Source organism: Macrotis lagotis, chromosome 8 (genome assembly GCF_037893015.1).
Source record: "Macrotis lagotis isolate mMagLag1 chromosome 8, bilby.v1.9.chrom.fasta, whole genome shotgun sequence".
Taxonomy (NCBI): domain Eukaryota; kingdom Metazoa; phylum Chordata; class Mammalia; order Peramelemorphia; family Peramelidae; genus Macrotis; species Macrotis lagotis.
In genome coordinates, this window is record NC_133665.1 from 53716790 (window position 1) to 53860968 (window position 144179).

General features: G+C 39.3%; 1 protein-coding gene across 3 annotated transcripts; it reads right to left on the bottom strand.

The window, feature by feature from the left end:
• Positions 1-4707: 4707 nt before the first annotated feature.
• Positions 4708-110822, bottom strand: LOC141495590 (uncharacterized). Of its 3 annotated transcripts, none has more exons than XM_074197097.1 (74): positions 110737-110822; positions 107642-107721; positions 107505-107533; positions 106895-106913; positions 106585-106612; positions 106286-106361; positions 105622-105774; positions 105255-105463; positions 104715-104806; positions 104525-104631; positions 104042-104394; positions 103381-103484; positions 102822-102940; positions 102270-102455; positions 99767-99975; positions 99267-99358; positions 97756-97856; positions 96278-96445; positions 95395-95594; positions 93764-93867; positions 91055-91170; positions 90456-90623; positions 89724-89941; positions 88510-88604; positions 88224-88330; positions 87825-88004; positions 86830-87035; positions 85681-85784; positions 83891-84006; positions 80949-81116; positions 79927-80129; positions 79328-79431; positions 78874-78989; positions 78008-78166; positions 77472-77671; positions 75054-75154; positions 74232-74350; positions 73331-73498; positions 72665-72873; positions 70653-70756; positions 70362-70489; positions 68970-69137; positions 67398-67606; positions 66575-66678; positions 66113-66231; positions 64971-65129; positions 64476-64684; positions 63544-63647; positions 62824-62942; positions 61230-61403; positions 59220-59422; positions 56657-56760; positions 55758-55876; positions 48691-48855; positions 45036-45244; positions 43033-43139; positions 38927-39048; positions 38064-38270; positions 35074-35244; positions 34008-34142; positions 31251-31300; positions 29884-30004; positions 28863-28948; positions 27798-27927; positions 27476-27657; positions 26954-27044; positions 23253-23370; positions 21565-21755; positions 20291-20443; positions 17686-17819; positions 17182-17318; positions 12990-13084; positions 11724-11916; positions 4708-6020 (listed from the first exon to the last, which is right to left on the bottom strand). In XM_074197097.1, the coding sequence occupies exons 2-74, from the start codon at positions 107700-107702 to the stop codon at positions 5908-5910; spliced, it is 10200 nt and encodes a 3399-aa protein (XP_074053198.1). In that variant the 5' UTR covers positions 107703-107721; positions 110737-110822; the 3' UTR covers positions 4708-5907. The 3 variants fall into 3 exon arrangements, with proteins under 3 accessions (XP_074053198.1, XP_074053197.1, XP_074053199.1); XM_074197096.1 differs by having other exon boundaries at positions 21565-21758; XM_074197098.1 differs by lacking the exons at positions 4708-6020; positions 11724-11916; positions 12990-13084; positions 17182-17318; positions 17686-17819 and adding an exon at positions 18696-19023 and having other exon boundaries at positions 21565-21758.
• Between the last annotated feature and the right edge of the window lie 33357 nt (positions 110823-144179).

Below are 144179 nucleotides of genomic sequence, written 5' to 3' on the forward strand. Positions count from 1 at the left end.
TAAATAACATAGTAATCTTACAGAAGAAGAAATTTATGCTCACAGAGATTAATACCTTGGTCATGGTCACACAGTACGTAAGTGATGAACTCTGATCATCACTGTATAGTTAATGCCCTCCAGGCATCATCCCTGGACTCAACACTATAAGGACTGTGACCCACATCCTCTCCAACAAATGTTTTCAACAGATCCTGGAAGTGAGTTTTAATGGGTGAGATGTTGTCTACGTCTATGATGTCAGATGGTATCTTTTCAGGCAATCAAGGTTTAATGAGCTATGGAGCAAAATTTAATTGACTTTAAAATGAGGCGCTTGTTCCTTATGAAAGTCAAATTAGTTAGAATCATTAGCTCTCCCAGGACTCACCTGTAGGAGAATTGAAGGAAAGTTCTCAAATGACTGGTGACAAATTGATTGTTCATAAGTCGAGTGTAAGTCATCTTGTGGGCATCAATTAAACTGTGACTGCCGCAATACATCCTGTGCATATTGCCTAGTTTGAACTTCTATTTCCCTTTTTATAATGTATGTAAAGATGTGTTCCCATAGCATCCAGGGCCATCTCCTGTCATCCTGATCTATATCTGGTCCTTGGACCCAGTTGACTCTGGAGGAGAAAGAGAGGCTGGTGACTTTCACAGCATCCTTCACTTAAAAACAATTCATTTGCATGTCATGGCATCACCTCCCTGATGCCATGTCTTTGAGAACCAAGGACAAACAGCAACATTGTGAAGATGCAACATCTTATGCAGCTATTATACTAGTGAATGAATTGACATTATTTACCAAAAAAGTATTAAGAGAGTTCTAACTCCTTAAGACAAATGCTTCACAAAAACAACAACAACAACAAAAAAAAATACCTTAAAATCATCTCTTAGCCATGGCCAAGTTAGAGAGAAAATAACTCTGTTAGGAGTTCAATTCTTATTGAAAGTATTTTCTCTTTAATTATGTAATTTGCTGGTTCATCATTGCTTTATCTTATTCCTAAACTTCTGGGAAAATGTCTTGCTGTTTCCAGAATTATATTAACATGCACCTCAGCTTCTAATAAAGTTTTTGTAGTTCAAGTAGGAATTTTTTTCTTTTGTTGCACCTCAGTTCCTTGGACTATAGATAACAGATTTCTCTATGCTTTTCTTGCCATCCCATCTTGCCCATCACTGCCCTGGAATCCCTAGGAACTAGAAAAATAGAAGTTTTACTGGCTTTTTTTATGACATGGATTTTTTTTCTGAATAAAAAGGAAAAGTCAATGAGTCATCTTTAGTGCTGGACTGCTCTGCCCCCAGCTAACCTTCTAAGTGCTGACTCCTCACCTGGAGCACTGCCATCTCCTGTTTTCTTTTTAGTGCATTTGAAATACCACCATTACAACTTTGGTGCTTCAATACATCCCAAGACTTTTTTTTTTTTAGGTTTTTTGCAAGGCAAATGGGGTTAAGTGGCTTGCCCGAGGCCACACAGCTAGGTAATTATTAAGTGTCTGAGACTGGATTTGAACCCAGATACTCCTGACTCCAGGGCTGGTGCTTTATCCACTGCGCCACCTAGCCGCCCTGTGTCCCCAGGCTTCTGAGAGTTGCCTTCCCTCTAGCTGATCTGGGATCTTTATGCTTCCAAAATAGCGAATCATCACTGATGCTTCATCCAGTTTGTAGTTGTGGCAATAAAATTTACTAGCCAACATTGCTTATTTTGAGAGTAGATTCCTTTACATGTTGGTGGTAATATAATTAATTTATCTTTTTAAAAATATTTTCCTGCAGATGCCAAAAGTAACAACTCATTTGACAAAAAGAGTGGGATAATAATTTAACCTGTACTTCCTATATCACAGAGTTATTGTGGGGTATCATGATGCCCTCTTAGCTCTTAACTTCAAGGAGATGGGAAAGGAGAGGTCATTAATTCTTATATTCTAGTATTTAGTGTAAAAGGGCAGAGAAGGGAGTCATTAATTCCTACTTTCCAGGATTTAGTCTTCAAGAGGGAGAGAGAATAAAATAAATCTTGTATTCTAAGATTTAATCTACTAATCTTCATCCCCCCCCCAATTTTAAAATGCTGAGGAAATTTAAGTCTCAGAGAACCTTAAAAAGGTCACAATCAAGTAAATGTGAGAAATGGTGGGCTCACCAGTTTATAAACTGTTTCTGATTTATTCTAAATCTCAGGCTGCCCAGTCATGGTGACCATTAACTATACAGTGATGATCAGAGTTCATTTCCTAGCCCTGCCACTTACCTACTGTGTGACTATGACCAAGGTATTAATCTCTGTGAGCATAAATTTCTTCTTCTGTAAGATTACTTGTGTTATTTATTAGGGAAACTTGGACAAACTTAAGTGTTTTCAACATGAGAAATACCCATGGAATCAGGGATCTGTCCAAAACTAACTCTTAAAATTCAATTAGAGGAGCATTTATGAATTGTATATTATGTACCAGGCAAAAGGGATAAAAAACATTCAATGGACACAGTTATGAAAATATAAGATGGGTACACAGTAAATACAAAGGAATTGGAGGGAGTGCCTCAAAAAAGGCCTAGTTGGTGTTGGTTTTATGAGGTGAGTCTTGAAGGGAACTAGGGATTCCAAGAGGCCAAAGAGAGGAGAGGAAAGACATAGAGACTAGAGATAAAATCTTGGTGGGGTTCAAAATGGTGGCAGTATGAATTTGGTGCCAAGAAAGCCAACTTGGGAAATGAACTGATAGGGGGACATCCATCCTTCTGGAGATCCAGTACCTCAGATTCTTGTCTGCCCTTAAGACTATGCTTGCCTGTTGCTTTTTGGATCCTTATGTTCTTGACGCATATTTCTAGAACTCAACTATATCTCCTGTTTTTATTCACTCTTCTTTTCAGGCCCTAGCTGTTTGTTGTCTGATAATTAATGTTCTATTTCTCTCTCCACAATCTAATAGTATTCAAATTTAAACTTAAGTGATAGTCATTTAAAATGGCAAAAAGGAATGTAGACTTTTGTATACGAAATCCCAGAATACCTGTGTAACAGGTGCTCTGAGTGCCAGATGGGTATATGATGGTGGTGATATGGAAACTATAGCCATCCACTCCTGACAAAGTTTCCAGATTTCTGTGATCTACAGGGTACAGGCTGTCAAAAAATTGATTGTCTAACTGGCTAGGGAATGTAGTTCTACACCAGCTACCAGGTGGCATTGCCTTTAGACTTAGCTGAGTGGTCAAGCCAGGTGTGCATTGCATGTACATGGGCTGCACAGTCTTTACTGTTCACCAGAGGGCACTTGACAGCAAGGACTAATTCTCCCACTTTTTTTTGAGCTCTCTTGGATTTCTGGAGCATAGTGGCTGGTGTGGGGTTCTATGTAGGTCTAGGAGTGTGACCTGTAATATGCTAAAAAAAAAATGAGTAAAATGGGAAACTCATCTCTCATCTGAGCTTTAGGGAAACCTTCTGCTTACAGACTATTCAGAAATATAAAATCTTAGCTTTTTAAGGGCTAAGTAATAAATTATTACAAAGTTAAGATATAAAGAAGTAAATAAGCTATAGAATTCCCTCTGATCCTTTTATTAGTCATAGTTACTGCTCAATGCTTAGGGAGTAGGATCAAGGAGGGTACTGTGGGTTCAGCTGACTTGGCAAGAACATGGCAAAAACAGGAGGGAAGGACTAGAGTGCTTACCCATTGCACTGGAGTTGGGGGGTTCTAGCGCTGTGGCCAGTCCCATCAATCCTATCCTGCTAGTTACACACTGGCCTCAGATTTTCACTTTCCAATTCCGGCTTTGACTATTACAGATCTCCAGGAATAGGTCCAGCTTTTCCTTTGCTCTGCCCAACTTAGGCTGTAGCATCATTGTCAGGAAAAGGGTTAGGGTCTAGGGAAAGGGGAGCCTCCCCTCCACTTTCCTCTCCCCTGCAGTCTAAAAACTGCCTTGTTATATCAGGAACTCTCAGTCTCTTAGAAGCTTCTCTACTTCCAGATGCATGGAATGGTGGAATGGGATGAAATCCTTTGTTCAAAGCTCATAGAAATAGTTTAGAGTGGGGATAGAGCAGGGTTAACCTTGCTAGCTCTCACACAAAATATCACACTGATTCTTGACCTCGCAGCAGCTTCATCCTCTCTTGAACTTAGACCTAGGTGGTCCTTGCAAACCTTATCATACTAGAAATTGGATGCCCCCCCCCAGTGCCTTAAAATGCCAAGTTCCTGGCATTCCAGAATACTTTTATGAGGAAGGATCCTTTTAATCCCAACATTCTTGGGTTCATTAACTAATTAGTTAAATGTTATTATATATCACACATATACCACAATTTGTTCAGTCATTCCCTAACTGATGGGCATGTGGTATGTGAATGTGATGGAGTACTCTTGTTTGTAAGAAATCATGCATGGGGTTGACTTCAGAAAATCCTGAAAAGACTTGTATGAGCTGATGCTGAGTGAAGTGAGCAGAACCAGGAGAACATTATACACATTAATAGCAACATTATTTGATAATCAACTATGACTGATGCAGCTTATCTCAGCAGTTTAGTGATCAAGGACAATACTGAGAGACCTGTTAAGGAAAATGTCATCCATACCCAGAGAAAAAACTATGGAGTCTGAATGAATTCACTTTATTGAACTTTTATGTTTTTCTTTCTCATGTTTTTCTCCCTTAGTTCTTTGGGACAAATATGGAAATATGTTAAACCAATTGTACATGTGCAATTTATATCAGATTGCTCATTGATGTGAAGATGGGGAAGGGAAGGGAGGGTGGTAGAAAAATGTGGAATTCAAAAACTTGCAAAAGGATGAATGTTGACAACTATCTATATATGCAATTGGAAAAAAATTTAGAAATTAAAAAAAAGAAATCATGAGCAGATGGATTTCAGAAAAACCTGGGAAGACTTACATGTACTGATACTGAATGAACTGTGCAGAACCAAGAGAACATTGTACACATTAATAGCAAATATTGTATGTTGATCATATATGAAAGACTTAGCTCTTCACAGCAGTACAATGATCAATGACAATTCTAAAAGACTTGTGAGGGAAAATACCATCTACATGTATTCACTGTACCACTTGGCTGCCCCTATGCCATCTACAGCTAAAGAAAGAATTTTTACTTTTTAAAATTGGTTTTATGTTTTTTTCCTTCTCATGATTTTTTTCCCCTTTTGTTCTGATTTTTCTTTCACAACATGACTTCTATGGATATATGTTTAATATAGTTGTATATGCATAATTAAGATCAGATTACTTGCTGATAAGGGGAGGGGGGAAGAAAAGAAGAGAGGGAGGAAAATGTGGGACTCAAATTCTTATAAAAAAATGAAAGCTGAAAACTATCATTACATGTAACTGGAAAAAATTTAAAAAAAGAATTGTTGGACTACCAGAAAGTTATGAACAACAATAAAAAGAGCCAAGACATTATATTTCAAGAAATCATAAAAGAAAACCACTCAAATATTTTAGAAGCAGAGAGTAAAATAGAGATCGAAAGACCCCACCAGTCAATTCCTCAAAGACTACACAGTGACAGAGTTGGCACTGGAACTTGAGTCTCAAACTCCCAATCCAGCACACTTTCCCACATACTACAATGTTACCATATGAAATAACTAAAGGACAAACACAGCACTGAAAAATATCAAATACGTGACTCCTTTCTGTTATTATGTTCTATATTTGTCGATATGAAGCAAATCTTACAATACTCATGTGAGGCAGAGAAAGCTGCTGCAATGAAAAGTTAAGTTCTCACACAATGCATCCTTCTATTTTACATTCAAGAGACAGGTGGCAAATCATTTGTGCATTGGGTATGTGGCAATTTCTCTTTTATGTTGTTGTTACAAATGAGCTGGTGCTGTCATATATTCTAAGACAGTTATGAAGCCCCTAAGGAAATCATCACTCCACAGAGGGCAGAGAGGATAGTGTAAGAAATCTGGAGCATGTGTTCTTTCATAAGGGCTCCTTCCGCTCTGGAAATGGGTGGTGCTGAAATAGGAAAAAAAAAGAGTTAGATCACTAGGGCACAGCTGTAGGGGACTAGGCACTTCAGAGAAAAAAGAGGAGCTTTGCCATCTGGTCCTTTCTTTATAACAACACTAATTTTCTTCTCAGGAGGAAAGGCAAATCAATAAAACAACATCCTTATTGAATGCTTTGGTCTAGCTCTGGCTAGTTCTGCTTGTTTAAATGGAGCATGTTAGCCATGGAATCAATCAACAATCTTTTATCAAGTGCCTAGGATGTGTTAGGTACTGCTAGATTCTGGAGACAAAAATAAAGACAAGACAGTTTATGTCATCAAGGAGCTCATATTCTATCAGGAGAGAAAACATGCCTACAAGTATGTGTGTATGTATGGTATGTATATATATATATTTATATTTACAAATATATATATATATATATATATATATATATATATATATATATAATATACAAAATAAATCCAAGGTAGCTTTGGTAAAGAGTAATGGCATTGGAGCTAGGGGGAAGGCTAGGAAGTACTGGAGTAGATCTACTATAAAATGGAACCCTCTGCTACAGGAAATAAAATAAGCACAGAAGAGTAACCTCATGACTTTCTTTTTAGTTCTAGTATATGGGAATTCCTGGTACATAGTAGGGACATGATATTTATTGACTGATTAATTCATCAGTCAGATTAATCCTCAACCCATTGGCTTAAATGTATTTTTGAAGGATTCCTTTCATTTCACAGAGAGTGAAATTAAATGACTACCTAACTTACTACTTGTAATATTTGCAAACAACAAAAAACACCACCAAATTTGCAATAGCTTATCAGGGCTCAACACTCCTGATATCCTTTTCCTCTAGAGTTCTCTGATGTCCCATCTCTGAACTTTGTACCTTGTAAAAAAATTTTTATTAGGTTTTTGCAAGGCAATGGGGTTAAGTGACTTGCCCAAGGTCACACAGCTAGGTAATTATTAAGTGTCTGAGGTCAGATTTGAACTCAGGCCCTCCTGATTCCAGGGCTGGTGCTCTATCCACTGCACCACCTAGCTGTCCCTTGTACCCTGTTAAAGGACTAGTCATTATATTGCAACTATTGGTGTGTGTATATATCTCATCATATTACGGCTATTGATGTATATATATTTATATGTATGTATATAGTTATAGAGATGTTGGAGCAAATTTATATATATGAGTAAATATATATAGGAATAAACATATACATAACTATGTTAGAGTAAAATATGTATATATGAGTATATATGGGAATATATGTGAGTGTATATAAACACATATATAGTTATATATATTCACTCCAACCTAACTATATTTTTATATGAGTAAATATATATATTTATAGGAATATATATATACAAATATAAAGTATCCATCTATGCATACATCCATATATATATATATATATATATATATATTATATATATATAGTTAAGTTGGAATAAAAATATATATGGGAGAAAAATTATGCTATAGTGAATAGAGTACTAGACCTGGAATTAGGAAGACCTGGCTTCACTTGAACTTTCTGGGTATTAGTTTTCTCATCTATAAAACGTCTTTTGAGGTTGTTTTGTTGATGAAATAGAATAAATTATGTAAACTATTGCAAACCTGAAAGCCCCATATAGATGTTAACTATTATTGTACACACTATTCCTTTCTGAAATTCACCCCCTCTAAATGACTTTGCAGTTACTTGTAATATTTGCAAACAACAAAAAACACCACCAAATTTGCAATAGCTTATCTATTAAACAGTTAAATTCTTCCAGTAGATGAAAATTTCTTTGAAGGGAGAATTGCTTTGTTTTTGTCTTTGCTTCTTCAGCATGTAGCACAGTGCTGCATATAGCATAAATTTCTAGATGGAAAGAACCTTTGAGAGCATACAGATTTTAAATTTATTTTTTTATCTTTAGGTTTTTGCAAGGCAAATGGGGCTAAGTGACTTGCCCAAGGCCACACAGCTAGGTAATTATTAAGTGTCTGAGGCCACATTTGAACTCAGGTACTCCTAACTCCAGAGGGTGCTCTATCCACTGAGCCACCTAGCCACCCCTACAGCTTGTTTTATTTACAGATGAGGAAACTGATTCACTGAGCAGTTAAGTGACTAACTCAAGGTCCTACAGGTAGTAAGTGATATAACCTGAATGTAGGCTTTCTGTTCTAAATCTCATACTTTCCATTACAGGTCATTGATGCTGAATAAATACTTGTTGAATAGAATTCTACATCCTGTTCCAACTTTCCCCCTTCTTCCCATTAAATTTAGAGATACTTGAGGGAATGTCTTGCTTATCTTTGAAATAATAATTACTGATGTATATTAACATTTTTTACATTAAAACATGTCTTAAATGAGGAGATAGTGGATAGTTAACTTTAGAGGCAGAAAACCTGGATTAAGTCCCTTCTGTGGCACATACTGGTTGTGTGCTTCTAAGTACTGTCAACTTCTTAGTGTTCTTTAAGACTCCCACTTTGGTAGAGGGAGATTTCTCATCTAGGAGTCCCTTATATCAGTGAAATCACAGCTCTAATACCTATTCCTTTTAGACAGATTATCTCACTTGAGTCTTTATAACAACTCTATGAGTTAACGACTATATAGATGATTATTTCCATTTTTATAGAGTGAAAAACTTTAGCTAAAATGGAGTTTTGCTCAATATCACCAGCTAATAAATGCTCATATTGAGATCTGAACCCAGATTTTCCTGACTCTAGCTTTAATAGTTTACCCACTACCCCAGGATGCCTCAATTTTCACCACACAACCTTGCACAGAGGCAGCATGGCATGGGCTTTCAAGTCTGAGGACTTAGATAGAAATTCTGCCTATGATATTTACTACTTAGGTGACCTTAGGCAAGTCACTAGATCTCAATCGGCTGCACTGTTCCTTTCTATAAAATCGGGGAGAAGACTCAGTGGCCTTTGAGGTCCCTTCCAATTAGTCAATAAACATTTATTAAGAGCTAATTATGTGCTAGGCTCTGGGGATATGAAAAACATGAACAAATGACTGTTCTTGTTCTCAAGGCATTTACATACAAATAACAATGCACAATCAGGTGATAAATAAATAGGATAAACTCAATGTATCTTCTAGCTCTAGATTTATGGTTCTAAGAGGAGGCAGATTCTCAGTAAATGGTTGTTCACTTGAACTGAACAGCATTGGCCCCCAAATCGACAAAATTTCAATGTGCCCTGGTCTTTGTAAGGCCCAGGAGTCTATCAGCTTACGGTTCTGGGCCCAGCTCCACCCCTTCTTAGCTTTGGTATTGTTCAATTGTCTTTAAATATGTCTAACTCTTTGTGACTCATTTAGGTTTTCTTGGCAAAGATAGTGGGGTGATTTGCCATTCCTTTCTCCAGATCATTTTACAGATAAAGAAACTGAAGCAAACAGGATTAAGTGACTTGCCCAGGGTCATATAACTAGTAAGTAATTGAGACTGGATTTGAATTTAGGTCTTCTGGATTCTATGCCCAGAGCTCTATTTGATGTGCCATTTTAGCTTTGTGATCCTGGGCAAATCATTTTGTTTACTTGTGCCTCAGTTTCTTGATATTAAGATCCATGATAACTAACTCCCAAGGCTAGTTTGGGTATATAAGATAAGATGCATGAGTATTATTTGATGAGGTTGAACATTGCAGCACTATTTTTTTTCATCTCTTTCCTCACTCCACAGAAGTAGTCTAGCATGGTGGAGAGAGCCTGGATGCTCAAATGCCTACCTCTGGCTAGCATGCCTTCAGATAACACTCTTATGACTATAAATTTTAACTAGCTTGAAATCTGCATTAATAAATTTCCCTTCTAGGTGATGTTTTTTGGTCCATCATCCTCGAAGAAGACCGTGACACCAGGGAGGTGATATCCTAGCACATGAATTGGATTTGAGTGAAGAAATGCTGTGCTAAGTCACCAGCCTCACTTTCTCCTCCAGAGCCATCTGGATCCAATGACCAGATATGGATCAGGACAACTAGAAATGGCCCTAGATGTGAGATAGTCAGGGTTAAGTGACTTGCCCAAGGTCACACGGCTAGTAAGTGTCAAGTGTCTGAGGCTGGATTCGAACTCCCATCCTTGTGACTCCAAGGCCAGTCCTCTATCTACTGCACTACCTAGATGTCCTCCTCATCTAGGTACTTGATATAGCAATATATTGCTCACAATAGCTCTGTGAAGTTGGGAAGGTAAATGTTGCTATGTCCATTTTCCAAATAAGGAAACTGAGACTAAGTAAGATAGTGATTTCCCCAAGATCACATAGTCAGCAAACATTGAACTCAAACCTGGGCGTTCTTTTCCCAAGTTCAGTGATATTTTTTCTACTATTGCAACACAGATGATCATAGAACCTTATTCAGACAGGAGCTGACTGATGTTTAACTGATGTTTAATTTCATATTAACCATGAAGAAAGGATTTTATAAATGATGATGTAAATGCTTGCATGACCATTTTTTGGTCATGTTTTACTCATTTAGGAGAGAATAAATGTTCAAGAATTTTAATAGTATCCATCTTCATATGAGCAGCTGATAGAGGCACTAATTACAGACAATTTTTATGGTTTCATTCAAAGAGTTCTAGTTGCCCTTCACTTTGTATTATGTGTATATATATAAATATATACACAAATTAAGATGCTTGCATTTCTTGTTTAACCTGCCCTATGCAGGCACGCTCTTTGGGGGCAGCTAGGTGGCACAGTGTATAGTGTTGGACCTAGAGACAAGAAGTTATCTTCCTGAGTTTAAATCTTGCTTTAGACACTTACTAGCTGTGTGACCCTAGGCAAGTCACTTAACCCTATTTGCCATAGTTTCCTCATCTATAAAATGAGTTGAAGAAGGAAATGGCAAATCCCACCACTATCTTTGCAAAAAAACCTCTGAATGGGGTCATGAAGTCAGACACAGCTGAACAACAGCAATGCAAGGCAAGTACCACACAAAATCACCCTGATTAAAATCATTTCACAACAATAGTGTTATACCTTATGCCAAACTTCATTATAATGTTGAGAAACCTTAATGTGGCAAATCACTGAAGACCAACTGAGCTTCATTTAATAGTTCCCATCATGACTGGTTCTATTCTGCTCAATTCAGCTTTAATATTTCAATTCCCTACTATAATCTGAGCAAAGATTTATTTTTAGTCTTTATTGTTTGAAGTTTTAATGCTCAGGAAAATATCTTGTGTCTGTAGTATTGTTCCTATGGAATTAGCTGCTCTCTTGTAATATCATTTCTCCTAACATCACTCATTCAAAGAATCCGTTAATGATGTTAAATTTGGTCTGACTATATTTCAGACTTGTTAATCAATCAGCTTACAAACATTTACTAAATAGCTAGTAGCTGTTGTATATTGGGCACTATTTGGAGCACTAGGGTCCCTGACTTCAAGGACTTTACATTAGATTATCAGAGACAAAAAAACCCACAGTAAATAAATATATAAACATACAAAATACCTACAGAAGAAATTCAAGGTCATTTGAAGGGGAGAAGTATTAGCCTCTGGGGTTTGGGGAAGGTCTCATATACTCATTCATACAGACCTATTCATCTGATTTGGTGTGGTGGTATTACTTTTGTAAGTCTAAATACCATCTGTTCACTGTTTTGGTCCTTAGGGCAATGTCCCAGGAATTCACTTACCTGATGTTAAAACAAAGAAGCCATCAGGTGGTGGTGGGTCTGGATGTCCAGCCATAACCTTGAGCCCAATATCATTCACTTCTGCCTGGGTATGAACCTTCACCCAAGCCTGTACTGTAGGATGATCAACAATGCTGTTTAGCTCAGAGAGATTCATATCAAGTAAATCTTTCAAATTTTGAGGACTTAATTTCTGTGGGTTCAAAATGAAAAGAAAGAATACATAAGATTTTCCTTGGGTCCTTCAGTGCACATCTCAGGAGTAGAACAGACTGACAAGACAGTATCAAGGGATGAAGACTAGTTAACTTATAGTGATAACAAAATGAAGATCATATGTATGGTCATCATCACTTTATTATTAGTGTCCTGCTATGAAACGTGGTGGGAAATAGTATGGTTTAGTGAGAAAAATCATTGAATTTTGAGGCAAAAACCTAGTTTTTTGCCTTTGTAATTGTCACCTCAATGCACCTTAGATAAATCAATTCATCCTGGGGACTCAGGGAATGAACTTTAAGAGGTAATTACTTAAAAAGATTCACATTTACAAAAATATTCATAGTAGTTCTTTTTATGGTGGAAAAGAATTGGAAATTGAGGGAATGTCATTAATTGGGGAATGATGAACAAATTGTGGTATATAAATGTGATGGAACATCATTGTTCTATAAGAAATCTTGAGCAGGCAGACTACAGAAAAGTCTGAAAAGTCTTGCATGAACTGATGCTGAGTGAAGTGATCAGAATCAGAACATTTTACACATTAATAGCAACATTGTGTGATGATCAGCTATGATGGATGAAACTTCTCTCAGCAGTTCAGTGATCAAGGACAATTCTAAAAGACTTGTGATGGAAAATGCCAATCACATCCAGAGAAAAATGGAGTCTGGATGCAGACAAAAGCATACTTTTTTTGCTTTTCAAAACTTGTTTTAGGTTTTTTCTTTCTCACATTGTTTCCCCTTTAGGTCTGATTCTTCTTTAACAACATGACTAATTTGGAAATAAGTTTAGCATAGTTGTACATAAATAACCTAAATCAGATTACTTACTGTCATGGGGAGGGAGTTACAAAAATGTGGAATGAAAAGTCAAATAAAAACATGAATGCTGAAAACTATCTTTGCATGTAATTGAAAAAATAAAATAACATTAAAAAGGAGGCAATTGCTTATTTTATCTGTGAGCCCAGGAATGGTTAGTATGGGACAACATAACACTGACAGATTGTGTGAAAGTTTTGCTCCCAGTATTTCTCACCTTAACCTCCTCAGGATTGAGGGCTGTAAAGATGTCCATGTCCATCACTGGGAAGCCAGATGCAAACTGAATAAGATCTTCAGCTGGGGCTCCTCCTGCCAGGAGGAAGCAAAGGGGAATTCCCAATTTACACCATTAGCCAACTGGCTAGTACTGAGTTTAAGTCTAACCATTTTTGCCTGATTCTCTAAATCCTTTGCACTCACCCCCCCCCCCCATCTTCGCCCCCCCCACCATACATACACTGACCAATAAGAGTTTCCTTACTATGCATTGTATACCCTATACTTGCACTCTCCCTGATTCCTGCTATCTGGAATGCTTTCTCCCCATTAAAAGGGTCCACAAGCTATCTATACCTTAGCAAGAATATCCTTTCTTCTATTTCCATTGGGTTTCACCTAAAATTCATTTTCTGACCTTTTTAGTTCAAAGATTAATCTCTTTGACAGAGAAAGCAATATAAAAGTTGAGTAGTTCTATCTTCTTTAAGGAGCCCATTGATAATGATGGTGTCTTTTATTCTCGAGGAAGACCATGACATCAAAGAAGTGATGCCACGACAAACAGTAATTGGATTTGAGTGAGGGGGTGCTGTGCTAAATCACCAGCCTCACTTTCTCCTCTGCAACCATCTGGGTCTAGTGACCAGATATGAATCAAGACAAGTGGAGATATCCCTGGTTGTAAGGCAATCAGAATTAAGTGACTTACTCAAGATCACATATCTAGTAGATGTCACATGCCTGAGACCAGATTTGAACTCAGATCCTCCTAACTCCAGGTCCTTTCATTCTGAATCATGTCATTCTAGTATCTTAATAGGTATTGTGCTAAATAGTCATTCTAGTATCTTAATAGGTATTGTGCTAAATGTGTCACATATATAATCTCAGTAGGTGATGTTATTATCTCTGTTTTACAGATGGGGAAACTGAGGCAGACAGCAGTTAAGTGATTTGACCAGGGCCACCTAGCTACCCAGTGTCTAAAGCCAGATTTGAGCTCAGGTTTTCCTAACTTCAGGTCTATCCACCATAATTTTCACAGTTCAAAATGATCATCTTTATACATTATTCTTAACCAAAATATTGTTAGGAAATACATAATTTTGAACATTTATAGTTTGAAGTAGTGTTAAAGTAATTTGGATGCACTGTAGCAGGGAGGGGTTCAAAAGTTTTCAGAGAGGCACAGTATAGTAAAATAAGCTTTGGACTTCAATTCAAAAATCCAAAAGTGGCATCGTTTTTGACTTCTCTGGGCCCAAGTTGCCTCTTAAGTAAAATGAGGGGGCTGGACTAGATAATCTATTTTAAGGAAAGTCTATCTACCCTTCTTTTCCTGCATTAAAATAGATTAAAGAGAAGCAATATGGTATAATGGATAGAAAGCTGGCCTTAGTCAAGAATAGCTGGGTTCAAGTCTTACCTCTAACCCACACTTACTATGTCACCTTGGAACACCTAACCTTAGGGGCAGCTAGTTGACTGGTAGATACAGTGCAGGGCCTGAAGTCCAGGTTGTTTGATCTTGGGCAAGTCACTTAAGCTCTGTTTAATCAAAATTTTTGTTGTTTAGTCATGTCTGACTTTCTTTGATACCATTTGGGATTTTTCTTGGTAAAGATACTGGGAGTGGTTTGTCATTTATTCCTCTAACCTTATTTTTACAGATGAAGAGATGGAGGCAAACAGAGTTGTGACAGGGTCTCACAGCTAGTAAGTATCGAGGGCCAGATTTGAACTCAGTTTAAGAGGAGTCTTCCTGACTTCTGACCCAGCACTCTGTCCACTATGCTACCTTGTTGCCAGCCTCAATTTCCTCATCTGTAAATGGGAATAATAATAGTACCTGCCTCCCAGAGTTGTGAGGATCAGATGAGTTAATAATATCAAATGATTTTGTAAAGTGCTTTACAAACATTAAAGTGCTACATAAATGCTGGTTATTTATTATTATCATTATTCCTTAACTTCTCAATGGTGTCCACAAGTCTCTTAGATGATAAATTGCCTGGTAGGTACTGACCTGCATAGGTAGGGGACTTTTCTTCACAAGAAATTTCCCTACACCAATTAAACCTCACACAAAAGAACAATGTTGTTCTTGTAAAGCAGATCAACAAATGAAGTCTAAACATTTCCCAGTAAAATTTCTAGCCTTGATAGTTTATAATTCAGTCCCTGATAAATTGAAATGTCCTATTGAACAGAGTGTTGGTGCCCTCTGCAGCAACTACAATTCTCTTAAATGAGCCTTGGGATTTCCCAGATCTTGGGGACACATGGGGAGAGGGAGAATATTTATAGGGAAGAACCATCCTTTGCCAAGCGCTGCTTATAAACATCTCTGCAAAGGACATTAGTGATAATTTAATTTAGGAACCTCATTTTATAGATGGAGATGTTGAAGTTTGGACCAGGAGCAGCCCATAATTCTGCAGGGACTGGATTTTCAATTGACTCTCTAGCCATAATGTCACTAGATATGGCCCTAGAGATTTCTTATTATTATCTTAAACAGTTCACTGCCTCCTCATAGAACTGACTGAGAGTTCTTTCTGGAACCCTCAATGCTTCTCCCTTGTGCAAAGAACTCTCTCTTCTCCTCCCTCCCCTTCCTTTTTTCTCTCTTCTTGCTTCTCTTTTTCCCCACTTCTCTGTCTCTTGTCTCTTCTTACCATTTCTCCATCTCTTTTCTTAGTTCTCTTCCATTCTTTCTCTCTGTCTGACTCTCTGTCTCTATCTGTCTCTGTCTCTCTCTTTGTCTCTTTCTGTCTGTCTGTCTTATTTTTCATTATCTTTCTTCCAAGGTGTGTGATACTTTTGTTTCTTTTTGCCCCCTCCCCCCAAAAAAAGGAGCAAAGCTCTTTTAGGATTTCTACCCTTATCAACACTGCTTACATTTCATATGATGTCCAATAAAAACCTACGAGCTAGTTTTAGAAAATCAGGGAAAATGGTCTCACATAGGCAAAGTGACTTGCTCAAGGCAATAGATCTAAAATGTTATATTACTTGTAAATCTTAAAAATATAGGGTCAAATTAAAATGACAGAAAATATGGGTGAGACATGAAGTTTTATGCTCTGAGATTTACTGTAAACCTATAGATGGAGATCATATGTCCAAGATAGCTCATAGAACTGAGAGAGAAGGGAGTATTTAACAAAAACGAAGGATGGGGGAAAATCACTAATCTCCTTGGAGTCCTATCTATGAGAGTTACACAATATCAAGTTGCCCAGTTGTTCCTCAAAGACTATCATCCTTATGCAATACTCTCTGAACAATTGCTCTTTCTTCCTGGATTTTAAGCATCATGATGGCAAGACAAGTTTTCCTGCTTTCTAATCTGTCTTCCTGAGTTTGTAATTAACCTAGGGGAAGATACCCCCAGGTCATGACATCTTACTTAGTGGCAAGGTGACAGGAGACATGAAAGCTCTCTAAGAAAATCAACCTTTTTACCAGAAATATAGTTTGAGAAACTTATTATTCTTTGATAGACTCAAAGCCTGATCTTCCAGTTCTTTCCTCTTCCACTAACTCAGGTTCCTATGGGTAAATCCCTAGCCCATTTGTGCCTCAGCTTTCTCTTTTTGATACAAGGGTATAATAATGAGTCCAGTGTCTCAATACCTCATGCAACTCTTTAAGATTATGGTTTCAGAGCAGGTGAAGATCTGTATTTCTGGAGGGGATTTCCTGACCAATAGTCACAATGAAACCATAGGTCTGGTCCAAAAAAAATCCTCATAGACTAAATGATCTATCTGCTTAATCTAATGTTTTATGACACTAGATGAAAGCACTGATATAACTGAATAGAGTTGGGCAGCCTGGGAAAACTCTAGTGTAGCTTGAGATTTTTTAAAAATAAATGATGCTTCTTTCTTTTGCATCACAGTATTTTTGGAAATCTTCCATGCCTATCTCCTACTGCACTCTACTCCCTTGCCTTCCCCATTCTGGAATTTAATTCCTCTTTGTAACAAAGAAAAATCATTTAGCAAAAATTCTCCAAGCTGGAACTGTATCTGTATTGACTCTTCTTCCCTTGTAGTTTCCCACCTCTTTGCCAAGGAGAGATAGGCACATTTCATGACTTGTCTTATTTGTTTTCACAAAGTTGAGATCTATGAGATGAAAGACCAAGATCTACTTTGTGTGTCAACATCTAAACTCACCCAGCAAGGACTTGAGCATCTGATAATAGGCATTTGGTGTATTCTGGTTCTCCTGGACTGTGGCTTTCACCTGGTGGTAGATGAGATTCTTCTGTTTTTGAGAACATTGTGAGATGTCCAACCGTGTTCTCAGCTCCCTGTGCCATTGAAAGATTTGGAACCATTTAAATTTAAAACATGAAAACCTAGACCACTATCAGAATTCTAGACCTGCACCTCTCCTCATAGCATGAAGATAATCCTGGGTTCTTGAAGGCTATGAGAAATGGAGTACAGTCTCTGACAGGTACTACTGATTTATGTAAAATGAGAATAATAAGCCCTCTACCTCCCAGGGTTGATGTGAAGTTCAAAGAACAATTGTAAAATGTGTAATATAATGCCTGATACATTGTAAACATAGATGCAAGTTATTATTTTTATATACAAAGTGCACTTTTAAAGTGTCATATCAATATGAGTCTAGGTTATTGTTTACAAGAGAGAGAAATGACTTTTTGATACCGGATGCCTTCAGGACTAAGATGCTGCAGCAGATGGTCTTCCAAAGCACAGATGTGAGGGTCCAGGGCAGTGAGGATGGTCCCCCCTAGTTGAGTGTGGTTCCCTTTCAAGTACTGGTTGATCATTGCATTGACCTATGAACATACACACTATGTAACTTTCCTAGATGATAGATCTCCCTTCCTTATTCAATGTCCAATGTCTTCTCCCCTCTCCTTTCCCTGCAGGGTCTCAGTACTATTGTTGGCAGGTATAGTGATGGTATATGTAGGAAGAAGGAAAGGCCATGTCTCCTCTCTAAATATAGATTATGAGAAAGACTCTGACTTTTTTGGTATCCTAACATAGCATGGGCTTAAACACATAGTAAGTGCTTCATAAACACCAAAAGGAGGAAAGGAGAGAGGAATGGGGAGAAAGGAATTCTTCCCATATCTTCAGTCTTTTCTCTGGTAAATGTAATAGCGTGGCAAGGGTCTTGAATTGGTGGCTAGGGGCTCTGAATTCTGGTCTTAACACATTGCCTTTATCTGTGTGCCCAAGGGCAAATTATTTCCCCTCCATGGATCTCAGTTTATTCCTTTGAAAATTTGGGGCAGTAACTCAAAAGGCAGTTGTGACACTCAGATAAGCAAAAAAGGTGAATACAATTTGTAAATGGTAATGGTTTGGTAAATCATAAAGCATTTTTTTAAATAATAGAGGACTTTGTAAACTAATTAGAAATCTCTGAAAATAAATTATAACTTTATTCTTTATGATAATAGTAGTACTTTATAATGAATAGTACTGGTATTTTGTTTTTTAAATTTTTTATTAATCTAGTTAATGTTCAAATGCATTAATCAACAAGAACATCTCTGATACTTCTGAGTCCCAAAATGTTTTCCCTGCTTCCCTTCCCTCCCTCTCCCCAAGACAAGCAAATAATCTGATAACGATTATACATGATATTACTACTTTGTAAAATGAGCTTTGTGAATTGTAAAGTGCACAGGAAACATAAAGCTCTTAGTGAATAATAAGGCACCTTAAAACCAGTAAAATATTTTTGTACATTGTAAAGTGTTAGGAAAAGGTTAAGTACTATTATTCTAACTGATTCTAGAGATAAACATTGTTTGGATGCTTGTGGGGGGCTGGCTACTAGGCAGCTCTGTAGCAGTTGAACTAACTGTCAGAGATAGATTGGCAAGATGTTCTCTAGATGCCTCTTCTGTCTTGTTCTTTAGTTGCCTGTTCCATGAGATCATTTCTCCTACTGTAATACAATCCCATCTAATGAATCCATTGCTTTGATCTGACCCAGGGTTTCTGCTTCATGGTTTACCAGCAACACTAAAATGTAAAACAATGAGTAGGAAGGTTGAATATATTGAAGTTTGTGGCCTTAGGAAAAACTCAATGAGTCTAAATCATGGTGGGGGGGGGTTGGGTAGGACCACAATACTAGACAATAAATAATCAACCATGTGCCCTAGGCCTCACCTAAAGATGGACCTCAGTTTAGGGAAACCTGATTAGCAAAATGGGAATTACTATTCCATTAAATTTTTTTCCCTTCATCCTGTTGGGTTCTATGAAGTAAATAGCCTTTTCAATGTGATTTGATTTAGAAAATCCCTTTCAGAGGCAATTTATCAGGAACACATTGGGTAGAGGGAGGCAAACCTGGACCCCTGCCAACAGTCTAGCACAGACCTTTATTATCTCCCATCCAGGTTATTGTAGAAACTTTCTAGCTTACTTTCTTGATTCCACCTATCCCTAATCCAATTATCCTCCATGTCTCCTTAAGGAAGCCACCCTGGACTTCTTAGTTGACAATACTTTTTTACTTTTGAAATGTCACACAGTATATATGTTTTTAGAGGCAGCTAGATTGCTCAGTGGATAGAGTATTAGACCTGAAGTCAGGAAGACCTGAGTTCATTCACTAGCTGTGTGACACTGGGCAAATCACTTAACCTCCGCCTCAATTTCTTCATCTGTAAAATTGAGATAACAATTTTATAATAACATCTATTTCCCAGGGCTGCTGTGAGGATCAAATGAAATAAGATCTGCAAAATGTTTTACAACATTTAAAGCATCATATAAATGCAAGTTATTGTTATTCTAAGTAACTAGGTGTTGCCATGCTGGGCCTGGGATCTGGATGGTTCATCTCCCTGGGTTTCAAATCTAGTCTCAGACACCTACTAGCTGTGTGACTTTGGACAAGTCACTTACCCCTGTTTAACTCAGTTTCCTTATCTGTAAACTGGTCTAAAAGAAGGAAATGGCAAACCACTCTAAGAAAACCCCAAATGGGATCACAGAGAGTTGGACATGACTGAACAATAACAAAAACTTTATAAGCTGATTTGTAGATCTACTAGGAGAGGAATTTTTCTGTTTTCCTCCTACTTAAACATTTTGTTTTTGTACTACACATGATTTCAATGGTACAGAGAACTTTCCCTTCCAATGCAAGTTAGGACTTGCTATGTAACTTAAAGTTTTAGAGAATTTTCTGGGTGCTCTGACAGACTAAATGATTTTTCTCTAGGGTCAGCGCAGAATTAAGACTAGTTCTCTTTACTATACCTTTTCATACTCTTACCTTTTCATCATGATTTAACCAAGAAGTTCCTCTCAGGAGGGCAACTAAAGTATCACTAGTAGTGATGTTCCACTGGGCCATCTCTGCAGGTTGGTATGCTTTGGCTATGTGACCTAGGAGTGGGAGGAAGTCTTCGGAAAGCACTCCAAGTATCTGTAGATGTCAAGGTTTCATATGTCATAGTGAGTCAGGGCTAAATATGACCTCAGGGACCTTCTAGTTTAACCTCTTCATTTAAAAAAATGTCTAAATCAGGGCAGTTAAATCAGGAAGTATATAGAGTCTTGGAGGATCTGAGTATAAATCCAGCCTGAGATATTTCTTAGCTGTGTGATACTGGGCAAGTCACTGAACTCAGTTTGCCTCAAAAAAAAAAGGGTATTCAAAATCTTCTTGTCTTAACTTAGTAACCATCAACAAAATGAAATTTTAAAATGATTGTATATAGATCCACAAACTCTAAATTATTTACAATTTGCTTTTATAATGCATATTCCTATGTTCTACAGCATTTATTTTACCCATTTTTAATAGATTTCTTTTTTTTTTCCTTTTATTTATTTAAGGGAATGGGGTTGAGTGACTTGCCTAAAGTCACATAGCTAAGCATTTATTTATTTATCTATTTATCTATTTATTTAGGTTTTTGCAAGGCAAATGGGATTAAGTGGCTTGCCCAAGGCCACACAGCTAGGTAATTATTAAGTGTCTGAGACTGGATTTGAAGCCAGGTACTTCTGACTCCAGGGCCGGTGCTTTATCCACCTAGCTGCCCCGTATAGCTAGGAAATTATTAAGGTAATAATTATTAAATATGAGACCAGATTTGAATCCAGGTCCTCCCAACTCCAGAGCCAGGGCTCTGTCCATTATGCCATCTAGCTGCTCCTATTTTGCCCATATTTTTGATATTCTTAATATTTGTCATTTCTTTTGGCATAATAGTATTCTATAGATGCATAATCTCAATATGCTTTTAAAGAGGAGGAATTTCAGATACAGAGAAAGTCATGCAGTAAATTATTAGAAAAATTGGGCTTAGAATCCAGGTCTCCATCCACTGAAGCAATCCAACCTCCTGTGCATATGGGCAAATGAATGGACTTGACATGGATATGAAGCTTTTTGGATTTGTGAATTATCTTTCCATTCCATGTCCCAGCTGGATGCTTTTATTTAGCACTTAGGCTTGCTGACCTAAGGCCTTAGTGAGGGATTAGTTATGTCTCTCACATGATTTCCCTCTTCCTCTTCCATCACCAGTTCAGCTCTACCTTATCCAGTTTCATTTTCAGAACTCGGAGCAGAGGGTCCTCAAACTCCATAATCCCAAAGAGCTCCAAGTGGTTTTTTAGGACGCTGTCCGGCAAGCAGGCTTCCAGATCACTAGTGGAGGTGTATCTGGCAGCTATCATGTCTCTCTCCTTCCTTACTCTGTCTGCCGTTAGTGGGACTCCAGGACAAGCTGCTGATGCACAAAGCAAAATTAGTCAGGGATGAGTAACTTTCTGGAAATGTAAAGCCTTTCTTTCCTTTCTATCCAATAATTCCTTTTAAGTCTCAATACCTTGTTCTGGGCTGCCTATAGAGACTCTGGTTTACACTTCACATGAACTATCTGGAAGACATATGAATTTAGTGGTGCTGTCATTTAACACCTTCTACAATCTGGCTCCAATTTACCTTTTAGCTTTATTTTATACTTTCATATATTCTGCTCTCTTTCAATTTTTCTCCAACACCCTATATTTTTCCTCATATCTTTTTCTACACTGGAGATTCTCTTTTATCCATTGAGATTTCCTTTATTAATTTTTGGTAAGTCCAGTTCAGGTACCATGCTCCACTGTGAAACATAGCTTGATCACCATCCTGTCTCCTTCCTTCCATCCCTCTAGGGTAGTATCAGGAAGAAGAGAAACATCATATAAGAGTATAAGGTAAGGACAGAGTTCTAGAAGTTTGGAAGGAGATCACTCCTGAACATATATTATGGAAAGTTGCCTGAAAGGGATAGCAACTGAACTTGTCATGAAGGGTAATAATGATAATGATAATGATAATGATAATGATAATAATAATAATAACTGACATTTGCAAAACACTTTATATCCTTTATCTCATTTGAACTTCATCATGAAGCTGAGTGGGAAGCTCCCTATTTAACAGATGGGGAAACTGAGGTTCAGAGAGATTAAGTGACCTACCTATCTTGGTCATATATTTAGTTCACATCAGAGCCTTTTGTGACTCCCACTCCTAATTATTCTTTCATGATCTACTTCACAGCATAAGCTGCAGAGTAATACATAAATGTAAGTCTTCTTATTTCTATAACTTTTAGCCTTGGTCAGAATTGGTCAATACTATAAAAAGATAATTTGGAAGAAAAGACAGATAAAGATAAAAAGTGCAAAAATGTTGGAAGAGTGATCTCCTATGTTTTAGGCATTAAGGGGAAATCCCAGAAGACCTTCCTAAAAAACTGGAAAGGAAGTTCCTTGTATCTTAGTGAGGGAGGGTCATGGTCATAATGAAAGATTTAGAACCAGAAGGAACCCTAGAGATCATAGGGTTTAATTCCTTTGAAATTGCAGTATAGTGATTTGGCCAAGATCACATGTAGTAGAACTGGGATTGGAAACCATGCCCTAATATCACATCTCAGGTACTTTGCACTATACCATTTTTTGATACAGTGGAGAAAGCTAGAATTAGGAAATCTAGTTTCTCTTTGGAATTGCGCTATTAACCTGGGCAAGCCCCTTCTCTCTGGGGTGCAGTTTTCCTTATTTTACAAATGTGGATGGTTGGGCTAGCCTACCTCTAAAGCTTTTTTTCAGTTTTGATGGTCTATATTTGGTTATGTGACATTTCAAGAAGTAATAACATTTAAATAGAATAAATAGGAAGAGATTAAGAGAGACAAGGAGCTCAGAATTTCAGCATGTAGACTACTTACTTGTGTCCCGTTTGTTCCTCTGGAGTCCTCTGAGTTTCTTCAAATTCTCCATGAACTGTTCCTTGTGGTGTATCTTTAGCCAACTCAAGAAATTTGGAAAAAATTGTGTCTTTGAGGTCTGTGGAACAATGAGATGGTTTTAGGGAAAGATGGTCACTTGAAGAAAGAATTTTTTTTTTCAGTTGTTTTTTAGCTGTGTCTAACTCTTCATGATCCCATTTTTGTTTCTTTGTGTTTGTTGGGTTTTTTTTTTTTGGCAAAGATACTGGAGTGGGTGACTATTTCCTTCTCTAATTCATTTTATAGATGAGTAAATTGAGGCAAACAGTTTAACCCTGATTTGTTCAGCTTCATAGAGCTAGTCAATGTCTAAGGATAGATATAAACCCAGAAAAACTAGACTTCCTTCAGGTTCTGCACTCAATCCACTGTGCCACCCAGCTGCCCCAGAGCAAGAACCTTGGCTTTAACCAGTAGGAATTTTGCAACAGTCCCATGAAACAGATAGTGCAGGAATCATTATCACCATTTTTACAAATGGGAAAGCTAAGGATCAGAGGGAAGTAGCTTGCCCCAAGTAAGAGAAAAGGCCTGTTTCAGAAACATAAATCACTTGACATTGAGCCCTGATTAGGGAAATTAGCAAATTAGCCCTAGAAGAGATACAGAAAAAGCAGGTCTCATATATAGAATTGGGAGAATTTATCTACTTTATCTACTTATCTAATTTTCCCTTTTCAACTTTTTTGACATTTCCCTGACCCTTCAAGTCAAACCTGCTAAGAACTAAATAATAAATGTTAAATTTCATGATTGACATTAATAAAGTATCGTGTTTTACATGTTATCTTATCTGATTGTCACAACAATACTATCAGGTGAAACAAATGTTATTATTTCCATTTTCATGATGAAGAAACTGGGGTTCAGAGAAGTGAATTACTTGCCCAGGATAACATGAAAAGCATGTGCTAGATGTGAGATTTGACCCTTGGTCTCTCCTGCCACCAGTTTTATCATTCTTTTCACTGTACTGTAAGATATTATGATTGATAAGGACTAAACCTGTGATTCTAGCTCTCTCCACTCTCAGAGAGCTACCTGCTTATTAACAAGGAATTCTGATCTCTAAGAATATGCCCTCTCAGCAATTTGGAATTATGTCCAAAGGACAATGAAATTGCATCCCCTTTGATCTAGCAATACTAGGTCTACATCCTAAAAAGATCACAAAAAAGTATAAAAACCCCCCACATGTTCAAAAAATTCATAGCTGCTCTTTTTATGGGGGCAAAGAATTGGAAATTGAGGGGATGCCCATTAATTGGGGAATGGTTGAACAAATTGTGGTATATGAACTGATGGCACACTGTTTTTCTATAAGATATCATGAGGGACAGGACTTCAGAAAAGCCTGGAAGGACTTAATATGAACTGATGCTGAGTGAAATGAGCAGAGCCAGGAGGACATTATACACACTAACAATAACATTGGGCGATGATCAGCTATGATGGACTTGTTCATTTCATCAGTACAATAATCAAAGACAATTCTAAAAGACTCATGATGGAAAATAATACCATCTATATCTAGGGAGGGAACTGTGAAGTTGGAATGCAGATCAAAGTTTGCTATCTTCAGTTTTTAAAAGTTGTCTTATGTAGTATGTCATTTTTCTATGCTTTTCCCCCTTTCATTTGAATTTGATTCTTCTTCTTTCACAGAAAGATTAATATGAATCCATGTAGCACATATAGAGTCTATATTTGATATCTTTCCATGTCAGAGGTAGGAGAGGGAAGAGAGGGAGGGAGGGAGAAAAATGCAAAAACAAGAACCTAGCAAAAAAATGATTGGTGAACACTATTGTTGCATGTTGTTGGAAAAACAAATGAATAAAAATATTTTTTAAAAAAGAATAGGCATGCTAATGGTGGGATTTCAGGAATAAGTAGCTGGCCATTGGTGGAATTTGGCAGTAGGGATTTCCAGTGCTTTCCTTATTCCTCCACTGTAATCTTCCTAGGTGCAGGGAGATGGAGGCTGTCCATAAGTAAAAAGGAGATTCTATGTTTCTGTGAAGATGAAGTTTTTCTTGAAATGTCATTCATGATAAAGTCACATGTGCTGGTACCAACTTGTTTTCTGGGTTTATTTTTTGTTAGTCCCCTTACATTCTCAATGTTCCTGCAATTGGGCTCCTGGTCTAAAATTCCTTTGCTTTAACCTTTCTCCTCTGAGATCCACCTTTCCAAATCTGATCCATCCTCCTAGTTCAAATGCTACCTGCTTTATGAAGCCTTTCCTGTCTTCTGCCCCAGCTAGAAGTGAATTTGTCCTCCTTTGAACTGCCCTAGCACTTTATCTACATTTCTCCTAAAACTCTCATTCCTTTCTGCTATGTATTGTAACTATCTCTATGTTTTACTCTCATCTACTAGATTGTGGGCTCCCTGAGGGCAAGCACTAAGCTTCCTTCCTCTCTGGCTCTTCTACAGGGCAGGTTCTAACACCACAGGGCAGGTGTTTAATAAGTGTTTATTGATCAATATAATTGGATACCACTAGATTAACCACTGACTTTTAAGGTAAGATCCTTGGCAGCAGAGATTTTTTTCATCTGACTGAATCTTCAACACCTGGCATAACACCTGGCCCACTGTAGGTACTTAATACATGCTTTTTGATTATCTTTACCTCACAGATTTTATTGTAGGGGAGATGGGGGCAGGATGGGGGAGGTGACCTATAGGGACTCAGAAACAAAAAAGGGGACAGGGGCAGCTAGGTGGTGCAGTGGATAGAGCACCTACCCTGGAGTCAGGAGGATCTGAGTTCAAATCCTACTTCAGACACTTGATAATTATCTAGCTGTGTGGTCTTAGGCAAATCACTTAACCCCATTATCTCGCAAAAACTTTAAAAAAGGTGGTGGTGGGGGAATAAAGGGACTGACTATGACCCATTTTTTTTAGGTTTTTGTGAGGCAAATGGGGTTAAGTGACTTGCCCAAGGCCACATAGCTAGGTAATTATTAAGTGTCTGAGCTGAATTTGAACTCAGGTGCTCCCGATTCCAGGGCTGGTTCTCTATCCACTGCACCACCTAACCACCCCTATGACCTAGATGAGTCACACAGATGAGTCAATAGGTACCAAAGATAATTTTCATTGTCAGATCATATCATCATAGATATTCAGAGCTGGAAAGAGACCCTGGGATCAATTAGTGAAACTCCTTTTTTTCCCATATGATAAAACTGAGATCCAATAAGGTTGAAATCCCCAAAGTCACACAACCACTTAATGGCAGAGCAAGGAATGGAATCCAGGAGTTCTGATTCTAACTTAGTATACTTTCCATAGTATCACATTTTCTCTCCTTTTAAGATCTCTTCCAATTTTCTTATGTGTGCTGTTCTTGCTCCAATCCAATCCCTTTTGCTGGGGATGGAGGAGGAGATAGGGAGGGATCTCATTTTGTCTAAGAGTGGGGAGAGAAAACCAGGTGGAAACCAAAAGGCAATATATGGGAAGTTTATGAAAAAGATTAAAAGGTTGTTTGAGCAGCATATTTGGGAGCAAGAAATGTCTTGGAGACTTCCATTGGCCAGAAGTGCCATACCGTGATGTCACTCCTCCAGCCCTCATTGATACAAAGCCCATAATAGAACCATTCTCTGAAGACCACTGCAAGGTACCTCAGGGATTCTCTGAAGGATATTATTGTCTAAGATGCTGGCAAGATAACCCATCCCCTGCAGGGTCCTAGCTGTCCATGTTGATGGAGACCTATGGGGGAAAGAGACATAGGAACATAAAACCACAGAATCTAGTCTAAAGAATTCTTGTGTGATCTTGGACATTCTAATAGCCCCTTTTATAACCCCAAGCTATTCATTTCCCTTTGTCAGATTCTTAATTTTCTTGTCTGCATAATGGTGGAGATGGTTTTTAGCCAATGACTTCTAAGATCCTTTAACATGCCATGTTTTGTGTTCTGAGATGCTTTGCACCTCTTAAATGCACATCTCTATGGATGAATTCAAATGGTGTGAAGACCCCTGAAGAAGGACTAAGTCTGGTGTTTCCTGAGGGTCAAATTTGATTCTTTGGATTACTCAAGGGTTTCTTGGTCCACCAATGCTGTTGGTCATCCAATGTGCATGACCATTGCTGCTATTGATATTAACAGAATCAGATTCTTCCAAGCTCATACATACCCAAAGATGTCTTCTAGCTTATTCTGAATGGCTGCAACTTGAGATACAGTGAATGATGAACAATGCTCCATCATTTGGAGAATGTAAGGGTCAGATTTTATAATTTGTGAGTCATTTAGGGCACAGGATAAGTTACCCAAAATTTGTAGGTTTTCCTTGGAAAGAGAGTCACTTGAAATTCCCTGGAAGAGAATGAGGAAAGGAGACAAACAGAAACAAAGAATGGGTAAAAATGCAATTAGGGGGTTGTAGGTCATTTTTCTCAAAGACTTTTTTCAGAACTTCTGCTTCTATAAATTTCTAGAGTCAAAAAGTCACTCACCAGGCAGTGCTCAGCCTGGTCCACGAGAGTTTTCCATTTAGAAGTTTCCTTTTTCAAGATGACAAAATGAACCTGTCCAATTTTCCTAAAATATTTCTCACAGTTGTCTGGACCAAGGTCTTTTTCCATCCTAGATAGTAAATAGTGAAGGTTTCAATCAAGAGTTGAAATCTAGGTCTCAAGATGGATGGTATATGGGACCAAATGTTGACATGTCTCCAGGGTCTCATAGCTTCTAATTGCCAGAATCGAAATACAGGAAGACCCAGGAGAGTAGGGAAGAGCTCAAAAGGTGTGGTGGAGATCACAGCTATAATTAAACTGGTGACATAATCTTTATTGCCCAGACCTTTTGGTGATTCCTGCCCATAATTTCTGCCTGCTAATCTGGCATACAAGAGTTCTCTAAGGAGAATACAGATCACAGTAGGGAACAGGAGATACCCAGGGAAAGCCAGTTAAGAAAAGCCCCCAGAGCCATACTTTTTTTACCAGAAAGAAATCTCTTCTTCCTTTGCTATTTCCTTTCATGACAAATAACTTTGAAAGTACAGTATTATGGGAAAGCCTAAAAAGCCAAATGTCCTGTTTCTGATTTCATCAATTGTTCTGCAAGTAATTATAGCCAATGTATTCCTCATGGTTACTGCCCACAGATATTATTTGTCAGTCCCCAGAGCCACAAACTAGAAATTCTTATATTGGTAGCAAATTCCTTTGGAGTGGGTCAGAGTGAGAACAGTGCACATCTGGCAAGTGGATGGATGGGAGGGAGTGGTAAGTGATAGTAAAGAGGAAGAAGATAGTCTGAGTAATGGATTAAGAGACTCAGGAAGGGTGGTCTTTTTCCTGAGAAAAGGGAACCTGGAGGTGGGATTATGAAGGTAGTTATACTTCATATTGGCCCAGACTGGTAGAGGATAAAAGATGTTGGCACCTTGGGGTAGAGCCTCATTTGTCCCATTTCAGTTACTTTCCAGGCTGTCTAAGGGTTTAGCTATCCTTGTTTCCCCAGTGGGGTAATAGCATAGGCAGATGAGCAAGGTTTGTGGGAGAGACTCTCACCCTAAATAAAGCAGGATATCAGCAGGATATTCCTCAAAATTTGATGGTGTGATGAACCCTTTCAGTCTTTTGGCTGTACAGTTAATCTATAAAGAAAATTGAAGAATCCAGTGTTGCCATGAAAATAATCTTAGTGAAATGGAAGATTTTTATTTTTAAAATTATATTGGTATCATTTTTTGGGTGTGTGGATCTCCTTCATTTTCCATTGTATTCCTCTCTTCCATACCCAGAGGGCCATCCCTTATAATAAAAAATAAAAAAAGAGAAAAAAAAAGCTTCAAAAAAGCCATCAAACAGCAGTTAAGGCTAAGGATATAGTCAGTATTCCATATGCATAATCCTCCACCTCTGCAAAGGAGAGAGACATTCTCTTATCTCTTCCTAAGCTTAATCATTATAGTTACACGGTATTTTTTTTTTTATTTTTGTCTTTTTATGGAAGGTTTTTCCCCCATAGCTGAGAACAAAGTTTGAGTCATTTTCCAAATTAAACCTCTTTGTAATGATTTTCTTATTTAGCCTCTTGAGAAATGGCAAGAGGCCAAATTACTTTATAAAATCTATACTGATTAATATGAGAACCACAGAATCCTAGAACTGTGTGATATTAGAACTGGAAGGGACCTTAAAGGGCTCTTTTTCCCCCTCCTCCCTTACCTAATGTATGGAAAACAAAGCCTACTCTTTCCAGCCTGTCAGTCTGAGTCTTGATTTTTAAGCTGGACTGGTCTTAAATGACTAGTAAATTTTCAGAATATTTGCAAAAAATATTATGTTGTTATGTTGTTATGACAGGGACTGGAGACCAGCATTCATAAATGATTAAAGAGAGAATATGTCCATTTAGATCCATCTATGGTTTCATCATACTGGCTGTCAACTGAACTGCCCAGGGAATTAGATGCTGAAGTTATGTAGGAAGGGTGTGTGTGTGTGTGTGTGTGTGTGTGTGTGTGTGTGTGTGTGTGTGTATGTGTGTTGTACTGGGGATGAAGGGAGATACAGGAGATACACTCACCTGGCTTTTATCTATTCTGATATGTTTATTGTCCAAGACCCTGATAAGTTCAGCAAATTGACTCTGCTTCAGGAAGTTGGCTGCTCCACAGCTGAAGCCCTGGAGCAGACTTGAAGACAACCTAGACCCAAAACAAAAATTGTAGCATTTGCACAGGACCTGGAATTCTCTGCCTTTCTGCTTGGGAGTCATGGATCAGTAAATTGTGGAGTATATTTTGATTGAGAGATGAATGTTTGGGAACCCCTTCCCCCAGAAGGCAGTGTGGCAATGGAGGAAAGAGCCCTGACTTGGAGTCAGGAGACCTGGATTTCATTTCTAGCTTTGACACTTACTAGTCAGTCAGTGTGACTCTGGTCAATCATTTAATCTCTCTGAGCCCTAGTTACCTCATTTGTAACATGAGAGGAGGTTAATAATTCTTGCCCTGTTTCTTTCAAAGAACATTTGTATGGAAAGTGCTTTGTAAGCCTTGAAATGTGAGTTATTATTATAGTTTTTTCTTCTCTTTGGTCTCAGTTTCAAAGACTTTTCAAGGTGACTGGGGAAGAACCCTCTGGTTCTCTTAGTTATCCTTTACTCCACAAACCTTAATTCAAAGTGTTCATGGAATTCCTCAGCTTCTGACCTTCAGGACCAAGGATAGCCACAGGAGAGAGGAATGTTTAAGCAAAGACAGATTTGGGATAGGCTGCTTTGCAATTGTGTCATTCACCTACTAATCATGTATTTGTTAAGCATCTGCTTTGTTCAGATCATTGAGTCAGGCACTGGGAGATATAAAATTAAACAAGAATTTGTCTATCTTCAAAAAAAAGGAAAGAAAGAAACTAGTATTTTATTAAGCCTTTATTATATGCCAAGCACTTTATAATTATTATCTTGTTTGATCTTCATTGAAATTCTGGGAGAAAAGGGCTGTTATTATCTTCAATTTATATCTCAGGGAACTGAGGCAAACAGATTAAGTGACTTACCCAAGGATCATATTACTAGTTAGTTACTGAGACTGGATTTGAACTTAGAGGCCTGCAGTTTTAGTAGGGAAGATAAGACATATAAATGTAATGCAAATTAGTTTTTAAGTGCAGAAGAGGAGTACAATGCTATGAAATACATAAGAAAGAGAATATTTCTGGCTGGTAATGATTGATGAAGACAAGATGGAGGAGATAATCTTTGAATTGAATCTTAAAGGGTCCAGTGAATATGGGCCCTACAAGCTTCCTCTTACCAGAGCCAGTATATTTACCAGTATAGATGGAGCACAGTGCCAGACTCTGTAGGTAACTAGTTTAGAAGAGCACATATAAGTAAGGGTGCAGAGATAGACCCAGGATGTGGGACCTGGAAACTAGTTATCTTACTGTGAATACTTTAGAGGAGACTTGAGGACAGTCTGGAAAAGCATTTGGGCCTATGGAAAAGAAAGAGGACAAATTGTGTTAGTATAAACTGGCCCAATGAGAAGTATCATGATCTTGGAATCAGAAGATCTAAATTTGAGTTCAAGTGATCAAATCACTTATCCTTTCTTTGTATCAGTTATAACATCTGTAAAATGGGGATAATAATCTTCACACTAAAATATTTCAGGGTTACTGTAAGAAAAGTATTTTGTTACAGCAAAATGCTGCTAGGGAAATGCATGATGTTATTATCTAGCATGAAGATAACCTTGGGCACTTGAATGCTTTCATACAACAATGACTATGGCAAATTCTACCAAACTGAAAAGGTTTTTACTATCGACTCAGGAAAAGATTGTGTGCTTGCCACCCAAGAGTAGACCTAAGTATTAAGATCGCTAAAGATTAGCCACCAGGTGAAAAGTTTTAGGGGCACTCCAGCTTTTGATGATCACCCACTAAAATGGGGAGATATTGGAGTGATCTACTTTGTTGTTGGTTGTTGTGGTACAATAGTTTTTCAATTGTGTCAGACTCTTGTGACCCCCATTTAGGATTTTCTTAGTAAAGATAATGGAGTGATTTGTCATTTCCTTCTCCAGCTCATTTTACAGATAAGGAAACTGAGTAAATGGGGATAAATGACTTGCCCAGGGTCGCACAGCTAGAAAGTGTCAAAGGCTGAATTTGAACTTAGGAAGATGATTCTTTCTAACTCCAGGTTCAGCACTCTTTACACTGCTGTATGGAACTACAACACTTATGCAAACATCCTTAAAGTATAGCTTTCCAAAAATCTTAGTGTAGATTGCTTAAAACTAGTAATAGCTACTTTTATTAGTTAATAAAGCTTAACATTATTTTTTCAATTAATAGCATTTTATTTTTTTCCAATTACATGTTAAGATAGTTTTATAAGATTTTTGAGATCCAAATTTTTCTCCCTCTTTCACTTCCCTCCCCAAGACAGCAAGTCATCTGATATAGGTTATACAGGTACAATTGTGTTAAACTTATTTCCTTATAGTCATGTTGTAAAAAAAAAGAAATAACACAAAAGGGGAAAAAACCATATGAAGGAAAAAAAGACAATTTTTTAAAAAAAAGTGAAAAATAGAGTTACTAAAGCTTAAAACTACACTATAACTTTTTGGGACCCCTATATTAAAGTGAATGAAAGTAAGAGATAATTGATCTGAAAGTCCCTTTTCAGATGACCTTTCCAAGGTCATTTGACCCACCCTCCTCATTTTACAGATGAGGATTTTGAGGTTCAGCCTGATTAAGTTCTGTATCCAAGGTCACATGGGAAGTAAGAAGCAGAGCCTGTGATTTAAATCTATGTACTCTTTTTTTTAATTTTTAAAAATATTTTTAGGGTTTGTTTTTTTTTGCAAGGCAAATGGGGTTAAGTGGCTTGCCCAAGGCCACACAGCTAGGTAATTATTAAGTGTCTGGATTAAGTGTCTGGATTAAGTGACTGGATTGAACCCAGGTACTCCTAACTCCAGGGCCGGTGCTTATCCACTACACCACCTAGCCGCCCCTAAATCCATGTACTCTTGCAACAAATCTATCTTTCTTTTCCATTTTTACCAATTTAACCAATAAGTTTTATTAAGCACTAGAATATGCAAAGTAACTATATCCTCAAAGACAAAATGGAAAAGTTTTTGACCGCAGGGAGTTTACATTCTAGTGGGAATACAATAAAGACAGGGCTCAATCAGTCTGAATGGTGAATTCCCCTGGAGTGGTCACATATAGTCAAATTTGATCTTATAAGAAGTTATAATTATGTGAAATATGTTTTTAGTTTCAGTCTAATGGAAATATGCAATGAGAATTAAAATAATGTGACCATTACCTGGAACAAACATATGTGTATATACATACACACACACACACACACACACACACACACACATATATATATACACACATACACACACACATATATATAAAACAAAAATGTAAACGCAAACAATGGGTATATATACATATATGTATATGTACACACACATACACACATACATATATATATATAATATATATACAGTTATTTGAGAAGAGATAATATTAGATACTAATAAACAGGGGGATGAGGAAGGGCTCCAATAAGAAGTAACATATGAAATGACCTTTGAAAGAAATTCTGAATTGTTAGTTACAATATACTAGATCACTGGGAAAATTTTAGCATTTGAGTCTTTCAAATTCCCTTCCAGGGCTGCATTGAGAATCCAGTGAGAAAATATATGTAAAATCATTTGTAAACTTTAAAGTGTTTTTTATAAAATCATTTATTATATGCCTTGTTTTTCCAGAAATCTCCCTGGTCACCTCCCTCATGACAACCAATCTCTATAGATGAATATTGACTCTATAATTGATGTTTCTACAACATGTTTACAGTCACTATACCCTTTATATATGTAATCTCACACTAATAATAAGGATCTACACTTATAATGCTTTAAGATTAACAACTATATGCTTTTCTCACAATATTTCCCTAATAAGGCAGTGTCTTATTTTATGCTCATTTTACAAATGAAATAATTGAGGCAGGGTGACTTGCCCAGGGTCATTTGACTAGTTAATGGCAAAATTGGAATTCTAACTTAGATTTTTGTACCCAATATCAATGCTTGCTTTTCTTCTACCTCCATACTATGTTATCTCTTATAGGATAGTTACATTAATGGAAACTACCTGGTCGGGGGTCCATGGCATTTTATTGATCTCATCAATGTCCATCTGGGAAGAAAGCAGCTGAGACAGGGGGATCTGGGAAGCCAGACCAGCTGGAACTCTGGGAAAACCCTTTGCTTGATTGCTTTGTAATATCTGAAATATAGAGCCCCACAAACTCTCAGCAAAATCTATTTCCATGGAAGAACAGTTGACTTCTTCAGCCTATGCACATTTCCCTATCTGGAATTTACTGGAGCTACATAATCAATCAATCGATCAAAAAGTATCTATTAAATGAGAGGTATACTTGGTAATGGGGATGCAAAGTCCAAAGAAAAACTATCCCTAACTTTTTTAGTAGTTTAGTTATTTTATACTGTAACATGGTAACAGCATACTTATCCTATTAAGAAGCTAAGATTCTTACCTAGGGTGAATTTCCAGAACTGAGGCTGACCCACTGGCTCCATATCTTGCCTCTCTCTAGCTTCTTACTCTCTGCCCTCTTTAAAACTAAGTGGAAAATGTTGAGCTTCTAATCAGTCAGTATCCTCTACTACGAGCACTATGCTAGATTTTTAGGATAGATAAACCAAAATTTGCCTTCTGATGTCTGCACATTAATCCTGGTGCTGTGCAGAGACATACAGAAGTCTGGCCTCTCTTTATTATAACATTGCTTGAGAAAAAAAATGACAGAGATTCCTCTCTCTAAGTCTTCTATTTTCTAGCCTAAATTTTCTTGGTTCCTTTAACAGAACTTTGTGTGGCATAGTTCCAAGTCAATGTCCCCTCTAAAATACAAGACCCAGAGCTGGGCATAGTGCTCTGGAGATCATCTGGCCAAGTCAGAGGACAGCAGAAGCATCACCTCCCTCACTATGGATGCTAGCATTTATTAATAAAGCCAAAGATCACATCTACTATTTGGGCTGCCAGGAAATCCCCTATATTCAAGTCTCCATGTTTGGGGTTAGGGCTGGTGGTATCAGGGAAAGAGCAGGTGTAAACATCAATTGTGCTCAGGGAAAGCCGGGTATGCATATGTCTACAGCCAATTATGATTAAGGGAGCCCATACTCACCCTATGAACAAAAGCATTTTGTAGGAACTCTGGGGCTCTCTGGAGAATGTTGATAAAATTCTCGTCTGCTGCAAGTTGAAGGATGGCATCATCACTTAGCCGATTCACTTCACTCGAGGGAAGTCCAGATACCAGGGTTCCCAGGTCTAGTACATCTCTAGCTTGTGAGAGCTATTTACAGAAAGTTAGGAGTATAGTGATGCCATATTATAGATTAATGCCATTAATACTTAAAGGACAGGGGTTCTTAGCCTGAAGTTCATGAAGTAAAAAAAAAATTAATGATGATTTTTGGTATAAGTAGTTTCCCTGTATATCCTATATATTTTATTTTGTACCTTAAAATTATTATTCTTTGACTTTGTTTTATTGTTTCTTGATGCCTCATAGAATTATTAGCTTCTACCTGACCAATTTTAATTTTTAAGGAATAATCTTCTTCAGTGAGATTTTTGTACCTCTTTTTCTATTTGACCATTTCAGCATTTTATAAGTTCTTTTTTTCAGTGAATTTTTGTACCTTTTATTTAAAATGATATTCTGAATTTATAACATAAACTGCCACTGTGGTAATTTTTTTTAGGTTTTTTTTTGCAAGGCAAATGGGGTTAAGTGGCTTGCCAAAGGCCACACAGCTAGGTAATTATTAAGTGTCTGAGACTGGATTTGAACCCAGGTACTGCTGACTCCAAGGCCGGTGCTTTATCCACTACACCACCTAGCCGCCCCCTACGCCACCTAGCCATCCCCAGTTATTTTTTTTTTTTATGGTATCTTTTAAGGTTTGCTCATTTTTTCTAGCCTATTCCTTTTTTTCTTTTGTTTTTTGTTTTTTTTTGCAAGGCAATGGGGTTAAATGACTTGCCCAAGATCCCACAGCTAGGATTTTATTAAATGTCTGATGCTGGATTTGAACTCAGGTCTCCCTGACTCCAGGGCTGATGCTGTATCCACTTTGCCACCTAGCTGCCCCCTCTAGCCTATTTCTTGACTGAACACGAGGAACCCTGTCCTATTTTAGGCTTTTATTGTGCTATTGTTTTTAGAACTAGTTCTGGGGATCTATGCTCTCCTGGTCTGTGCTCTGGTCTTTATCCAGAAGTTAGGTGGTGCAATGAATAGAACATCAACCCCAAAGTCAGGAGGGCCTGACTTCAAATCTGGTCTCAGACACTTGGCCTTGGGCAAGTCACTTAACCTTAATCGCCTCTCATCCAGGGTCCTCTCCAGTCAATCTGATTCATATCTGGCCCCTGAACCCAGAAGGCTCCAGAGGAGAAAGTGAGACTGATGACTTAGCATGCCCTCACTCATTCCAGTTCAAGTACATGTCATGGCATCAGCTCTCTGATGTCACGATCCAATAGAATGTAAGCTCTTTGAGGCAGGGACTACTTTTCTTTTGTCTTTTTTTCTCCAGTTACTAGCACGGTAACTGGAACATATTAAGTGCTTAATATATGCTTTTTGAATTGCGAACATTACAGAGTCTTATAAGAGAGAGGAAGAATCAAATAGGTCACTGAGTTTAATGCTGGAAGTTGAGGAGTATAAGAAATAGAAATATTACTGAGGATTACTGAGGCAGCTAGATGTTGCACAGGATAGAGTGCTGGGCCTGGCGTTAGGAAAACATGAGTTCAAATCCAGTCTCAGATACTTTCTAGTTGTGTAACCTTAAGCATGTCTCTTCTCCTTTGTTTACCTCAGTTTCCTCATCTATAAAATGGGAATAATAATAGCCCTACCTCCCAGAGGTTGTTGTAAGGATCAAATGAAATAATAATAATTCTTAAGCATCTAGCAGAATGCCTAGGACATAAGCTAGATATTATAAGCAAAAATGAGCTATTATTTGGGGGCATTCTATTTTATTGCTTCTGCTGATGTTCCCTAATAAACATGATAACAAGTTTAGAGCTGAACGGGAACTTAGAGATCCAAGCCCACATTTTATAGATGAGGAAGATGATACCCATTTTAACATTAAGTGACTTATCCTGGATCGCACCAGTGGCAGTGCTGGGTTTGAACTCATGTCCTTTGACTCCAATTCGAGAAGGCCATTTATAAAAAATGGAATTTCTGAGGCCCCATAACAATATTTGTGACCTATGGTACATATGCCATTGGAAATTCCAAGAGAGTTCATTTATGGAACAAACCACACTGAATTAAATGAAATTCTGATTGCTATTGTCATATTATATACAATTTCTGTGGTTTATTCTTCAGCCCAATCCCCCTTAAACACTTCTATTCCCCCATACTTCTATGAAACTCTCCATCATTTACCTAGATAGACAGGGTCACAAATTCAATTATCTTTGATTCTTCCCCTTGGAATTACCTGGGTGATACCTGACATATGCAAGCACAGGAAAGGAATAGGGTACAAATTGAGGGGGCACTCTTTTAATTTGACTCCTCCCCTTGGCATCTCCAACCCTTATTGTGAAAAGGAGTGATTTTCCCTAAAAGACTGGGAACTGTGGTATGAAGTCATGGCCCTTTGGAGGCAGCAAGTTTGAGTGACCAAGGATCATTAATGAACTAATAGAATAATAGGAAAAGCTCATGGTTGGGGATCAGAAGGCCTGAGCTAATCACTAACTCAGTATGGTCTTTAAAAAAGTCACAGTTTCCCACTCTATAAAATGTGAAGAGGAACTTAAACTATATAATCTCCAAGGTTCCTTCCATTTCTGTTATTCTGTGGATTAAGTAATATGAGCATGTTTTCAAAGAATTCTTAAAATGGTGTTATTTTTTAAAAAATTGAAATGTTATTTTACTTTTCCAATTATATGCTATCATAGTTTTTCAACATTCACCCATTTGCAAATTTATGAGTTACATATTTTTCTATCACCTTCCCTTCCCTTATCCCTCCCCAGGATGTTAAACAGTCTGGTAAATTTGCACATGTACATTTGTGTTTAACATATTTACATCAGTCAGGAAAAGGTCATTTTTAAAATTTGATTTACCTGAAGTCCATTTTGAAGGAGTTTTTTAATAATGATAGAAGCCTGGGCAGGACTCCAGCTTCTGATAGTGGATAGAAGTGGGAGTGTTCTGTTTAGCATCTGTCCATCTGCCTTGCTCAGGATCACAGATGGGGTTAACCCAACAGCCAAGGCCCCTAGTGTCTGAAAGGTTTCCTCTGAAACAAGGTCTGTGAAGGCTTCAATCTCCTAAGGAGAACAGAGGCAGAGGGAAGTGAATATTCTTGAAAGGTCCCATCTCTCCATGTTTTATGACGATCTCTCCTTAGCATTATTTTAGACCCAGATCTGAGCAATAGAGGTTTTACTTGAAAGACTAGGATTTCTGGAATCCTCATTTCCTTCATGTACTGAGATTATTAATACATAATATAGTATTTCCAGCATCTTGCCCTTCCCTCCCAAACTCACCCAAGCCTGAAATGTATGTCTTGAGAACTGATGCTAACATCCCCCTCTTCCCTTTTCCCCCCATCAAGATAGAAGTGACTGGACTTGACTAGTCTAAGTCCTTTGAGGATAGAAACTGTTTCATTTGTGTCTTTGAATCTGCAATGCCTCACATACTGACTGGAATATAGTAAGCACTTATTACTTAATTTATTGATTGTCTAAATTTCAGTCCTATCCTGTTTCCAATAGCTGTAGGGAGCTGTCTGTAAGCTAAAAACTTTGGGAGAAGATCAAGGGGAACTGGGGCTAGATCCAAACATTGGGAAAGATATTGGTATATTCATTGGGCAGGGGAATGTGCCCCTCCAGACACCCTCCCCCAAGATTGATGCAGGCCCTGTCATTGGTATAGATATTTGGGACACTGAATAGACTGAATTCTAGACACTTACTGAAGTAATATTGGGGTAGAATGTGTCCAGATCACTGAGGGTAGCATCAGAGGAAAACTTGCCCAAATTCTTGGCCAGCCAGTCAGCTGACTTAGTTGCGTTCCCTGGACAGGCTGATCCTCCTGTATAGAATTTCAGAATCAAAGGCTATTATCCTTGCAGGTGGCTCAGGAGAATATATTAAAAATCCATTTAAAAATAGAGTACTTTTTAAACCTTTCCTGAAAACTGTCTAAAGATTCTTTCCAGTTCCTGACATTCTGCAACATTGCTTCAAGGTCTAGAACTTGAGAGTTTCAATCAAAGGCCCTATTTGCTTCATCCACCAGCCCTGTTTCTTCCCAGACCACAAAGTCCATCCTTGCCCATCACTCCCCAATATGTGTTATTTCTTATTAAACTTCCTGAGGGCAAGGGCTGCCTTGCAGTCCTATATCACTTTTGCTTAATATTGAAATTAGACTTTTAGAGGTCAATGAATTATTTTTCATTCATTTTTATCTCAGATTTTCTTTAACTGTGTGTGTGTTTGTGTGTGTTTGCGTGTTTGTGTGTGTGTGTGTGTGTGTGTGTGTGTGTGTGTGTGCTGTCTCCTCCTAAATGTGAGCTATCCATGAGCAGAGCAAAGACATGCTTAACTGGGGCAGCTAGGTGGTGTAGTGGATAGAGCACCAGTCCTAGAGTCAGGAAGAACTGAGTTCCGATGTGACTTTAGACACTTAATAATTGCTTAGCTTCATGACTTGGGCAAGCCACTTAACCCCATTGTCTTAAATTTTAAAAAAAGATATTCTTAACTAAATTGAAGAGAAGTACATTTTAGAGTATTCAGAAAAGTCTCATTATAACTCAGTGTTTAACTGGCTTCCTTTGTTATCATAACAGATACATCTCTGTACCATTGTTCAATGGGTAGGATTATTCTAGAAGTCATGCAAAATTCTAGAAAAGGAGTTCCAGTTCCCATTTGGATGACTTGATTTCATATCTCCCTCTTCTGAGATGGCACAGGCCTCTATGGACTATCTCCTTCCAGTTTGCTACTCACCCACCACCCTGCCTCACAAAGATGCCCGAGGGAGATTGGCTAGTACTTGGGGAAGGGGGATGAGGTTGAAATGGGCAGTTTGTGATGGTATAGCCAAATGACCACAAGCAAGCAAAAACAGATTCAAGATCTGAAAATTTCTCAGAAAACTAGAATCTCTCATCTCAAACTTTAGCAATGAATGTTCTGTATACCTGGAAAGCACATTCCCCCACCTCCACAGAGAAGAATCTTTTATTTCTGTTAACAATCTAGTCTCAAGCTCCTCTACAGGAAGGCTTTATCTCCTCAAATACAAGTGTAATGCCTTCTGGAACAATTTTAAAATGAATTTTGTATTTATTTTGTCTGTACACACACACACACACACACACACACACACACACACACACATACACACACTATCTTCCCTGAAAGCATATAAGTTATTTTTTTGGAGGGGGGGGAATGGGGTTAAGTTACTTGCCCTAGGGTAGTCACAGCTACTGAACATCAAGTTTGTGAGGCTTGAATTGTACTCAGGTCCTCCTATCTCCAGGGCCTTTGCTCTATTCACTGAGCCTCTTAGCTTCCCTAAGCATATAAGTTTTTTTGAGTGCAGGAACTATTTCAACCTTTATCTTTTTATTTTCAGTGGTTGGCATAAACTATATTAGCATTTAATAATAATATATTAACATATAATATATAAGCATTTAATAAATGCTTATTGATTGACTATCTGATTGACTGAAAGAATCATGGATTGAATCTATTAAGATCCTACACTTGTTTTTAAATCAAGTAAAAATATGGAAGTTCAGGATAGACCAAACATGAATAGTTTATGTGATACAGATCTGAAGATTTTAGGGAATTCCTTGTATAATGTATGTCAAAAATGAGTCAGGTTAGGAAAAAAACAAGCTAAATGTGATCTTAGCCTGCTCAGTGTCCAGAAATATGGGGCCCAGAGTCAGGGAGGCAATAATTGCCCAGTATTCAACCCTGATTAGATCATATGTGGAATATTATATTCATTCTGACTATCATATTTCAGGAAAAACATCAGTGATGTAGATCAAATACAGAGGACAGCAACCAAGGTATTTGCAGGGATTCCAAGTCTTTATCATCTCATCCCTGTATCATTGCAATAACTATTGGTTTTTCCTTCTACTTCATATTTCTTCCCACACCAGTCCAATCTCTATTCAGCTGTCAAAGTGATCTTCCTAAGTCTAACCATGTTATCTGTATAGTCAGAAATACCAGTGACTCCCTCTCACCTCCAGATCAAATATAATATCTTATTTAACTTAAAACCCCTTCATAATCTGACCCCCTTTACCTTTTCATTCTTTTTACATCTTACTCTCCTTCATATCTTCCATGTTCCATTGTTTCTTCCTGGTATTTTCACCAGCTGTCCCCCCATTCCTTGAATGTTCTCCATCCTCATTGTCATCTCTTGTTTTGCTTCAAGTCCCCACAAAAATCTCACCTTCAACAGGAAGCCTTTCCTGATCCCTTTAATTCTAATATCTTCACTCTAATAATTATCTCCAATTATTTCATGCTGTTCATATCTTGTTTGTGCATATTTGTTTGCATACTATCTTCCCCATTTCACTGTGAGTTTGAGAACTTCCAGGTTCCTCCTTGTGAGTGGGGACTGTCTTTTACCTTTCTTTGTATTTCTAGTGCCAACCAGAGTGCCTGGTCCCCAGAAGCAGTTATTAAAGTTTTGTTGACTAGTTGATTGACCAGAATTGTAGTCCTAGCTCTGCCACCAATTGTATGAATTAAGACAGATCATTGTCTAAGTTCATCTATAAAATGGGAATAATAATAATCCAATAGCACCTAATGGTGCTGTTCTTTCCAAATTCATTGATTGTCCCTATTACATGTCAATTACTGTACTATGTGTTTCAAATGAGATACTTTCCAAATCCTTCCCAATTGTAAAGTGCTGTAGAAGTATCAGTTGTTGTTGCTAGTGTTAATATTCCTCCATTAAATTTCATATTGTATTATCAAAGAAACCCAGGGTTCTTGAAGGTTCTGCTAGTGAAATGTAACTAGACACATCTATAACACTGAGAAGGGCTTAACCATAGACTCTATCCTTGGAGGACCAGTCTAGTTAAGCAGACTCAATGATACCTGTCTCCAGGAGCATGTTTGCTGGGGGATTGCCTAATTTTAATTGTTTTGTATATTGCAATTCAAGACTGGTCAGGATATCATCTGCTTTGGTGATTTGAGGAAGGAGTATATCCACAGATGAAATAATGAATCTTTTAAAGTATTGCAGCATAATTACTTTTAGCAGTATGCTTCTCTAAACTACATGGAATAAAAATGTTTCAAAATTTAGAGACCTAGTAGAAGAAATTTAAAATATGTGAAAAAAGGAAGAAGTATCTATAGGATAGCCTAAAAGTGTTAGTGAAGTTTTATTTTTTAATAGCTTTAAACTTTAAGAGAATAAAGCTGTGCCAAGACTTTTGCAATACTCTATATAATCCCTTTCATCCCATCTGCTTTTCAAGTTGTCCCAGAGTTGCTTTTTAGTAAACCTAGAGAAGATGATCTGACATTCTCATATTTTTATTCATTTAAAAAAAGTTTTCACTTTGCTCCTCTCCCCTTTATCCTTTACTATGTGTAAACAGAACAATAAACCTAAAAGAATAATAGTGTGTGTGTGTGTGGGGGGGGTAGCGGCAATTAGGTGATGCAGTGAATAGAGTACTGGCTTTGGAGGCAGTAGGACCTGAGTTCAAATTTGACCTCAGACACTTACTGGCAGTGTCACCCTAGGCAAATCACTTAACCCCAATTACCTTGCCAAAAAAAAGAAAAAAAGAAAAAAGGTTAGTAGTAAGATAGTAACTTGCCTTAAGACAAGTAAACTCCAAGGATGAGAGGAATGAGATGATAATTATAATGATTATATTACTACTTATTCAAGAGCAATGGGCAGCAAGAAGTGTTACCTCTTACCCCTCACCTAACGCCATGGACCTCAGAAACCAATCCAAGGCTTCCAGGAATAGGACAAATGACACACCTGTTAAGTCAGTTTGTTGTAATAAGTATTTCCTCATGTAGTCATTGTAGATGTCGCTTCTTGCTGCGGCTGAGAGAGATTCATAAACTGCATTGAATCCTTTCACTCTGGAAAGCAAACAAACAAACACAAAAGAATGTCCTTATCCAGGGCTTTACACATGATGGAAATTTTGTAAATGCTGTAAGCTAAGGGAGCTCTTCAAAGGCTTCTCCAAATCTCAGTATCAGGTTCCTCCCCTCTGACTTTTTATGAACACAGTGAAACCGCTTCTTACTGAGCATCCAGCTAGCTTGGGTACTCAAAAATGTTGCTGTGTCACTGACCTTGGTTAGGATTATGCAGACAAAGAAATATCATGGCATATCAGAGAGAGCAGGGCGAAAAGACAGGAACAATCATTCCCTTTTCAGATACCCAGGAAACTCTCTAAAATTCCAATTTACATTGAGGGAATTTCCTCATCCTGTTGGTATTCTGTACTAGACAGATTGAAAAATCATAGAAACATAGCAGAGGATTGATGGAAAAGAACCTAGAACCTAGAATGTTAGGCTGGGAAAGAACCAGAGGACTGACCTAGTAGACTAATGTTTTTGTTTATAGACAAATATGAGGCTTCCCACTTCACATCTCATTTGTAGCAGCAGCTGATTAGGGCATCTCCTACTTCCAGGTGGCCTCTCTCTGAATCAGGGTACTAGTGATGTTTCTCTCTGTCTTTGTATCCTAAGATTTTGGGAAGTTGCTCTTCTTGGGCTTGTCCCTATCTAGGGGTCCCACTGAGATTCAAGGAGACCTGTGCTCAGGACAGGTAGCTTTCTCAAGGAAAGGTGAGAAGGAAATGCCCATTTGGATAGGTGAGTAGGCTGTGTCTAGGGACAGAAGGTAGTTGTAGGATGTGAGCAATGTCCAGAGGTAAGAAAATGATGGAAAGTTGGGTTAGAACTGGAGTGGATCCTCTGACTATATTAGTGTGGCATTGCCAATGCAACAGCAGGCAGGGACTCAAAATTCAACAAATCCTGGAGCTTTTTAGGGGTGAATTAATTGTTTGACCAAATATAGCTGGCAAATGATGTTATAAATATCCAAATGGCTCTTGGCAGAAAAAAAGGTTCCTCACCCTGATTTAGAAAAAAGACCTCCAAGGGGGTGGCTAGGTGGTACAGTGGATAGAGCACTGGCCTTGGAGTCAGGAGTACCTGAGTTCAAATCTGGCCTCAGACACTTAATAATTACACTTAATAAGTGGCCTTGGGCAAGCCACTTAACCCCATTTGCCTTGCAAAAAAAAAAACCTAAAAAAAAGAAAAAAAAAGAAAATGACCTTCAAGTCTATAATGGGAGATACTTGAATATGGAAAATGTCTGCTAGTTACTTCCCTCTCCCCCATTTTTTCTGTTTTTGAAAGGAAAGAAAACCCTCATTAGCCTTGGACACTTTATGCAATTGTATGCAAACAGTGGGCTTAGAGTTAGCCCTGGCTCTGACATTTATTAGCTATATGTCCATGGGCAATCAATCAATCAACAAGTATTTATGAAGGGCCTACTAGTCCTGGCACTATGGTGTATTCAGAAGCAAAGTCAAATGACTTTTCCAAGTCTTGCTTTCTTCACCTATAAAATGGGACCTTAGTATCTCTGCTATCCCTCCCTCAAAAGGTTGCAGAAAGGAAAGCATTTAAAAAAAATTTTTTTTGTAAGGCAAGGGGGTTAAGTGACTTGCCAAAGGTCACATGGCTAGAATGTATCATGTGTCTGAGACCTGATAGGAACTCAGGTTCTCCTGATTCCAAGGAGGATGCTCTGTCCGTTGTGCCACCTCATTATCCTAGGGAAGGCATTTTTATAAATTCTAAAGCACAATAGGAACATGGGACCAATTTGTGATCATCTAGAGCAGAATGCCTTTAGATATCCTGGAAAACTCTGTATTCCCCTGAGCCCCTCTGGGAACCTAAGACTGCGGGGCAGCAGAGGAGTGTCTTGGCACTCACACAGCTTGATAGGAGTCACAGGAGACATTGGTGCTGAGTCTGGCAAGGGTAGATGTTGTCACAAATGGGAGGAGCAGGGGGAGCTGATGCTGGAACCACTCTGCCCACACAGAGGCAGGGAAGAGGTGGGAGCTGGGGCTCAGCCTGTCTAGAACAGCTCTCAGGATGGCGGCCCCGACCGTTGCATTAGGTAGGGCAATCAGGTGAGCCTGCAGAACAAGATGGAAGGTGGGGGTGTAGTGAGGGAGGAGCTTAGGGTGTTGGCACAAAAGTAGTGCCAAGATGATCCCTGGCACAATGGAAACAATGGAGAAAGTCAGTGGAGTGTCCTTGGTTTCTCCAATCTGCCTTTTGTCAGTAGTCCAATCTTTGTAGTCAAAAAGGGTATTTCCATGGCACAGATGGAATGGAGCTCTTCAATACAAAGTTGTTTGAAATCTTGCTATCCTTTTAAGGAAGGATTCCTTCCTCTCTCCCTTTCCTCCTCCCTCCATTCCTTCCTTCCTTCCTTCCTTCCTTCCTTCCTTCCTTCCTTCCTTCCTTCCTTCCTTCCTTCCTTCCTTCCTTCCTTCCTCTTTTTCTTTTTTTCCTTCTCCCTTCTATCTTTTCCTTCTTTTCTCCCTTTTTCATTCTTTCTCAGGTTGTATCTATTATTTATTGATTTTTAAGACTAAATATTTGACTCAGCAAAGAACTTCCTCAGACAAGGTTGGGTCTGTTTCAACCACTGTTTTCTTGCTAATTATAAGCTTCACAAAGACAGGGATAGGGGTTAGACCTGTGATTTTACTGATATCTGGAGTTTCCTGAGGAGGAAACTTTATATTGAGGCAGGTCATCAACTTCTTTGCAATGCAGAGTCTTAGTTGCTAAGTTACAACAATTGAAAGGCTATGACTTGTTCAGTTACACAGCCCCATATATTTATATACCAGAAATAGGATTTGAACCTGGGTCTTCCTGACTTCAGAACTGGCTCTCTAGGTCATTCTGATACTCCTTGAGGACAGAGACTATCTTTAATTACATAACAATACCTAGCATTTATGTAGCATTTTAAGGTTTGCCAAGTGTTTTATAATAATGATCTCATTTTAATCCTCATAACAACATGGGATAAGCACTATTACTAGAGGGAAGCAATCATCAGTTAGCTTTCTATTTTAACAAATTATTTTTATTAAGAGCAGGCAGGATCAATCATTCCTAAATTGCTGAACTACTTAAAGTCTGAAGGCACCTTTAAATTTTGGCAGCCTTGAGCAAAAGCCTATATGACTTTGCCTCTGACTAAATGTATATGGTCCTATATCTAATTTCTGTTCAACCCTGGAGGCTAGTTGTCATAGTCCCTCTCTGAGAGGTAGGATTTAATCTTAAAATAGAAAACTTCAGTGAGTTCAGTCTCAAGGTTCAATTTATCAGCTTGTTCTATCACCAAGTCATTAGCATGGTCTTGCCTTCTGTATTCCATCTGTCCTGTTCATAGGGTGAACTAAAATCTACCATAATTATCTGAATGTGTTATTAAGATGGAAGCAGGGGATCATGTGGAACAAGCTTTTATCCTTGGTGTCTGAAATCCAGCTTTTAGATCATGATTCTGCCATTCACTAAATGTATAACCCTAGTCAATGAGGGATGAGTCTATGAGCTTCTAATTATACATCTGTAAAATGGGAACAGGCAGCTAGGTAGCAGAGATAGAGTGCCAGACCTGAAGTCAGGTAGAATCATCTGTGTGAGTTCAAATATGCCCTCAGACATTTACTAGCTATGAGACCCTGGGCAAGTCGCTTAACCTTGTTCATCTCAATTGCCTTATCTGTAAAATGAGCTGGAGAAGGAAATGGCAAACCATTCCAGAATCTTTGTCAAGAAAACTCCATATGGGATCAGGAATGGTTGAACATAACTGAAACGATTAAACAACAACAAATTGGGGGTATTGGGATTGTGGTGTGAGGATTAAGTGAGATATTAGCTATAGAGTGCCTTGTAAACCTTAAATTAATTGTTATTTCCACCATATCCAACCCTAAGAGAGGCGGTGGATAGAGTACATTATATGACTCAGAGTCAAGAGATCTAGCTAGTTCCACTTCAAATACTTAGTATCTGTATAATTATGGACAAGTCATTTAATCTCTCTGACCTCAGTTTTCTTACCTGTAAAATGAGAATATTAGAAGTACTACGTCTTACAGGGCTAACATAAAGAAAACAGTTTGCAAACCTTAAAGCAATATATAAATGTGAATGGTGATGAGAGACAACCTTTCCCCTCTCATTGCCCTTAGTTCACATGTATCTAAATTGAGCATTCTTAATCCTTTTTGTGTTATGGACCCCCTTTTTAAACTTATAGAACTGTTCTCAGAATAATGTTTTTAAATAATTGGAGGAAATGCTAAATTTCAGTTAGTGGTTGGTGAAGTGTAAAGATGAAGTTTTTCCCCCCATCCAACTTCATGAACTGCAGGTTAAGAATCCTTGGCTTAATCTTTGGACAAGCTGCCAATCTCTATTGCTGGAGGGAATTTCTACATTGGGAGTTCACTATACCAATGAACTCATAGCTCTCAACAACACTAACATGATTATTATCATTGAAAAGTCTTTTCCTCCCAAGAAAGGATGTCAAGAGATAGGAGATGCTAGGAAAACTATGTATAACACATAGATTAAGAGGAACAATATAGCCTTGGCTAGAGGAAAGGAAATAATAGAAGAAAACCTTTGACCAATGAGCAGGTTGGTAACATAATGTGTTCAAGGTAAGAACTGGAATTTATTCAATACAATTAGAAAAAGTCTTTGGAGTCTGGATTTGAGTCTCAGTTTTACCACTTCCTAATGATGTGACCTTGGGCCTCAGTTTTCTTGTCTATATAATGAGGTCAATAGTTGTACTATGTATCTTTGGGGTTGTGCTATGTAAACTTTACAATACTATGGGAATCTGAGGAGGTGGAAGTTTCTTACCAAGCACAGGAGCATATAAATTTATATCTAGAAAGGAATTCAGAGGCCATCTACTCTAAATCCCTTATTTTACAAAGGAAGAAACTAAAGCTCAGGGAAGGGTGATTTGCCCAACGTTACATGAGTAATAAGCTTTACAGGTGGTATTTGAACCCACATTATCTAGCTCATTTTCTCTTTTTACAGATGAATAAACTGTAGAGGGAGAGAGAGAGGGGGAGCAAATTTTCCCCAAGGTGAAAGAACCAGGATATGAACCTAGCTACAAATCTATTGTCGAACAATTAACTGCAATGGAAAGTTATATGTAAATAGTAAAGCATAAAAATGCTGACTTCTGTATATTATTTGTATAATTTGACATGAAAACAGTTGATGTGCATGGAAGTCCCACTCTCTGAGAAAATGAGTGCTGATATCCTCAAGGAAATTCTCCTTGTCATGGAAGAACAGGGATGAGGGAAGCTTAGATGCTGTGACCTTTGCTAGTACAGATACTCCTCCAGCTGAGCTGGGGCCTTGAAGGACAGAGTCTGTAGCCAGTTTGTACTAGGAGTTAAGAATAATATCAGTATTGGGGTGGTTGCCAGAGTCCTAAGGAATGAAGATGCTCCCCCTCTGCCTGTGGATGAGCTTGGAGGTGAAGGCCAAGAATCCTGTGGACACTCACCTGCTGGGTATACTCATTAAACTGGGTCATAAAGGTAGAGACATCCAAGCACAGATCTTTGCTTAGGACTTCCAAGATGTCCTGGGAGCTCTCCAGGTTGTTCAGATTTGAGGTCACAATCAGATGTGCCATCTCCTTGGGGGTCTTGATATCCAGGCCTTGAACCTAAGGGGACAGATCAAGTTGGAGAGCAGAAAGCTAGAGACATGTAGATGAGAAGAAACTTATCCCTTCCTCCCAATCTAAATCCTCCCATCCTTCCAGGTTCACTTCTTTCAGGCAGCTTTCCCTGCCTGGTATTGATCTCACTGCAGTGATCTCCTATAACACTTTGGAGCACTTAGCTGAAAATATACACTATAGTGCTTTATTCTTTCCTAGCTACTTTGTCTTAATTGTCTTTTCTTCATAAGGGAATCTTCAAATATTTGAATGGATATCATGAAAGAAGGAATAGATTTATGCTGCTTAGCCCCCAGACAGGAGATGGTAAGTGCCACGTTTCTTCCTATATCTCTTGACTACCTTTTTGGTTAAACAGAAGGTTGAGCACACATTAGAAAGTAGGAAAGAGTTGATAATGAGTTAATGACTCACTTCCTAGTTTTAAGTCTGTATCGACATCATTAAAGTGGTTTTGGAATCAGGGGATCTGAGGTCTAGTCCCTAATCTCCAATCCAGCCATAGATAAATCTCTTTCTTTCTCTGAGTCTCAGGTTCTATGGTTCTAGAACCCAGCTGGGGTCCCTGGCTACCAGTCAAGAACTTTCTATTGCTTCAGAAGTGAGAATGGGGAATAATACTTCTGTCTGAGAGAAGAGGAGCCTGCTTAGGACCCTGCCTGATGGATTGGCAAAGGCAGTTCTGCCCACTCCAGAGCTTGGGAAACATACACTGGCTGGCTCCCTGGGTTGCTCTAACAGGTTCTATCTAGCTACATGCCTGGCATACCATAAGGGATTAGCCAGAGGCAGAGATGGCCCCGGGGAGAGGCTGCTCTAATGCCCTATCTCTACCCCATGACCTTGATCAAATTACAAGCAAGTTACAAAGCTAACCTGTTTTCTCTGGCCTAGATGTGCTGACTATCAGCTCCCAAGAGTCACTTTTTTAAGTTCTCAGTGTAAGCATTTACACTTTGGAAACTGGAAAATGCTACAACTCAGGACTTGATCATCTAGACTTTAGAAACTGATAGGGACAATGTTAATAAAGCAATTTAACCTAAGAGTTAAATGTGCATGCATCTTCCCCCCCCCAGAGAATTGGTTGTTAAATATTTACTAGCACATCTTTGCCAGAGAGGATTCAGAGAGGAACAATGATGTGATTTATTCTCGGTAAAACAGCCAGAGCAGCATTCACTCTAATAGATGTAAAGAGATCCTTTATTATTAACACTTTGTTTTTGCATCTTTCTATATAATATGCTTATATAATATTGTGTTTTAGAGATTGTTATGTTCTTAATAGTCTGAAAGCTCCTTGAGGGCTTGTCTTATCTAAACTTTGCATTTCACTTTGCTCTGAAACATAGGTGCTGAATTGACAAATTTGTGATAAGGTTTTTCTCTTTCTTTTTTTTCACCAATGGAGAGGAGAGAAAATAAGTTTTTGTTTAAAAAAGTAAAACTGAATTGAATTGCCAATCATCTGGGAGGTCTTATGGTATTTTCTGAACTTCTTAGACTTTATAATTGGTTCTTTTGGTACATAGGGACATGGCTTAGCTCAGGCTTAACTACTTTGATATAAGATCTCATTATATCTCCTTTTCTTTATGATCATCATAGTTTTATAGATTTAGAACTAGAAAGGATCTCAGAGATCAAGTAATTCAACTTCCTTATTTTCTAGATGAAGAAATTGAGCTCCAGAGAAATTAAGTATCATGAGCAAGGATATGATCCTAACTCACACATTCTTTTCAGTGTTCCACACTGTATTATTCCCTGGGCTCAGAATGGACAAGGTCAGGAGGAGAGAAGGCAATATTTGTTATCCAAGGTAGGCTGCCCTGTGAGTGTCAATGTATCCCTACAAAATCATGGAAAACTGTTCACTGATTGATAGAAGTGAGAGGATATGGAAATATGTTCCCCAGGTTGTTCTACCTCATAGTTCCCTTTTCTTTCATGCACTCTTACCACTGATTATAAAGGAGACACTACTAAATCAGAGAAGCAGAATAGTATAGTGGATAGAAGGTTAGCCTCGGAGTCAGGAAGATCTGAATTCTAGTTCTATCTCTGACCCATTCTCTGATCCTGGGTAAGTTATTTAACCTCTCAGGCTCTTAGGTGACTCTCTAAGATTATAAATTAAATAATAGTTATTGATCAACATCAACATAGGAAGTTTTCTATGCCAATGAAATCAGGTCCAGACCACAAATTCAAAGAAGACTATTCTCTGTATTTTAAAGAAACTATCACCCCATGTGGAAGGCAGATCATCTGCAAAATTGTCATTTTTCTATTGGACTATAAAACCCTTAAAGGCAGGAATTTTACTTTATTATTTTTTTATTCCATTTTTCTTTCCCCATACCTAGCCCAGGGATCAGTACCATAGTAGATATTTACTTATGTTGAACTTGAATTTGTTGAATTTCTGTTGTGGCATTTCCCCCACAGGGGGCAACTAGGGTAGTCTGACAGCATTTCTGGCTCTGGCTTCTATCTCTGCTGAGGAGCCCTGATGGGAACAGGTTATAGGAAAATATGGTTGTTCTCATGCTATTTATTCTCACAGGTTAGGGTTACATCCTTTCTTTCTTTCTCCTTCCTTCCTTCCTTCCTTCCTTCCTTCCTTCCTTCCTTCCTTCCTTCCTTCCTTCCTTCCTTCTAAGGCAATTGGGATTAATTGGCTTGCCCAGTGTAATACAGTTTATAACTGTCTGAGGCCTGATTAGAATTTGGGTAGCTGCCCCAGGGCTGCATCTTAAACATCTCAAAGCATTTCTGAATCAGCTGTTATGGATGAATTGTGGAGGGATTTTGTGGTCAAGTGGAAAGAATGACTGGAGCAAAAGGTTCTAGATTCCAGTTCCTCTTTTAATGCTGACTTTGACTCTCTAGATCTTGGGCTAGTTTCAGTTCTTTGGGGGCTTAGTTTTCTGATCTGCAAAGTGGCAGTTAGATCAGAATGCCTCTACATTTATGATTCTAAGATGCTTTTGGACCCTGTTGATATTCCAAATTCTGCCACCTATCAGGGGAAGGAGCTCACAATGTTTATTCCCTTATGTGAAGGAGCATGGCTGGTTCATGATTCACCTGAGATAATCTTCTAACTTTAAGGGAGATGGAATATCTGGGCTTTGATGCACAAGAGTCATGATTATAAAAATGCCAATATTAAATCAGGGAGGTATTAGTGAATAGAGAGAAAACTTATATCAAATTTCTCTTATGAGATTCTAGAGCTCTTTTGTACTTTGTCCTAATCTTCCTTGCTGAAAAGTCCTAATTTTAGTGACAGATCATAGAATCTCTGGAACTATAGAGTTCATCCAGTCCAACCTCCTTTTTTCTCTTTTTTATTCTCTATCCCTACCCCCATGTAGGAAGTCCCTCTACAATGTGTCTCTTGAGAGTGATAAAAAAGAATTATGATTTCCATATCTATCAATGTGTATAATGAATATAATAATAATTTAGTTTCTAGTCTACAGGTAGGCTCTGGTACAGGAATCAGTAAAAACAAAGAAGCCTGAAGCAATCACTAAACCTAACTAGTCTGCATTCTTCCCCTGACCTGTACTTGCCAGTGTTAAGTGAAGTAAATCAGTATAACCTGTTCTGGACTCAAACAAAATCATAATGTACCTCCAAGTCTCAGTAATCAAATTGACCATTTCCAGAGGACTCGAGGACACCTATGTTGTAATACTTGGATGGTCATGACTCCTAAAATTTGTAAGTGTTGTAATGTCCTGCACTGGTGGTCTTGACCTGAGAGAATCACTAAAGTCCCAATCTGATTGTTCTATTAGCCACCTTCCTCCCTCTTTCCACTTATGATAATGTGTATAATCTCTGCTTCTACTGCAGTAAGGTGGAGAAATTCAACTTTTCAAATCTATTCTTTGCATTGATGACTGGCACTCTATCTCTGGCCTTCTCTAACATACCCAGATTAGAGACTGACTCAATAAAAATCCTGTTAATAATAGTTATCAATCCTCTATTATATATTTCCTGTAGTGGTGGAGAACTCAATATCTCATGAACCATGCTATTGACTTTTGGACAGCTCTATCAGGAAATTCTCATTCAACCTCAGTCTCTTTATCTGTATAATGGGGATAATTATAACATCACTGGGTTGTTATGAGACTCAAATGAGATCAATATATGTTTGTACTTTGCAAACCTTTAAATACCATATAAATTTTAGCTATTAATATTATTAATATTATTTCAATTGAGTGGAAAACTTCCTCTTTGTTTCTCTAGATCTTAATTCAATAAAATTCCACTAATACTTTTTGTTGTTATTTAGTCATTTTTAACTCTTTGTGACCTTGTTTTGGGGTTTTCTTGATAAAGATATTGTAGTGGTTTACTATTTTGTTCTCTAGTTCATTTTACAGATGAAGAAATGAGAAAAATAGGATTATGGGACTTGCCCTGGGTCATACAACTGTGGGTTGTGTCTAAATAAGAGTGTCTAAAATGAATTCCTAATTTCAAGCCCAGAGCTCTATCCTCTGTTCCACCTAGCCATCATCAATATTTATCAAAAGTGTATGTGCAGGGCAGCTAGGTGGCGCAGTGGATAAAGAATCAGACTCAGACACTTAATAATTACCTAACTGTGTGGCCTTGGGCAAGCCACTTAACCCCATTTGCCTTGCAAAAACCTAAAAAACAAAGTCTATGGGCAGAACACTATCTATGGAGCAGAGTAAGTCTAATCTTTCTTTCATATAACAGTCTTCCCATATAGCTATCTGAAGACTGGCTTCCTCTTCCCCATGAATCTTTCTTTCTCCATATTAATTCTCCTTAGTTTAGTTCTTTGATTCCTGTATGACCTAGTTTTGAGTTCCTTCAGCATTATTTTTCACCTTTTTCTGGAAAATTAAACTTGTTAATAATGTCCCTCCTCAAAATTTGATTTTATGTAGCTTTGTATAACTTGTTCCTCTCATCCAAATGACTCCTAGCATCATCTAGTTCATTCAACTTTCCCTCTCCAAATCACCCCCAACTCTTTGATACCTCTTATGTAATTTTAGTTCAACCAGTAGCATGTGATCTCATTAAATAGGTGATGATGATATGAGAGTTTTCAGAAGTGGTGCAGACTGGGAAGGGCATAAGCCCTGGGAGGGCAGCATGTTCTAGGAGAGCTTATTAAAAGGACAGAACTAAATTTGTACTTGACTCAGGAAGGTTCCTGAGGGGATAGATGTAGGAAGACTGGGGGGCTGGGGTTCCACCCTCGGATGAAATTGGTTGAAAACATTGAGAAGGGGCCCCAAGTGGCTACTATTATTGGTATTTATTTGAATTAAAAAAATTTTAAAAATCCACCCCAATCCCTTAAATAAATACCATTATGAACTTAGCCAGTCAGATTGTGGAAACAGTTTTATTGGTAAGTGAAGAAACAGTTACATAGTAGATGTATTACGGTACAGGGAACATCTGGGAGGCAACTCAGGCCACACAGCTGGCCAGGTATGTGATACACACTCAACTACAGACATAGAATTTCTAGGTTGGAAAGGACCTTAGAGGTCATCTCCTAGTCCATCTCATAGTTGAAAAGGAATTTTTTCTCTAGCCTCCTCCAACAGGGAGCCATTTTCTAGTTGAAGGCATTCAGTTTCCCATTTTCTGAGCCATCCCTAAATTATTGAGCTCTTTTCATTTCCTTATAATTCCTGCCCACTGAACCTAGTGCTTCCCTCTAGAACCCTCATTTTTGCCACATAGGAGCTAGGTACTTAAGGAGAGAGGGTCCCTATGAAACTTTCTATACTGCCCTGTCTGGGGGCCCCCAGACTCTTTCCTACTATCATTGGTCTCAATTTCAAGCTTATCCTTAGTCATGGAGTGCTAGGAAAAAAAATTAGATTTGAACTACCAGTATCTGGGCAGCAAGGTGGTGCAGTGGATAGAGCACTGGCCCTGGAGTCAGGAGGACCTGAGTCCAAATGTGACCCTAGGCACTTAATAATTACCCAGCTGGGTGACCTTGGGCAAGTCACTTAACCCTATTGCCTTGCAAAAATTAAAAAAAAAATTAGTTCCCAGAAGTGTCATGTCTCAGTCTCTTCCCCGTTCAGAATCCTACAGAGCTGGGGCTCTGTAGGGAATTTTGAATTGAAGAGCATTTCAACTGAAGTGATGTGGTTTCATCAGAACGTTGGAATAACCAAATTTATTGCTACTGATTTCACTAAAACTGAGGGAGGTTTGAAAGATGGTAGATTTGAAGATGAGTGAGTTGAAAATGAAAAATCAGAAATGCAGAATGTCATAAGTGGAAGGTATCTTTATGTATCTCTAGGAGAAACTGAGGTACATGCTGGTTGAAAGTGATCCTGAAAGTCCCACATATTCTATGAAAATTCAATTATGAATTAAATCCTGGAATGATGGAAACCCTCCCAGACAGGATCTATAGTTTAGGCATATGCCTCGGACCTTAGAGATGGTTTATGGAGAGATAATCTCCATTAGACCATGTCAACCTAAAGTCTGTCCTGAGTTCAGAGAACTGGGAGATAGAGAAGTGGGTCTGATAAGCCCATGATCAAGATGAGACTGACCCAGAGATGAGGGAAAGAAAAAAAATTGAGTAATTCAAAGCAATAAAAGAACTCTTATTTTATATGGGTAACCTCTATTCCCTTTGCCATCTTAGTCCAGTCTGATTCTTTCCCTGGTCTGTTTGGAGATATCCATGCTGAGGACAGAGGAAGAATAATACTGTCCCAATTAGGAAGGGGAGAGATGTAGAGCTCTCTGGGCTCTGCTAGGAGCATAAGTCCTTGAAGCTAAGTGCTGAGACTGGTGCTGTTGGTGAGGCAGCGACTGGAAAAACTTACTCCATCAAAGTCTGGGTAAAGAGCCTGTAGGTCACCGAGTAGGGCCTGTGAGCAGAATGGGCCCAGGTTCATTTGCAACCAGTCCCTGGTGTCAGACCCTTGCCTGTTACATGCTGAGCCTGTGGGACCAGAGATGAGTAGTTAGAAAGGTTCTAGAACAAACAGCATGGGCTGAAATTCTGGCTGGTATCCCTTTTTGGGGGAAGAGCCTGGGGTCTGGTTTCAACTTTTTCATTAACCCTGCATGACCTGGGATGTCATCTCATCATCTATTAAATGGGTGGCAGGAGGTTCAATGAGATGGTATGGGGAAAGTGCTTTGAAAATGTATAAAGTAATGGGTGTGCTGAAGCCCCTCTGTAATCTCAGCTACCAGGAAAGCTGAGTCTGGGAGATAGATTGGAGTTGCAGTGGGCTGTTGATAGGGTCCTCACCAAGTTTGGTATTAATGTCATGAGCACCTTAGTTACCTAGAGAGAAGTAAACTGGTTCAAAGTTCCCTTGCCAATTATCAGTGGGTCTGGACCAGTGAGGCTGGTATATAGGGAGGGTAGGTCTTTAAAAAATGGAGGAAAGGGAGAAGAGAAAATGAAAGAGAGGAGAAAAGAAAAAAAAGAGAAGAAAAGAGAGGAATGAGGGAAAGGGAGAAGAGGATAAGAGGGGGAAAAGGAGAGAGAGAAGGAAAGAAGAGGGATGGTGAGAGAGAGAGAATAAAAAAGAGAAAAGAAAGAAAGGAAGTGCTTTATAAATGGTAATCTGTAAACTTTAAAGCATTCTGGGGGACTAGTTTTTTAAGATAAAACTTAAAAAAAACCCCTATTTGTCTATTATTACAATCATCATCATCATCATTTTGGGCAAAGGTCATTAAGTCAATGATTAGGGATTTTAGATCCTACCTGTATCAGCCAATTGTGCAGCCAAATACTTCTTCTGAAATCCATATATAGCTTGTTTCTGATGAGGTGATAATTCCTGGAACACTCCCCCAATGACTTTTATGCTAAAAAAATAAACAACCAGAGTGGTGGTTAAGTCTAAGCACCTTACCAAGGTCTTTCTCTCATAAGATCCTCCCAACTCATCTCTATTCGGCAGGCACCCGAATGAAAAAGCTAAGAAAAATTGGAAAAAAAAGAATTTTCTGGGAGTAATATAATGTATGTTGGATGGTGACACTTACTGGCTAACAGTGATATTGCAGTCCAGCTCTACCTACTGTTCATTGCAAATAGTTCAAAAGAGGAAGAGTCAGGGTAGAGGATCCCTAGGGATGAAATTCCTTGGGATTGAAGTTAGAAGAAAGACATATTAGTGAGAGAGGGGATACAGAGTTTAGGAAAAGAGCCAAAAAAATTCTCAGAATATTATAAAGGAAAATGAGCAGACCTAACCTACAGATGTCTTTGTATGGGTAATCTCTTAACTTCTTCATCAAAAGTTTTCAAATCAGTTTTTGGAGATGTTTTTCCTCTTCTCAATTAAAGCCAGTGTGAAAGTAGGATTCCCTTTATACTCATTTCTTAAATAATAGGATTTTAAATAGGAAGTGATCTTTGAGATCATATAATTTAGCACCCCCTCCATTTTACAGATTAAATAAATTGGGACTCAGGGAAGTTAAGTGACTTGACCAAAGTCATAGAAGTAGTTAATAGGACATGAATACAAGTCTTCTGTCTCCAAATCTAATGTTCTTTTGACCAGAAGGTAGCCATTCTATAAAGCAGGGACAGGGAATATCTGGTGCCAAGATTGTTTAAGATCCATAAAATCATTTGGTCTGGTGCTGCCATAGTAACCTTAGGTGAGACTTGAAATTCAATAAATCTAAGAGGTTTCTAGGGGGTGAATTAAATGTTTGACCAAATATAGCAGGCTAATTTTCAAGTTGATGATTTTGTGTGGCCCTTGGCAGATAAAAAGATTCCCCATCCCTGCTTTTATAGTGAGGCAGCTGTATGAATAGTATATATCATTTTGGATAATCCTAAAGGGCAGGGATGGAGTCTTAGGCTCATATAGTAACTACTGCCACTGGAAATCACAGCAAACTTAAAATGTATATAAATAAATGCAGCTAGGATTACTATTACTATTTCAAGTGAACTGTCATCAGTACATATTCAGAAAATTTAGAGGTCTTAGCCAACTAGAAACTCAGTATGCATTATTGATATAAGACAATGTGGTATAGTGACCAAAAAGACTTCATGATCATAGAATTCATTAATAGAAATATCAAATTATATATTTAAAAGAAATAGCAAGTTGTATATAGTAGATTTTCAGTTTCATGTGAAATCTTTTTTTTTGTATTTTACTATGTTATGGAAATGCTTGTTTTCTTTCTTTCTTTTTTTGTTTTTTTTGCAAGGTTATGGACTTAAGTGACTTGCCCAAGGTCACACAGCTAAGTGAGTATCAAGTCTGAGGATGAATTTGAACTCAGGACCTCTTGAATCCAGGGCTGGTGCTCGATTATCCATTGTGCCACCTAGCTGCCTTTGCTTATTTTATTTCTTAAACTCAGAATAAAATAAAATTAAAAAGATAAAAATGATGAAAACTCTTCTGCTCTGATCAGGTCATAACAAATTAATATAGTTCTGAGTATCACATTTCAGGAGAGACATAGACAAATCAGAACCTGTCCAAAGGAGTGAGATTAACATAATGAAGGGACTGGACTCAATGTCATACAAAGACTGATGGAAGGAACTGAGGTATTTTTTTTTTCCTGAACAGAAGATTTAGGTTATAGGAAGTGGGGAGATCATAGACTCACTGGAGTTTTGAGCTGGAAGTGACATTGCAGAACATCTAGTCCAAACTTTTTATTTTCTAGACTATGATTTGTTATAATTATTCAGTTGTTTTAGTCATATCCAACTCTTTTATGAACCTATTTGTTTTTTGGCAAAGATACTGGAGTGGTTTAACATTTCCTTCTCTAGCTCATTCTACAGATTGAGAAAACTGAGGCAAACAGGGTTGACTTGCTCAGGGTCACACAGCTAGTAAGTATCTGAGGTAAAATTTGAATTCAGGAAAATGAGTCTTCCTGATTCCAGGCACAGTGTCCACTATTCACTATATCACCTGCTGCCATAGATGATGATACTAATATTCAAATATTTGAATATTACCATGTGGAAGAAAGATTATATTTATCTCACTGACCCTAGAGAGCAGGACCAGAAACAATGACTATAGATCAACAAAGAGATCAAAGTCTAGGAAGAAAATTTGTCCCTTTAAAGGTGGTGGTGATCTCCCTGATACTGGAAGTATTTAAATAGACAGGGGATGATCGTCCATTAGGGAGAATGAAGAGAATTTTTTTTTCCATTAGAAAGGAAGTTTGACAGCAATTACCTTTAATATTCTTCTAATTCAGATTTTATGGATTCCCCTAGTGACAATAAGTGCCCCCAGTCTAAGGGCCAGTATGATACTTACAAGGCTTGGTAATGTGAACATGTCATAGAGAGTGGCAGCATCTCTAGGCTGGTGATGTTCACCCCAGGGAGCAGGACCTTCAGGCGGGCAAACCATGTGTTGGCTTCTTCCAAGGACATGGTGGGGACTTTTGGGAAGATCATATCTGCTGCCTTGAACATCATGACGTCTTGTACCTTGGAGTTGGCTAGCACCTCAGGGTTCTGGGATTGCATCCAAGACATGAGAGAGAAAGAGAAAAAAAACCATACATAGTAAGTCCATGTTTATTTAACCTGAGTCAGATGATAGTATAGCTGTGTTTTGGGGACCTTGGTTAATTGGTCTTAGATGAATGAGGACACACATTGCCTAATGGCTAAGATCTGTGTTAAATTTTGGTTATTTAGATATACTCTGGCCTCAACTTCCCTTTTCAGTCCTCTTTTCCTCTAAACTTCAATCCACATCTTCTGTTCTCATAAGGAATAGAAGCGATACAACCTTAGGGTTGATCCTGCCAGACTTGTGTCTTCACTGATCTCTGAACTGTATTGAGTTCCTTCTTGTCTCTGGACCTCAATCATGCTATAGTCTCCTCAGATCATGCTTTAATCTACACTAGAGTGGAGAATTCTCTCCCTTCCTCTGTGACCATCTAAATCTTTCCTACTTTTGAAGTCCCACTTCATTTATATAGTGGGGCAGTTGGACAGTCAGAAAAAAATCTAGTCTCTGCAACTGATTTGCAAGAAGTAACCTCTGCTCTCTGGGCCAGGGGGATGGTGCTTTAGAGTTTGCAAAATACTTCAAGTAAGGTGTCCTAATAAAAGGCTTCATGCGCTAAGCCTATATATGTACATATATATGTATATATATATATATATATATGTATACATGTATCTCACAATAAGCCTTTAGCAAAGATACTAAGGTATTATTCTATCCATTTGATAGAAGAGGAAATTGAAGTTCAGAATGTTAAATGAATTGACAGTGGTCATATAGTAGATAATCAGAGGGGAGATTTGAACTTAATAAAATATTAATTAAAAAAGAGAGCAGGTGTGGTAAACCTCTGGTTTACTACAGGCATTAAGAAGGAGTAATTAGAACAGAATGTGGTTAACTTTCTCACCCCATTCTGTTAGAAACCATATAGACTAGGGGTCCTTCATCTGAAGTGAAACACTTTCAGTAGAATGGCTTCCTTTGTAATCCTAAGTATTTTATTTTATGTATTTAATAACATTGAAAGAAAGAGTCCATAGGCTTTACCAGATTCCCAAAGTGGTCCAGTACATAAAGATAAATTGAGAACCTCTGGTATAGTGTTTGGGGGTGGTGGTAGAGGAAGAAGACAGAAAGAGGAATGAATAGGATAGGATAGGCAGGTGCCAAGAACCTAAGCCTCTCCCAGTCTTTATGGACCCTGATCTAATAATATAGGACACCAATATAAGATTCTCCTCTATTAATGATTTAATAATGGTTGTTAGAGAGGGAGGGCTTAGATAAATGTTTGTTCATTGTGTGAAGGCCCCCAGAGGGTTGAGTTGCTCCCCTCTCTAAACCTCATAATCTTGCAAGATCGTGTCAATACCCCCATACCCTTGGGGTTCCTCCCTCTTGCTAATTAGAGAGAGAAGAACAAGAGCTCCTCCCAGATCCTCCATTTAATGTGATTGCCAATGCCAGCCACGTTTTTATTTCCCACCTTGTTGCATCCATTAGGGCTTCATCAAACTGTCCTGTGGGTTACCCTTTCCTCTTTCCCTTTTCAGCTTTTTTTCTTTAATTGTCTTCTCCCATCAGAATGTGAGCTCCTGGAGTACAAAGACTGCCTTTTGCCATTTTTTTGTATGTTCAATGTTTAACATAGAACCTGATACATAGTGGGCACATTATAAATAGTGATTGACTGATTGAATAGGAGAAAACAAAAGTAAGTGGGAGAAAGAAATCAGAAAGGCAGAAAAGAGAAAGGTGGGATTCTTGTTCCCTGGAAGGAAAGGGTCACTTGGGGCTTACCTTCAAAATGAAAGTGTTAAAGTCTTCCAGGTAGGAGGAGAGGTGGCTCAATGGATCCTTCCGGGTCCTGATGGCCTCGAGGACAGAACCAACTCTAGAGGGACTATAGATGATGCCACTGTGGATGGTCATTTGGGCTAGGACACTGTCTGAGACGAGGTCCAGGGAATCCAGCTGAAAGTTAGTCATATGTTAGAACAGATGAGAAGAGCAGCTTCTCTTTGAGAATGATAACATTTGTCCTTCATTCCTAAAGAAGATCATGACATCAGGGAGGTGATGACATATGAATTGGATTTGAGTGAAGAGGGGCTGTGCTAAGTTACCAGCCTCACTTTCTCCTCCAGAGCCATCTGGGTCCAGTGGCCAGAAACGAATCAGGGCAACTGGAGATGGTCCTGGATGTGAGGCAATCAGGGTTAAGTGACTTGCCCAAGGTCACACAGCTAGTAAATGTCTGAGGTTGGATTTGCACTCCTGTCCTCCTATCCCTAAGGCTGGTGTTCTATCCACTGCACCATTAGCTGCCCCTTGAGAATGAGTGTGCATGTGTGTATAATTGTGAGTGTATAGAATGAATACTAGAATGAGGGTATGTATAAATGCATGCACAACCAATATATACAGATGTCTGTTATATTGTATCTAGAAATGTGTGGTATTATTGCACACATTCCTTTGTGATTAAATCTGAAGGACTGCTTGTGAGCAGGGTCCTTTTCAACTATTATACCAATAGATCTCTCATACTTTATTTTTACTGATGCTATCATTTTATATATTAACTATTTTTCATGGAATAATTTCATCAAAATTGATATGTGTACTTATTCTACCTTTATTCAAGTCTTTAACCCTGATCTATTCAACTTTTAAAAATTAATCACAGAGACCTATGGTACTCCACTTGGTTTTATATTCAAGTTGCTATTGGGTTAAGCCATTTTTGAACTTACTAAATTATACTATCCCCTAGTCCATAACTCCATCTTTTCCAAAAGGAGAGGCTTGAAAGGCTATCAAACACCTTGTTGAAATGCAGGTTAACCAACTCTGTGACATTCCCCTAATCTGTTAATCTTTTTTGTTTAGTCATTTTAGTCATGTCCAACTCTTTGTGACTTCATTTGGAGTCTGAAGTAGTTTGCCATTTCCTTCTCCAGCTCGTTTTACAGATGAGGAAACTGAGGCAGGTAGGATTAAGTGACTTGTCTAGGGTCAGACTGCAAGTAAGTGTCAGAGATCAGACTTGAACTCCTGATGATGAGTCTTCCTGATTCCAAGCCCAGTGCTTTCTCCACTGTTCCACTTAGCTGCCCTGATCTGCTAATCTAGTAACCTCGTCAAAAAAGAAATTGGGGATAATTTGATCTGACTTATTCTTCATGAACCTGGGGCCTAGTGATCACTGATTCCTTTATAAAGTCTTTACAAAGTCATCCCTTTAATGAATTTTGCCAGAAGTTCCCATAAAATCCCATGTTTACATTTCTTTCCTACAATATTGCATTCTACCTTATGATTACTTTGATTGGTTGAACAGTAGTACACCCTTGAATCCTTGAATGCCTAGGATATCAGAATTCATACTCACCCCCTGGAAATCACCCTTCAGCATAATGAGGTCTTTGTAAGAAGCATAGGAACTGAAGGTGCCAAAGTATTTGTGTAGCCAGAGTTGGTCGGACACAGCATCCTGGGCACAAGCAGAGCCTGCGGGGAGAGAGAAGGTTGGGAGGGTTCCTGGGACTCTGTCCTAGGACAGGAGGTGGTGATAGTACATAGGTACAAATATGTGGGTCAGGGTGATGGATGGATGAATGAGGAAGCCTGGGACCTAGATTCTAGATCTAGAATCTAGAGAGAATCAAGACAGTAAAGGAGCCATATAGATCTGCATGTACCAAGGCACATTTCTCATTCACATTCTGGTACCAGGAGTGGGCTGATTTTTAAAAATCACAGCAGAAACTGTTAACCACAGCAGAAACATTCTTCAGAGCAGATTCTGTCCCTGCAAACGATGCCCATTGCCTACTGCTATGGAAGGCAGAGAAGGGAGAGAACCTCATGACTGGGGCTGAGGGTTTGCGTTAGCTCAAAGGTGAGGGTTTGGAAGGCTATTGAGTCCATTTCTGCCTTAGATCAGAATTACATTAAATCAGAGTTACAGTTCTGGTGACCACATATTAGAAACTCCACATGATAAATTGGACTAGGGGCAAGGGGAATCTCAGGGTTTTATGACTGGCTTGTCCAGTGAATCTCTGACCCTTGCCTTAACGGACCCTCTCCATCCTCCACTCCTGGATACCTGTGTTTTTCTGTTGGGTCATCAGTACTCGCTGCACAAAAGCATAGATATCTGTTGGATGTTCATATGTTCCATTTGCCTTGTGGGTGTCCAGGACTTGGACCCTGGAAAGGACAGGGTTAATAATTCATTCAGGGGCAGAGAGACAATTTTATTGGTTATCCCTTGGACTAGGACTAAGATGCCTCTTTGATTTGCTATTCCTGATGAACTGCCTTTTGGGGTCTCTGAATAGGGAGAAGCCTTTGACAAATTCACTAGTACCATGGTATGAAGGACTGAATGGGCAACTCCTCCCAGAGAAGCTTGCATTTAATAAAAGGAGTTTAACCCCACTAGTCAGTAGTGGTGCACCATGGGGATTGTCTTAGAATAGAACTCTATACATACACTTCCTCTATTAAGAACCCATCAATGCTTTCCAATTGCTTAAAAAGGCATCCTGGTTCAATAGGAGCATTAATTATCTCTGGAGTCAGAAGCCTGGGTTCAAATCCTACTTTTGATACTTATACCTGTGTGACCCTGGGTAACTTAACTTCCCTGGGTCTCAGTTTCCACATCTTTAAAGTGAGGAAGTTTGGAATAGCCAGCATCTGAGGCCCCTTTCCTGACTAGATCTAAATGATCTTGATAAATTTGATAAAATCCAAACTCCTTAATTAGGCATTCAAGGCTCTTTTTATCATGCTATCTCTTTCTCTCTTCATCATTTTTTCCATGCTCTGGCTAGGCTTCTCTCATTCAAATCCTAATTCTTAGCCTTTAAGATGATCCAAGTCCTTCTCCTCCAGGACCCCCCGGAACATGGTGATTTCCCCCTGACCTCCTTCATCCCTATGTTCCTCATTTAGTCCTCAGGACATAAAATCTGATGACATCAGTTATCTTTTCTATGTCTATTTATTTTGTCTGGGCTCATCAAGGCTTACAGGGCAGCTAGGGAGTCACAAGACATGTCAACCGGTAAAGAGCCAAAGTTCTGTGCATCCAGGCCAGTCAAGAAGAGGGCCAGTCTGTCTCCAAACCAGGCAGTGTAGTCCTTTGGGCCAAATGTCAGCATCGATGGGCTCAGGTGGCAAAGGATTTGCCCCAGGATAGTGCGCCCCACTTCAGCATTCGGAAGCTGGGTGAGGTGATGCTGTAGTCAGGAGAGTCCAAAAATACAAGAGTCAACCTGGCCCATGGGTTCAAAGGAGAGGCCTGGAGCTAGAACCCATGGCCCAGAAGAAATAAAGACATAGACACAATCTGGGCAAGACTGGTCTATGATTAGGGCACTGTCCTGGGGCAAGGGTCCAGGGAGTGAGCTGTCTCTTCCCTGTCAGATATATGTCAGTGGGTATAAGAAGGACCCAGAAAAGGATGCTGGAAATAAGTACCTTGATCCCATGGGTCAACACTTGGCCTTGTGGATCAGCACTTACCTCCTGGGCCTCTATGTTGAAAGCATCCAAGAATGATCCAATGTCAGTAGTGTTTAGGGATGCCATGACCTTGCCTGCTCGGACACTGTCTCTCAAGATGTCACTTGTCACTAAGAACCCTGCCACTTGTTCAGGGCTTAGGGTGCTCAGTGCATCCATCTGCAGGAGAGGGCAGGGGTAAAGGATATGGGAAGTACAACTCATGGAGGGAAAACATGTTTAAAACTCTTGGTAAAATCTTTTTTTTCTTGTTCCCCCCCCCCCCACCAAAAGATGCAGCCCTAACCTCCAGCTCATTTTACAGATGAAGAAACTGAGGCAAACAGGGTTTAGTGACTTGTCCAAGGTCATACAACTAGTAAGTGTCTGAGGCAGGATTTGAACTTGTCGAGTCTCCTGACTCCAGGGCTGGTGCTCTATCTACTGTACCACCATGCTGCCCATTTTTGTAAATCATAAGAACTATGGAAATGCTAGTTATTATAATGATTACTATTATTATTTTTAGCTTCCTTGAGCCCTGGAGAAAGGGAATGGATATCTCACCTTTTGCAGGAAGTCTTTTTTTTGTACTCTCTTTTCTCTGAGATCACCTTTCTCTTATTGTATAGACCTTGTAATTTCATTTTTTTTTTGTATGTTGTCTCTCTCAATAGAATGTAAGCTCCTAGGAGCTATATTTTTAACCTTTCTTTGTAGCCCCATTTAGCATGCTCTAATAGATAGTAAGTGTTTACTCAGTGACTGACTTATTTTCAGCTGGATATAGAAATGGGGAAAGTCTAGGGAACAGTCATCAGAATAACCAAAGAATGGCAAAGGAGACCAGTAAGAGTTGGGGTAAAAGATGGTATTGGACAATCTGGTGACTTAATAGTGGCAAGTCTTTGCAGGTAGTCAAAGATCTCTCTGTGCCCAACTGGGCTTATTTTTGTGGAGCAAATAGGAGGGAGTAGGTTCAAACTGAAAAGAAGATTGAGCTAGATATTAGGACTTCCTAGAAGTCAGAATGGAAATGTGGAGATTGAGGAATATTTTCCTGGACAGCTTCTAAAATATGCACATATTGCAACCAGGAGATAGGAGACTGACCCCCATGACCTGCTAAGGGGGTCACTTTGAAGAACATTGGCACTACTTACAGCGTTGAAATCTTGGTACAGCTTGACAAGGTCCTTGTAGGAGGCCAGAGAGCTGAAGGAGCCCAGGTTTGCTTGCAACCATCCAAGACTGCCTTGAGTATTCTCAGAGCATGGAGCACCTGGAAAAGAGCAGGCAGGTTGTATGGAAGCAGCTAGGGTGTGGGCTTCCAATAGGCAGGGTTACTTGTGCCTCTCTCTCCCCTTTAGACCAGGGCCTCCTTAAAGGTAGCTCAAACCAGGAAAGGCTTCACTGCCCAGGTGTGGGCATGGTCAAAGGTGTTATCATGGCCCTGGTGTCTGTTAACTAGGCCCTCAACTCTGGTCCTCAGTTCTCTTTGGAACCAATGAACTAATGTGGGCCTTGGATCACTCAATGCCCTTGCTTTTGAGTAGACAGAAGGGTAGGATCTGGGGGAATCCTCAGAAGTACCACTGAACATCAAGAATGCCAATGGATCTTACCTCTCTGTACTGGGCGAGAGACCAGATAACCTTGGGCAAAGTTGAACACGTCCTGCCGGGTAGTGAGAGACATCTGGGGGAAACTTTGCTCTAAGCCACTCATGCTGTTGGCAGAAGGGAAGAGTCAGGGGTCTGCTTTCTTAGGATTCTCACTCTTTTGCCCTGGTTTGGAGTCCGAAGACCCTGGATTTCAATCCTGCTCTATATACTGTCTGTCCACATACCATGATTGTTCTTGCCTATCATTCACTGTCCCATGTTTCTATCTTCCTGCTTAGCATGGTAGGTCCTAGGGCCATAAAAAATCCTTCAAAAACCTAGGAGTACCAGCTTTGGGTCCTGGGGAATCTATTATAGCTCCTTTCTGCAAATGAAGTCTTGACCATAGCTTCTTTGCGTTGAATGAAGCCCAAAGTCAACTTTTACCTCTCCTTTCCTGATAAATGAAATGCAACAATCCTAAGGGTTATGCGATTTGAAGGGATAGTCAACCCTAGCCTTAGGAACCCTGCTCTAACAGAGGAGTGACTGGCAGGGACAGTATGATTTGAACCTCTGGGGGGGTTCCCTTCTAGCCTGGACTCAGGGATGGGTCAGTCAGTCAGGAGAAAGTTGTCTCTTACTTCAAGCTGGGCCCTGTGGAGATCAGACAAATACCTATTCCCTCTCCCACTATAGAATAGAAGACCTAAACTGTACAACTCCTTCATTTTACAGATAAAGAAACTGTGGTCCACAGAGGTTAAATGACTTGCTAAAGGTCAGCCAGTGAGCAAATATTATATCTATACAAGGAGAAGTCTTAGAGGCGGGGATCACTTACACAATTTGGAAAATGCCACAAGGCATGTTTTGGGGGAGGCCAGTAAGGGCCTCAGCAGTGATGCTAGGAAGCCAAAGGCCAAGCTTGTATCTGAACCAGTCTTTGTACTCCTGGGGGCTGAGTCGAGTGAGGCGGGAACGCACTTTGTGGAAGATGGTGGCAAACATGGCATCTCGGACAGGCACGTTGGTCAGAGCTGAGATCCCCTGCTGTAAAACCAAAGGGAGCCTGGAGCAACAGGACATCACATACTTGGGCTTTTCAGGTTCCCACCCTCCTGGGATTCTGGGCCCATGGTGGGGGGAGAGTGGGGATAATTTTCCCATGTCATATTTTCAGGCCTTGATTATATTCAATTCAAAGAGTAATTCATTTCTCTATAAATATGAGTATTATTAATAATAATAATAATTCATATTTGTACAGCATTTTAAATGTTGCAAACTACACACGTTATCTCAATTGATCCTCATCACATCTCTGAGAGGTAGTTATTATAAGAATCCTATTTTATAAATGAGGAGACAAAGGCTGAAAGAAGTTAGGCCACTTGCCCAAGGTCATATAACTAGTGTCTAAGGTAGGATTCAAATTCAGCTCCTCCTGACTTTAAGTCAAATTCACTGTGCATAGTACCACTTAGGTACCTTCCTTATAGGTACAAGTCTTCTCTTCCCAACCCTCCCCTCCCCTCCTTTTCCCCTCCTTTCCCCTCTCTTCTTCTCTTTTCTTCCTCCTCCTCCTTTTTTCTTACTCTCTTTTCCTCCTCCTCCTCCTCCCTCCTCTCTCTCTCTCTCTCTCTCTCTCTCTCTCTCTCTCTCTCTCCATCCCCCTCTCACCCTCACCCCTCACCTTCCCTCCCTGCCTTCCTCCTTCTCTCCCTCCACTCCTCTCCATTTCTCTTTCTCCCCCTCTCTTCTTCCCTCCTCTCTCTCGCCCCATCCCTCCTTCCCTAACCTTTTTTCTCTCTCTCCCTCCCTTCTCTCTCACTCCCTCCCATTCTCCTTTCCTCTCTCCCTCTCTCCTTTCTCCTCCCTCTCTCCCTCATCTCTCTTTCCCTCTATTTCTCTCTTTCCCCCTTCCCTCTCTCTCTTTCTCCCTAGAATTGGCATCAGAGTACAATTCTCATCCTTCTCTTGCCCCCTCTCAGTTGTGTCCACCACCCACTCAGAACCTTCAAATGTTTCCATTTCTTCTGAATTTTGGCTCCAGCATAGACGGGTATAGGGAAGATTGGTTACATTTGAACTATATAAAGGCTTTTTAGGTACAGGGACAGGGACATTTTTATCTTTGTATTCCCAATGCTTGGCACAGGGTCTGGAATACAATGGGCGCTTCATAAATGCCTCTTGACTGATCTGTTTGGGAGCCCTGCCTGAGGGCAGTAACCAAGCCTGGGCAGAAGGTATGATAAGAATGGGAACCTCTATTGGGAGGGTATGTGGTTCCTTTTCTGCTTCTGATTTCTTTGTGTACCTTGGAAATAGCCCAGTGTCTGCCTAGAAGTCCCCCAATCTGTTTGCCACTATATTTAGCACCTCTGTCCTAGTTGCCTGAATCTTTGGTTACCTGTTGGGCCATGGAGACAAATTCTGTGACAAAGGCAATCATGCTGGACATAGTTCTGCTCTCTAGTGTCGATAGGAGGGTGCCCACAAAGCCAATGTCTTCTAGGATGCCAGGGCCGAAAAATACATGGGCCAGCTGTGTTGATGTGAGATTTTCCTGGATGTCGAACTGGCAAAGAAATATAATTACTGTACCTTAGATTACTCCATTCCTCCCCTCTCTCTTATATCAGTCATCTCTCTTAGCTCTAAACCATCCCTTGGATGAGCATTATCCCCATTGACAAAAGAATAGATGGAGACCCAAAGAAATCTGATGAGTTGCTTAAGATCCCCCAGTGAGGAAGAGGCAGAAATGAACTCAGAACCCAGGGAATCACTTAGTGTAGACACAAGTATCTCTAAAGAGATATTTTCATGGGGAAAGGAGGAGCCAGGAAAAAAAAAACCTACTTTACTTCTTACTGACTGATAGAACACATGAAAAGAGACATTTGAAGGACCTTAAACCTTCCCCAGGAAGATGACTTGTTAAACTATAGTGAGTTGCCTAGCGGGGGGAGAATTCAAATCAGACACTATGCATAAGATCATAATCTTAGACCTGGAAGGGACCTGGGAGGCCACTCAATCCAATCCCCTTATTTTAAAAATTGTGGAAACTGTGTTCCAAAGAAGTTACTTGTCAAATGATCAAACCCTTGCTGTGTCAAAAGTGAGATTTGAATTCATACTCTGATTTGGAATTCTCCCCCCCCCCCATGCCTTTCTAAATCCCAACTATTCCTAAAGATCTGTTAAATAGCTTGTCTCACTCTCTCCAAGGAGCACTCTATAATTTGCCATTCTACAAAGCTGTTCTCCTTCAGATGACATTTTTAATCAGAAACACTCATTAGACACCTATTGTATACAGCCTTCTATTCATTTCTATACTGCATGCATGAGTCCCATAGTCCCTGTGTTGTTGCTGCCTAGGCAAAGTCTGAATTCTCTCCTTCTCCTGACTATAGCATGGGCCCACACAGGTGACTCAAGAAGCCCTTGATGGAGAATTGACTATTCATTCATTCATTCATTATTTACTTATTTATTTATTCACTTTTTTATTTATTCATTTGCTCATTTATTTATTTATTTATTTATTCATTCATTCATCCATTCATTCATTTATTTATTTACTTTTAGGTTTTTGCAAGGCAAACAAGGTTAAGCAGCTTGCCCAAGACCACACAGCTAGGTAATTATTAAGTGTCTGAGGTCAGATTTGAACTCAGGTACTCCTGACTCCAGGGCCAGTGCTCTATTCACTGCACCACCTAGCTGCCCCTGAGTTGACTATTTACTGCAGCAAGAATGCTTTTTCAACAAGTGATGGGGTACCAGGACTCACGCCATTGAAGTCATCCTTCAGTTTCATGAAATCTCTATACTCAGTATCAGATACAAATGGCCCAAAGTTCTTCCATAGCCAGTCTTGACTCCTCATTGTGGCTTCTATGCTTCCATCACAGGCCGAACCTGTGGGAATAGGAGATATTTCTGAACCAAAACTTCAGGAAATTTTATTAAGACCAGGTACACTCAGTGTTTTCCTATCCAGGGCTGCTATGGAATACTTTGGATAAATACTTTGGATAAAACTTCCCCTTGTTCTCCTTCTTCTATGGATCCCTTGGTTTACCTGTAGTGTTTGCCTGCATTCCAAGAAAAGCCACCAAGGACTGGGCCACACCTTGTCTGTTCTCAGGTGCCATGGAGGAGTAGGCAGCCCCAAGAGATGCCACGCTGAGGAAAGAACAAATGACATTGGGACAAGTTCACTGTTTCATAGAACCCTAGTCATCTGGCCCTTCCCATGTTCAGCAGAATCTCAGAATCATAGCATGAGAGCTAGAAGAGATCTCAGAGATGACCTGTTTGACCTCCTGATTTATTGGGGGTTTTTTTAGGGTTTTTTTTTTTTTGCAAGGCAATGGGGTTAAGTGGCTTGCCCAAGGCCACACGGCTAGGTAATTATTAAGTGTCTGAGATCAGATTTGAACTCCAGGGCCAGTGCTTTATCCACTGCGCCACCTAGCTGCCCCCAACCTCCTGATTTAAAGATGAGTAAACTCAGACCTAGAGAAGGAAATGATCTGCTCAAGGTCATGAAGTGAGTTACTGAAGGAGCCAGGGCTCCTGATTCCCACTAAAGACTGCTCCTTTTTACCTCCAGAATATCCTTACAGTTGACATCTTTGAGCAGCCCCAGCACAAAGAAAACCTTCTATTTACAATCTATGTGACCTTGACCATGCCTAAGAACAATATAATATGGGTTTCATTCTTAGTAAAGAAGATTCCTATGATCCTTTTCCTACATATATTTCTTGAGTTCTCATGCCTTAAATGTCTTGTCTCCAAATATTTACCTGTTGAAATCCTTCTCTTCCTTCAAGAATTAGCTCAGGTACCATCTCCTCTAAGACTCCTTTGTTGAGCTTTCTCCTCAAGTTGAAAGTAATCTCTATTTCCTCAGAGTTTTTTCCAAGTACTTTAGAATCTCTCTTTTGCTCTTAACACACTCTACTCTGTTTATATTTATCTTCCATTTCAGTACCTGACCATGTCCTCTGCCCAGAATGCACTCCCTCCACATTTCTGTCTTATAGAACACCCTTTCATCCCCACTTCTTTCAAGGTTCAGCTCAAGCCATATTCTCTATCTGAAGCTTTTTCTGATTCTTCCTGCCTATTATGAACTATTATGGCTCATTTGTTTTTATTCTTTTTTTAAATTTTTCTTCTGTATATGCTTATTGGGCAGCTACATGTTACAGTGGATTAAGTGGTGGGCCTATCTCAGTTTCCTCATCTGTAAAATGAGCTGGAGAAAGAAATGGCAAACCAGTTTACTATCTTTACCAAAAAGAATCCCAAATGGGTCACAAAAAGTTGGACACGACTGAAAGAACTGAACATCAACAAAATATGCTTATTTTTATGAATATTTCCTCCCTAAGAATACTTGCTTGGTGATACAGGGGATAGAGCACTAGCACCAGTCAGGAGGAATTGAATTAAAGTCTAATCTGAGACCCTTGATCCTTACTAGCTGTCTGACCTTAGGCAAGTCACTTAACCCTGATTGCCTAGCATCCAGGACCATCTCCAATTGTCCTGATTCAAATCTAGTCCCTGGAGGCTCTGGAGGAGAAAATGAGGCTGGTCACTTAGCACAGTACCCCCTCACTCAAATCCAATTCATGTGCTTGTTATGGCATCACCTCCTTGATGTCATAATCTTCTGCAAGAATGAAGATGAAGAAACATCAACACATGCTCCTTGAAAGTAGGGAGTTGTTTCAATTTTTTTTTATGTTTGCATGAACAATCAGTCAATCAATCAATCAATCAATAAACATTTATTTATACTAAGCTATGAACAGTGCCTGGCCAAGAATAGGCACTATAAAACTACTTGTTGATTGATAGGAGATTATAAACTTTTTGAGAACAGAAACTCTGCTATTTTTAATTTTTTTTCACACCAATGCCTAGCATAGAACCTGGCACACTTTGAACATTTAACAAACTCTGGCTGAACTGATCAGGAAAAAGGTCAACTCTTGTCACTGATCTTTCCTCCCTCCAAAGTCCCCCCCCCCATCCCCCAGCTTGCTTTGACCTAGGATTCCTTTGATGTCCACTTACAAAGCTTGGAAGCTGTCACATCCAGAGACATGGGACAAAAGGAGCTGGGCATCTTCAGCACCCAGACTGGGAAGGAGAGGCAGGAGCTTGGTTGAGAGGAAAAGGGTCCAGTCCTCTGGTCTCCAGCTTAAGAATTCTCCTTGAATCTGGCCCACCAGTTGCTTGAGCATCTTCCTTCTGACCACTACATTTCGGATGGCTCCAGATGACTGATGAGAAGAGCATGGGAGGGGGTGGATAATTGGAATGGGAGAGAGAACCCCATCTTGATCTGAGAATCAAAACCCTTTTGGGGGGTTGGGGCTGCTTTTCCCCATCCTCATATCAGTAATACACCAGAAGGAATTAGTTCATCAGGTCGATTTTCCCAGTAATATCTTCATTCAGGAATGTGAGTTTAGATAGAGTTTGGGGTGGGGGAGAAGGGCAATTTTGGAATCTCAGATATGACCTTTGGAGGATATGGTTGGCTGCCCTACTACAGAGATGACCCAAGCAATGGGTGAGGGGGAAGGATTGGGTCACTAGAAGGCTTCAGGAATTTTAGGACAAGGATGAATGGTAGAGAAAAGGGAAACAGGTTAAACCTGCAAGGGAGCCCTGAATCTTGCAACCAACCACTCCTCTCCAGTTGCTGGCAATCTCAGGGCCAGATGGAGGTCTTACAAACTGAAGTTCCATGGTGAGTTGGCTCAGGAACTGATCCACAGCTTCTGTAGGCATGCTCTGGAGCCTGGCAAGGACCAGATCCATGTCTTTTTCAAGGCTGATGATGCCAGACTGTATGGCAAATGAGGCCAACTGGATGGGAGTCATTTTGTCCAGCAAAGACAGCTACAGAAGATGTAGGGACAAAGTGAGATGGAGGCTCTTTGTAGTTAAGATCTTGAGCTTGAGAACTGAGGGGACTTTTCTGAAGAGTCTGCAGCCTATGTCTACTCTGTTCTAAGTTTTGCATTATTGGTAGGGGGATTGGAAATAAATAGTCTGTCTCAGGCCATCTGCTTTCCTGATATCCCCTTGGACCTGAAAACAGTGTGAATACAGAAACTGAAGACTCTAATATGAATGCATAACAAAGATAACCAGAAGGAAAAACCCAATAAAAAGACTGAGGATTATAAGGGATCAATCTGGAAAGGACTTTAGAAATCATCTCATCCAACCCCCTCATTTTATAGTTAAGGAAACTGAGGCTTGGGGAGATTAAGTAACTTGTTCAAGTTTTTGTGGTTATTTTCTAGAATCGAAAAGGAATCTTGTTTTGTTTATCTATTTTTTTATTTTTATTTACCTAATTTTCTATTCTATTCTGCCCTCTTTGGAGCAATAATAACAATAGCAGCTGTCCCAGAAGTCCCAGCACTCTGAACCTGCCATAATCAGATAATTTAGGCCAAACCTCAGAGGTAAAGAAATATGAAAAAGAGGAGAGATTTAAGTTGACCTCAGCATCTGAAAGAATGTAATGGAATAGTTTCTGGGGATCCTGAGAAGAAAAGGAAGGACAGCCCATCCTCCAACTGAATTCATGTCCAATCCACCTGAGCAGACATCATTCACTCACCCCTTGGAGTTTCTCATTCCAAAGGAGCAGGTCCTGATAGTCAGCAAAGACACTGAAGTTCCCCAGGTACGTGTCCAGCCAAACTTTAGAATTGGGTATGTCATGTCCACAGGGTGTTCCTTAAGAGGTATAGATCTGTGATGGGGGCTTTGTCCTAGTTGCAATCATTCTAGGTTCCTGGAATTCTCTCCTCTTTGGGTATACCCTGCCCATCCTCTGGCTACCTCATTGCTCATGAATGCCTCCCTTCAGGGGCAAGGGTTAGAAACCTAGTCTTCTGGGGAAGGACTGCTGAGGTCCTTTCTAAGATGTTGTGGTCCAAATGGGATAGAGTAGCTAATGGTTCTGGGATTTGCATACTTCATTTTTACAGCCACAAGTGAGCTGGTGTAAATGTGGACAGAGAATTGTATTAACCCCTTCTTAGTCAAATAAAACTTTTATTCATCTATAAATTGTTCTTAATCACAGTCCTAGGGTGACTCCTTATTATTAACTTCAACATGACCCTTAAACCTAGACCCAAATTGATTCCAATCCTAATTTCAAACTGACCTGCATTCTAGTCTCTGACTGAGCCTGAATCTTAGCTCCAGACTAATCCCTAACCCTAATTTTAGCTAGAGCCCCAACATCATGTCCAGCTTTAGCACAGTTTTGGATTCAAGAATACCCCCCCCCAATCCCAACATCCATCTCTTGAATATATATCCTTGGTTACAGAGCAGGATGAATGACTCAATGTGGCTCAAACATAACAAAAGAGACAACATCTATAAAGGATGAGGCAATGACATGGGTATTGTGGTAATAGTCACATACCTGACTGAGCTTTGGCTGTGAGGAAGGCTTTGCAGAATCCAAATACACTGGGGGCATTGGGGGCAGGGATGAGCTGGTAGATATTATTGAATCCTTTCAATCTGAGGGGGAGGAGGAGAGTATGAAAATGAAAAATCACAGAAATGAGGGTGTTATAGATATGGACAAGTGGAATTCCATCTAGTTCAACACCACTGTTTCACAGATGGAGTAACTGAAGCCCACATTATTGAAATGACTTGCTTCAGGCATCCAATCAATCAATCAATATTTATTTTAAACATCTATTATGGGGGGCAGGTAGTTAGCGCAGTGGATAGAGCACTGACCTTGGAGTCAGGAGGACCTGAGTTCAAATCTGAACTCAGACACTTAATAATTACCTGGCTGTGTGACCACTTAACCCCATTGTCTTACCAAAAACAAAAAAAAAAAAAAACAACAAAGTCTAACTACGTATGAAGACCCTTAAACCATTTTTCACATGAAAACCAAGTAAGGATTTTGTTCATAATGGCTTTTGTCCTCTAGAGTTTAGACAAGGAACAAGAAATCCTATTCCCTACCTTAACTAGGAAAAATGTTTAGTATGTTGACTGTAAATAGTACTAACTGCTAACTGCAAGCTCTTTGAGACCAGGAACAGGTTCTAGGATTTTAGGATGATAGATTTAGAGTTACAAAGAACCCAGAGATTATCTAGTTCAAACTACTTTACAAACTTTACAAACTACTTTTACAGACTAAGTGACTTATCTAAGGAACACAACTAGTAAGTCCCCGTGCCAGCATTATATATTTTTGTTTCTTCCCCAATGCTTGATACAATTCTCAGTGTGTTAAAACAGTACTGAATGAATGAATGCATTGAGCGGGGCAATTCATTCTTCTGGTCTGCGCTGAAATCTACTTGTGGCCATTTTGTTTTTGGAAATTTTGTTTTCTGATGTATGGAACAAACAGGAGTTGCAGTAGCTAATGAGGCTCTTGGAAAACATTTAAAGGGATATTTCTGTCCTGTTTTTGTTTGAGGTTGGCCCATTCCTTGGGGCCTCTGTCCCTCCCTGGCAGTAAATGAGGCCCAGGGGAAGGAAAAAAATCCCTTTTCTCTCTGGGTGTCAAGAGACCATTTAACAGGTTCCAGATAGAGGGCACAGACTTGGGTAATCGAGTAACCAAATCAGCACTGCAGGTCCCCAAGTTCTGTTTCCTCCAGTCACCTATGTGAATTTCCTTGGAGACCCATAGAACTGAAAGGACCCTACTTCAGAAGTCAACTTTGCACCTTCCAGACACCCAGGAAGCCCCTGTGCTATGTCTCTGGCAGGTAGGCAACTGAATTGTGTCTGGAGATTTTCAGAGATAGTGCCTGAAATAAAGCCCATTTCGCTCATGAACTTCACTAATTATCAGGAAATTTTCCTTTTGGTTGTGTCTCTTTGTGACTCCCATCCACTGTTCCTAGTTCTTCTGAGGCTTGGTAGAACATTCCTATTCTATCTTCCACACAAAAACCCTTAAGATGATTGGGGAAGGTAATATCAGGTGTCCTTTGAAGTCTTGGATTTTCCAGCTAATCTTCTTTGATGTTTTCAACCAATCTTTATCTAGTGCATATTCAATCTCTTTACTAATCTGGTCATCCTTTCTGAAATGTGACAGATCTGATCAGACAGAGGGCAGTGTGGAACAGTGGAAGTCTTACTACCCTGGAAGCTAGGGGACCCAAGTGAAGTCACTTCCCCACTTGTTCTTGGTTTTTTTCATTTCTAAGGGGAAGGGGTGTGTGTGTGTGTGTGTGTGTGTGTGTCACATTCAGTACTAAAACTATGATTTTAAAGTCTCCACATAGTCTCTGTCTAATTCTGGACTGTAGTATGTTAATTCCTTGAGGGCAGGGATTGTCATCTGTCTAGTGTGTAGTAAGTGTTAAACAAATGTGGATTGAATGAATTGAATTAGTCACTTCCCTTGCTCTGGACACTAAACTTCTTTGCTATTTATCATTCTGAAATCAGGATCTGATTGAGTCAGTTCCTTTTGAGGGAGGGGTAACCAACTACTCTTGGAGTGAGATATATATCTAGGAGAATCGTGGAGGAAAGCCCTGGGGAAGTGGAAAGGCCTGAGTTTGGAGGCAAGGAGTACTAAATTCAAATCTCATCTCAGATACCTACTGATTGAATATAGAAGAAAAAAATTAATCTCTTGCAGTTTTCTTATCTGCAAATGAGGGGTTTGGACTAGATGACCTCTCAGGTCCCTTCTAGCCCTAAATCTTTGTTCCTATGATGCGTCATCATGCTCCTTTTCCCTAGGAAAAAGGCCCTGAACAATCTGTCCAGTGATTTTGTTTCCTGAATATAGGGACAGCTATATAGAGGTCAGCTAATGTTCCCAGCCTACCTCAGGACTTACATGTTCTGGTAAGCATCACATGAGATGGTCTGGGGAATCTGGGCAACAAAGGTCTCATTCACTGCCTGCAGTACATTCTGGAGGCCATTCTGGAACCAGTAGGCAAAGTCTGTGCTCTGGAACTTGGGAAAGTGGAGAGATAGGTGCTGGAAGGCCAGGCTGAGCAGGAGGTCTTTGTGGACGCTGCCTTGGAGCTGTGCCTGCAAGACCAATATTGGTTTATTCGAGCTTTCTTGCCTCGACTGGGGCCCAGGGCTTCACAAGTCCTAGGTTTGCCCAGTCTTGACTCCCTAACTGCATCAGAGAGGCTCCCAATTATTTTTCACTTCCTTATTCTTGCAGTAATAGCCACCATCCCTACAACCAAATCAGACTTTATAACTCTCATAGAACAACTTCCTAGAATAGCTATGCAAATTAACATGCAAATAATCTCAAAGACCCTTGTTAAACATTCCTTCCAGAGAATACCCATGAAGCTTCCTCCCTAACCCTGCCCAGCACTAAGGCTAGATGATCTGAGAACCAATACTCACCTGGGCCAGGGTATTGAGGCTGTTAAAAAATTGTGCCAGGTCCAAGGTTGTATTAATCTGGCCTATGACTTTCAGAATGGTAGATTCATCAGCAAATGCTCCCGTCTGCATCATGACCTGGGCCAGTTGGCCTGCAGATAGCTCAGTCAGGGCTGAAAACTACCAATAGAAAATACCGTGTGGTCAGATATGTGCTATGAAACTCCCTCATCAACAGAAGTGAGGTAAATTCATTAGGATAATAGCTCAATTAGGGAGTAGAAATCATGACAATATATCCTATGATGCCTCCAGCTGAAATGATCTTCAGATTACTGGTTATCCTTCCATTTTGAATGATTATTTGGACAAACATTTCCAGTGCTTAGAGGTTTACCATATACTTTTCTTACAACAACCCTAGGAATATTATTAATCCTGTCTTATAGTTGAGGAAAAATGAAATTCTGAAATATAAAGTAACTGGTCCAGGGTACCATGGGAGATGGAATTTGAACCCAGATATCCAGGGAGTTAGTGTGTCATTCTTTCCACTCTGCAATGTGTCCTCTGTAGTTTAGACATCATCTGGTATTTTGATTTGCCTAATCTTTTGGATTATATATCATAATGTCTTTATCTACCCATATGTCTCCACTATTGGCATGAATAATTAGGAGGTAATGCATTTCTTTCTTCTCTCCTCTCTCCCTCTTGGTTTTTGGAGCTGATACTTTGGATGGGAAGAATTGTGAATGCATGTGGTTGGCAAGCCCAGTAGTGACTGACACTCTCCCCAACTTTTGTCACTTCTTTCTTTCCCGGTGTACACATCGAAGGGTGCAATCATAAGAGGAAGGTAAGGAGGGTAGGGCTGGGGTACCCACCCCATTGAAATTTGGGTTGAGGTTTGAGAATTCTTCCATGGTGGCAAAAGTCCGGAAACGCCGGTAATTGTGGGTGATCCAGAGGTTGCTGGTGGCATCAGCAGAGCAAGTTGTACCTATGAAGAGGAGCCTGTGGGTCAATTCACTAATGTTACCCATCCCATCTGACTAAAAGCTGGCATGACTGGATCTCCCACAGAATGATCATTGACTTCAGGCCAGATCATTGATCTGTGGCCCCAGGCTGTGCTTCTGCCTCAGTTCTAGCTTGATTCTATTCCCCAGTCACAGACTCAAATCTGTCCCTGACTCCAGATACAGCTCTGATCCAACTCTGTATCTGCTATCCATCCAACTGATCCCTAATTACTAATTCCATGTATCACTCTAAAAATCCCAGTTCATTGATCTCCCAGGAGACTGAGTAAGTTCAGTGGGCTCTAGGACAGAGAACCTTGTGTCTGAAGAAGGGCCTCCAAGTAGCTTTGGATCCATCTATGAATTAATCTTCTTTGCTCATCTGTTAAATGGTCAAAAACACCATCTAGAGCAGCCACCCTGCATCATGGGGATAATAGCAATAGCAATGATCATTTATGATATACTTTCTTCACAATAGCCCTGACCAATAGATAGTTCAAATGTTATTGCTTTCCATCTTATAGAGGGAAAAATTGAGGCTCAGAGACATTATATCTCTTAAAACACACACAGCTAGGAGGTATCAGGGCTAGGATTTAAACCCAGATCTCCTGATTCCAAACCCAATGGTTTTTTCTACTGTTGTTGCCTTCCCACAACTGGTGGAATTGAGACTTAGCAGAGAGAACTGAGGAAGAGAAAGAAAAGAGGTGAAAGATTTTCAGATCTCGAGTAGAATAATTCTGGACCACTAGATTGACCCAAACCTGAGTTCTCAGGTCCTGGACAGGAGCCATTGGGATTGATATGATATGCTAAGAGAAGCTGGGCTGAGTCAGCCAGAGGTCAGCAGTTCCATCAAACATGACCCTAGAATAAGGTCCTGGGTGAAGTCAAGGATTAGGAGCTTACAAATTCTGTTGGGCTTGGCAGTCAATGTCCTGGGGAATCGACAGCAGGAGCCTGCTATTGAGACCAGGCAGGAAGAGAGGCATCAGATGACCAAACCAGAAGTCATAGTCCTGGGCTGTGAAGGTCTGGAATGGGAGCAGCTGGAAGATGGACTCGAGGGTGAGGGTCCGGATGCGAGTATCTGGCAGAATGGTGATGCCCCTCTGGAGGGTCATAATAGAAAGCAGTCTATTTTACAGAGAGGTAAACTGAAGTTCGAAGACAAGTGACCTCCTCAAAGTCACACAATTGACCAATGATCAAAGCTGGGGCTAGGACTCTCAAACTAGTGTTCTCCACCGCATCCTTATTACAGACAAGGAGAGGAAAACCATTTGATAGGCTTTGAGACCTAAGACAATGCCTCTCAAGGCCTCAATTTCCTTACATGTAAATAAAACTAGATGCCCTCTAAGGGCTTTTCTAGTGAAAACACCAAATAAACCCAGAGATAGTTTGAAAAGTCAAAAAAATAGAAAACCAGGTTGTCTTTAGGAGTGATACCTAGAATGTGAGATTGGTCCATCAATTAAAAAACTTACTGAGAGTCTGCACCTTATCAGGCTCTGTCATTGATGGTGTATTGTACAACATTATATAATGATAAATATGATTAGGGGAATATTTTGACTTAAGGAAAAAAAGAATAAGAAAGGTATTCCTAAAGGCACAAACCAGGACCAGATCTTTTATAAAAGAAAGACAACATTGTGGAAAGATCAAAGTGCTGTCCAGGTGTGAGAACTGAGCACATAAAACAGGATTCATTCATCACCCTTGCAGGGATGGGGTGACAGGAGCTTTACTGGGAGCTCAGAAAGAGAAAGCAAAAGCTTCTAGATGGACTGAGGAAGGGATTCATTGAGGGGGAAAGGGGAACTGATGAGAAAATAGGCAAGGCTGGTCTCCAACAATAAAGCAGTTAGCTTTTTGGAGATAGAGCCAAGGGAGATGGGTCTGTCCTTCAAGAGGAGGACACTTACCAGCTGGGCCACAACATTGAACCTGGCCAGGAATTCAACCATGTCCTTGAAGGGTCGTTGCTCCATCTCTGACAGAATTCTGATGGCTAAACGCTCGTTCCTTATTGCACCCACTACTAACATCATCTCCCCAAGCTGCTGGGCTGAGAGCCTATCCAGGACTTCATACTATGAATGATGAGGAGAGAAGGAAAATTGATACTTTCTTGTATCCACTGGATGCTGTGTTACTGTCATATCCTCAGTCTAATGTGCCACCATTCCCATTCCCCATTTGACATTCTCATTGGACAAATGAAGAAACTGTGGCACAGAGAATCTATCTCACTGGTCAGTTTCTTTACTGTCTTCTGCACAAACTAGATTCATTCCTTCCTTTTTTTCCTTTTTCAAAGTTTGTTGTTGTTTTTTAAAGAAAAAATCATTTTCTCTGCCTTTTTTTCTTCCTCCCATTGGAGAAAAGAAAAAATAAAAACGAAATCCTTGTAAAAACATGCAAAGGCAAATCAAACAAATTCCTTCATTTGACCATCTATTGATCTACACCTGGAGTCCATTGCCTCTTTGTTCATTCCTCTGCCTGGAATGCTCTACCTCCATTCTTTCTCTATATCCAAGCCTTTCCTGTCCTTCAAGGATTAGCACTAATCCTGTCTCCTCTAGGAGACCTCCCTTAACTCCTTCAATGCTACCCCATTCCCAGATTTCTTCCCTTCTTTCAATTCCTGAGCACCCACTCAATTATCTTATATTTCAGGTCAGAATCTTGGTCTTCTTTCAAATATTCCCCAAGGGCTATCTCCTTCATTGAAACTTTTCTATGATCCAGTTGTTCATGCTCTCAAAATATCTTCTATTTACTTATCTAAATACACATTGAGTCCCCAAGTAGACAGTAGTCTCCTAAATTGGGTATGCCAGGGCATTGGTTAAAGGTCTTTCTTGGTCTCATTTGCTGGTTCATCATCCAAGTCATGACTAGTAAGTGGGGGCATTCCTTAACCTTATAGGTTCCCTTCTCTTCTCTTTCTCTTTCTACATTCTCTCTTAGTGACTTCATCATCTCCCATGGGTCTAATTTTTTTTTTGAAGACGACCTCCAGAATTATATATAGGTCCTGGTTTCTCCCCTGAGCTTCAATCTCGTTACCAATAGACTATTGGATATTTCAAAATTGATGTCCCAGAGATATCTCACACTTAACACAACCAAAAAGATCCTAAGATCTCTTTCAAAAATTCCTGTTTCTGTCAAAGGTACCACTTTTCTTTCAGTCTTCCAAGTCCATAACCATAGTCTTGACCTCTTCACCTCACCCTCCCTCAACCCACAGATTAAATCAATGTACAAATCTTGCTGTTTCTACTTCTGTCATATCTCTGCAGGCAGACTTCTTCCTTACTCACACTACCATCACAATAGTTTGTTTTTATTGTCTAGTTATTTTCTGTCATAACTGGCTTTTAGTGACCACTTTGATGTTTTCTTGGCAAAGATCCTGGAGTTGATTTGCCATTTTCTTCTTCAGTTCGTTTTACCAATGAGGAAACTGAGACAAACAGAGTCACCTAGACTAAGGCTACACCCAGGTCCTTCTGGCTCCAGGACCAGTGCTCTATCCACTGTACCACTTAGCTGCCATTAGGATAGCAATTTTTGATTAAATTATTGATCTCCCTGCCTCCAATCTCACCATCTTTCACATTACTGCCAAATATTTTTCCTTAAATATAGATCTATGTCACTCCCCTACTCGGTTAAGTTCAGTGACTTCCTATTGCCTCTGGAATCAAATAAACTCTTCTGTTTAATTTTTAAGCCCTTACCAATCTGTTCCCAAAGATCATCCCAGGCTTAATTGTCCATTATTTCCCCTCTTGTACTCTATGATCTAGCTACACTGGCCCTCTGTCTTCCCATCCTCTTGCCTTTTCACTGGCTGTCCTTACCTTCTCATCAACACCCTCTTTTCCTTTAATATGTAGTTGAAACTCTGATCAACCAATTGACAAGTATTTATTAAGCACTTGCTGTTTGCCAGACCCTGTTCTAGGCAAAAAGGGCTAGAAATGCTGGTAAAATGTTTACCATCTCTATGGAAAAAATTCATTCATGGCACACTTTTAAGTTTAATCTGAATTATTAATACTTTCTTCATCACTCTCTTAAGCCTAGATAATCAACAAAACCATAAATCAAGACCTGATTTCTAGTGATAGCCTGTTTCCAAGGTGTCAATGTTCACACTAGAAACTTAACATTTGACTATCCCCAGTTGATTTGAACACAACACTGGATACAGTTTAAAGAAAAAAAGAAATAATTTCTACTCACAGTTTAAATTCTAATGTTGGAAACAAAAAGTACACACACACACACACACACACACACACAAGATGTTTATCTTTCCTATGAAGATTTTTCCAACTCCTTTAACTGCTAGCACCCTCCCTCTTGAGCTTGTAGCTAATTTTATATTTGACTAATCATATCTAACTACTTTGTTCTTATTCTCTTTATATTTATTTTGTGTATACTGGTATATGTTCTTGTTGTCTCTCCTATTAAATATGAGAGTAGAGATTATTGCAATATTTATATTTGTATTGCCAGTGCTTGGCAAGAGTAGGCACTAGATGATACTGGAATTAATTAGAAGTAAAAGTGGATTGACTGACTAAGAAAGTTGTCCAAGGGAATTTGTGCAAAAACACAGATTCAAGTCCATCATATGTTTGTTTGGTCTTAAATGAAGGTTTCTTGAAACCAGTGTTTTCTCAAGGGTCAAGGATTGGGAAAGGAGATAGGGAGAGAAATCTATGACTTAGCAAAGGCTGCTTGAAAAGTCCTTCTGTCCTTGACCCTTGATCTTCCAGAGAATCTAGCCTGTTCTGAGCCCTGTGGGTCCCTGTACCTTGAGGACTGCAGGTTCCATACCTACCCCATTAAATGCTGAGTAGAAAGTAAGGAGTTCCGTGTAATTGGCAAAACTTAGGAATTGGCCAAAGAGCTGAAGATAATTCTGGCTGTTGTTATAGGCTCCAGGGAACACAGAACCTGGCCCACCAGGAAACAAGAGGAAAGAATGGTCAGGATCAGGGAGGGTCCTGCTAATATCAAGGTACCCTTATTTCCCTATTATCTAGGGGTTATATTCCTAACTATACATTATCCAGTCCTCCAGATCAATGACTTTAGGGGAAATACTTAACTGTCAATTATCCTTTTATTTTTGGTTGTTATTTTTGCAAGGGGTTAAGTGACTTGCCCAAGGTCACACAGCTAAATATTAAGTGTTGGAAGTCATATTTGAACTCGGGTTCTCCTGACTCCAGGGCTGGTGCTCTATCCACTGCACAATCTAGCTGCCCCCTACTGTCAATTATTGTAAAGGCAATAAGAGTCATTAATAATGATTGTCCATATTTCTACAACATTTTTCAATTTCTAATCTGCTTACATTGCAATAACCCATAAAATAACCTTATTTTTGGTCAGTATTTGAAATTTCCAGCATGGGGACTGCCTCTATCTGTAAAAGTTAGCAACTTATTTGTAACTTATGCCCTTTTATTTTATTTTTTTTCTTTGAGAATGATTCTTCCTAATTTGTCCAGGCTGGAAGTATTGTGGTCACTCATAGGGCTCACCTTGCTGCTGATCAGCAAGGAAATTTTAACCTGCTCTGATTTTGATTTGGGTGGATTCATCTTTCCTTTGGCAGTCTATAGTCCCCCACCTCCTATATTGGAATATGGCACCTGATTGGCTTTAATAACTCAGAATTCCTGAATTCAAATTATCCACTAGCTTCAGTCTCTCCCAGGAGCAGGGAGCACAAGTATGTACCACCACAACTGACCATAATTTATAGTCTTAGAGAAGGACTTGTTCTCCCTGAGAGTTTAAGTGACTTGCCCAGGGTCATTCCTTCTCTATTAGGAGTCCTTGAGCCTAGGTCTTCCTCTCTATTCACAACATCACACAATCTCTAAAAAATTTTTACAATAAAATTTGCTGATATATATATATATATATATATATATATAAATTAAAAGTTTACAAAAGTATTTAATACTCATTGATTTTCACAATAGCCCTAAGAGATAAGTATTATAGATATTATTATCCCCATTTTATAGATTGAGACACTGAGGCAGAGAGGTTAAGCAATTAACCCAGAGTCACAATGCTTGTAAACATAAATCCTAGGTTTTTCAGATTCCAAATTCACTGCTTTTTCTATATTTTACCACCACTCCTTAACACCCATTAAACCCTCCCCTGCATTCCCTCACTAAGATCTAGGATCCTGGTACTTGTAGTCCTATCTATTTTCTAGAGACCACACTGCCTCCATCTTCTTCTTGCCTCTCTTCTCCATTGGCTTCTGGTATGCCAGAAGGAAAGAGTTATCTACTTCTTAAAGGATGCTGACCCCAATGTTGGAGGTCCTCTAATTTATTCCGATCTGACTTTATAATACTGGCCAAGACTTTTTCCTTCTCTAGGCTTTTGTTTCTCCATCCATAAAATGGGAAATTATCCTTTCAACTCTGATATTGTATGATTCTATGGAGCCTTCCCCAGCCCAACTCCTCTCTCCCAATTATTGGGGAGAGGTTCTTAGCACCTGTCCTGGCCATGCTGTTGCATAGTATGTGATGTGATTTCCACCCCATCCAACTCCCACAAAGTGGCCATAGGAAAAGCAGGGATGGAATTGGGTACCTGATATGCTAAGTTGGTAACTCAGAACATTTTGGATGAAGCCGTAGATATTCTGGGTTGTCTGAGGGGAGCACTGGGAGAAGACATCATCAAATGCACGAACACTGTGATAAGGGAGGAAAAAGGGGTGGAGATGGAGAGAAGTAGTTTAATCATGGTTGTCTAGATGGGAAAAGTGAGAGGATTGAGTGACAAGGTTGACATAGTGACCAGATGTTGGCAGTAGATTTGAGGCAAGTTAGAATCAATCAGAAAACAGAATGGGTGCATATGGGAGAACCTGACATAGGACCAGAAAAAGGACAAAAGCCCTTCTTAACTCGACTATAGGATTACATACTTCTTGTCTGCTTTTGTCTTTCTTTGAGAGCCCATGACAGTCCCTTGAATGTAACAGACACTTAATAGATGTCTAATTGAACAGAGACCTAAGAATCAACCAGACTGGGAGCTCCTAAAGGGGGATGGTGGTGGTTATTAATTCTGGGGTGCAGTCAGGAAGACCTAGTTCAAATTCAATCCCAGAAACTGCATGATCCTGAGTGAGTCACTTAGATATCTGTATGACTTAGTTTTCCCAACTGTAAAATGGGAATAATAATAACACCTACCTTCCAATATTGTAAGGATCAAATGAAATAATATCAATAAAGCACTTGGCACATTGCCTGTTGCATGATGAATAATAAGTGATAATAATATTGATAGTTGACATTTATATAGAATTTTGTACAGTGTAATGGATTTCTAGATGAGGAAACTGAAGCATTTAAACATGGGTTAAGTGTCTTGCCCAGAGTCACATAGCTAGCAAATATGGCCAGATTTAAATTCAAATCTTCCTTATTCTAGGCTCATCACTCTACTCACTGTGCCAAATACATTTTCTCTTATTTCCTCATTCTTTCTTGCATTCAGCACCTATTATGTACAAAACACTAGACTAGTCTCCTCTTCTCTTCCTTTTAGCACTCCTTCCCTTGCCCCCCTCCCCATTTAGCCAATCAACAGGGTTGGTTACAAAGGGATCTTAGTGATGGTGAGGTTTTGCTACCTGGTACTGGGTGGGGGTTTGTACCATCTCTTCTATGTTCATGTAAATTTACATCTAGCTAGGGATCTATTCACCCAGGCCTTAGGGGGACTCACATGGCATTGTAAGAAGAATAGCTCAGGTCCAGTGGGAGGAGACTGAGACCCTGGGCAGAAATACCAGGAAGCAGGACACGCAAGTTCTTTTGGAACCAGAGCTCATAGTCTTTCTCAGAGAAGACTGTGAAGTGAAAGGCAAGGCTAGGGAGCAATATATCCAAAATACTTTGTTTCACTTGGGCTGGAAGGGTAGGATTCTTGTCCTAAGGTGAGGAAATAGAAAATATCAGCCTGTGCTCCGTGGGATGTCCTACCTTTCCCCCTTCCCCCAGAGATCCTCCAGGCTTGCCTGCCTTTTATGTACTCTTGCTCCCATTTTTACCCAATCCTCTGCATTCTCTTGTATCAGTCCCAAGTCACTCCCACACTAAATAGTAAGAATTGTAAAAAACTGTAAGGATCATTTAGTCCACTCCACTCATTTTACTGAGAAGAAAAATGAGGCCAGGGGGGAGGGGAGTAGGGAAGATACTTGCCTCAAGTTAAGTACTTTGGCTCTTTGAGCCAATTGGGACTACCCTAAAAAGACCAAGCTAAGAAGATTCATGTCTGAGCCTTAAGACCTTGCTATTCCTTTGTTGCCTAGGAAAGAGTCCCAGGGCAAGATCCATTGGTCATAGGCTGCTAGATTTTAAAGACTGAAGAGACATTAGGATTATCTATACCAATGTCCACATTTTAAAGATAAGGAAGTCAAAATCTAGAAAAAGGAAGAAACTTTCTCAGTTCATACAAATGACAAAGCCCAGGATTTGAACCTAGGTCTCTAGGATCCAATACTCTATCCACCATGCCAGTGAAAATCCAATACTCTTTCCACTATTCCACCTCTGTGAGGTAGTTCCATCCCTTGTGATCTATAGATCTTGAAACTTATAAATTTAAAGATTTCAAGAATGTAATTTATCTCATTTAGACCAAGCTAGGGACTAGAAGCTAAAGCAGTATTTTCTTCCCTAGTATTCAGGGACTACTACAGTGGAATTGCTCACCTTGGTGAGAGCCAGGTTGAACTCTGACAAGAATTGTTCCATTGTGATCAATGGGATCCTACCCTGGTTGGATACCAGACTCTCTAGAACAGCCTCCACTGCAGTGACATTGGAGAGCACATCTGGAGTAACCATAAACTCTACCTTCTGTCGGACATCCAAGTAACTTAGAACATCAGCCTGTGAAGAAGAATGTGCAGATTAGGGAATTTTCAGTAGTGATTGAGACCAGGTCTATATTAGTTTGGTCTAGGATTGTGACTCAGTCCGGGTTCAGGCTTAGGGGCTCAATTTGTTAATGACTGAATTCATGACCTGGGGCTCAAACCCCAAGATTGAATCACTGGGGGGTCCAGTCCAACCTCCACTGTAATATGTTCCTAGCAGAGAAGCACGTACTGGATTGAAATTTCCACTAAGAGACTTCACTTCCTCCAATGTCACCTCGGAGAAAAAGGACCCCCATGTACTCTTTATCCATTCATTGAAAGGCTCCACAGGAATAGCTGAAAAAAAAACCCAAAGTAGTTTCAACTCCCTTAGCTCATCAGGAAGGAAGATAGATCCAAAGAAGTCCAGGTCTAGCCTGTCTTTATGAGACATTCAGCTAAATCTAGATCACATCTCCCAAACACATCAAACAAAGAGTAATCTGAACCCTGGGAGTCACCAGGGAATTACCCACCATTCAAGATCCTGAGATGCTTCAGGATCCACAGAGCAACTGCTCTCTGGGAGGCTGCAGGCATGAGACTGTGAGCTGTGTCCAAATTTGACACACTGGGAAATAGAAGAGAAGAATGGTAACTTTGGGTTTGGGTTTCCTATCTCCAACAGGTAGGAAAGGGCATTCCTGAACCTAGACATCCTCTCTAACTTGGTGTGCTCTCCTTGGTGGATATAGAGAAGAAACATGCCCTGGATAGCACTCATTATTGTTGACATGCTTTAACCATCACTAGATTCCCTGACCTTGAGAGTGTGGCACTGTCACAACACCCTAGAAGTCATTGCAAGATGGTGGCTGTTGTCATGCTATACTTGTGGCTCTTATAATATCTTATCCTTGTCCCAGGCTCTTCCAGTCAGTGCATCCTGGTGCAGCTAAGAAGCTATCGTGACATTCTGGGAACCATCACGGCAATCTTCAATACACTTCAATTTAACTAGCACTTATTAAGCTTCCTAAATGTGATGGGCATCAAAGAACTACTTTTCAATAAGTCAGTAGGCATTTATTTAGTGCCTATTATTTTCCAGGGACTATGCTAAATGTTGGGGGATACAAAGAAAGGCAACCCCCCCCAATTGTCCCTTCTCTCAAGGAGTTCTTAGTTCTAAAAGGGAATATCTGGTGAAGACACTTTCTTTACCAAATGCAGATAGGCAACTGTTCTGTAATTTATAATTTTAAAGAGTTTTCTAGGGTACTGAGAGGTTAGTTGATTTACTCAGGGTCATAACAACCATAATGTGTTAAGGGTTGAGATTTGAACCCAGGTCCCACCTGGCTCCAATATCATTTTTATTATCTACCATGTTGCCTCTTAGGTGCTTGGAATACAAAAATACAGCTATCCCTGCCCTCAAGAAGCTTATATTCTATCTATATTCCATCATCTGCCACCCAGCATCTCCAGGCACAAAGAGAGGATCATGGCTGACAAGGTGAAATTCAGAGCTAGGACCAGTCTTTTGGTCAACAGCATCTGCCTCCACCATCTAAATACTTTGCCAGTCCCTCAGCAGTAGTTCTTGGAGTTAAGGAGGGTGGCCAGGGTCTCCACCCACCATCCATAGACCTGAGGAGAAAGAAGTCCTATCTAGGTAGAAGGGTTAGTTAGTCACACAGACATGAACACTCTCTGATGACTGTCATAGGTAGAGCCCAGGACTTACATAGTGACTAGGGAATGAATGTCCCGGGGGACAACCAATGCCAGTGTAGATTCATTGAACATGGGCAGAAAGAAGATCAGCTCTTCCTGGAAGGTGGTGTTCCAGTCTGCGGTGGTGAAGGTTTCCCTCTCAACTAATGTGAGGGTCAGGAAACTTGTCAGGAGCCACCTTGCAGGTTCTGCATCAAGTGGGACTTCAATTTTGCATTGAGAGGAACCCTCAAATAAGAAAGATGTAAAGTTTGGATCTTTCCCTGCATTGAGGGACTGAGGATAAACATGAGGAAAAGCTTCTTGATGGGGAAGACTGTCACTGAGAACAGATAATCAAGGTGACTTTAAAAGAATGAATTTGTCACTGACTCATCTGTTCAGAAGGGCTTATATAGCCCTTATAAAAGGTAGGAGAATGACTATCCTTAAAAAAATAAATTTTTTTTGCATCACTTAGATTTTCCCTTAAATCCCCCCTCCCATTCTGAGAAAGCCATAATAAAGAATTTTTTTAAGAAAAAAGAGGATGGAAAGAAAAAAAAAATCAGGTAAACCAATCATTTCATTAAAAAAAAAGAATGTCTCTCCCTGGCTGAGAACTCTTTTAGAAGGTGATGCTTCCCCTACTTTGGCACCCACTGTGTCGTGTGAGACTTGACCATAAGTCCAAGTAAATACTTTAGAGAAGAAAACAAAGAACAGTCCTTCTCCTGCAGAGTAGATTGGCCCTACTGCCTACCGAATGGGCAGTCCTGGTAAATGTGGTCAGGATCTGGTGTATGGCCTCTGTAGAACTTTGCTGGAAGAACCGTGTGAAACGAGGGTCCAACTCCTTTGTGGTCAACAGGTCTGAACAGACCAGAGCATCCCCCACCTGACTGTTGGTTAGAATATCCAACACAGTCCCCTGGGAGAATAAAGACTGGTTGAAATTTCTTCTCAGAGCAGACCAGTGCAGCTCACATTGATGCTGCTAGTCTCCTTTTGTTCTCAAAATTCTACATGTCTCAAATTCAGGGCTCTCTAAAGTCATGTCTTCTCCATCAGAATAGGGACTCCTCATAGTATGCCTGTATCTCTTTCTCAGATCAGGAGATCTTTCGTTCTCTGAACACTGAAGGGCACAGCTATTTTTCCTCTTTCCTCTGTACCTCCATGTCTCCTCCCAATATGGAGCCCCCAAACTCATATCTGCTCCTTATAGAACTGGCTTACCCACCCACCCCCATTACTATTGTCATTATCCTAGTCCAAGATACAGGCAGAAGTCCGCAGACCCTTCAATAAGGCTGTTCTGGAAGCTCTGCCTTTGGATCACTCCCTGCTAATGAGACTTACCACATCAAACCTTTGGTGGTAGTTGACCAACTGGAGATATGTGGCCTCCTGGGAAAACTTCCCCAAATACTTGTTTAACCAGTTCCTAGTGTTGGTCTGTTTATCACAAGCAGGACCTACAGTAAAAGATACCCAATATGACAGTCTAAAGGAAGATATGAGTGGAAGGACTGTTGAGAGTTCCCCAAGAAGGAAAGACTAGAACAGGGTACAGTCTATCAGTAAAGTGTTGACTTTTGTGAACTTTGGAGGTAACTTACAACAGGGTTGCACTGGTAAATGTTTAGTAATTGGCTCTCTGGAAAATGTATTTATGACATTTTTAAAATAACATTTTAAAGTTCAATCAGTATTTTGAATGTTTCTCCATCTCTTTTCTTGTTTGGATAATGAACAAAGCAATGCATTGAACCCTGACTTGCAGCATTTACTGATTTCTGAGGTGTAAAGACTCACACTGAAAAATCTAACAGCTCTCTGTCTGAGTGGAACTAGCTTTAACATACCCTTGCTTTTCTATCAGTTGTATTATATTTTTAGGTAATGGGATAAATTTTTTTTAATTTAGATTGAATTTATTTTTTATTTTTATTTTTATTTTTTTAGGTTTTTGCAAAGCAATGGGGTTAATTGGTTTGCCTAAAGCCACACAGCTAGGTAATTATTAAGTGTCTGAGGCTGGATTGGAACTCAGGTACTCCTGACTCCAGGGCTGCTGCTCTATCCACTGCCTCACCTAGCCACCCTGGGATAAAATTTTTAAAAGCTTATTATATAGTACTATTAATCTCTTATCCTTAGCTAAGTGATTAAAATAAGATAGAGCCTCAAATGCCCTCTAGCAACCAGGATCCTGATTGGCTGTTCATAAACCTAGAATTATAGAACAGACAAATGAGCTTGATTGATTCAATTGATAAAGGCAAGTCAATTCCTAAACTTGGCAGTGGTGGTGATTTGGAACTGAACATTGAGAGAATCATGTGCCTCAGGGAACTGAAGCTAGTGAGATTAATTTGTATACACTCAATATAAAACTGGATAATTTTGTATGCTAGCTTTCTTTTAGATGCTAATTACCTTAGTCTGGCATATTATTTTATTTTTCTCTTTTATTATATTCTTTCTTAAGTAAGTCTTAGAAAAGTCACTCTTATGGTCTAGAGGATATATAACAAACAGGAATAGTGTGAGAAAGAGAAAATAGATGCCAATCCTGGTTAGGCAGCTGTGGTGGTAGATGAAAAGGGGAAGGCAGTAGCTGGGTCTGGTAAATCTCTGGACCCCTGAGGCCTCAGCAAATTCAGTGATTAAAGAAGTCTAGAGTTTTAGCAATCTGAAAGGTTTACCAAGTACTGAAAGATGAAAGTCCTAGGGTCAAAGGGAAAGTCTTCTTTGTTAGATTTCTCTAAAATGGAATCTTTTGGAAACTGATGTAGGTCAGTCAGGCCTCCAGCCCAGGGGATTAGATTAGGAAGCCAATTAGGAAGGCCTCAGGTATTAGAGCTGGAAATGCATCAGGAAACTTCAAAGAGCTAATTTAGAACCAGTCTTCCTCATCCCCTTCTGGTGAGTTCTTGGGAAGCTGGAACTGTGGAAGGGTTAAAAATGGTGTCTTGGAACCAAAAGGAGAATAGCAGAAAGTGTGTAGTTAAATGATGACATCAGGAATGTCATTTTAATAGAGATAAATCATTGATCTTTGGAATTACCAATTCTCAGAGTCATATTTATGAATTGAGTGGCATTGGTATTGCAAGGAAGCTTTATAGTATAGTGGCTAGACAGTTGGACCTCAGGAAGGCCCTGAGCTCAAATCTTCTCTTAGACATGTACTAGCTGTGTGATGTTGGACAGGTTATTTGACCTCTATTGGCCTCCATTTCTCCCTCTGGAAAATGGGCATAATAACAACAACTTCCTCTCAGGGTTATTGTGAGGATGGAATGAGCTATTGTATTCCTAACAAGTGCAGATGATGAGCAGGAAAGATAACTTTTCACTACCTCAGTCCCCCACCAAGACCTAAGTATCTTGCCCATCTTATCTGCTGCCTTAAATCACAAACTGCTGAAACTTAAAGAGTCTTTGAGATTATCTGGTTCACAACCCTCATTTTATGGAAGGGGAAATGGGTGAAGTGACTTAAGCCCAGGTCTCTGTCTCTAAATATACCGCTTTACACAGTGGTATAGGCAGGATGGGCAGGATGCATGTTGTCTTAATCTTAAAATGTAATGTTATTTATATTTTATTAAATTTTTGTGTATTTTATTAAATATTCCTCAATTACATTTTAATCTGATTGGGGCAGTATTCTGGGCTGAGGGACTGATAGCTCTACTCAACCACACCATGCTATCTCAGATCCAAAGAAAAAGATCTTTCCTTTTGGTCTTCCTCTTTTCCTCCTGGAAATTCCTCCCTGGCCCTCTCTATTAATCCATGTTCACTGGACAGTCATACCTTGCTGCTTTACTTATTCTAAGAAGCCTTCTTAGGCAGAATCTGCTTAGTTGCCCATCCTTTCCTTTCTACCCCCACCTACTTCTAAGCTGTGTCCCCTCAGAGCTGCTGTACTGAGTCTGGTCTCTGAGATTTGTCGCTCTGCAGCCTTTTTCTCCTGATGGAGGGGGAGAAGGATGGAAAGAGTAAAGCTAGAGGAGATTAGAAGACAATATCATCAGGGTGAGGAGAGGGGTTTGTTACCTGTATTTGGGGACTTTTGTGTTAGAAACGATGTCAGAAAATTGAATACATCTGTCTTCTGAGACTGAACCAAGTCTTCATACTTAGAGCTGACAGCTGTGATTCTGAGAAAAGGAAAGTGGTCAGGCTGTTAGGTCTGCAAGTAGCTATGCTATGGCTGGGAGGACATCTCTTCCAGTCCTCTGTCACAATTACTATGTGACCACAGATAAATGCTCTTTGAACCTCAATTTCCTCATCTAAAAAATGGAATTAATAATATCTGCATGACTCACCTCTAAATTGTTGTGAAGAAAATACTTTGCAAAATTTAATAAAAATTCATATTTTATAGTGATTTATAATACTCCTTTCTAAAAGCTAGACCAAAGCCTAAGAAAACCTTTGCTGGCTAAAAAAAATTTTCAACCCAATTTTCCTCCCACCCCTGATTTTCCATCAGGGGCTATATGGTTGTCTCCAATAGTAATTAGAGAGAGAGAGAGAGAGAGAGAGTAGAGAGAGAGAGAGAGAGAGAGAGAGCAAATAACATCTATAACATCTAAGTTCCTGACAAAACTCAGGATCATTGATTGAGAACTGAGAGGGACCTTAGAAGACAATGAGTTCCATTGTCTCATTTTGGTTGGTTGGTTCTTGTCCCATTATCAGAGAAAACCAAAATGACTTTCTCATTTTATAGACAAGGAAACAGAAACACAGAGAGATTAAATATTTACCCAGGGCCTTACTGCTGGTGTCTGAAGCATGATTTGAATTGGTCTATTCTAACATCAAATTCAGCCCCTTATGCACTTTTGTATTTGTTCCTCCCAGTGAAGAGGATTGGAGAACTCAATGATAAAATTACTGCCAATATTCACTCGATTAAGGGCTGACACATGGTTATTTCAGCTTTAATTCCCCCTTTTATTGGCATCAGAGCTTCCCCCTTCATTCACCTCCTAGAGATGAAGCTCAGATCTAAATTTAGCTCACCTCTACAGGTGTGCTACACCTCAGCTGTAAGTGGAAACAACCTTGGGGACACGGGGATTATTGGTGATTTTTTTATTATCCAGGTTCACCTTGTCCTTAATTTTTTTCAAATCCCCATCTGATATTTCATTAGCAAAGGGAAATCCTGTTACAGGAATTCTCTTCAGAGATGCATATTGCAGCTCATCAGCAATAAATAGGGAGTTGCCTGAGATACTGAGAGATTAAGTCACTTGCCCATGGTCACATAGCAAATAAGGGTCAGAAGAAGATGGAAAAGGGAAGATGCACTTTTTTAGAATCTACTATGTACCAGATATTTTGCTAAGGGCTTTTAGAAAATACAATCTTGTGAGGTAAGTGCTATTATTATTCTCATTTTACAGTTGAAGAAACTGAGGTAAACAGAGATTAAGTGACTTGAACGGGTCACATAGCACATAAGATTCTGAGTTTAGAAGAGTTCATTACTTTACCCACTGAGTCACATCTGTCTCTCACCTTTAATTGCCCCTAGTAATTGGGAATGAGTTGTCTTTGATTCTGAGTATCAACCTCAGCCTCACAGCTTCATTGGCTCTCCTTTCATGGACCTCTCCCCTCTCTCCAGCCCAATTCTATCTCTTTCTCTGGCCCCCTTTGTCCCAACTCACAGAGCTCTATAGGGACCACAAGGCAAGGTGACAGGGATGTGACGGAGTACAGATGCATCAATGGTGTCCAAGACAGATGCCAGCCGTTTCACAAGCCATTGGTTAGCCTCAGATTCAGCCAGGGTGGGAAGCTGGGGTCCCAGCTGCTCCAGGGTCCGGACCAGCATGGTATGCCTCACTTCCACAGAGACATTCCAAGGCTAAGGGGAAATCAGAGGGCAGGTTCCCCTTAAGAAAGCCCCTTAGGTTGAAAGGTTCATCCACAACCAGCCCTAGAAGGCAAAGTCTCAAGACTGGTCTGTGGACATACTATATCATACTGTGAAATCACTATTTCTCTGGGCTGCTATTGGTAGGGCATTTTGGCAACATGGGTTCAGAGCATGTGGTTATAGGGGCTCTGGTTGGCTGAACATTGTCTGAACTGAAAGCCATCTTAGAGACCTTTCTAGTCCAACCATTCCTCAGATAAGGAAACTAAGGTTCATTTGTCTCACCCAAACCCATACAGGTAGTTCAGGGCAAAAACCACAACCCAAACTCAGGATCTTTCTCTAGTTAGAGAAATGACTTTCCAGTTCAGTGGTCTCTCTCCTATATTGTGCATTCTCTTCAATAGAAAGGATGGGATCTATCATATAAATAAACAGATACAATTATGTTATCACCTTCAATCAAAACAAGGGTGTTTTCTGTGTGACAGTCCTCTATGAGGATGACTAATGGATCTCCCCACTGCAGTCTTTATAGTCCAGCTGCCTAGGACCTTTCTGATTCCAGGAGGCAAAGGCCCATACAAGAGATTGACTTCTGAAGGAGGCATTAACCCTGCGGCTGGAGATGTATACTTGTCCTTTTCCCCACTCTGGGTCCCTTTGTCTACCTTTGCCTGGGGGCTGCTGAGCTCATCCCAGAAATCAGTCAGGGTCTGGGCTCCAGGGATGGCTGCCAGGCGGTCAAACACCTTTTGGACACTGGCCACAGAGATAGCTCCAGGAATAGTCCACAGCTGGCCCAGCTGAAATGGCATCAGCTCCTCTACTCGCTGTATCTGAAATGTGCAAGTTGTTTCCCTTAACCAGACCTCCTTCTCCTATCTATAAAAATCAACCAAATACTTCCTACCTATCATTTTTTGGTAAGATTTTGAATTTTACAATTTCCCCCCCAAAGATAGTCTGATAATCTTTACATTGTTTCCATGCTATACATTGATCAAAATTGAATGTGTTGAGAGAGAAATCATATCCTTGAGGAGAAAATAAAATATTAGAGATAGCAAAATTATGCAGTGCATAAGATGACTTTTTTGTAAAAAAAAATTGAAGGTAATCAGATATTCTAAGGTCTCTCTTAGATCTGATGTTCTACCATTTTTCTATTAGAAACCAAGAGGGATGGGATTTCAGAAAATCCTGAAAAGACTTGTATGAACTGATGTTGGGTGACAGGAGCAGAACCAGAAGAATATTATACACCCTAACAGCAAGATGAAGGTGATGATCAACCTTAATGGACTTGCTCATTTCATCAGCACAATAATAAGGGACAGAGAATACCTTCTGTATTCAGAGAAAGAATTGTGGAGTTAAACAAAGACCAAAGTCTATTCCCTTCAATTTTTTAAAAAAGTGTCTTATGTACAGCATAATTTTGCTATCTCTAATATTTTATTTTCTCCTCAAGGATATGATTTCTCTCTCAACACATTCAATTTCTATCAATGTATAGCATGGAAACAATGTAAAGATTATCAGACTGCCTTCTGTGGGGGATGGGAAGGAAGGGAAGGTGAGGGGAAAATTGTAAAATTCAAAACCTTATTAAAAATGATAGGTAGAAACTATGATGTTTTTATCATTGGAACAGTAATAAAATATTTTTTTAAAACATCTGATATTCTGTGACCTGTAATTCTGAGAGCACATTAATCCCTCTCCCCCTTTCCTCCTCCCCCCCACAAGGAAGACAAAAGGTTTTGGGCTAACATTGAAGTACAGGCTAGAGACACTAAAGACCTGAACTCTGAGCCCAGACCTTCTCTTGTGCCCACCCTTCCATCCACTTAAGTAACACTTAAATTTGGTTATCTAGACACTACTTTACATAACCCTAGGAAAGTGTGTATTTAAAAAGGGAAGCCTCTAAAGAAATCAGTGCTTCCTCAAAAGGGATGAATAATCTCATGTTATACAGAGACTGGCATGGAGAAAAAATATTTGGCACAGAGGGGCTGAGGAACTTTTTATTAAATTTCAATATTGGGAATATGTGTTAGGTGGGCTGGTGGCAGGGATTTCTTCCTCAGCTCTGATTTTGAGAACTGATCTGGTCCCTTAGCAGTCTAGGGTCCATCCTTACCACATCAAAGTTCTGATCAATGGCTACAAGGTCAGTAATGTTCACAATGGTCTTGAACCTCCAGAAGATGTGGTCCAGTTCATCTCCTGAGATGTTGCATCCTAGAACCAAGAGAAATATCAATGGTCTATGAGAGGATTTCAGGGAAAAGAGAAGTTCTAAAGCAAAGAAACACTTTGTGGTGTTTTGCTATTTTTTTTTTCTGAGACCAAGAGGACCTCCCAACCATCCTTTTCCTTTGGTGTTAGAAATACTCCTTTTGTCTGCAAAGGAGAGTGCCATCTGTATCCTGATAAAGAGCCGTGGAGTTCGAACAAAGTTCAAGGACTATTCCCTTTAATTTAGGGGAAAAAAACAGGTATCTTATTGTCAGATCTTGTTCTCTCTTAGACTTTTTGTCTCTTCCTTAAGGATATGATTTCTTTCTCATCACACTCAATTTGGATCAATGTACAACATGGAAACAAAGTAAAGTGATGGATTGCTTTCTGTGGGGGGGGGATGGGGAGAGGGAAGTAAGATGGGGGGATTGTAAAACTCAAATAATATCTTTAATAAAAATAACAAAAATTAAAAAAAAAGAAATACTCCTTTTCCCCCTCTGGTAAGGAGTTCCAACTCTATGACCTTCAAGTCTTCACCACAGCCTTTGTCTCCTGAACAAAAGAATTTTTTTCTTGTCCATAGTTCCCTATCTCTTCTCTCTGTTCTCTGGCAACTTAATATCATCTCCTCCAGGAAGCCACTCTGGATTTGATTTCCCTCACTTTCCCGGTCAGATAAGACATTAGGTAAAAAAAATCAAAACCAAAAAAAACCCAATTCCCTTCATAGCAAACTGTTCTACAACAGATAGGCACTTGGTAGGCTCAGTTATACTGTTGTTGTATGTATAGCTATAGTTATATGTATAGCTTCATAGTTACATGTATAGTTATATACATACCTGTATATGATAATAGTATTCTGAGTTAGTTTCCCCACTATCAGTGCAACATTTGCTTTGAGGGCTGAGGCAAGAGGCAATGTCCATGGTAGGGACAGGATTTAAAGAATTTTAATACTTGAAAGAAACTCAAAATTATTTTGTTCTCCTTTCCAAAATAAGCACCACCACACATATGACTCACAAATACACACATAAACACAGAGACACACACATATACACACCCACAAACATACTTTATTAGGTTAGGGAATCAAGAACTAGAGGAAGGGAGTGGTCTATTCAAGACAACAGAACTTGTAAATTTAAGGAGACTGAAAGCTGGCAGGGGGAATAAAGGGATAATTCAAAGACCCAACCCCAGTGATCTCTCTTTCCTGGGGTCCAGGGTCTAAAATAGACTGTTCCCACCCCACACACACACATAGCTTCTGCCCAGAGGAAGAACAGTTCCTGTTCAATGCCCATCTGTGGAATCCAAACCAGGGTCTGACCAAGGACCTATAAAGTACTCTGGTCTGGGAAGAACAGTCCTCAGTGCCCCCTTGATGGGAAAGACACTCACCAAGTCTTGAGATGACTCCTACCACCCATCGGGTCACATCACTTCTGGCATCTATGCCCATCTGGTCAAAGGCTAAATCCATGCCCTTGACACTATGGGGGAATATAAAGGTGGAACTGAGTCAGTACATGTACAAAAGCAGGTATATGCTGTATATATGAAATTTATTCACATATGTAAACTGTATGTATCTTTATGGGTCTGTGTGTATAAGTGGAAACTCCCCCTGTATCCATCTTTCAGGGGTCCTGCTAGTTCTGATAGAATATAAACCCTTCAAGGGCATGTTTTGGTTCATTTTTTGGTCTGGTATGAAATAAATGCAAAGTGATTGATTAATATCCAAGACTTGGGGGACAATGGCTAGTTCCCTCTCTGTACCCTCTCAGATTTTACAGATGTGAACCTCCAACCTCTCTCAGTGTTGAATATCCAGTCTAGCCCCTTGGGATCCTCAAGGACAGAGGATTTGGAAGAGGAAAAAAAAAAGGACTTCTCACATGGCCTGCAGCTGTTGGCAGGTAGCAACAGAGGACAGGATAGTTAACTCTCTGGAGGTGATGTAGGTTAGGTACAAGGACAAATTTCCACCAAACCAATCTTCAATGTTGACTGGGCTCATAAAGGGTAATTCCGCTCTCAGGACTTGGAAGGTGCCTGTGAGGATTACTCTGCTAACCAGAGTGTTGGTGATGGATGTGATGTTTCTCTAAAAAAGGGAAGGAAAACATTGGCTAAGTGATCAAAGGATATAAATGGAGTTTTAAGAAGAATGACAAATTATTAACAACCATTTGAAAGATTTCTCCAGGTCATTATTAAAAGAAATATAAATTAAAGCAACTCTGAGGTTTTGCCTGTTACTCAGCAAAGATGTCAAAAAGGGGAAACAAAGTTGGAGGGACTATAGAAAGACAGGTACATTGATACATGTTGGTTGGGCTATGAATTGGTCCAGTCTCTTTGGAAAAAAATTTAGAATTATTATAAAAAGGTGTTTAAAATGTTCATATCCTTTGATCCAAAAATCCTATAATCAGTTCAGCTGTCAGACAAAATACCTCCAAGAAAGTCAAAGAGAGGAAAAATTGACCCCATATTTGCCAAAAGAGCCATAGCAGCACTTTTTTTTTTGTGGTGGCAAAAAGAAAAAAAAAACCTGAAACAAAATAATCATTTATTGACTACTTACATAAATTATGATATATCATTGTAAAGGAATTTTAGTGTAATGTAAGACATGATGTAATGGAGAATACAGAAAAGTATGATAAGACTTATATGAACTGTTGCAGGATGAAGTAAAACCAAAAAAACAACATACACAATAATTACAACAATGTAAAGAAACAAACACTGAAATGAAACTAAATTCTAGGTAGTTATAACAACCAAGTTTGGCCATAGAAAAGAGTCTAGAAAATGTATTTCATCCCTTTGTAGCAGAGGTTGGGAACTATGGGTGTAGGATATTGTAGAAATTGTCAGATTTAGTTGATTGGTTGGTCAGTTTTGCTGAACTGTCTTTTTTTTCCTTTCTGTTCTCTTAATCTTTGTTACAAGGAAGATTTTCTAAAGAATGGGAGAGGAAGGAAGGGTATATTTTGTGATATAAAATGGATCTATTTATGATATAAAATAAAATGCATTTATGAGAATTTTTTAAAGGAGGAAGAAGAAAAAAAAAAGGACCTTGGGAACATATGATGCTTACATGCATTGTCTTCTCTCAGTCCTTTAAACATGCCCTCCTGTGTGGTGGAATGGAAAGGATATACAGGCCTTGGAATCAGACAACATAGATTCAAGTCCAGGCTGTACCATTTAGCATCTGGGTTACAGTATAAAAGTCACCTGCTCTCTCTGAGCCCTGGTTTCTCCATCTGTATGCTTGTATATCTACCTAACAGGGATATTATGAAGAAAGCACCTTTTAGCAGATAGAGCACCAGCCCTGGAGTCAGAAAGACCTGAGTTCAAATCCAGTCTCAGACACTTAACAGTGACCTAGCTGTGTGACCTTGGGCAAGTCACTTAATCCCATTGCCTTGGAAAAACAAAAACAAAAAAAAGAAAGCACTTTTTAACTATAAGTGTGGATTTCTGTTAATAATGGTAATAATTATATTAAAAGTTTGTCATAAAATGGGGATGTTAATCACATTGTCATAGAACATAATTATCTCATGAAACCTATTTTGTAGACAAGATATAAAGGTAAATTTCATACGGGTGTGTGTGACTCTGAAGTCAGATGACATAGGTTCAAATCCCACCTTAAATGTGTGAGATCTTGGGCAAGTTACTTAACTTTCCAAGGCTTCAATTCTTTCATCTATAAAATAAGAGGATTGACTAAATGGTCTCCAAGGACCCCACCAAGTCTAGATCTAAGATCCTATGAATTATTCCAAGTAGATCTATCATGAAGCAGATGCCCAGTGTTGGGTATTGGCCAAATACACTGCAGTACATAAAACAGTATAGCTGTCATAAGAGACAATGGATGTGAAGACTATAGAGAAGCATGAGAAAACAAATAAACTGAAGCAAAACAGAAGATCAATAAACATACCACAATAATGTAAATGAAAGAATAACAAAAATGGGAACTAATTACTGTGTAATATAATAACCAGTCTTGACCCTGAAGAAGAGATGAAAAAATGAAACTTGCTCTTAATTTTTCAGAAATGAGGAGATGGATGTGGACCTTTGTCAGGCTTGATTGATGCATTGGTTAGTTTTACTGAACTGTTCTTTCTTACCTTCTTCTTAGTCTTTTAAATTTTGTTGTGTTTTGTTGCAAGGGATGACTCCCAGGAGAGAGAGAAAGAAAAAGTAATATATTTAGAAATGAAAGTGTTAACAATAAAATCATCAGTATAAATGGTTTTGTGAAAGAAAAAAAAGAACAATCTTGAGTTCCAAGATAGTGGAGTCGGAAGTACAAAGGTCTGACTGGTTCTTTGTCCCTAGCCACAACTACTTAGACAAACTCACCTGAGTAGCCAAAGAGGTCACAGTTTGCAGGAATATTTGCAGCTCTGAAATATTCCTCTGCTGGAAGGTTTCGATGACTTTGAGGGCATTTGATTCTGCATCTGAGTTGGTGGTGTCCATGAGGATGTTGGAGGAGATTAGCAGTTCCCCAAGTTGAGTGGCTGTGAGTAGGTCTGTCACCTCAAACTAGAGGCAGGAAAAGGGCAGTTGAAAACTCTGTTAGTCATATGGAGGCAATGTCTACAAGGTCTGTACTTTGTGAATGCGAAGCAAAGGAAAGAGAAGCCCTCTCTTCAGAGGTATGACTCCTACTTCAGACCAGAGACTCAGCCAATTGAAGGTTATATTCATTGCATCACCTCTATCCTCTAATTAAGTAGTGATTTCTTTATTTAAGTGATGACAAGGGTCTTTGATAAACCATGGTTCACAAGGTGCAAACCTAAGTAGTATAAGCTCCTTTATTTGTCTATGTATATTCTAGTTTGCAGCCCTCATCATGGCAGAGAAAGTATTTCATAGCTTCCACTCAGGACCGCTGTCTTTGCTCACCCCTCTGAAGCCTGGGTTCAGCTGTAGGAAGTCTTTGTAGTTAGCAAAAACACTGGAGAGGCCAAAGTTATCTTGGAGCCAGATGCTACTATTGGCAGCAGAAAATGTACACGCAGAACCTGTGATTTGAAAGGAATGAAGGGAGAAGTCTTTGGGGTCTATGAGAGAATTAGGAGGAGATTTAGAAGGGAGAGGCACAAGGGGAAGAATGAAAGAGAAGAATATGAAGGGAGATTTAGCATAAAGACTCAAAAAAGAGACAGGAAAATCAGTAGAAGAGACCTAGTTTTCAGTAAGGGGGGAAGGGGAGAGAGAGAGAGAGAGAGAGAGAGAGAGAGAGAGAGAGAGAGAGAGAGAGAGAGAGAGAGAGAGAGAGAGTCAAAAGACAAACAGAAATAAAGGGAAGAATCAGAATCAGATGGGGAGAATTCAAAGGGAGAAGGGCTAAGGAAGATATGAATCAGAATGGATGACTTTCTCAGAGAGAGAGCCCTACCTTACCATCCCTACCCCCAAGAGAGTGTCCTTCAGTGTCCAGCCCCCCCCCCCCCTCCATCACCTTCTTTGGAAGTTTGTTGTCTCAGATAGTTCCTCCTGGCCTGAAACATTGCCTGTTGGGTGGGTGGGGACAGTTCAGCATACACAAGATCAAGACCCTTGTACCTGAGGTGAGAGATCAGCTTTTGGCACAGAGAGCATGCCAGGGTAGGACCCTCAGAAAGCCCAGGGGCAGAGGAACAGAAGGCAAGGCTCAGATTTGTCTCTTCTCTTTATCATCCCAGGCTGAGAGCTCCCCAAAGTCTGGACTCAGGTTCATTCTCTTTTGGGTTTTCCCAGACAGGGCCCAGAGTTTGCTTCTCTTCTGTCTTTAAAGACTGTGAGTTCCCTGAGAGAAATACTCAGATCTGTTTTATCCCTGTCTGCCCCCCAAACTGTGAGCAACCTGAGGGGAAGGTCCCCTCTGTCTTTACAGATTGGGATCACAGTGGCCAGGTCTTATCTGTGCTCCAGACACATGCCAGGGATCACAGGAAAACTTGGATATCTTGACTAGACCAGTGCCACTGACTCACTGAGACTTTTAATGAGTGACTAAGTCTTTCTGAGCATGTTTCTCTAGCAATAATAGGCTCTCCCTCCTACTCCTCACTGGAAAAGGAATATAAATAGGAAAGCATTGCCACTGGTGGTGGTGGGTGTGAGGGTGGGGAGGTACTCACATGGCCTGGAAGTCTGTACAGCCCACCTGAGTGGGCAGTAACTTGAGCAATTCCATGTCAAAGGCAGGCAGAAGACCAATCAGAAGCTCTTGGAACCAACGCTTCAGGGTGGGCGAGCAGAGATCTGGGAGGTTGTTGGCCAGCTTATGCAGCAGGGTCTCCAGCAAGGCCTTGGACTCTGAAATATTTCGGGGGGTACGAGGGAGGGCTTCCAGGAAGGCCTCAGTGAAGCGGATGTCACTGTGGTTCAGGAGCTGAAGCAGTTGAGGGGCGAGGGTGGCATTGGCTAAGACATCCTGGCTGGTGGTAAACTCTGCCAGCTGTGGGCCAGTCAAAGCACTCAGAGCATCTGCCTAGAGGAGGGAAGAACAGAAACTATGGTATAGAGATATATGTCAGGTGTGAGGGTATCCAGGTCCCCTCCCTCTAACTCTCCCTTCTTGAACCCAATTCACATTAGCTCTACAACGATGGCAGGCTCACCCCATCAAAGGCTCTCCAGGTGCCCACCAACTCAGCGTAGGAGACTTGGTTCCGGAAGCTTCTCCAGTTGACGATGATCCACTCCTGGGAGGAGCTTTTGGGGCATTCTGAGAAAAGGAACAAGAGATATATCAGGTTCTGAATCTTCAACCTGTGGGAATAGGGCTCTTTGATGGACTGTGCCACTCACCAAAAGTGGTCAGGAAGCGTTTGATCCAACTGGCAACTGCCCACTGTCTGCTGCTGTCCATTCTGGAGTACACACTGTCCAAGGCCTGGACTCTGTGTGTACACAAAAGGGTTTCAGGAGGATCAGAATGAGGGGGGATTGGATTGGATTCCCAATTGGGAAATTCATGATTTTAGGAATTATTTATCCCATTTTATAGAGGATAAAACTGAGATCCAAGTTTCAACTGTACCTAAGGAGTTTATGATATGATGGGAAATGATAAGACATTTGGGAAAAAAACCTATGGTTTTAATTAACACATAAAATGCTTTGGGATTGGTAGTTATTTCTCTGTTAGAATTGATAATATTAGTTATTATATCCTCCATTTAGAGATGAAGAAACTGAACTCAGAAAAATTAAATTACAATACAAGATAGAATGTGACAAATGTGTGGGAGAGGCCCAGGCATTGACTTGGGTTCAGGGGATGGGGAAAAAGATGGAATTTCTGGCCTGGGGTGAGGTGGGGACTAGATTGGGGAGATTAACACTTACATGGCAGCCAGCCCATCACACTGTATGGGTAGCTGGCTTAGGCATTCCAGGATGCCAAGATCTATAGTTGGCAGGTAGGCATGGAGCGTCTCTCCAAACCAGGAAGCCAAGAAACCTGCATTTCTTGCCTGGGGGTCAGTCTTGGCCACATCCCATGCTGCTGTCAGGATAAACTGCTTGGTGTCTGTAGGAATCTGGGCACTGTCAATCTGAATACCAAGGAAGCAAACAGAGAGTACCCAAGGAAGAAGTAAATTGGGGTGGGAGGATGCTGTACCCTCCATCTTTGAAGATGCTTCAAGAGGAATTGAGCTTACAAGGTCATGAGAGGTTGCTGTGCAGAGGGGTGAAGGGGAGGGACCATTACCTGCACACTGATATGGTTCAGGGCAAGGCGGAGGGTCTCCACGCTGACCTGGTGGAAAAGCAGCAGGAAAACATTCTGGTCGAGGGTGAGAGCTGGCCCCGTGATGTGGCAGCTCAAGATTGCAGCAAGCTGATTTGATGTCAGATTGTTACTCTGGTGAGAATGGACATTAAAGAGTTAGTAGGCATCCACAGGCAGGAATTGTTTCCCAAACATACCCAGACCTTTCCTACCCTAGGGGCTTTGCCCTTGCTGTTGAATGATACCCGTAGGTTGATGGTTTTCTCCTCCCTACTTCTTTCTCTGCCATCTAATTTTCAAGTCCTCCTCCTCCATAAAATGTTTCCTATTATGTACCTCCTTTTTGAACTTCTTATATCCTGTCTTGCACCCTAGTTATTTGGGTACATATTTTATTCATATGGTAAATAGTAAGTGCAAGGAGGGCAAGGACCATGATTAATTCATCTATTTCCCCTGTAGAATAGCCCCCTACAGAGCTTCCCACACAGTCGGCATCTGGGAGTGTTCATTGAATGGGTGGATGAATAAATGAATAACTGAATGAATGAGCAAAGGAATGAGTGAAAGGATGAAAATGGGAAGTTTAAGATGGAAATTCACCCCTCCCCCAACTTGTTATTATAGTCTTGAATCTCTGTACCTTAGCACAGGCGAACTGGGCCAGTGTAAAGGCTGTACACAGGGCTGTCTGGTCAGAGGGCACACTCACATTGGCACTGCAAAGAAAAAGGCACCATTATCACAGGAGACTGGGAAAGGGGCAGTCTCTGTACCTGTCTCCTAGAACATCTTGCTCCCAAAGGCTCCCATGGCACAAGGATGTCCCAACCTTTGGGCAAGTGGAATAGGGGCATGGCCTTTCTCTGGTTATAAGAGTTTCTCTTCCTTAGAGAGAGAACTTTTGCCTTCCCCTGAACCCTCAAGAGTTCTATCACTTACCTGTTCACTGGTGCACAGTAGGTTGGAGCTGTAGGAGAAAAAGACCTTAAAGCATCAGTGAAGGAGCCTAGGAAACTGGGATTTATATAGGACTGGACAGGGGTGGTTGAAGATGGGGGGAGCAATGGGGCAGGAAAAGGTATATTCCTAAGGCATTTTTACCAGGCCCCATCCCACTTGGTGTTCATCTTCCCTTGTTCTCAATCCCCTGACCCCATTCCTCCCCACCCCCTTCCCAGGACCTTCTAACCCAGACTTGGTCCTTGGGGAATAGGGGAAGATCCTCTTATTCACTCCAAGGCTGACTTACATATGGGTAGAGTTGGGCACTGGGGAGAAAGGAGAGAGAAAATTGGGTGTTAGAAAAAAAAGAGTGAGAAGATAACCTTGACCTTTGGGACTTAACTTCCATATGATCTAAAGAGAGTAATAAGCCATGAAAAGAAAGCTATTTGAGACCACTGGCAAGTCACCCCCATTTAGAAGGATCCAGTATAAAAATCTATAGTGACTCAGTAAAAATGTAATGATTAAGTGAATGAATGAATGCCTAAATCCTCTTTCATCTGGAATGTCATTGATTGTTCATTATTAAAACTTGTGAAGGAGAATCAAATAAGGATTTTGTTATTTTTAATCTACCTAAAGACATTAAGTGATCAGTTCAGGGTTGTATAGGACCAGCTCTTAGCCAGGGGTAGGACCAGGTTCAGGAAACCAGGTTCCATGATTCCCCGCTCCAGGGATCTTTCCACCACAGAGGAAGCACAAATACCTGGTCAGGTATGGGAGGCAGCTCTCTACCTTACTGGCTTATCCCTAATGAGCTTCCCAGGCTCTACTCTGATATTAGCTCCTCTGGCTCACAACTATTTGAACATCTGATATAAATGAATGAAAATGAGAAGGAACAAACTTACCGAATTCAGGGCCTCTGCTCCTGGGGGACCTGGATTCATGGGGGAATCAAGGAGAACAAAGAAAGGGTGAGATCAGAAATGTGTGATTCTGTCCTCTCCATATCCACTTCCCATGCTCCAGTGTCTTCAGGACTCACCCCCAAGGAGCCACACAGCCATAGAAACCAGAGTCAACAATGACCCTTTCATTTCCCACATGGTATCTGGGCCTCAGCACCTGGAAGAATATTAGGAGAAACTCATTTCAACCCACAGTCCAGTTCATGGTCCCTGCCAGTTGGAGATGGCTTTGTGAATTATTCAGATGCTTTGGGATTTTTCTACTTCTCAGTCATGCCCAACTTTCTTTCTTTCTTTGTTTTTGTGAGGTGGAGGCAGAAGAGAAAAGGAAATTCCCATTTTCATTGGCCCACAGGTAAAAGTCTTGACTTGGGGAGGGCCCTGACTCAAAAGGTTTCCTTTGTATTTTCTATGGTTTTCTATTTTTTAGACTTCTTTGGCCCTAGTTATAATTAAGGTACCTCCAAAGGAAAATGGAGAACCTTGGTGGGGGTGGGCATCTTGATTTGTGGCATTTGTGGCAGTCAGATGGGTACAGGAGATTGAGCCCTGGATCTGAAGTCTGGAAGACTCAAATTCAAATCTGGCCTCAAGCATTTAGTAGCAATATTGTCTTAGATCATTAGGGATGGGCACTTCACCTCTATTTGCCTTGCCTTTCTCAACTGTAGATAAATGCTCCTTCCATTTCCCTCTATTTTTTCTGGAGAGGTAATGTCTTATTTCCCAGATATACTAGCCCAGAGTTTAGTCTTTTAGAAGGAACATCCTGCAGAGACTTGGGAACTCTCCATAGGATGCAAAAACCAGGATATAGTTTGTAGAATGACCCCCCAAATTATGAGGATGGTTTCCTGGTACTGTAAGCCATGCAACTTCCACAGAGAAGCAGAAGATGTGGTCCCAACAGTGTTTCCCTAGTACTCTGAGGGTCTCTTGTTACTCATTTGGTCCTCTCCTCTGCATGTAGTCCTTTCTCTTTTTTTTGATAAATTTCTCCCAAGAAATATCATCCTTCATTGATATGCCCTTTGGTTATTCTCTTGAGTCTATTAGTCTTTTACTCACAATTCCTGTGTGAGTAGAGAAAAGGAGAATGGATGTAATACTGAGAAAATCAAATCATCTGACTGTGAATAAGATCACCAAAGGAGAATATGTAAAAAGAGAAGAAACTCAAGGAGTCCAGAACTTGGGGGAACAGTCTTGTTTAGAAGATGAAGCTAAGTCAACAAAGGAAAAAGAGCAGATCTCAGGGATTAGTTACAGAAAAGCTGCAGAAGAGTATCCCAGAATTACTATCCCCCACAATGATTGTTTTTTTTTAATAGAGCATCATAGATGAAAGAGCCTCAGGGATCACCTAATTCAGAACCCTCAGGTTGCAAAGAGACAATCCCAGAGAGAGTTAAAGGTCTCAGGGAGATAAATGTAAAACTCAAAACCTTGCAAAAAAAAAAGTGATTGGTTAAAAACTACCATTGCATGTAGCTGGTAGAACAAAGTTCCCTGAGAGGTGTTAAAGGTCACCAACAAGACAGGGGCAGACCATAGTTCTCCTGATGTCTCAGCTAGAATTGTTTCCACTACAAAATACCACTCCCTACATTTCCTTTAATCATTCTCCTTTATCTTTATCCATCTCCCTTGGCATGCTCTTCCTGGGCTAACTGCTCTCTCCCCAGTAGGACCCTAGTTAATGCCATCCAGCAAGAAGAGATAGCCAATCTAGTGACAATTTTAATAACCTCTAACTCTAGACCCAAGACTTGATGAATGGGACCTGGGCCAGAGGATTATACCCATAAAGTGTGATGTGAGAAGTCCCTAGCTCCAAATAGTTCTCCTAATCATCTGTGGTAACAGTGTCTAAAATTCCACCATTAGAGAACTTTTTCTTTGCTTCACAAAGGTTATTCAGTCTTTTCAAAAATCCCTTATAAAATTCAAGTCCTGAGAGAAGGAAAATTTCTTAGCATGGATTAAGGGATAACCTACCAAAAACAGAATCCTTAGGGATAAGAGAATTCTGAATGAGGAAATGGGGTTAGGGGATTGTCAGAGACAGACTTCCCCATGCTGCCACTCACAAATACACAGCTATGTATCTAGAGCCAGGAGGGTTTGGGTCAGATTACCCAACCTTGCCCCCCAGAGTTAACCTCCATGGCCTTGGGAGCTTTCAAATCTCTCCCCTTCCCAATTTGTGACCCTAGATAGACACCCTTCTTCATCAACTTCGACTTTCTACACAGGCCACTTCTACCTGGAATGCCTTCTCTCCTCCTCCTGTTTAAATCCTAGAATCCTAAAATTATAAATGGTAAGGAGTGATAGGTCCAAAGAAATTAAGTGACTTGCTTAACACAAAGGTATAATAGTTCATGGAAGGTAATATCAGAGTTTTTCAGTTTTGTTCATCTCATCATATCCAGGAAGACTTTGTAGCCTACTTCCAGGATCTACAACTTCTCTGATCTATAAGAAACTGAGCTCTAAGAACATTATACCCACAAACAACATGGGATGATGATCAATCATAATGGATTGTTCATTTTAGCAGTACAATATCCATATCCAGAGAAGGAATTTAAATGAAGACCAAAGCCTATCATCTTTAATTTTTAAAGTATTTAATTTAAAATATGTCTTGCATATTATGTCATTTTTTTCTCTTGCTAATGTTTCTGATTCTTCTCTCACAACTTGATCAATAAGGATTTATCTTTAGGATAGTTATACATGTAGAGCCTATCTCAGATTGCTTTCTGTTGGGGGAAGGGGAATAGAAAGGAGGGAGGGAAATAAATGTAAAACTCAAAATCTTGCCAAAAAAATGATTGGTTAAAAACTAGCATTTCATATGGTTGATAAAACAAATAAATAAAATATTTAAAAAAGCGAAACTGAGCCCATCTCTTCATGGTTCTCTTCATGGGATAAGAGTTCCATGAGGGTATCCTTCTCTCCTCTTTCCCACACTGCTTAGAGAAGGACCAAATAGAGAGGAAGAAAAGTTTGATTGATAACTAGAACATTTCTAAGTCTACAGGAAGATTGCTCCCATCATTCTTCTAAGAACCATCTTTCATCTAAGAAAGCAACCTCCCCCCAAAAATAAATTAAAAAAAAGAAATTTATTTCCCTCTGGGGACAATGCCACAACACCAACCTGTCTGTGTATTGGAGCTGAAGGCAGGTCTGTACACCTCTCCCTGGGTTCCTGGTAAGCCAGGTAGGCCCCTGGCCAAAGTTGCGGCACCTTTTATGGCCAAGAAGGAGGAATGTGGTTAGATCTGAGCAGCTCCTCCCCCCCCTGCCTAGTTTTGACCTCAGGCCCCACCTTCCAGCAGATCAAAAATCAGAGGGGGTTATCCCATGATAGCAATAGGACTCCCACCTGCCACTCTCAAGAGATGGAGTCACTTTCTGTTTGTTTATAGAAAAGGCTGATGACCCCTTATCCTTGCACATCCCTTGGGAGGTAGTTGATTTGGGGGATGACAGGACTTAGACTCAGGTAGGGGAGAAGACTCAGATGTTAGAGACGGAAGAGTATAGAAGGGGAATGATTCTGCCAAAAGAAAGGATTGACAGAGTATTCAATGGGAATGAAGAGGCCCCAAATTTGACCTTCAGTTTTACCTTCAGCCCCTACAAAAATTGATGGAAGTTTTCCACCTCTCCCTTCCCCACTCCCATGCATCCCACCATGCATCCCATTCATAGCCACCATCTTAGCTGACCATCAGCTAATCTGAACTGAGAAGTGGCTAGTAATAACATTGCCAGTCCCCCTTCCAGAATGAGATATCTGTCTTTTGACCCAGGACAGGAATGAATCAACTGCTTTAACACCACAGACTTGGAGGAAGACTCCTGGAAATGCTGAATTTAATAGTCTTGTGTTTATGAGTAAAGCACCAATTTTAGAATTCCAGGCCACACTAGAAATATTTTGGACACATCCTGGGTTTATTTCTATTGGACAGCCCCTGGAAGGGTTCTGTCCAGCTTGGTCCAGTAGTCTATTCCCATCCTTGAGTGGCAACTTTTGTGATTTGTCACCCTGATCACCCTTGAGAAGAGAAGAGTGACTATGAGTGGCCAGAATGGTGTGTGTCTAGAGTTCTTCATCCCATAGACTCAGGGAGGATCAGAGCTACAAGACTGAATTGGATCTATTTGCCAACCTCCTCCTTGTTTTACAGACTCAACCTAGAATGTAAAAGTTGTAAGGGACCTTGGGGATTTTCTAGTTCTAGTCTCTCATTTTACAGATGAGGAAACTGAGATTCAGAGAAAGGAAAAAATTTATCCAAGATCACATGGCTAGCTAGAGTCAAAGTTCCCTTGATAATGCCACCAACTCTCCCTCCAAGTCCAAGTACTTTTCTCTAATTTCCTAGGATATATATGTATATATATACACATATGTATGCATGTGTGTGTGTGCGTGTGTATTGAGAGGTTAGGAGTGAATGTGGGGACTGGATGGATAATGTCTAAGAATCAGAGTCCCATTGTCAACTTCTTGGATATATCCCAGGATATTATCTTAATACTCCAGTGAGATAATCAGAAAAGTTTTCTTTAATGCATTTGACTGTAATAGGTAAGAGAGGAGTGTCTTTAGTCCCATGGTAAACTTGGTGATGGGTGGGGGGGGAGACTACCTGGCTAAAGGACTCCTTCTCGGAAATGTGATGAGAGCCAAGCTTTGCCTTGGGCTCAGAGAGGTCAACACCCTCTCCTCCAGGGGGAACAGGTTCTCCTAGTCTCTCCTGGCATCAGTTTCCTGGGAGGGTTCTTTTCAAAACGAAAGAAACTGGGGCATAACCAGGACAGACAGTCATGCCCAAGCAAAAGAGACTTTGAACAATGGCTACAATTTCAATTTTGCCTTCTAATTTGTAGAGTTAAGTCTTTCTTCAATATCACTCCAATATATTCTGTTTTGTTTTTGTTTTTTGCAAGGTAATGGGGGGCGTTAAGTGACTTGCCCAAGATCATACAGCTAGGTAGTTATTAAGTGTCTGAGACTGGATTTGAACTCAGGTTCTCCTGACTCTAGGGCTGGTGCTCTATTCACTGCACCTCCTAGCTACCCACTCTCCAATATATTTTTCCCCACCTGACTTCCAAGTTGATATTTTTAAATAACAGGTCTGACCATATCAACTCACTTGTTCAGAGAGTTTCAGGGGTTCCTTATTTACCTCCAGAAAACAGTGCAAACTCTTCAGTGTGGCCTTAAAAGTTCTTCAAGGTCTGGCCCTAACCTATCCTGTCCAAACTGATCTCACATTATATCCCCTCATACACTGTAGGTTCCAGTCAAATTTGTGTACCTGATATTCCTCATACTCCATATTCCATTTCCTGTCTCCTTGCCTCTGCAAAAAGGTTTCTTCTAATCCTTGAGTGCTCTCCCTCCTCATTGCCCAGGTTCCTTCGGTTGATTGTCCCCTCTCCTCCCAATTAGTTTATATTCACTGCTTTGTATTTATTTTTCTATGTATTTTCCATTGGAAATTGCTATGTTGAAGATCTCCCTAGGAGAATATAAGCTCCTGGAAGACAGTGATGGTTTCATTTGTTTTGCATCCCCTGTGTTAGGCACTTAATAATTGTTTATTGAATTACATTGGATTGAAGCCCTTTCTCTCACAGTAGTTTCATTCAACACAAATTTATTAAAAACCTCCTGTGATTCCACCATTTATTAATGGTCTTTCCCTCCTCAAATTTTCTTAGAGCACTTTGATGTATACATTTCTACACTGTCACGTAGGTGCTATCATGTAAAAATAGCAACAACAACAATAATAATGATAGAACAGATATAATACTTTAAGATTTACAAATATCATTTCCTTTTATTCTTACAACAGTCCTGAATGGTGCTATGATTGTCCCCATTTTATAGATGAGGACAATGAGACACAGAAATGTTTAAGTGACTTGCTCAGGGTCACATAATACATGTCTGAGACTGAATTCAAACTCAGATCTTCCTGATTGATCCACCAATTTATTTGTGTACATATGTGTAAGTTCAGTAGAATCTAAGTTCATTGAGTGCAGGGTCTATTTCATTTTTGCTTTTGTATCCTCATCATCTAGCAGAGGCTGCTCAACTGAACCAAAGGGTTTAATTTTGATTCCATTCCTTCAAGATTCAGTTTAATTCAACTGATCCAGTTCTGCATTTAACAAAATCAATTCTTTAAAACAAAATTAATGTTGTCCAGTTGTGTCCAATTCTTACCCCCTTTAGATTCTCTCTCTCCTCTCTCTCTCTCTCTCTCTCTCTCTCTCTCTCTCTCTTCAGTTAGAGACTGGATTTGAACTCAGGTCCTCCTGACTCTAGGGCTGGTGCTCTATTCACTGCATCACCTAGCTGCTCCTATTTGGGATTCTCTTAGAAAATATACTGGAGTGGTTAGCTATTTCCTTTACCAGTTCATTTTACAGATGAGGAAATTGAGGCAAACAGGGTTATGTAGTTTGCCTAAGGTCACACAGTAATTTAATGGGCCTGGATTTGAACTCAGGTCTTTCTGAATCCAGGTCCAAAACTCTATCCATTGAGCCATTCAGCTGCAAAGTGTCAATATGGTGCTAGGGCTAAGAAAGAGATAAAGATGACAGCCTGCCTTCCTCAGGAATCTTGTAGTCTAGTAGGAGATATGATATGTAGACACATAATTTGTGAGTAATCAGGGAGACCTTCTTGATCTTCTAGATTGGATCATCACAAAGAACAGATATGGCTATGTGGACTATATAATGCTCTGGTTCAGTGCTAACAGACCTGTGTTTGGGGATGATGTAGCAATCCTTTATTGTTCTGTGAACTTGTTCTGGAGGGATGAAGGAAGTCAGTCCATGGTGTAGAGATGGAACCAGGATATGGCCTCTTCACAAAAGTCACAAAACTAGAGGTCCACATTGGTACTTGGAACCCTGTTATGGAGAGGAGAGGACAATATCAAAAAAGTATTGTTAGGGCAGCTAGGTGGTGCAGTGGATAGAGCACCAGCCCTGGAGTCAGGAGGACCTGAGTTCAAATCCAACCTCAGACATTTAATAATTACCTGGCTGTGTGACCTTGGGCAAGTCACTTAACCCCCATTGCCTCCCTCCCCCCCCAAAAAAACTTTAAAAAAATATTGATAGATACTTTTTAAATATTTTTGCAAGGCAATTATTGTCTGAGGCCGGATTTGAACTCAGGTACTCTTGACTCCAGGGCTGGCGCTCTATCCACTGCGCCACCTAGCCTCCCCGATAGATACTTTTTGACAGATACCAATGATAGATACAATTCAGGAGGAGCTGCCTGTTTAGTAAGCTTTAAAAAAGTTATTCTTGCTTTCTTCTCCTCTTTGGCATATATAGTTTGGGACTGCAACAGCTCTGCCCTGGACTTCTCCATGAGGAAAAGGGGATTTCTTTCCCACCCTCCACTCCTGAGTGATTAAAATAGGTATAATGAACGACATATGTTTCTGTATCTAAACAGATCCCGTATGGGTTTCTATGAGTCATTTGAAAGTCTTTTATGTTTTCTGTATCTGTTTAAGGGTTCAGGTAAATCCTTTGTGATGGATCATTATTTCTTCTTTTTAAATATTTGTCAATGTACATTTTTCAGTCTTTTATGTTTTCATGTTTCATTTGTTGTGGAGAAATAAATAGTTGTCCTATATCTGATAACTATTATGTTGAGTGACTTTTCTAAAAGAGATTTCCATTCATTCCTTTTGAGGAGACCCTAAGACATGAGCCATATCTAAACTCCATTTAAGGATTTGGTCAAAGATTTCAGGCAGGCTGGAAGGAAAGGCACTTAGAGCAAGGTACATCTGGCTAATCCCTAGCCCAATTCTTCTGTAGGGTTGGAAGATGGAGTCTTTTTCTAGTGACTTTCTATTTCCTCAGTCTTAAAAGAACTTGTTCTATCTCAAAACAATCAAACTCCATATCTGTCATGGTCAACCAGGCAAGGGGTGCTTATCCCTCCCCCTCCCCATTAGCTCTGGACAAGTACTCTGAGTTCAGTTTTGGGGGAGCCTATTCCACAAAGAGATTCCCAAGATCATTTTGTCTATACCTGTCTTGGGACCATAGGACCCCTGAGGTCCTTCCACATGTGCTTTATCAAAAGGCCAGAGCATAGCCCTTATGTATGTTTCCAGGGGTACCCTCCATGTTCAAAATCACAAGTCTTTAGGAACAAATATGGAATTGCTATATCATACTAAAGTGTAAGTCCTCATGTTCTATTCCAGAGCCCATTGACCCACCAGAAAAACTGGGAAGAAGGTCCATCTCCACCCATGCTCCATAGTTTGGTATTTTGCAGGAGATCAGAGACATCTAAGATTATTCCCATTATTAAATAAAATATAACTAAAATACAACATGGAATATATAAAAGGGAGGTAGTATTTAAAATGAGCCTTAAAAATGGATAGAATTTTAAAACCTGGAAATATGGGATGGGAGAAGTTTAGATTTCAGGTTTGAATCCCATGATAACTTTTTCCCATACAAGAAATTTTAAAAAAGTATTATATACCTTATTTTGCAGACAAAGTACAAGTACAAGGAGATCTGGGTTCAAATTTCACCTTTGTCAGATACTTTGGGCAAGCCACTTAGCCACCTTTCTCTACCACACCCCAGAGGCCTTCTCATCCTGGAAGATCCCTTAACCCCTGTGGGGTTGATTGATCGGTTCCTCCTGGAGCCTTCATTTTCAGGAAAGGCCCAAGTCATACCTCTCTGGACCTGCTTCTGACTTCTGCAAACTTTTTTTCTTTCCCATACTCCTTCTGTGAACTCTCTTCTACCTCAGTTTCTTTTTATATATTGCCTTCCTTCATTAGAATGTAAGTTCTTTGAGGGTTTAGGACTATTATTTTGCTTCTATTTGTATTTCCAATTTTTATTAAATGCTTGCTGTCGATTTGACCTATCAGTGGCCCCAGGCAACTTTCCCAAGGCTATAAATTGTGCAATAGTTGAATGAACTGCATGGATAGAGAAAGGTTCCTCACCTGGAGTGCCCTATACTGATGATATCATAGATCCTCTCCCACCCTCCCTGTAGTTGCCCAAGATCCCACAAACAAGTCAACACTCAAACCCAGGTTCTCCTGGAAGCCGGCCCAGTGCTCTTCTCTTTCAGTTCAAGGAGCCAGTAGGCTCAAATTAGTTCTGCCACTTAACAATCCTGTGATCTTGAACAATCCCTTTTTTCTTTCTCTGGGCCACAGTTTCCTGATGTGTAAAGTGGAGGTAATAATCCTTGTCCTACCTTTCTCATAAACTCAGGTGTGAAATCATTCCATAAGCTGGAAATTCAATCCATTTTAAAAATATTTATTAAAGCCTCTACTGGGGGAGACAGGGGTAAGATACTGAAATTAGAAATGAACCAAGCCCAGGCAAAGTCTCTTATCTTGATCTTTTTCACTCAGGGATCTTTCCCTTATCTCTATAATGGAGGATCAGTGACTTGCCCAAGCCATCACTTAGCAAGGATAACCTGAGTCCCTCCATGCAGATACACTGTGGGGAAGAAAGGAAGAGAGGGAGACTAAGAGTTTCTTTTAAGGCCCATCTAAAATTCATCCGTGAACCAGACCCTGGTTAAGAGCCCCTGCCCCAGGGTTGACTGATCTGGGGAAAGGGGACCATTTTGCATTTTTCTCACTAGCTCTCTTCTCCAACTATTCTGTTATGAGAGTTTGAGTTGGCTCCCACAGGCCCAGCTGAGGATATCACAGGTCCTTGGGAAATTAAAGGTGACAGCCCCTGTCTGCTATGAGGAAATTCACAGCTACCTGGGGAAGGGTGCAGGGACAGTAGTCAAAATCTTGCCCTTTCCTGGGGCAAGCTTCCTTGTGATTTGTGGAGGGGTAGGAATAACTGAGGACTGGAACCCTGGGCCCCAGAACTCCCACCCTGCTATACCACTATATACCACTATATATAATACCTACTACACTACAAGCTTCTTTATTGTATTGATGGCAATTCTCTTAGACCTCCTCCCTCTCCTTCACATTGCCTCTGCTCCCCATTTTGGCCACCCCCTAATTAATTGCTAAGCCCTTTCTTGATTTATTCTAAATCTTCAAAAACTTTCCCATCCTTCCTCTTCCCCTGAAATCACCTATTTCAGGTCTTCATTTTTTCTGTTTCAATAGCCTCCTACTCTATCTCCCTGCTTTAAATCTTCCTTCATAATCCATCAGAGAAATCTATCTGATGCACAGATCTGATGACATGCTCCAAACCCTTCAAGTGGTTTCATGTAAAGAAGTTCTATTTTACATGAAACTACTCTGATTCAGTGAACAGTTTTTCCTCTTTCTTCCCCATCCCTACCTACTCACTTGAACCCAACTCTTCCTGATGCCAAACTCACCATTGACCACTGTACTCCCTCTCCAGCCTGTGACACTGAAGCTAAATATTGGATTCCTGAGTTGTGCTGACATCCTAACTCCTGGAGGTAGCACCCCTGCTCCATATCTTTAAGATTAAGAGCCCTCAATCTTCAGAACCCCCTCTGGAATATCAGGACAGAGTGCTGAGACCAGAGGACTATGATGATACAAGATAATAGAGGAGAGAACAAACACTATTAACTGAGAACTCAGGAAATATTACATGAAGGAAGGATTATTGTGGATAAAAGAGAGAAGGCTATATCATCCTCACCCTTTTCCCGCTTTGGGTCATACTGAGTAGGTTCATTTCTCATTTGGCTCTGACCCAAATCCCTTTGTTTCTAAGAGGTAGGGATGCCTTTAGGATTGGAGCAGGCTCTGAGGTCAATCAGAGTTTCCAGAGCTGGGGGTCCCTTCCCTGAGTTCCAAATCAATTCTTGAATTCAATAAAATCATATACAAAGTGGAGCCTCTTCTGTTCTATTCCTCCTTTCTGGAAAGTTTTTGCTCTTCCCATAGATCCTAGGTTTCCCTTTCTCCCTTTCCAAAGGACTGCCACGAAGTCTTGTGTTACATGGTAGAAAGAGGACTGCTCTGGGAGTAGAAGACCTGGGCTCTGCCTCTAATTCACTATGTGACCTTGGATAACTCAACTCTATTTCAGTTAAATAAAGCTTTTATTTAGACTTACTCTTGCCAAGAAAACCTGAAATGGCATCATTTGTTGGACATGACTGAAAATAACCAAACAACAATGACAACTCTGTGACTTTAGGGAAATGACAACAATTGTGCTTGGCATTGAAGAAACAAAGACAAAAGAAGGAGAGAGTCCCTGTTCTCAAGGGCCTTTCATTCTATGGGAAACCAGCACATGAAGAGGTAGGAAAACCCAAGATAATTGGAGGAGAGAGAAAACACAACTAGGGAAATCATTAAAGACTTCATGGAGGAGATAGCATCTGAACGATAGTATCTGAACTAAACTTTGAAGGAGGCTCAGGAGTTGAGGAGAAAAATTGTTCCAGGTATAAGGGACAGCCTTGTGAAAAATCAGAGACAGGAGATGGACCATAAAGGTCATCGGTAATCAAAATAATACTTGTTTCAAAAAACCTTTCAAAAATGAGAACGCCCTATTTTCTTCTGGTTAGAAATGGATTAGACTGCAACTGATACCCACTGACTGTGACAGAGTAAGCTATAAAATAGGCATGTACACCTGTTAAGGGAGTGACAGGATGATCCTCAAAGAAAACAGTTAATGGGGAGAGGTATCTCTAGTCAGTCACTTCCCTTTGCCTTAGTCTTGCTATTTGTACAAGGGAAACTACATCCCCAAATAAACAGCTTGTTCTCTCCCAACCACCTTAATGGTTAATAAATGCTTGGGGATCAATCATGATAGGAAACATTATTGACAATTTGTTACCAGGATGTTGGGGATGTCTCTCAAAAATTCTTGGCAGTAGCCTTCACTTGACTTTTCTCCCTCCTCTCTTCTTTCCCACCTCTGTCCTCTCCTTCCACCTTCCACCTCCTACCCCACCAAGATAAATCAGTCCTTTTAAGGAAATGAAGAAGGTTGGTAATCTCCATTATGTAATCTTTTTGGGTCATCCATGTCATCCTTTCCCACCTTAACTTCCCCCTCTCCCCACAATGTCCATTAGTGTGTGTATATATATATATATATATATATAATCAAGAGTTCCAGAATATTCATTTGAGGTTCAGAACCAAGTTCTACCCCCTCTTCACCTCTGCCCTGCCCTAGGATTGGCAGGAAATCTGGTCTGACTTCATTTTCAATCATTCTTCAATACCTCAGAACTGAAGTCAGGACTTAGGATTCTGCATGGTCCTCTGCCAAACACCTGTGGATGGTTTGAATTCTTAACTGGCAGAGCTGGGTGTGAAGGCTGAGAAGGAAGCTGTGATAGACGATCCCTGGAAACACCCAGGTCCCAAACTCTTGCCTTCTTTCCATTGCCCTCTGGCTATCCGCAACAGAGAAGGTGTGCCATGGTTTTCTGAGGTGGCTAAATCACTAAGTTCCCTCTTAATTCTAGGGCCTTACCTCTGTTATTTATTTCCTATTTATCCAATATGTAGGTTGCTTGTACATATTTGCTTGGTGTCCCCCTAATTAAACTATGATCTTCTTGAGGACAGGGACTATCTTTTTTTTTTTTTTTAGGTTTTTGCAAGGCAATGGGGTTAAGTGGCTTGCCCAAGGCCACACAGCTAGGTAATTGTTAAGTGTCTAAGGCCAGATTTGAACTCAGGTACTCCTGACTCCAGGGCCGGTTCTCTATCCACTGTGCCACCTAGCCACCCCCAGGGACTATCTTTTGTCTTGTTTTGTATCTCCAGAATTAGTATTGTGACTTGCACATAGTCATTACTTAATACATGTTTGTTCATTGACTAATTGTTAGGAAATCATATTTTCTTTAAATGATCCTCATAAGGCATGGTCTCATTTTTCAGAGACCGTGGAAGTAGCGTCAACTGGAGAACTTTTATCATCTTAATTATGCTCCTTTGATGAGCCAACCCTGGCTCATTAATATCCTTCCAAAAATGAGGCTCACAAAATTGATTGTAATAGTTCAGAAATGGTATGATCTGGGCTGAGCAGATGATCTGAGCACTTATGCTCAATTTAGTCAATTTTTAATTGTGTCTGACTCCTCATGACCCCACTGGAATTTCCTGGCTAAGATATTAGAGTGTTTTGCCATTTCCTTCTCTAGCTCATTTTACAGATGAGGAAACTGAGGCAAATGGTTAAATGATTTGCCAGGGATCACACAACTTAAGTATATGAACTTAAGAAGCTGAATTTCCCCAATTCCAACCCAATGTTCTATCCACTGTGCCACTTAAATGCCCTCCTTCTAGAAGATATGCTTCTTAATTTTCTTGGCTGTCATATTGCCATGTTGACATATTGATTAAGCTTGCAGTACTCTAAAACCATTGAAGCTTTTTCAGACAAGCTACAGTCTAGCCATACCTATATTGGTGAATCTTGTATCACTGAAGCTGACTTTTTGAACCCAAACATAAATATTTACATTTATTCCTATTAGATTTCACCTTTTTAGATCCAGTCCTTGGTTATATCCTGTTAAGATCTTTTTGACTCCTGACTGTCATCTAGTTTGTTAGTTAAACCTCCTAGATTGGTGACTAGTGACAAATTTACTAAGCATGCTCTCTGTCCCTTTAAGTCAATGATAAAAATGTTAAATAGCACATAGCCAAGTATAGATGCCTGGGAACCTCCCCTGGAGTTCTCATTTAATGTTTTTATGAACTCTTAATGATTGCTCTTTTAGTCTGCCCATTTAACCAGTCTGGTCATGGACTGAATCTATACTTCCTCTGATCCTGAACTGGATAAAGAACTGGACCTGGAGTCAGGAAGACCTGGATTCAAAAGTGACTTCAGACACTAGTTGTATGATCCCAGGAAAATCATTTAACTTCTGTCTGCCTCACTTTCCTAATTTGTAAAAATAGACAAAATAATAGCACCAATCTCCCAGTTGTTGAGAGAAACAAATGAGATAATATTTTGTAATGCTCTTGGCCAACCTTAAAGCATTAGATGAATGCTAATTATAAATTGTAGAGCTGAAAGATTCTATGTTCTAGCTCTGCAAGTGAAGCAAAAGATAGCAACTTGGCTAATTGTAGAAACATTTAGCTCATTTTTCTTCATCACTTTCATGAAATAGCATGAGACATTTTCAAATGCTTTGTTAAATCTAGGCTAACACTATCATTTCCCTGGCAAAAAAAAAGAAATAAAGTTGGCCCAGCATAACCTGACTTTGATAGATACCATGCTTCCTTCTCAAGGTATTCACTAGTCATTCTTCTAATAATACTATCTAGAATTTTTCCAGGAATCAAAGTTAAACTCAGTAATCTATAATTTACAGATTCCAGTATCTTTCCTTTGGAATTCTGTCCTATTCCAATGCTATAGTACCCTTGTCTTTCCCTACCATCTTTCAGAAATCATAGAAATGGTTCTGCAATCACAACTACCCCTTCTTTTAATATGCTATTTCTTTGGGCCAGGTGACTTGAATTCATCAATAGAGCTGGGTGCTCCATTACTCTGCCTACTTACATTAGATATCAACTCTCATTTGATCAATATTTGTCCCATTCTTTCCAGTTCTCAAATCTTTATCTTTGGTAGAGAAACAGACGCTCTGTAAGACTTGAATAATTCTTCCTTTATCAGTTATTGGTTATTGTCATCCCATTTACTTCAAACATCTGTTCTATTCCTTTAAAAGGGATGGATTAGAAAAGGATTAGACCTCCTTTTTGGTTTCAATGTAATTTAAGAAAAAGCAACCCTTACTGTCATTAACTTTCTTTGTCATCCATATTGTTGTCATGAGGATAAAAAGAAATAATATTTGGAAAATACTTTGCAAACTTCAAAGCAATTTAAAATGCTAATTTTCCTCATCCCCCTCCTCCTTCTCCTTCTTTTTCTTCCATCTTTTTCTTCATCTTCATCTTCTTCTCCTCCTCCTCCCCCTCCTCCTCCCCCTCCTACTCCACCTCCTTCTCCTTCTCCTTCTTCTCTTCTTTATCTTCTTCCTCCCCTGACACCATCCTTATGGGACTTTGCCACATTTTTCTATTCATCCCATTATGAGATCTTGCTTTCATCTTCTACACATCTTTTTCCAAATTTAAGTTAATTGGCAAGTTGCTGGTGAATTCACATCAGTCTCATTATTCTACTTTTTCTTCCTTATTAGAATTATTTTCCTTTGTATCTTCAGATTGAGGACTTCTTATCTTTTGGGGGCAGACATCTCCTAAAGAATTTTATTCCATGGTCTCCTACTTATCCTTTCTCTAAACCTTTGGAAAATGTTCTCTCCAAATCTCTCCAATTCACAGCAGATAATTCCCATCTCTCCCCTCCTTCTCCCTCATAAATCCTAAGATGGAATGATTACTTCCCTCCAAGATTTCCATCCCTTCCATCTCAAAAGCCAGTTCCTTCCTGTTGTTGAAAATCTGATACAAAATATAATTTCTTATTGTTGGCTCCTCACCTTTTCTGTTGTTGTTGTTGTTTTTTGCAAGGCAATGGGGTTAAGTGACTTGCCCAAGGTCACACAGCCAAGTAATTATTAAGTGTCTGAGGCCTCATTTGGACTCAAGTACTCCTGACTCCAGGGCCAGTGCTCTATGCACTGCCTCACCTAGCTGCCCCCTGGCTCCTCACCTTTTGAGGGATAAATTTTTATTAAGGCAAGTGGAACAAAAAAGCATTAGCTGTCCTGCTTTATTGAGATCATTGTAGCTTCCTTCCATTACTCCTCTCTTGTAATTCTGTGCCAGACTTATGATTTATTTACTAACGTTTTCATCTGTTTCACCTTTCTGTTCAGATGATCTGTTGTACATTCTGATGATAATATTCCTTCATTTTTGTTTCCAATGATCTTTTCTCAAATGTTTTCCTTCATATTTTTGCTGTCTAGTTTCTAGATTGAATGATATGAGTAGATCTTCTAATATTCAAAGTTGTCATGACCATGTTACCTCCCCCAATCAATAAACCCTGGTGGTTCCCTATCATCAGCAGGATCAACTAGAAAATCCTCTGGCATTCAAAGCCTTTTTATATTTAATATAACCTGCCTTTTCCCATCTCCCCTATGTTCTCAGTCTTTTCACACCTCATACCCTAATATACACTTTGTGATCCAATGGCACTGTCCTACTTAACATTTCTTGAACAAGACACTCTATCTCCCCCAAAAGAACATATTTTCACTGACTGTCCCCCATGCCTGGGATCCTTTCCTTCCTCATCTCTACCTCCAGACTTCCCTGACATCTTCCCACCTTCTAGAGGAAGTCTTTCTCAATCTCTTTTGATTCCAATGCTTTTCCTCTGTTGATTATTTCCAAATTATTCTGCATTTAACTTATTTGTTCATAATAGCTTGCATATAGTTGCCTCCATTAGACTGTGGGCTCCTTGATAGAAAGAACTTTCTGTTGTTTTTCTTTCTAATCCAGTACTTAGTACAATGCCAAGTAGGCACTTAATAAATGTTCATTAACTGAAAAGCCCCTTTCCATTCCCTGTTTCTTTTGAATAAGGCATTGATCTTGTTTAATCGTGTCCAATTTTTTGTGACCCCTTTTGGATTTTTCTTGACAGAGTTCCTGGAGTGATTTACCATTTCCTTCTACAGCTCATTTTGTAACGAGGAACTGAGGCAGACAGGTTTAAAAGTCTGGCCCAGGATCACACAGCTAGGAGGATTTGAACTTAGGCAGATGAGTCTTCCTGATTCCAAGTCTAATGGGCCCCCTAGCTTTCCTGATTAAGATACATACTTATCTAATTCATGGGTCTCATTCCATCAAGTCTTAGTGATATTTTTGAAATCAAATTTGCCTCATTTGATTGAGGGTCTCTAATTCATCTTGCTTATGAACCAACACTCTTTTGTTAACATTTTTATTTGTTTTCCAATTATATACAATATACGATTATATACAACCTATCATTTTTTGTAAAGTTTTGAATTTTACAATTTCCCCCCACAGAAGGTTGTCTGATAATCTTTACATTGTTTCCATGCTATACATTGATGTAAATTGACTGTGTTCTAAGACTAAACATAACCCCCCCCCCCCACCTCAGAAGATGAGAAACCTCAAGAATAGAGACAGGAAAAAAATGTACTTTAGTCTGTGTTCAGATCACAATGGCTCTGTCTCTGGGGTAATGAACCAAGACTCTTAAACTCATCTTTAATAATAATGTTATTTGATCTTAGACAAACCTTCTCTCATTCTGTTCCTCATTTTCTCTATCTATGAAATAATGAGTCCAGGAAAACAATATAAACAATGATTATAATTATATAAATAAACAACAGAGAAAATGAAATCAAAACTGAATATTATAAAATTATGATAAGCAAACTTGATCCCAAATAAGAGATATGAGAATATATCTCTTTCTCAAGTCAGACATGGTTGCTGTGTGGGTCAGGTTTGCTAAATTTTTTTTCCCTTCCCTTTCTTCTTCTTTGGCTTGAGCAACAACTCTCTGGTAGGAGAGGGTGAGAAATATGTTGGGAAATATAGGTGATAGTGACAACAAATGGTATCAATTAAGCTTTTTTTTTTTTAAAAAAATTAATCAGTTGGGGGGTGACTAGGTGGCGCAAGAGATAGAGCACTGACCCTGGAGTCAGGAGTGTTTGAGTTCAAATCTGGCCTCAGATACTTAATAATTGCCTAGCTGTGTGACTTTGGGCAAGTCACTTAACTCCATTGCCTTGCAAAAAATTAATCAGTTGGGAGTTTGACGTTTGTATGTTTTTGAAGAAGACCAGGACATTAGAGAGGTGATGCCAAGACAAGCACATGAATTGGATTTGAGTGAGAGGATGCTGTGCTAAGACACCAGCCTCACTTTTTCCTCCAGAGTCATCTGGGTCCAGTGGCCAGATATAAATGAGGATGACTGGAGATAGCCCTGGATGCAAAGCAATCAGGGTTAAGTGACTTGCCTAAGGTCATAGAACTAGAGTGTTAAGCATCTGGGACAGGATTTGAACTCCCATTCTCCTGACTCCAAAGCCAGTGCTATGATCCACTGCACCACTTAGCTGCCCTTAATCAACTGAGGGATGGAATCAAGATGATGCAGTAAAGACAGAGAATCACCTGAGTTCTCCCAAATTTCTCTCCAAACAACTTTAAAATAATGCCTCAATATGAATTCTGAAGCTGAAGAACTAACAAAAAGAAAGAATGAAACAATTTTCCATCCAAAGATAATTTAGCAGATTGGAAGGAAAGTTCTGTCTCAGGGCAGCTGGGTGATGCAGGGGATAGAGTACTGACCCTGGAGTCAGGTGTACCTGGGTTCAAATCTGGCCTCAGACATTGTATAACTTTGGGCAAGTCTCCATCAGGCCAACTTTACTTTTTAAGTTCTTCGAGTCAGTGAATTTTTGTACCTATTTTTCTATTTGATCAATGCTGCTTTTTTAAGGAGTTCTTCTTGTCAGTGAGTTTTTGCACATCTTTTTTCTAGTTCAACAATTCTGGTTTTTAAGGAGTTCTCTTCTGCAGTGGATTTTTGTTTTAAGGAGAGTAAGGGTTTCTTTTTCTTAAATTACACTGAAACCAAAGAGGAGATTGAATCCTTTTCTAGTACCTGTGTTCTAATATTAAAAAATTATTGATATCTTTTTTACCCCATCTTCATTTCTAAATATATCCTCCCCTCTCCCCTCCTCATAGTCATTCCTTATATAAAGAATAAAAAAGAAAGAGAAAAATTCTAAAGGTTAGCAAAACTGACCAGCACAAAAATTAAGTCTAATAGTACATGAAGTCTTCTATTACCCCCAAACACCTGCTTCCACACCTCTTTTTTAGAAAATATATCCAAACATTAATTTTCATTAGCATATTGTTTCAGGTTTTAAATTTTTTTTCCATTTGTGTTGTCAAAGTCACTGTGTATGTCATGTTCTGATTACTTTGCTTTAGTTCACATAGTTTTCATTTCTCTGAATTCTTCATATTCATCATTTCTTATACAGTATATTTATACAATCCACTAATCAATTAATAAGCATTTATTGCAAATTATAAATCAGACACTGTACTTTGTTCTGGGGAAAAAAAAGACAAAAAATTTCAAAAATGAAGTCCTTGGCTTCAAGGACTTTACATCCTCCTGGGAAGATAAAAGGAACTTATCTATAAAACACATACAAAGCAGATCCAAAATAGATTTTTAGAGCATGGGGAGGGAGGCATTAGAAGTAGGGGTCTACAATTTGATTATCCATTCTTCAATAGATGATCATCTGCTTTGTTTCCAATTCTTTATTTTTTAAATTAAGTTTATTGTAATTAATGAAAATATACTTTGCCTTCCCATATTCTTGAAAAAGATAGAAAAAGCCTCATAACAAATATACAATCAAGAAAAAAAATTCTTATGATCATCATATCCCCAAAATAATGTCTCTCTCCGCATACTTTATCAATCACCTCTCTGTCAGGAAATAGTAGCAAGATTCATTCTGAGTCCTCTGGTGTCATGGTGGATGTGGATTGGTCAGGGTTCTTATTCTTTCAAAATTATTTGTCTTTACAATATTGGCATCACTGTATAAAATTTTTCTCCTGATTTTTCGGGCTTTACTTTTTATTCATTTACACTTGACTTCTCAGATTTCTCTGAAATTTTCCCCTTTGTTGTTTCTCATGAAACAATAGTCTATCATAATATACTATAAATTAATTGTCTCTTTAAAAATCTTACATCTTGGGGTGGCTAGGTGGCACAGTGGATAAAGCACCGGCCCTGGAGTCAGGAGTACCTGGGTTCAAATCCAGTCTCAGACACTTAATAATTACCTAGCTGTGTGGCCTTGGGCAAGCCACTTAACCCCATTTGCCTTGCAAAAACCTAAAAAAAAAAATTTCTTCATCTTTTAAAATCAGTTTTATTATATTTTTAGTTCCAAATAAATTTCTTCTCTCAGATTTGCATGAACTGATGCTGAGTGAGATGAGCAGAACCAGAAAAACACTGTACACCCTAACAGCAACATGGGAGTGATGTTCAACCTTGAAGGACTTGCTCATTCCATCAGTGCAACAATTGGGAACAATTTTGGGCTGTCTGCAAAGGAGAGTACCATCTGTATCCAGATAAGGAGCTGTGGAGTTTGAACAAAGTGCAAGGACTAATCCCTTTAATTTAGAAAAAAAAAAAAACAGATATCTTATTGTCTGATCTTGTTACCTCTTAGACTTCTCTTCTCTTTAAGGATATGATTTCTCTTTCATCACACCCAGTTTGGATCAAGGTACAACATGGAAACAAAGGTAAAGATTGACAGAGTGCTTTCTGTGGGGGGTGGGGGGTGGGGGGAGGGAAGCAAGATTGGGGGAAAATTGTAAAACTCAAATAATATCTGTAATAAAAATAAATTTTAAAAAAGAAAAAAAAATAAATTTCTTCCCTCACCCCTCACCCCCTCACCCCCATTGAGAAAACAAGAAAAACAAAATGTATACACATATAACTATACTATAATATATTCAGTCATTCTCCCAATTGAGGCATATCCCTTTGGTCTCCAGTTCTTTGTCACCACAAAAAAAAAAATGTTTCTATTATTCAAGAAACTTTCTCTCCTTGCCTTCTTTGGGAGGATATGTCAATGTCTGGGTCAAAGGACATGGGCATTGGTCTCCCTTCTTTTTTTCTTTTTTAATCATAATTCAAATTGCTTTCCAGAATGGACCAATTCACAGCTCCATCAACAGAACTTTAGTGTTCCTGTTCTCTTAATGAGCAAAGAATTTTGCATCATTTTGTATCCTTAGTTCTTAGCACAGTGCCTGGCAAATAGTAGGTGCTTAATAAATGCTTAATGATTTATTGATTCTGTAACATTTGAGATACTGTTTCCCCTTTTGTCATCATTACAATTTACTGGTCATGAAGTGAAACTTCAGAGTTCTTTTGATTTTTGTTTCTTTCATTATTAGTGATTTGGATCCATGTTTTACTAATACTATTTAGAATCCTTACCAATTGGAAAATCTAATATGGAGATCAAGAGAAAAGGAAAAACAACTATAAACCACTCCTGAAAGAATCTCCATGAAGTTTAAAAGCACAAAAACTAAGGCATCATGTGGGCAAACTTTGCCCTTGGATGCTCATGCTTTTGTACTAGCAGATCTGTATAGAGTATGTCCAGTTGGGAAAATGGAGGAGCATTGAGGGTGCCAGTCATAAAATGGGATGAGAAAAAGAGAAGTTTAAGCTTATCCTGATTGTGAACCAGTCTCTTCCCTTCTGTCCCTGTTCTTCGGTCACATAGTCACCACCCTTAGTTCAGTTCCTGATCACCTCTCCCCTAGACTATTGAATTAAACTTCTAATCTTCCTGCCTCAGGTTGATCCCATTATATTCTCCCCAAGCTGCCAAACTGAATTTTTAAAGCAAAGATCTGCCCTTGTCACTCCCCTGCTTTATAAATGCCAGTAACTCTTTATTGATTCTAGGATCAAATATTATTTCACCTTTGACTCACCTTTTTTAAAATTTCTATTTTTGGTGGAAATTTAATAATAACAATTATTAGTGCATGTTTATAGTTTAAAAATAAGTTACTATACATATATTGAAGGTATTTACTCAAATGTTTATTATTAAAAATAATAACAAGCACTTGTATACCATTTGCAATTTATAAGGCACTTTATATATGATATATATTAGAGATGTATGCTATAACACACAGACTGCTATCACCAAAAATAATAATGCTGTTGAGATATGTGCTATTATTATACCATTTTACAGATGAGGAAACTGAGACAGAGAGATTTAAATGTCTTTCTAGCAGTCAACATGTAGTAAGGACTTCCTGCCTCTCTCTGCACTGGTGCCACAAAACACTAGAGGGCAAAAAGCCAAAGAGAAATGAGAGAATGAAGATAGGATCCTGAGGTCATGGAGAACCATTGGTGAAGAAAGTAGCCAGGCCTTCTCTTCATTGGTACCAAGGAAGAATTGGTAGGAAGTGGATGTCTAAGAGAACAAGTTATTCAAAGAGTTGAAATCTTTGAATTATCTCCTTAACCAGACTTTAGAGGAAGGATGGAAGAGCTAGAGAATCAATCAACCAAAAAGATAGTAATCATCTACTATAATCATGTTCAGTCTTATGCCAGGACATAAATGCATCCTGTAATTCTGGCCCCCAAGGATCTTACAGACTAGTAGGAAAAAACAAAACATAAGCATAAATAGATTGCTAACAACAAGAGAACATGTGCATGCTAAGAACTGCAGGATAAAAGAGAATTTGTGGCCCAGGATGATCAGGGAAGGTTGCCTAAAGAAAGTGGGGAAAGAAAAAGGGAAGGGTCTAAGCAAAGTTATCTCTTATCTCCTTGAATGTAGGACAAGCAGGAAAACTGATCATTCTTACTAATGTGTTGGACCTCCTTTGTGTTTAACCCAAACCTTTTGTGATTTGAACTTCTCATTAGTGTGAAGGGTCAAAACTAGGTTTAAGTCCTTTTAAGAGCCTAGTAATACTGACCTCAGATCTTGATCAAAAAAAAAAAAAGTCTTTCCTCCACAAGGAACTGGACAAGGAAGTGTGGATGACTCAGTGGTGCTCACCCTCACTTCTGTAAACACAACTTGAAAAGCATGCATGCATGCCCTGTTTATCTGGGGGTTATTTTCACACAAGAAAAATTGATGATTTTTGTTTCCTGGAGTCTTCTGCCAGTTGATGACCTAGAACAGAATGCTAAAAGATTGGTCAGTCAGTGATATGTAATAGGACTACATGTAGAAAAAATGTATCTGGTTCCCTGTAGCCATTTCAACCTGGCTTTTAACTTTTTAAAAATTCATTATTTATATTTAACAATGAAATTTAAAAATGTGTGTTCCAAATTTTCTTCCTCCCATCAGTTCCTTCCCTATTCACTGAGAAGGCAATAACTATGATATTAACAATACACGTGAAACCATGAAATATATATTTTTATATTAGTTATGTTTAAAAGAACAAAAATATATAAAGTGGGAAAAATTATACTACAATTTATACTCAGAGTTCTTCAGTTCTCTCTCTGAAAGTAGCATTTTTTGAAAATCATGTTTCTTTTGGAAATGTCTTGGATCACTGAATTTATTAGAATATTCTAGTCTTTTTACAGTTGATCATCTTACAATATTTCTGTTACTGTGTATATGTCTTCCCAGATTTTTCTGAAATCATCTTACTTATCATTTCTTATAGCACAGTAATACTCTACAATCATAAATCACTTGTTCAGCCATTCCACAACTGTTGGGCATTCCCTCAATTTTCAATTCTTTGCCACCACATAAAGAGCTGCTGTAAATATTTTTGTACACATTGGTCCTTTTCTTTTTCCTTTGATCTTTTTTGGATATAGTCCTAGTAATGGTGTGACCTAGTTTTATTACTCTTTGGGTGTAGTTCCAAATTACTTTCCAAAATGGCTGAATCAGCATAATTTAATCAGCATTATATTAGTGTCTCTACTTAGCCACATCTTCTCCAGCATTTATCATTTTCCTTTTCTGTCATGTTAGTCAGTCTGATAGGTAGTTCCTCAGAGTGGTTTTAATTTGCTTTTCTCTAATGAATCATAATTTATAGTATTTTTTCACATGACTAAAGATAATTTTTATTTCTTTTGAAACTGCCTGTTCACGTCTTTTGATCATTTGTCAATTGGAGAATGGCTCTTATTTTTTATAAATATGATTCAGTTCCCTATATATTTGAGAAATGAGGTATTTATCAGAAAAAAACTAACTATAAGAATATTTCCATTTTCTTGCTTTCTTTCTAATTTTAGCTGCTTTGGTTTTGTTTTTGCAAAACCTTTTTAATTTCATGTAATCAAAATTATCCATTTTATTTCTTGTGATCCTCTTTATCTCTTGTTTGGTCACAAACTTTTCCCTTATGCATAGATCTTATAGGCAATATTTTCCATACTGCCCTAATTTGCTCATAATATTTCCCTTTATATATAAATCATGTACCCATTTTGATCTTATCTTGGTATATTGTCAGATGTTGCTCTAAGCCTAGTTTCTACCAAATTGCTTTCCAGTTTCCCCAGCAATTTTTGTCAAATAGTGAGTTTTTGTCCAAAAAAGCTAGGATCTTTGAGTTTATCGAACATTAGATTACTATGGTAATTTCCCACCTCTTATGTACTTTATCTGTTCCATTGATTTACCACTCTTTTTCTTGGCCAGTGTGAATGGAATACAGTCTGCACCCAGAGAACTACTCACATCAGTGAAATTATAGATCACATAAACAACATATTCAATACAGGCATTGGAATTTGGGTTTTGTGTTTAAAAGCAGGGGTTCCAAGTTGCAAGAAATAAAATTAACCCACATAAATCATCAGTATTTCTATATATTACAACCAAATTATTATAATTATAAATATTTTCTTTTTAGTTTTTTTTTTTTTGGCAAGGCAATGGGGTTAATTGACTTGCCAAAGGTCACACAGCTAGGTAATTATTAAGTGTCTGGGGCTGAATTTGAATTCAGATCCTCCTGACTCCAGGGCTGGTGCTCTATTCACTGTGCCACCTAACTGCCCCTATAATTATATTTTAGTTGATTGACTTGTTTTGATGATTACCACTTTAGAATATAGTTTGAAATCTGGTACTGCTAATCCACCTTCCTTCATATTTTTTTCACTGATTTCCTTGATATTCTTGATCTTTGTTCTTCCAGGTGAACTTTGATATTTTTTTCTAACTCTAAAATAATGCTTTGGTAGTTAGTTAATTAATTAACATATAATTGTCATTTTTTAAATTTTTATTTATTTTTATTTTTTTAACATTTTATTTGTTTTCCAATTATATACAATAGTAATGTGCACCCATCATTTTTTGCAAAGCTCTAAATTCTACAATTTCTCCCCCCGCCACAGAAGGCTGTCTGACAGTCTCCACATTGTTTCCATGCCATACATCAATGTAAATTGAATATTATAAGAATAAACATACCCCCCCACACACACACACACAAGAAGATGAGAAACCTCGAGAATAGAGAGAGAGAGAAAAAAAAATTGTACTTCAGTCTGTGTTCAGAGTTCAATGTCTCGGTCTCTGGGGTGAGCTGCTTTCTTTATCATAAGTCCACCAGAGAAGTTGCTTCAATATTTTTCCCTCAGTTGGTATTACTGTTACTATTACTATTACCCCACTCTCATTTATTCTATTCTCTCTCTCCTTTCATCCTGGCCCTGTCCAAAAGTGTGTTGAATCTGAGTACCCTCTCCCTCAATCTTCCCTCTCTTCTGTCACCTATTCCCTTCCTTCCCTCCTTCTATTCCCCCTTATCCTGTCCCTTTCCTCCCATCTTTCTTCAGGGCAAGATAAATTTCCTCACCCTATTAAGTGTGTATGCCATTTCCGATGAGAATGAAGGCTCACTCATTCTCCCTTGCCTTCCCCCCCCATTGAAACATCTTTTTATCGACGCTTATGTGAAATTTCTCAGCTTCTTCTTCATCTCCTTTTCCTTCCTCCCAGTACTTTCCCCCATCACCCATTGGCTCCACCCCTTTACCACATCATATTATTATATTCCGTTCCTTCATATGTCCTGTCTATATATGCTCCATCTAACTGCTTTTATAAATGAGAAAATTCATATGAGTTATCAATATCTTCTTCCTGTTCAGGAAGACAAACAGTTCATCATCAAGTTCCTCATAGTTAGTTCCTCTCTTCCACTCCTTCTATGGTTCATCGGAGTCCTGTACTTGGAGATCAAACTTTTTGTTCAGCTCTGGTCATCTCAAAAGGAAAGTTTGAAAGTCTTCTGTTTCATTGGCAGTCCATCTTTTCCACTGAAAGAGGATGTTCAGTTTTGCTGGGTGATTGATTCTCAGTTGTAAACCAAGATCTTTTGCCTTTCGGAATATCATATTCCAATCTCTATGAGCCCTTAATGTAGATGCTACCAGATCCTGTGTAATCCTGACTATGCAGTCTCAGTAGTTAAATTGTTTGTTTCTGGCAGCTTTTGGAATTTTCTCTTTGATTTGGGAGTTTTGGAATTTGGCTATAATATTCCTGGAAGTTTTTCTTTTGGGATCTCTTTCAGGAGGTGACTGGTGAATTCTCTCAATTTCTATTTTATCCTCTGCTTTTACAATCTCAGGGCAATTTTGCTGTATTATTTCTTGAAAAATGAAATCTAGACTTTTTTTTTTCCCTGATCGTGGTTTTCAGATAGCTCAATAATTTTAAAATTATTTCTTCTGGATCTGTTTTCAAGTTTGGTTGCTTTTCCAATGAGATATTTCACATTTTCTTTTAATTTTTTGGCTTTTGGAAGTTTTACTTCTTCCTGTTTTTTTTTTTAAGTTTTTTCAAGGCTATGGGGTTAAGTGGCTTGCCCAAGGCCACACAGCTAGGTCATTAATAAATGTCTGAGGTTAGATTTGAACTCAGGTACTCCTGACTCCAGGGCCAGTGCTCTATACACTGCACCACCTAGCTGCCCCTCTTCCTGATTTCTTGTAAGGTTATCAGCTTCCTTTAGTTCCATTTTGCATTTGAAGGAGTTATTATCTTCAGAGAACTTTTTTTATCTCCTTTTCCAACAGGCCAATTCTGCTTTTAAAGGCATTCTTTTCTTCATTTGCCTTTTGTTTTGCTTTTTCCATTACGCCTAAATTTTTAACATATTATTTTCTTCAGTGGTTTTTTTTTTTGTATATCTTTCACCAAGCTTTTGATTTGGTTTTCATGATTTTTCTGCATCGCTCTCATTTCTCCTCCCAATTTTTCCTCCACCTCCCTTAATTGCTTTTCAAAGTCTTTTTGGAGCTTGTCCATAGTCTGAGCCCATTTTCTATTTCTCTTGGAGGTTTTGGATATGGAAGCTTTGATTTTGTCCTCATCTGAGTATGTGTTTTGATCTTCCATAGGACTAAAGTAATTCTCTATGGTCAGATTCTTCTTTTTCTGTTGTTTACTCATTTCCTCAGCCCAAGACTAATTTACTGTACTTCCAAGGCTTTGGGGTTTTTTTTGGGGGGGGGACACCCCACTGGGACCTTTATTCCTCCTAGGTCTTATGCTCTCTTGCCTGTGCTTTGATATGTAGATGACCCAGTATTTCCCTCTGCCCTGGGGCTATAAGGAGGGATCCAGCTATCTTAGTAAGGAAGCCCAAACTTCAATATCTGAGTGTAGGCAAACAGCAGAATCCTACCCCAGGGAGAGCAGAGAAATCTCTGCAGACTTCCCTTACCATCTTTGGGGGTGCAGGCTGCTTTCTCCCGATTCTCACTGCAGATTCTGTAGCCGGTGCTCCTCACTCCACACTCACCCAGATGCAGCAGAGTTCTCTCACAGTCCCTTCTCTCACCAGTAATCTCCCGGGTGCGCTGGGCTGTGCTGGGCTGCGCTGCAGCTTTTTTTCCAGTCCCCAGTCCTGGTGAAACATACCTTTCCTGTGGAACTTCTAAGTTATCTTGGACTGGGAAAATGTATCACTCAGTCTTTCTGTGGGTTCTGCCCCTCTAAATTTTGGCTAGAGCCATCCTTTGTTTTTGGGGGGTTTGGGGGGCGGGGTCGGAGTTCTCAGGATTTACTGCCTTCACACTGCCATCTTGGTTCCACCCTCTATAATTGTCATTTTTATTACATTGGCTTGCCCTACTCATAAATATTTTTCCAGTTGTTTAAATCTATCTTTATTTGTATGAAAAGTCTTTTGTAATTGTGTTCATATTGTATCTGAGATTATCCTGTTAGACAGACTCCCAAGTATTTTATATTGTTTTCAATTATTTTAAATGAAACCTCTTTTTAAAAAATCTCTTCCTGCTGTGTTTTGATAGTAATATATAGAAATAATGATGATTTCTGTGGGTTTATTTTATATCCTGCAACTTGGAACCCTGACTGTAAAAGCCAAAACCCAAATGTTACTGCCTGCATTGATTATGTTGCCTTATGTGATCTATAATTCACTGATGTGGGTACTTCCTTACTGGGTACAGATTGTGCTCCATCACACTTGTTCAGTCTTTTCATTCATGTCATTCTATAAATTTCCCGCAGATTAGTCCAAATTGCAGAACTTTTCCTCTAAATCTTTTAATATCTTCCTTGAAACCAATAAAGAATTCAGGCTGTCTATTTGTCATTTCTCCAGATTACCCCCTAGTCAGCTCACTTTTTTTTTAACATGTTTTCCCAGATGATTTTTTCTATAGCTTTTGTATAAGTATCCTTGCTGTCCTTGATCTGTTTAAATCTTCCATAGGTTTCCATATTACTCTTTGTATCACCTACAAATCTGATTCTCTAGAGATTATTATGTTCTAAGATTCACAATCATCCAGTATCACCAGAGGATGAATTTTGTTATTCTGGACAACTTGAGATCATTTGAAAGCATTACACATTTCCCAAAGGCTGGCCAACCTAAATGTCCTATAACCCTTGGGTCTATTCAAGGATCAGTTCAAAAGCCAATTTCTTCAAGAGACTTTTTATCAATTCCCTAGTTGTTAGTTCCACTTTCAAAAATCACTTTTTATCCATCTATCCATCCATACATCAATCTATATATCCATCAATCATTTATCTATATTTATATCTAGCTGTACTTTTCATATATTCTATATTTACTTACATGTGAACATGTTAAATTCCCTCTGTGTTCATTGCTAGCCCAATCTTTTTTGATTGATACTGAATGTCACTGCAGAGACCTGGTAATGTCTGAGGCTTAAATTTATTAGTACAATTCAATGAATACATTTCTACAATTAGAATAAGCCAGCCATATTGAAAAAAATAACTTCTCCCATCTCCTTCTCTCTCTCCTATTCTCATAAAAAAAAATTCTCTTTCTATGGAACTGAAGAAAAAGCTGTTGCTACCCCAGGAAGGGAAATGGAACTGGGCAGGATACCAACTCTAATCAGTTGAAGTACTTGGAATGAGAGCAGCTAGAACATTTCCCAATAAAATTTAGAGTTTGAACAGATCCTGATATGAACTCATAGGTTCTGGGTTTTGTATTCCTATCTAGTTTTTACAGAAACATCATCTCAAGTCATTGAATGGGAAAAGTAAGCTGGGGGGCTGATGGCAACAAATAGAAAAGCTTCCTTCCTTCCTTCCTTCTTTCCTTCTCTCCCTCCCTCCTTCCCTCCCTCCCTCCCTTCCTCCCTCTCTCCCTCCCTTCCCTCCTTCCTTCTCTCCCTCCCTCCCTCCCTCCCTTCCTTCCTTCCTTCCATTCTTCCTATTAGGAGGAGATGGGAGACTAAATAAATACAATTTTTTAAATAAAATTTTATTTTCTCAATAAAGTAAGATAAATATTAAAATGCTTAATTAGGAATAATTTCAAATATATAATGATTATGAATTAGTATTCTGCACCAAATCTTGACTTATTAAAATAGAAATTGCTATAGCAGTATTCATTATAACTTACTAGCCCTTAAAAACAGTTAATTTTTAAAAAGTTACTTTCAAAATAAGCTAATTTAGCACTAATACAAACATTTAAAAATTAATAAAGAAAGCTAAAATTTGGGGCTGCTAGGTGGTGCAGTGGATAGAGCACTGGCCCTGGAGTCAGGAGTACCTGAGTTCAAATCCGACCTCAGACACTTAATAATTACCTAGCTGTGTGGCCTTGAGCAAGCCACTTAACCCTATTGCCTTGCAAAAAAAAAAAAGCTAAAATTTAATTGCTTCCATTTTAGTAATCTTTTCTTGTACATTCTTCGTTTTTTGAGTCACTCCTCAAATTCCTTTGCATTGCTTTTAATTCAAACAAAAAGCACAAGAACAAAAAAAAAAAGTTCCAGTTATTCCCAGAGTAAACTCAACTTGTCCCTCTAGCAGGCTCTTTGTGAAACACTAGCCCCCTTTACAAGTCCTCTCAGCAACTGAAGAAGCCAACCACAATATAAGTTCAGTTGGTCAACACAGCTAAAGACAATTTATAGATCAGGATTGAACCAGGCTAACTGCTTCCTATTACCTGAAGACAACCTTTCATGCAACAGTAAATTCATGGGCACGTCCGAGATCTGGACACTGAGTAATCAGTACCAGGGTAGTAGCTGCCACTCATTCCTTGTTCCTTCATGGGGTTCATATCCAAAGCATTTAGGCTATAATCACCAGGGTGGAACAAAACCTAGGAGTTCAAGATTAGAAGTTCATTTTTGAAAAAGGAATTTGTCGGTTCAACAGAAAAATGTTGCTTGTACTTCCTTGACTAATCTTCAGTCACCTGGAACCACTCAGAAGCTGTATGGGTTGCTACACCCTCATCTCTACAATTAAGTAATTTTTTCAGAGAAGCAATAAGTCAACCCTTTTGTTTCAATACTTTCAGTTGCTTTCTTGTCCTAGATGAATTTGCAAAGTATCCTTGCTGCTGTTCTCAGAATATTCTATATGAAAGAGTCTGATAACTCCATAAAACCAGGCTAAGTGATTTACAAATATTATTTCATTTAATCTGTGAGATGATATAAGACTGTTCTTTCTCTCCTTTAAAACCTGACACATTCTTCTTTAATATAATGAAGTATCACCTGTTAATCAAAGTTAATAAGACAATTTACTGTATCTGCTCATGGACACTAGGGAGAATGCCTTCCTATGTAAAGAACCAGAGATAGTAGCAATGCAGTAAGTTCCTGTGTTTGGGGCAATACCAAAAAATACATAGGACTTTCTGGGATTTTGTGACACTATTCTCTACTGGAACTCCTCTTAACAGGTTAACCACTCTTTCTTAGACTCTGTCTAGGGCCCTTCTCTTTTTTGGTCTATACTATTTCATTTCATGATCTCATTAGCTCCCAAGGGTTCACTTATATAATCCTTGTGAAGAAGATTCTCAGATCTCTATAACTGGTCCTTGTCTCTCAGTCATGCATCTCCAATTGCCTTTTAGACATAGTAAACTGGGTATCTTGTAGCCTTTTCAATATATTCAAAACAGATCATTAATATTTCACTAAGACACTCTTTGATTCTGAATTTTCCTGTTAATATTAAGAATAACTCCATCCAGAACATCATTAAAAACAAACTAGATAATTTTGATTACATTAAATTAAAAAAGCTTTTACACAAACAAAACCATTGTAACCAAGATCAAAAGAAATGTAGTAAATCAGGAAACAATTTTTACAACTAGTATTTCTGACAAAGGATTCATTTCTAAAATATATATAGAGAACTGAGTCAAATTTATAAAAAAAAAACATTCCCCCATTGACAAGTGGTCAAAGGATATGCAGAAGCGATTTACAGATGAGAAAATCAAAGCAATCCATAGTCATATGAAAAATTGCTGTAAATCATTACTGATTTGAGAAAGGCAAATTAAAGCATCTCTGAGGTACCACCTTACACCTCTCAGATTGGCCAATATTGACCAGAAAGGACAATAATCAATGTTGGAAGGGATGTGGGAAATCGGGGACATTAATACATTCTTGGTGGAGCTGTGAGCTCATCCAACCTTTCTGGAGAGCAATTTGGAATTATGCCCAAAGGGCAATAAAAGTGTGCATACCCTTTGATCCAGCAATACCACTACTGGGTCTATACCCTGAAGAGATCATGAAAAAGGGTGAATGTCCATCAACTGGGGAATGGCTGGACAAATTGTGGTATACGTAAGTAATGGAACACTATTGTTCTATTAGAAACCAGGAGGGATGGGAATTCAGGGAAGCCTGAAAAGACTTGGGCAAGATGAGCACAACCAGAACACTGTACACTCTAACATCAATATGGGGTTAATGATCAATCTTAATAGACTTGCTCATTTCATTAGGGACAATTTTAGGGTATTTGCAATGGAAAATACCATCTGTATCCAAAGAAAGAACTGTGGAGTTTAAACAAAGACCAAAGACTAGTTAGTACCTTTAATTTTAAAAAAGTTATCTCATTATGTAATTTTGCTATCTCTTATATTTTTATTTTTCCTTAAGGATATGAGTTCTCTCTCAACACATTTAATTTTGATCAATGTATAGCATGGAAATAATGTAATGACTATCAGACTGCCTTCTGTAGGGAGTGGGAGGAAAGAAGTGAGATTGGGGGGAAAATTGTAAAATTCAAAAAAACAACATGAATGGACTTGCTCAGTTCATCAGTGCAATAAACAATTTTAGGGTATCTGCAATGGAGAATACCATCTGTATCCAAAGGAAGAATTGTGGAGTTTAAACAAGACCAGACTATCACCTTTAATTTAAAAAAAAAGTTATCTTATATATTATGTAAGTTTTCTATCTCTTATATTTTATTTTTTTCCTTGAGGATATAATTTTTCTCTCAACACATTCAATTTTGATCAATGTATACCATGGAAATAATGTAATGACTATCAGACAGCCTTCTGTGGGGGGGGAGGGAAGTGAGATTGGGGGAAAAACTGTAAAATTAAAAAAATTAAAAATAAAAATAAATGGAAAAAATAAAGATAAGTTCAACATAAAAGAGAATAACTCTTTCCTATTCTCAGAAATTTTGAAGAGCTGCCTCATTTAAAACCAATTCATTTGAAAGTGAAGGCATCACCCTCTTGATATCATTGGTCCTCTTCCAGAGTGAAGGATGAACAACTTGGGTTCATTACCTTAGTCTCATCCTCAACTCCTCACTCTCTACTACAGATCCACTTTATTTCCAAATCTTGTCCTTTTGGCCTTCAGAACAACTATCACATGTCCTCTTAATGAATCTACAATCCATTCTGTAAAAGGGTTTTCTCTGTTCCTTCCCCCCATCCCCAGTGTCTACCCCTTTAAGATAACATTTCTCTTCACTTGTATACATATTATCTCTCTCATTAGAATATTTGCCCCTTGAGGGACAATTTTCTTTTTCTTTGCTTTTCTTCCTTCCTTCTTCCCTTACTACCTCCTCCCCCTCTTCCTTTCTCCCTCACTCTCTTTCTCTTTTTCTTTTTTCTTTCTCTCTCTTTTTCTTCCTTCTTTCCTTTTCTTTCTCTTTCTTTCTTTCTTTCTTTCTTTCTTTCTTTCTTTCTTTCTTTCTTTCTTTCTTTCTTTCTTTCTTTCTTTCTTTCTTTCTTTTTTTTCTTTCTTTCTTTCTTCATATCCCCCCAGCTCTTAGTATAAGGTATCACAAGGTGCTTGATAAATGCTATTGGCCGATGATTATCTTATTACCTTGCTTTTAGGTCATTGGTCCATCTTCCTGTTTCTTGCCCTCAGAATCCTCAGAGCTGGGGTTGGTTAGGGAAGACATTTTGATAAGGGAGCTTGCCTGGTTTGTATATAGGCCTTCCATTAAATGGGGAAGCAAAATAAAGAGAGGTCTGGAGTCAGGAAGACCCAGGTTCAAATCTGGTTTCAGATTCTTACTAGCTGTGTGACTGGGCCTCAGTTTCCTTATCTGTAAAATAAGCTGGAGAAGGAAATGATAAACCATTCTAATATCTTTGTCAAGAAAACCCCAGATCAGGTCACAGAGTCAAACTTGCCTGAAATGATTCCACCACCACCACAGCTTCCATTAGACAATAGGAGAACAGAGGAGATAATAAGGCGCTCGAGGCTAGCCAGTTGTAAAATTTGTTCTGGAGGATCCAGGGACAATCTTGGAGGAGCAGAAGAAGAGGAGCAAAAGGTTTTGATGAGGTCAGAGGAGGAGGGATGAGGAAATGAGGGAAGCAACAGTAGGGGCTCTTTGGGAAGGTAAAAAGATTGGGAGATGCATAGAGATTGGGAGACGAAAATTATTTTTGATTATTAAAAAAGTAGTCTTGTCATTAGGGCAGGATGACTGCCACTTTGTGTAAAGCATATGCTCAATGTGTAAAAGTTCAAGGATTCAAAAGTTTAAGATGTTCAGTCCCTCAGCAGAAATTGAATTAAAAAAGAGCTAAGAAGTTGTCTGAGGAAGTGTGAAATGAGGTGTGGAGTGAATTAAATTAATAGGCTTCTCCTCCTATTCTCCCCACCTCTCCCTCCCAATGACAACAACAATAAGTAGCTCCTGATGGCCTTCTGGTTCATTGGCCCCTCCATTTCTCTGCTCTCAGCAGGAAGCAGAGAGAAGTCAAATCAAATTCACTATTCCTGGAAATCTCAGCAATATGAGTGGGAAATTAGCATCAAGAATATCCATGTAGAACTAATCTACTGTAGGATGCCTCCTAGATCCACCCCCCCCCCCAAGGACTTAATCCATCCCCTCTTTAAATCTGTTCTCAATTTGTGTCGAGTCCCCTGAATTGAGCTCTGATTGGTTAAGGAGTGGTGGATAAAATGGCAGTAGGGAAACAGAGCTGAGGCTAACAGGAGTTTGGAAAGAGATTATAGGCTATCAGAACATGGAATTATCATTCTAAAAACTAGCACATGTATAATACTGTAAAGTTTGCCAGTTGGGTCATCTCTAGTCATCTTGACTTATGTCTCCCCACAGATCCTGATGACTCTGGAGGAGAGAGTGAGTCTATTGATTTTGTACATTTCTGCCTCATTTAAATCCAATTCACTTGCAAATCAAGACATCACCCTCCTGATGTCATTGGTCTTCTTTGAGATCAAGGGACAAATGATACCAACAGATTTTGCCAAACATTTTATAAATATTGTGTCATTTGATCCTCACAACAACCCTAGAGAGTAGATGTTATTATTATCTCCATTTTGTAGAAAAGAAAAGTACAGCAGAGAGAGATTAAGTGACTTATCCAGGGTCACACAATAGTAAGAGACTGAGGCCGCATTTGAACTCAGGTCTTTCTGACTCCAGGTCCAAAAATTATCCACTAGGCTATCTTAACTTCATGACCATAGAATATTAGAGCTGAAAGGGGTCTTAAGAGTTTAGAACAAAAAATGTCAGAACTGGAAAACCATCATAGATAAAGGATCAACATCTTTATTTTACAGATTAAATTAATTTAAATTCAATAAAGATTCATTTAACTACTACAAAGTGTTAGGTACTGGGGAGACAAAGGAAAAAAAAGTCCTTCAATGAACTGAAAGGAAATGAGACCTAAGAAGGAAATCACAAAAGAGAAAGAGAAAAATTTGGGAAAGAAAAGAGAAGGAAGATAGAGTCTGACAAAAGTGAAGGAGGGAAAGAAAATGTAGGAAATGTTCAACAAGTATTTGTTGATTATGCTATGTAGTCAGTATTGTAATACGTGTTCCTTTTGGGTACTCAGGAAAGGGTATTGAATTTAGATTTAAGAAAACTGAGTTTGAATCCTAGTTCCCATTATTAGCCATATAACCAAGAAGCTCATTTTTATCTTTTGAAACTTCAGTTTCTCCATCTGTAAAAATGGGAATACTTGTATTACCTACCTCATATCAACAGTGTTTTTTAAATCTCGATGTCACTATGGAAATGTGAATTGTTGTCATTATTATTATTTTTATTATTACAAATATTACAGGTAACCCCACTCCATTCTGAAATATTGTGAAAAATCCCAGGATTATGTTTCTCAGGAGTCCTAAAAGTCTGGAAGTAGAGTGATTGGATCTCAAGAGGAGGATTCTGATGGATGATGAGTCTTCTAGAGGTAGGTGTCTCATTACATAGATTCTAAATGGGGTATTTTGGGTAATAAAATTGTGCATATATCTGGCTTGAGTTCTCACATTCCAGTGCATACTATGCCTAAGAAAGCACCAGAAACAAAATAAAAAAAAAACTTGAGAAAGAATTGCAAGATAAATTATAAGGGAAAATCAATAGGCACAATCATTCTTAATTCCCAATACACAAATGAATATAATCAAGAAATGTCACTAAATTACTACTGGACCTAATATACCCCAAAAACAATAAAGTTCTATATATTCCCAAATATTCATAATAGCACTTTCATGATGGTAGAAAGTTGTAAATAAAGTGGGATTTCATCAGTCAAGTAATGACTAAACCAATTGTGATAAACATAACATTATAGTGTTTCATTCTAAGTTGTGATGACCTATGACAAATGTAAAGAAACATATATATGTACTGTTGGAGACAGTCATTTTGTTAGCCAGTTAAGCTTAGCTGTTTTTCTTTATTATAACTCTCTTTTTTAAAAAGATGAGGAAATATCTATGCTCTGAAAAATAAACTGCCAAATAAAATTTTACAAAAAGGTGTGATCCTTCAAAAGCTCCCAAGAGAACATGCTCTAATCTCTCCTTAATCTCTCCTAATCCTTTACATAGTGGGGGAGGGAAATAATTGTCTCCAGATCTCACATCTCTGAGGTAGAAAAAAACTGGGACTTCACCATAGAAACTGCTGAAGCATCTTGGAGGAAGCATTTGCTTTCTACTGGTTTAGACTGATTAGGATTTGTAGGTAAAAGTTTAACAACCACTTCTCTGAAGGAAAAAAAAAAGTACTCATAGCACATTTAAATTTATTCTACATTACTAACATTTTCCCCATTACATTCTTTTTTTTTTTAGGTATAT

What these genes read in the sequence shown, in the direction of transcription:
- LOC141495590 (XM_074197096.1), bottom strand. Translation starts at nt 107,702, where the DNA reads ATGTGGGAAATGAAAGGGTCATTGTTGACTCTGGTTTCTATGGCTGTG. An exon ending in TCAACCCAAATTTCAATGGG is followed by an intron (nt 78,167 to 78,873) that starts GTGGGTACCCCA and finishes TTCTATTGGTAG; the next exon opens with TTTTCAGCCCTGACTGAGCT. An exon ending in TCTCCTCTAAAGTATTCACA is followed by an intron (nt 30,005 to 31,250) that starts GTAAGATAACTA and finishes TTTTGGGTCTAG; the next exon opens with GTTGTCTTCAAGTCTGCTCC.